The 144,179-nt window shown below is 34.6% G+C and overlaps 7 protein-coding genes and 2 long non-coding RNA genes across 25 annotated transcripts in view; 5 read left to right on the top strand and 4 right to left on the bottom strand.

Annotated features, from left to right (window-relative positions):
* Positions 1 to 15,181: 15,181 nt before the first annotated feature.
* LOC148779597 (uncharacterized) lies at positions 15,182 to 16,498 on the top strand. The gene is made up of 2 exons (XR_016045148.1): positions 15,182 to 15,469; positions 15,608 to 16,498. It is a non-coding gene; the product is annotated as an uncharacterized LOC148779597 (long non-coding RNA).
* Positions 16,499 to 24,378: 7,880 nt separating this feature from the next.
* LOC18447052 (Reticulon family protein) lies at positions 24,379 to 29,345 on the bottom strand. Of its 2 annotated transcripts, XM_006857154.4 has the most exons (9): positions 27,550 to 29,345; positions 27,416 to 27,469; positions 27,061 to 27,163; positions 26,896 to 26,970; positions 26,630 to 26,780; positions 26,401 to 26,470; positions 26,226 to 26,291; positions 25,702 to 25,824; positions 24,379 to 24,723 (listed from the first exon to the last, which is right to left on the bottom strand). In XM_006857154.4, exons 1-9 carry the CDS (start codon positions 28,496 to 28,498, stop codon positions 24,524 to 24,526), a joined length of 1,791 nt encoding a protein of 596 aa, XP_006857216.3. In that variant the 5' UTR covers positions 28,499 to 29,345; the 3' UTR covers positions 24,379 to 24,523. The 2 variants fall into 2 exon arrangements, with proteins under 2 accessions (XP_006857216.3, XP_088710770.1); XM_088854644.1 differs by lacking the exon at positions 26,896 to 26,970.
* Positions 29,346 to 32,381: 3,036 nt separating this feature from the next.
* Positions 32,382 to 49,104, bottom strand: LOC18447053 (actin-binding FH2 (formin 2) family protein). 7 transcript variants are annotated; one of them, XM_088854646.1, is made up of 18 exons: positions 48,435 to 49,104; positions 46,372 to 47,075; positions 45,561 to 45,782; positions 43,800 to 45,421; positions 43,497 to 43,629; positions 43,026 to 43,097; positions 41,673 to 41,771; positions 41,486 to 41,519; positions 39,625 to 39,705; positions 39,455 to 39,505; positions 39,269 to 39,350; positions 37,562 to 37,637; positions 35,528 to 35,599; positions 35,327 to 35,443; positions 34,295 to 34,363; positions 34,086 to 34,152; positions 32,711 to 33,195; positions 32,382 to 32,621 (listed from the first exon to the last, which is right to left on the bottom strand). In XM_088854646.1, exons 1-9 carry the CDS (start codon positions 48,505 to 48,507, stop codon positions 39,644 to 39,646), a joined length of 3,021 nt encoding a protein of 1,006 aa, XP_088710772.1. In that variant the 5' UTR covers positions 48,508 to 49,104; the 3' UTR covers positions 32,382 to 32,621; positions 32,711 to 33,195; positions 34,086 to 34,152; positions 34,295 to 34,363; positions 35,327 to 35,443; positions 35,528 to 35,599; positions 37,562 to 37,637; positions 39,269 to 39,350; positions 39,455 to 39,505; positions 39,625 to 39,643. The 7 variants fall into 7 exon arrangements, with proteins under 7 accessions (XP_088710772.1, XP_088710771.1, XP_020530859.1 ...); XM_088854645.1 differs by having other exon boundaries at positions 35,528 to 35,585; positions 37,562 to 37,656; XM_020675200.2 differs by having other exon boundaries at positions 37,562 to 37,656.
* Positions 49,105 to 52,098: 2,994 nt separating this feature from the next.
* On the bottom strand, positions 52,099 to 61,837 carry LOC18447054 (putative serine/threonine-protein kinase PBL22). Its single transcript, XM_088854647.1, has 9 exons — positions 61,370 to 61,837; positions 60,626 to 61,174; positions 59,835 to 59,870; positions 59,530 to 59,661; positions 59,305 to 59,439; positions 59,008 to 59,223; positions 55,219 to 55,334; positions 54,808 to 55,068; positions 52,099 to 52,515 (listed from the first exon to the last, which is right to left on the bottom strand). The coding sequence occupies exons 1-9, from the start codon at positions 61,437 to 61,439 to the stop codon at positions 52,321 to 52,323; spliced, it is 1,710 nt and encodes a 569-aa protein (XP_088710773.1). The 5' UTR covers positions 61,440 to 61,837; the 3' UTR covers positions 52,099 to 52,320.
* Positions 59,508 to 61,362, top strand: LOC148779598 (uncharacterized). Its single transcript, XR_016046549.1, has 2 exons — positions 59,508 to 59,638; positions 60,652 to 61,362. It is a non-coding gene; the product is annotated as an uncharacterized LOC148779598 (long non-coding RNA).
* Positions 61,838 to 72,625: 10,788 nt separating the features above from the next.
* Positions 72,626 to 79,972, top strand: FAD6 (fatty acid desaturase 6). 3 transcript variants are annotated; one of them, XM_088854648.1, is made up of 11 exons: positions 72,626 to 72,742; positions 72,984 to 73,038; positions 76,227 to 76,305; positions 76,553 to 76,782; positions 76,850 to 76,993; positions 77,205 to 77,356; positions 77,977 to 78,099; positions 78,277 to 78,454; positions 78,747 to 78,865; positions 79,224 to 79,338; positions 79,668 to 79,972. In XM_088854648.1, the coding sequence occupies exons 4-11, from the start codon at positions 76,573 to 76,575 to the stop codon at positions 79,827 to 79,829; spliced, it is 1,203 nt and encodes a 400-aa protein (XP_088710774.1). In that variant the 5' UTR covers positions 72,626 to 72,742; positions 72,984 to 73,038; positions 76,227 to 76,305; positions 76,553 to 76,572; the 3' UTR covers positions 79,830 to 79,972. The 3 variants fall into 3 exon arrangements, 2 of the variants coding, with proteins under 2 accessions (XP_088710774.1, XP_006857220.1); XM_006857158.4 differs by lacking the exon at positions 76,227 to 76,305; XR_016046550.1 differs by lacking the exons at positions 76,227 to 76,305; positions 78,277 to 78,454.
* Positions 79,973 to 80,670: 698 nt separating this feature from the next.
* Positions 80,671 to 86,056, bottom strand: LOC18447057 (BTB/POZ domain with WD40/YVTN repeat-like protein). Its single transcript, XM_020675162.2, has 2 exons — positions 85,881 to 86,056; positions 80,671 to 82,820 (listed from the first exon to the last, which is right to left on the bottom strand). The coding sequence occupies exon 2, from the start codon at positions 82,354 to 82,356 to the stop codon at positions 80,941 to 80,943; it is 1,416 nt and encodes a 471-aa protein (XP_020530821.1). The 5' UTR covers positions 82,357 to 82,820; positions 85,881 to 86,056; the 3' UTR covers positions 80,671 to 80,940.
* Positions 86,057 to 112,357: 26,301 nt separating this feature from the next.
* Positions 112,358 to 129,087, top strand: UBP23 (ubiquitin-specific protease 23). 4 transcript variants are annotated; one of them, XR_016046552.1, is made up of 11 exons: positions 112,358 to 112,773; positions 112,992 to 113,106; positions 115,330 to 115,440; positions 115,809 to 115,981; positions 116,208 to 116,534; positions 117,164 to 117,289; positions 117,781 to 119,034; positions 125,344 to 127,408; positions 127,505 to 128,009; positions 128,086 to 128,179; positions 128,503 to 129,087. XR_016046552.1 is itself a non-coding variant. In XM_020675186.2 (11 exons), exons 1-11 carry the CDS (start codon positions 112,465 to 112,467, stop codon positions 128,666 to 128,668), a joined length of 3,246 nt encoding a protein of 1,081 aa, XP_020530845.1. In that variant the 5' UTR covers positions 112,358 to 112,464; the 3' UTR covers positions 128,669 to 129,087. The 4 variants fall into 4 exon arrangements, 2 of the variants coding, with proteins under 2 accessions (XP_020530845.1, XP_006857223.1); XR_016046551.1 differs by having other exon boundaries at positions 125,344 to 127,395; XM_020675186.2 differs by having other exon boundaries at positions 125,344 to 125,409.
* Positions 129,088 to 136,765: 7,678 nt separating this feature from the next.
* Positions 136,766 to 144,179, top strand: part of LOC18447060 (uncharacterized) — a 7,762-nt gene continuing 348 nt past the window's right edge. Inside the window, exons 1-5 of one of the 5 annotated variants that reach the window (XM_020675174.2) lie at positions 136,766 to 137,220; positions 137,929 to 138,664; positions 141,529 to 141,959; positions 142,237 to 142,336; positions 144,061 to 144,179. The exon at positions 144,061 to 144,179 is cut by the window's right edge and continues 348 nt beyond it. In XM_020675174.2, coding sequence (XP_020530833.1) covers positions 137,950 to 138,664; positions 141,529 to 141,959; positions 142,237 to 142,317 — 1,227 coding nt within the window. In that variant the 5' untranslated portion in view covers positions 136,766 to 137,220; positions 137,929 to 137,949 and the 3' untranslated portion in view covers positions 142,318 to 142,336; positions 144,061 to 144,179. Of the gene's footprint in view, positions 137,221 to 137,928; positions 138,665 to 138,803; positions 139,151 to 141,528; positions 141,960 to 142,236; positions 142,670 to 144,060 lie in introns of those variants that run through there. The other 4 variants (XM_088854651.1, XM_088854652.1, XM_020675173.2 and 1 more) reach the window with 4 other exon arrangements.

Genomic DNA, 144,179 nt, shown 5'->3' on the forward strand with positions numbered 1-144,179 from the left:
TGACTCTTACACGATATTGGCCATTTCCATACTTGGGCCACTTGTGGTAATGTCGACTTTCATCTATCATTGCACATTAATGCATACATGGATTTTACCGAAACTATCACATCCTTATCTACTTCCCAGACCAGCTCATCATCCATATCACATGAGATATATACTTCTTCTAATTTATCCAGCAAAGATATCAATTGAGTCCCCACCTCCTCAAGGATTCTATCGAATGACAATTGTACATTCCACACAGTGCTCACAAAATCGAACCGAAAAGGTTAATCGGATATGGGCTAGAAGCGTCTAACCGGTCTAATTGGTAAACCGGCCGATTCAACCATTCTAATCGGCCAAGTTCCAGGTTGTCAAAAAATTATTGAGAAAAATGAAAACGATACAAAAAAAATCTATTAAAATATAAAAAGCATGTAAAGAATGATTAAAACAAAACAGATTCAAATTAAGTTGAAAATTAAAAAAAAAAACATATTTTAAAGAATTGATTTGAGCCTAGGGGTATTTTTAAAAAATTTAAAAAAAGATGGAAAAATATAAAATTGAGTATTAATAACCAAAACAATTTATAGTCTTTACCATAATGTAAAGAATATTAAGAAATGCATTACAAACCAAATTTCTTATTTTTTGAGATTTTATATAGATTTTTTGAATTTTTTTTTTTAAATACCAACCGATCACCAAAACCACCTGAAACCGAAACCGGCTAGTAGCTGGTTCTGATCTAACCAGACAATTACCAGTTAGATTGCCCTGTTTTTCTAACATGGGTTCCATAGCATCCGTTATCCCATAATCTCGTAACTATCTCTAACCAAAATCTATTGGTTGGAGACTATAGAAAATTAATCCGTGCAAGATAACTTCAACGGCCACTCTTCATTCCACTTATGGTACCAAAAGGATGTAGACGAGCCATTAACGACACACCATCTAATATCTCTATGTATATAACACTTGCATAAAGAAGATATCTTTCCAAAAAACAGACCTTACAGAACTATCTCTCCCACCACCAAGCCACATTCTGCATCTATCTATCCCATATTTTTCTTTCAAAACATTGCACCACAATTGATCCTTCATGATAAAACTGCACCAACACCACTTGCACATTAAAGCATCATTCATTATTCCAATCTTTTCTGATACCCAATCCCCCATCTACTTTTGCAGTGTAGACTCTATCTCATCTGAACAAGTGATATTTTCTCTCTTCTCCAAAATTTGTCTAGAGGAAATCTCTCATTATTTTTTCTAACCTCTTTACAACGACAGATGGCATTTTAATCAACGACATTTGATAAATTGGAAGATTTACCATGCAATACCTCAGCAATGTAACTCTCCCTCCTAATGACAAGTATTTAGGCTTCCATAAATCAAGCTTACATTGTGCACGTTGAATAACTTTATCCAACACTGATATGATTAATCGAGAGTCTGAAATTGGTAGACCCAGATACGTGATCGGGAAGGTGTCAACCTTACATCCTAGTGCATCAGCCAGATCAATAACCCTTAGCCAGACCCAAATACGTGAAATTGGTTGATTCCAATTAAGGAGGATTTTGCAAAATTCACTTTCAACCCAACAACTACTTCACAACATTTCAAAAACCGACCAATGTTCTTCATATGCTCCTCATTTGCCAGTATTCATACCGAAAATTTCATAACCCAACCCATTCCCATTTTGGGTGAAAAAGATCTATAAGTCTTTTCTTCCAATTAGTAAGAGGGTTCTTAAGCTAAGAAATAGATCCTAGAAGTTAAATGAAGGTATCTTGAGCAATTGCAATAACTGGATCATAATACAATAAATATTGTAGTAAAAATAAACAATATTTTAATTGTAATATAATACGATACTAATATATAAAGATAATAACACAAGATTACAATGAAAATATAATGATATTTTATGTTATTATTATAGCATAATAGTAATAAGATACTATTATAATAAGATAATAATATCTTGTTATAATAATTCTATAATTCGTATTAGTATAAATATTATATTATATATCAATTTGTGTTAGTACTAAAATTATATTATAATATTAATATATAATATAATATAAATATGTAATTTTTTAATGTTAATGTAATGTTATATTAATAGATTAACAAAATAATATAAAACAATAAAGATTTCAAACAATGATGATGATAATATAAAAATATAGTTCAATGAATATTTTCAATAATAATAATAATAATAATAATAATAATAATAATAATAATAATAATAATAATAAGCATAAATATTATACTTATAGAATAATATCATTATTATAATAATTATTTCATATTATGCTAATATTAATCATGTTGTTGATATTTCATAATTATTATTTTAAGTAATAATAATTATACTACACATAATAATTATTATTATATAATAATATGAAATTAAATAATAATATAATATCATTTTATTAGTATTAATGTAATATTATTATAATATAATAAAAATACATAACATTTTAATATTAATATAATACTATATCAATATATTAAGATAATACCATAATATTATAATAAAAATAATGTTGCTATTATAATATAATAGTATAATAATATAATAGTATCATATTATAGTATAACTAGTAAAATGCACGTACGTTGCACGTGGTATTTAATATTAATCACTGAAACATATTATCTTTGAAATATATTTTCAATAAAACATGGTCTTAGATATCTTTAAATTGATCCTCAAAATTGAATAACATTATGAAATTTTAAACCATGCAATAAATAAATAATTCAAATATACTATATGTGATAAAATACAATTATAGGGAGACCAAAAAAATTTAAATACTATTTTAACTACGGAATTAAGATTGAAATAGCGCAAATAAAAAATAGTGAGAGAAAGCTAGAGGAGATGGATCAAAATTCATAATTAAAAAATAAAAATTACTCAAGAATCTCCCAAAAAAAGATTTAAATCTTATATATACTTAAGCACTTTTTTTTTTTGCTAAAAATATAATATTGTAGTTACAAAAGTAAGTTAATGTTTAAATAGTCATAGAAATTTAAAATGTAAAAATTATAATTAAAATACATATAAATGGAAATTTTGAGATGATATAAATCGCTACATTATTTAGCATAAGAATCAAAAATAAAAAATAACCATTTTTCTTTAGCATTCATGATCAATGGACATTACCAAATAATCTAAAAGGAACTTATAAAATAAAAATAAAAACATTATTTCTCAATAGAGAGACCAAACGAGACATAATCGATGGAAAATAGTAAGAGAAAGCTAGAAGAAAGAGTAACATAAATAAATAAGTAATATACAATTAAAATAAATAATAATAATAATAATAATAACAACAACAACAACAATAATAATAACAACAACAACAACAGCAACAGCAACAGCAACAACAATAACAATAACAACAACAACTATATATAATAGTAGTAGTAGTTGTTGTGGTTGTTTTTGTTGTTCTTATAATTATTGTTATTATATTCAATTAAAGAGTTATATAAAGAGTGAGTGAGTTCAAACCACTTATTTTTTGTAATTAGAAAACTACATTATAACTTGAAATATATATAAATGGAGGTAGATAACGTACATCTACTTTCCTTTTAGAAAAATATTTATGATAAAGAAAACTTGCTAAAGAGAGTGATAGGATAGGCAAGAGAGAGGGCAAGAAATACATTCATTTTAAAAAAATATTCCTGACAAAGAAAACTTGCTAGAGAAATATTTCTGACAAAGAAAACCTGCTTGAGAGAGCGATAGAATAGCCAAAAGAGAGAAAGAAATAGCTTCCTTGTAGGATAAGTTTGGGTGTGAGGTTCCGACATGAGGATTTTAGCCTTTTAAATGAGAGATGAAGGGAGAGGTTGTTCTTAAAAAGAGATTTAGGAATGGAGAGATTGAGAGGGATTTTTAAGGTGGGAGAGATGAAAGATGAGTAAGAGAGAAGAGAGATTACCGGAGAGAAAAAGTTTTTCTTTTTATAAAGAAAAAGAGAAACAAATTTTTTTAAAGAGATATAGGAAGAGATTTAAGGAGAGAGATGATTGAGAAAAAAGAGAGGTTATAGGAAAGATCTAAGAAAAGAGATATAGAGACATTAATTACCTGTTACATAGTGGGAGAAAGAAAGGTGGGAGGAGGAGAGAAATATGGGATGTAGAAGATATTAATGGCTTGTTACATAGTATAAGAGAGAAAGGTGGGAGCGAAAGAAAAAAAAACATAGGCTGTAGAGAGTACATTAAAAATAAAGAGAAAAGAAAACTGAGAGATAAAGAGAATAAATTAAAGAGAGAGATATCACACTAAAAAAATGAGTTATACTAAAAAAGAGTTACTTATATTTATGTCTCTTTATACATGTAGGAGGAAGAGAGTTACATAAAAACATTATAGTAAAAAATAAGAGTTACATTTATTGGAAAATGCTGAGAATAGCCCACTAGTTCATATGAACATATAAGCCCAATGTCTTACTATGTAACAAGCCATTAATGTCTTGTTAACGGTCATAACCTCATAAGCTCATTTGAGAAGAATGTAACATTAATGGCTTGTTACATAGTATTAGCCTCATTTCGTATTTTAATTTTAATTTTTTTTTCTACGAATCCAAATAACTTGAAATTTTAGGAGTTCATTTTTCTCATTAAGGCGCACCTAATAAATATATTTTAAAAATAATTTGCAAGAATTAAATTGATCAAAATACCCCCAAAACATTTTAGGGGTATTTTGGTCAATTTATTTCTTGCAAATTATTTTTTTGATATTTTTATTAGATTCTTCTATTTATAAAAATACACACCTAAAATTTCAAATTATTTAGATTCACAGAAAAAAAAATTAAAAATTAAATACGAAATGAGGTCATGATTAGGAGATCGGTCCAAATTCAATCTGGACTGTTGGGCTCATATGAACACATATGTTCATATGAGATAGTGGGCTAATCTCAGCATTTTTCACATATATTTATATATTTTTATACATGTAGGAGGGAGAGAGAGAGTGTGATGTGAGAGGTATTGAGTTTATGTGGCCTTTAAAGGCCCTATGAGATCTTGTAAGAGCATTTTATATATTGGAACATAAACTCAGTCGGAGTATGGTCATTTTGTAGACCATACTAGGCAAATGTTATTTGCTTATACTCAGATTAGGCTCAACGAGCTAGGCCAACCGAGGTTTGGAAAAACCCAATATACCTGGGCATAGGGATCTATCGAGAGGGTTTAATGGATTATCCCTTGATGACGTCGGAGTATACCCAGATGAGAGTCAAGAGACGATGTGGCCTTGCATGTGATGAATAGCCTTTAGAGACGGGGCTAAAACATCATCGTTATATCATCACACGACATGTACATAGATAGTCGTTTTGAGATTCACTAATGAGGGTGAAGCATGTATATGTGCGAGAGATTACCCCTATGTACCATAGAATCATGGTTGCATCATGGTCTGGATGACCCTGATTTTTTGTCTCTAGGGAAGAACCTGAAATCCATAAACTATGATTGTATCCCCTAGTCTATTGCCTGACTTTGATGGTCCAATCATGAACCCCTGCAATAGACTGTGGGTCATGGGAACTGCTGGGTTAGTTTGAGAAAGCTAGGCGGATCGTGATTCGCAGTTAAAGGTGGGTGCTTCCATATATTGATAATTTCTTAGATCTAACGAATCTGATTCCCATCAAAATTAATTAATTTTAATTAATTTTATGTTATGTGATTTTTAGAATATTTATTTGAATTTTTGTAAATCTTCTGATATTTTATTTTTGTTATTTGAATTTATAAATTAAGATAAATTAATTTTTCAATGTTTTGAATAAAATATAACATTTAAAAAACAAATTAGATATAAAATAAAATATTTTCTAAAATATTTTGGACTTCCATAAAATATAAGGCCCAAAATTTAAAAGGATGTGGATTAGGTGGGGCCCACAGGTGGCCACCAAAATGATGACACGCCTCCACCCATTCACCTAACATTCTTAGGAAGAATGTTTATCCTCGTGGTTGGCTTATCTTTCTAGGTATAACCAACTTATACGATAAGGTTGAATATTTTAGATATTTGCTAATTTTTTGAATCAAGAATGATTGATTCAAATAAATAAGGATGATTGATCAAATAAATAAGGAATTGATATATTAAAATATAAGTTTTTTTTGATGGGAATAGATTTAGGAAATGGAGGATAAGGCTCTAGCTCATCTCTTTGAATTTTGATGGTAGATCAAAGAGATGGATGGCTCAAATATCTCATCCTACAAGTTTCCTTAGATCGACGATTGAGATTTGACCTACTAATTGAGGCAAAATCAATAGCATAAAAAATTTATAAAGATACGTATTATCTTCTCTCTCTTTAACAATTCTCTCTCCCTACCTAAAATTCCCCTCTCTTCCAAATCTCTCTCTAAGTTGTACTATGTTTCGATGGCACGCACCACCTCTATTATTTGTGGGTGGCAAAGTGATGGAACCCCTTACTAGTAGATCTCTCCCTCTCTCTTCATATTCATCTCTCATCTCTTTAAAATCAAGCTAAGAGGCTTGATGAAGATTAAGTCATATCCCTCTCTCTTCATATTCATCTCTCATCTGTCTAAAATCAAGCTAAGAGGTTTGATGAAGATTAAGTCATTGAGTGAATTTTTACTATAGCATGGAAATAAACATACCTAATATAAATCGCGAGCACCATCGAAAGGAGGAGACTCGCCGTGGAGTGTACTAAGCCCAGTTGAGGTAATCTCTGATAATTTTACCTTTTTAAATATTTACTTCTCTTCCCATAAAGCAATAAATTCTAATCTTGTTTCTTGAATAAATAATTGTATTTGAAGAGGTAGCAATCAAGAACCAGTTTTATTTTTATTTTATTTATTTCAAGAGTGGTTTGATTATAATTGGACATTGTAAGTGATCTTGCCAGTGTAAAGGTAAAGAATGTTTTAAATATATATACATTGTGCTTTATCATAAAGTCATTTCATTGGTACCGGAGTAAAGTTGATATTTGAAGCCATTAGATGTTTTTTTCCCATTATTGAGTTGAGATAAAGCTTGGGAACGATATGTAAGAAAGCTACTAATCTTTGTGGTCAAGTAATACACCCTGGTTGAGAATTATTGAAATATTCAAAACACCGAAAAATACATTTTGCAGAATGCGTATTTTGCACTAGTTTGGAGCAGTTACATGAAAACGATAATGATGTATTTTTATATTATATAATTAAGTGATTTTGTGTGTCGTTGAGAGTAGGATCTACCTACAAAATTTCAGTGGGAGATCCTAAGGGAATTGAGAGTTATAGATTCATGATTGAAAGGTGTCAGTTTTGATCCTGCAAAATTTAAGACCTATCCATTGAGTTCCGTGATTTTTTCCACTAATGATATGATTTTATTTCCTGTTGAAATTTTATTGTGGCTCATAAAATTGAGTCTACTTTCAAATAAAAAAAATTTTATGAAGAAATTATTTGTAGTATGAAAGATATGAACGATTTATTGAAGGGAATGCAGGTGCTATTTTCTGCAACAAAAATTATTTTCATGACTTAGAAGTCAAGATTTTATTTCTATTCTCAACAGAATATTTTATGGCTCACACAAAGTTTTTAAACTTCAATTTTGAGTCTAGTTTTTAATAAAATTTATTTAAGAAAGAAATATCTATGGAAAGATAAGAATAAAAATTTTGGATTGAAAAGAAGTCATCTTGAATTTTCTGCAATTATGGTGTGCTGTTCATTGAGACATAAAAATCTTATAATTATCAAGCCTATTTAACATAGTGATATGAGGCTTGTGGAAATATATGTGCTACCATTACGTGTCTACTTTTTAAACAAAATTAATTTGAAAGGAAAACTCCACAAGGATAGAGATAAAATACAATTTTACTAGACAATATTCATCTTGGAATTCTGCAGTATGAGTTATTTTGTAATGTGTATGTCACCTTATTTATTTCTCTGAAGGAATATATTATTGTGATTCACGCCATAATGTTATGATTGGGTTTTGAGTCGAGTTTTCAACACGAGATTTCATAAAAAAATTCATTGAGGTTTGAGAGAAAAAAAATTTTTATTGAGAGATACTCAGCCTAATTTTCTGCTGAGAAAATTACATTGTGATGTAAAAAGTCACTAAAAGGTAGACTCACTAAATGGTGTGATTTAAGGATGGAACTGAGTACTATTTTATATTTTTTAGTATATTTTAGTACTCAAAAGGATTTGGAGAGAAAGTCTTTATAAATTGAGAGATATCATATTTTTATCATGAGATGCTCATGTTCTATTCTGCAGTAAATTAAAAGATGTAGCATGTTAATACACATCTGTGAATTCCCAATAGTGGAAACCTTTTTAGGGCTCATTTAAAATGAGTTTTATAGTGTGTCATGCATATGGTTTATTATAATAAAACTTCAGAAAGAGGTAACACAGACCTTGCAAGGTACAACACACTATATGAAGAGTGTTCGATTTGATAACAACAAAAAGAAGAAGAAATACAATACCTATAACAGCATCTTGGTTTCTTCGAAATAAAGGGATACATAGAGAAGCTTGTAGGTGGCAAAGAAAAGTTAAAGATCAGTGGGATAATCAAATTTGTGATATTTGAAATGACGGGATGAAGAAAATTCTCTTCACGGTGTGAGAAATGGAGAATCCAAGTGTCAAAGAGATGAACGCATTGTGACATGTGAAATCGAAGACCAATATATTCGTCATCAATTATGTGCTCTTCTAACATCGTCAAACGAATGTAAAAGCAATTAATCAAGAAAGCCCAAGTACCACACTACATGGCTTTGAGGTATTAAATATAACCCACATTACATGATAAGGTATGTAGGGAAAGATGATTCAGTTACTTTTTATATGCTTTGGTTATATTTTGGCTAAATGTTTTATGAATATGTATGGAGTATAGAGATATTGAGTGATATGTGCTAACAAATTTGAAAGAACCTGTTTATGAATATCATGTGTTATGGTGCATCTTTGCACTAAGAGCACGAACTACTTAAGGTAGTGATACACATGGAGATGTGATTTGATCAAAGGCTTTAAGTCCTAAGTATGAAACACGAGAGATGGGTATAGCTCATTCAAATATGTAAGCACGAAGGGAGTGTTCTGATGGAACTCGGTGTTAGTAACCATCCTCCCGATAATGTCCAGTAATATGATGTGTTACATATGATGATGATCTCTTCAAAAAGTCTCCATATTTGCCAAAAACAAAAAAAAAATTGTCAAGATTTTGATAACCATTCTTTAGTCAAGTTTTATTTTAGATAAAATTGTAATATGGACTTTATGGTTTGTTTTTTTAGCTGTAAACATGACTTGGTAGGTGAATGCGGTAAAATAATTTCTGAAAACTAAACATATATTATAATATTAAATTAGATGTTTTGAGAAACCCTATAGTTATGTTAGATCCACTAATTCTTTATGAAAAATCATTTTATACTGTCATATTACTATTTAACCATTGTTTATGTATACCAAGTCAATTTTTTTTTATAAGGGAGAAAACCATTATGCCTTCAAGGCATTTATAAAATTGAGAGAAAGATTGTCATGCATGGGTTTTTTTTAATTACTCATATGTCTTGACTCATATTTGTAGTTATTTAGAATCATCGATTACCTAAGACCTTGAATCATATTGAATGTTGTAGGAATGCTATCATGCTAGGCTTCCTTGACATATATTATATTGATTAGATAACTTGGTTTATATGGATTTACTACCAAGACGACTAGTGTGGTTGAACCTTTATGGTTTATAAAGGTTTTACATGTTGTGAAACTAATGGCCATTGAATTACTTATTGCATGAGACTTGCTATGCTACCTCATGATATAGACATAATAATGTTGAGAATTTATATATTGTATGTGCAATAATTGAGTGGGAGCTGCTACAGTCCCACGTTTTGTTAGCTACTTGGATATTCAGATATACAGATGCAAGCTATTTTGAGGATTCAGATGATGTGAAGTTTATATCTGGATACGTGTCATGTTTGGATGGCGAACAGCTTCTTGGAAATCAAAGAAACATGAAGCGGTAGCATTGTCCATCCTAGAGGCAGAATACGTGACATGCTATTTGGCGGCCAAGGAAGCCATATGGATTAAGAAATTTTTTAATTGACTTTACTTTCAACCTATGCATTGTGAGCCAGTGAGGATTTTCTGCGACAACACGACATCAATATGTATGTAAAAAAGAGCCACAATTCCATAATAACTCCAAGCGTATAAAACTAAATATTTCAATGGAAGCAACTAGTGTTTGACAGGTCAGTTGGAACAACAGACTATGGTGTTGTTCACCTATAGAACCCAGATGTGTGGCGCTGGTTGTATGGCTACAGGAAAAAACAGCTTATTTGAAGAACTCCTTTAAGTCAATGAAGATACAATCTCATGCGATGAGGATACGCGATGATTTTCTGTGACAGTAGATCCATAATTCGCGACGCGATATGAAAGATGGACTACGACCACTTTCGGGATGAGATCCGAGTAGCAAAGAGAAAGAAGCATTGCCTCTATGAGTCCTTTTGTGAAAATATTGAGGGCAAAAGTCACGATTAATGTATTAAGAGAGAATGTTATTGGGAGAGATATATGGGGATGAGAGAAAGTGAAGAAGAGAGAATGTAAGGCCTTCAAATGCCAAGTGGGAGATGTTGGGTTTATGTGGCCTTTAAAGGCCTTATGAAAGCTTGTATGAGCATTTTATATAGTAGAACATAAACTCAGTGGGAGTGTGGTCCTTTTGTGGACCATACTAAGTAAATGTTATTTGTTGATACTCGGACTTAGTTCAACGAGCTAGGCTGGTCGAGGTTTGGAAAAACCCAAGATACATGAGCATAAAGATCTACCGAGAAGGATTTAATGGGTTATCTCTTGATGAGGTCGGAGTATGCCCAGATGAGAGCCAAGGGACTGTGTAGCCCTTGCGTGTGATGAATAGCCCTTAGAGACAGGACTAAAACCTCATCGTTATATCATCACAAGGCATATACATAGATAGTTGTTTTGAGATTCACCAATGAGGGTGAAGCGTGTACATGTGCAAGAGATTACCCCTATGCACCATAGAGTCATGGTTGCATCATGGTTTGGAGGACCATGATTTTTTGTCTCTATGGGAGAACCTGAAATCCATAAACTGGGATTGCATTTCCTAATCTATTGACTGACTTTGGTGGTCCAATCATGAACCCCTGCAGTGGACTGTGGGTCATGAGAATTGCTGGGTCAATTTGATAAAGTTAGGCGAATCGTGATTCGCAGTTGAAGGTAGAGTGCTCCCATGTATTAATAATTTCCTAAATCTAACGGATCTAATTCCCATCAAAATTAATTAATTTTATATTATGTGATTTTTAAAATGTTTATCTTAATTTTTGTGAATCTTCTGATATTTTATTTTTGTCATTTGAATTTATAAATTACAAGAAAATAATTTTTCAATGTTTTGAATAAAATATAATATTTTAAAAAAATTAATATAAAATAAAATATTTTCTAAAATATTTGGGACCTCCATAAAATATGGGGCCCAAAATTTAAAAGAATGTGGATTAGGTAGGGCCCATAGGTGGCCACCAAAAGGGTGGCACGCCTCCACCCATTCACCTAACATTCTTAGGAAGAATGTTTATCCTCGTGGTTGGCTTATCTTTCTAGGTATAACCAACTTATACGATAAGGTTGAATATTTTAAATATTTACTAATTCTTTGAATCAATATTGATTGATCAAATAAATAATGATTTGATATATTAAAATATAAGCTTTTCTTATTTGTTGGGAATAGATTTAGGAAATAAAGGATAAGGCCCTAGCTCATATCTTTGAATCTTGATGATGGATCAAAGGGATGGATAGCTCAAATCTCTCACCCCACAAGTTTCTTTAGATCGACGGTTGAGATTTGACCTTATGAATTGAGGTAAAATTTATGACATAGAAAATCGATAAAAGGAGATATTCTCTCGTAAAATGAGATACGTATTATCTTCTCTCTCTTAAAGAGGGGAGAGATTTATATGGGAGAGAAAAAATAGAAAGAAATTAAGATAGGGGAGGAGAGAGAAGAGAGAAACGTGAGGGGCTTGGAGTTATTGGAAAATTGAGAGAGAAGATGAATGATTAAAGGAAGGGAGAGATTAAGATGAGATGACATGCATGGGTATGAGAGGGAGATGGGGAAAGAGAAGAAAGAGTTATTAACACATGAGACACATGGCAAAAGATTAAGCAAAGAGAGAATAGAGAGAGATTAATATGGAGGAGGAGAGAGAAGAGAGAAACGTGGACTAAGGAGAGAGAGATTAATATGGAGGAGGAGAGAGAAGAGAGAAACGTGAGGGCTTAGAGTTATTGTGAAATTGAGAGAAAAAAACGATGATTAAAGGAAGGGAGATAATGGGATGAGATAGTAGAAGGATGGGCATGAGATGACATGCACGGGTATGAGAGGGATATGGGGGAGAGAAGAAAGAGTTATTAATACGGTGGTACACGTGACGACAGAATAAGCGGGGTGGGTAGTCCTCTCACTTAATATATAATAAATAAAATCATACTAATATTACGTTGATTAATGATAATGATAACAATAATAATAATAATAGATTAACTTTAAATATAACTATGAAGTAATATCATTATTATAAAGAATGAGATAAAAAAAAGTGAAATGGGCGCTCTTATGCAAAAGCAAGCTCTTTCAAAAGCAACTCTTTCAAAAGCTCGCATTTGCTCATACCTAGTTTTTTTTGGACTGTGCTAAATATGAAGGTTTCGAGGATAAAATAGACCCAAAGCTATCAAAACCTGGAAATAAGAGAAATTCACATTTCTCCCAAACGACCTAAAGTCCTTGCACGTGTGCATAAGAGAGTTTCTCTATGTATAACTTGACTCTTAATGTTGTCAATGTGCATTCAAAACAGACATTTTTTTTCTCTTTAGAGTGAGAAAATGCATTGTACAAAATTATAAATTTGTATTTCTGCTATTTTGATATAACCCAAATTATTTTTCCCATGAAAAATATTATATAACCCAACATATTTTTCCCATACAAAAATACTTACAGCATCTAATAATGGAGAAAGAGGTCATATCCACCATCAATAATGGAGAAAGAACAAGAGTAACCTAGATGCAGCATGCATATAGTATCCTACATGCAGTTGGGTACGCTTCCATTTGCTAGTGATTACAACTCTGGCCCACAGGTTGGACTAGTCAATCACCTGCCCCGAATCAAACTGCTGAATCAGCTCGCCCAACTAAGCCAAGATTTTTCTTAAAAATAAAAAGCAGAGATAATAAGAGAAATTTGGCAATAATATAATTTCCATTATGAGGGATGTAAATCAAAATTAAAATCAAATAAATAAATTTAAAAAATACTTTGGATAGATAATGGTGGAAAAAACCAAAATTCGATCCTCTAGATGTTTTCTTAAATTCTAAATAAATTGCGAGGCTTCTTCTTGATCGATGTTATAGGAACATCTTGAGACTAAATTATAGAGATTTTGTCAAATAATAGATAAGATATTGAAGATTTCCAATTTTAGGGTTCAAAAACTCCTGTTTTGACTCCTGATTACTTATGTTTTGTTGGACCTCATGCTTGCAAAATTGTTATGATATCAATATTCAATGAATTGGTGCTCAAGTGAACAATTGGGAGGCCGTATTACAGAAGACGATTGATTATTGATCGAAAATAGTTTAAAAATGTTGTTTTTCCTTCTTCTTTTTTACTTGATGGGGTAAAAGAGTTATTAGGTTAACATGCCCGAGTATCGGCGAGAACCGGCCCGTTAACCCACCAAGTTCAAGCAGAGTCGGGATTTCCGAGTCGCTTTGCAAATTTTTGAAGTGCCATTTGCATATAAAGGTTTTGAGAGTGCTTATAAAATGTTCAAGAGAATCACATGTTTCTAAGTTACTACATTTCATAGAAATTAGTGAAAATTATTTATGATGTTTTATTCAATGTTTAGAAAATCAACTAGGTCAAGGTATTCAGGTTTTGGTTGAGGTAAGTTATTAGGGCGAGTCCGAATAATTCACTTGAGTCCATCTTAATTTTTAATTTTTTTAATAAAATGAAGACAAAACTTTACATATGTAATAAAGCGTCCAAGTTGCTTAATCAAATATCAAATTGTATGCTGGTTAGGATGCCTGTATGTCAAGATGCCCTTTGTAAGAGTTAATTTCAATAGGGAAAGGGGTAGGGGTTGAGGTTGTGGTGGTAGTATGCCACACTTTAGTCACGACATTGTGGTTTTCATTCTCACCCCTAACACCACCTCACTAATACTTTTAAAAAGCTAACTCTTAATTTATTTGAAAACATAGTTAGGGGCCTGTCTTTTTTACTGAATTATCCAAAAAAAAAAAAAAGGAGATGAGTTCAATAGATCTCCTTTTTCTTAACTCTTTTAAAAAATGTAGCCCTCCCCCCTCAAATCGAATTCAAAATCTCTTACAAAGGGCATTTTAATATCGGGCAGCATTTGATTAAGGAAGCCGAATGCTATATTACATTTATAAAGTTTTTGTCTTTATTTTTTGAAAAAATAAATAAATAAATTGAGTTGGACTAACTCGCCTCGGCCAAGTACCTTGGCCAAGTCAATTTTGTGAACACCGTTAATAATTATGTAGAAAGATAAGAGCAACAAAATTAAATATATTTCACATAAATACAACATGTCGCACTTAATGTACAATTTTGTATTTCTTCGATCAATTTTACGCACAATAAGTGATTTATTACAAACTTGGAAGTTACTATATAAACTATTGAAGCAAAATAAAGAAGGAAAAATATCTCTATATCTTTTCTTAAAAAAAATTTATATTTCAATAGATTCAAAGTTTCAAAACATATATTAACCTCTAGAAATTATAAGTTTTACATCTTTTAATCCACTATGCTTAACTTTATTCTTTTAAACCTATTCTTTTATCCCAAACAAATGTAAAAAAAAACTATAATTTTTCCCACTTTTCCCCTAAATCTCTCTCTCTCCCCATGACACTCACTCTCTCTCTTCCCCGTAAGGATTGATGGCACGCTGGGATGTAGCATGGGCTCCCATTAGAGAGACAGAGAGTAACTGAAAAGCAGAAAAAGAGGTGGAGCATGAATTGTGGCTTGCTTGAATCAGAGGCCTCTCTTCTTCCCCTGCCATATTTTTGCAGAGGAGAGAGAAATCACTCTCCCTCTTTCTCTCTCTAACTAGCCTGGAAAGCTGAGGACACCAGGATCAGATAGTTGTTGGGTTCTGAGAAAACAGTGAAGATTATTTATGGTTTTTAGGTATCAAGAAACATCTCTGTAATTTATTACTTTATTCTCTCTCCCCGTGATCTAACGAAAACCCCCTCTCTCTTTCTCTGTATTTTCCCTACTCACTCTCTATTTTGCTTTTCTTTTTCTCTATGTCTATGCACGGAGCTCGGTTATGAGGGTGGAGCTCTGCTGCGAAAGTTTGAAGTACTTGCCGGACACTGAGTCCAAGAAGAAGTCATTGAGGGTAGGGATGGAGGAGGGCCAACCGCTAGGATTCTTCTTCGTGGATGAGGGGTCAGCAGAGCTGTTGGATATGGTCAGAGGCAGCTCCGCCATGGCCAAGGGTTCTTTTTGGTTCTATATGGAAGAGCCTCTCTCTTTATTTTGAGAAGAACCTCTTTCTCTTTCTATTGTTCTCTCCAAATTGTCTTCTTTTCATTTCCAAAATCCCTCTCGCTGCCATTTTTATAACAGCCTCTTTATCTTTCTATCTTTCTGCCAAATTGTCTGCTTTCCCCAATTTTGATAGAGAAGAGCCTCTTTCTCTTTCTATTGTTCTCTCCAAATTGTCTTCTTTTCATTTCCAAAATCCCTCTCTCTGCCATTTTTAGAACAGCCTCTTTATCTTTCTATCTTTCTCCCAAATGGTCTGCTTTTCCCCAAATTGTCTGCTTTCCCCAATTTTCAAAATGAGAAGACTATAAGAGTTGTGCTCCATATTTTCAGAAGAGCTTCTTTCTCTTTCTATCTTTCCCCCAAATTGTCTTCTTTCCCCAATTTTCAGAATCATAGGGCTGTAATAGTTGTGGGTTTGTATAGGATTTCTGAGGCAAATGCTATGAATTTACCGTATTGTTTTGAGAGGTTGAATATTCAAAATTATTTTTTATTGGGTGAGGGTCGGGGGGTTCTCGTATGATTTTGCAAAGAGGGGGCATCCAGTCGTTGATTTTGAATTCTTATAACAAGAGATTAGAGCTTTTGATCCAATGAAGATGGAGGGTGTTAACTCTGAGTTTACAAAAGATAATTCAATAAAGAAACCATTTGATAGAATCTGGTTTGGGAGCGTGGTTGATAATTGCAAACATAGTTCCAATAGATAAAAATGTGTTCAAACGTGACAGATCAGAGGGAGGATATGGTGTTGGTGAGAGATACGGAGCTTTGTTTGCTCCTCAGAAACTCGGAGACAATGGTGAAGGCTTGGTCCCATAGTGAGAGAAAGATGGTGGAGATGGCTCAGTCTTTCGTCGAACCTGGTAGCGAAGAGAGAGAAAGAGCCTGTGCATTGAACAGCAAAACGTATAGAGAGAAAAGAGAAGCATGCGACGGGAGTTTAAAAGAGGATGTCATTTATGAATTTCTTTGGGTTAAAAAATAGGATAAAATTGATATAGGCTCTAGAAGATATAATTAATTGAATTTTTATAAGAAAATACAGGTTTTGAATTTTGGAGTCCACATATAAATCAAACTTAACAGTAGGGTCCATAGAGATATTTTATCCATAAAGAAATGCTCCAAAATGTGTGAGCATGATACTCGACAACAAGATTCATGAGAACAGCAAAAATAAACATAAAAATAAATAAAGAATTATAAAAACAAGATGACAAGAATATATCAATATTTTTCTTAAATTGATAAAAATAGTTGAATTTTTTAGTAGTGTCCTTCTTGTGTTTTGTTTCATGCCAATCAAAAATATTTTCCTTCATGTTCTTTGTGAATATTTAGTTACAAGCTTTTTCACTTATTGCCCAAAGTTTATGCAGTAATTCACGCCCAAAAATGTTAGACTTACTGTAGCAAACTGCGGGTTACATCAAATAAATTGTACTCTAATAAAGCAACAAACTTTCCTAATGAAAATACCTCACATTAATCTTCCCTCAATGCGTAGTTACCACGTTGTAGTTTTCAATCCTATTGATACCATCCAAGCACACTTTGAAAAAAGCTAACTCCCTAATTTATCTGAAAAAACATGTAAGGGCATGTCTTCCTTACTAAATTATCCAAAAAACCAGGAGAGGCATCTATCCTTTCACAACCATCTACAATTTGGAACCATAAAGTTTTCAAACACCAAGCTACATGTTGCTCAAATTGCATTACTTTATAACATTCATTGAATCTCCTTCAACCACAATAACATTACCCATGATTTTTAAATCCCTCAATAGAGCCTGCATTTTTGTCTCATTAGCAGCTGCTACCCCATATAACCCAGAGAAAGTCACTGACATTCTCTGCAAATGATCTCTTACCAGTCCTTCCACTCCAACAAGTCTAAGATCACCATGTGAAATGAATGACATCAATTTTTAATTTAATCACTGTGAGAAGGAGGTTTCTATACCCATTGACCTTCCTTTTGCTCTAACCCCTTAGACTATTTCTTTTGAGGTTAAATAGACCCTTTCTTAATCAGCAACAAATAAATCATTGGTTATTATTTTCGATATTCATGATCACACCATCAAACAATCCTTCTATTCCTTTATTTGTGCATCTCCCACAGGATTGTTGTGTGCAATGCTTTCTAGATTGTCTTTCCTACCTTAGGAAGGTTTAAGAGATTTAGATGATCAACATTGTCAACTGTCTAGGAAGATTAAGTTGAATACCCATGAAATCAAAAGCCTTATGAGTGCTTGTAATAAACATTTTGATATAATGAAACATGAACTCAGTGGGAGTGTGGTTCTATGTGTACCATACTAAGCAAACGATGTTTGCTGATGCCTGATTAAGCTTGACGAGCTATGCCAGTCGGTTGAGAAAAACCTATGTTACTTGGGCATAGAAAATTTTCTGATAAGGGTTTTAATAGGTCATCCCTTGATGAGGTCGGAGTATGGACTGTATGACCCTTGTGTATAATGGTGGTCTTCAAAGACAGGGGCTGAAGCCTCATCCACGAGCCATTATACGACATGTATATATGATAGTCATTTCGGAAGAAGGAACCACCTTTCAGGGTGAAGCTTATGATACCCCTATTGTGCCATAGGAGTTGTGGTCGCATCAGGTATATGACACCCTGGCACATATGTAGGGGAGAACATGAAATCCACAAACTGGTATTACTTGGCCAGACTTTGGTGACCCACTAATGAGCCCCTGCATGGACTGTGGGTCATAGGAAACACTGGATCGATTTGATAAAACAAGTGTGGACCGTGAAGGTGGAGTGCTCCAGTGTTTATTTATTTAATTCTTAGACCATATGGATCATTTTCTCATCTAATGAATTTAATTATATAAATCTTAATGATATGTGATTTTTAGAATTGTTATTTGAATTTTTCTACATCTCTGGATATTTTATTTATCAAAACTTGAATTTATAAAACAGAGATATTGATTTTAGATTGATTTAAATATTCAAATTTAATTTTATGGATTTTTAAAATCATATTATTAATTTTAATATTGCATGGGAGGCCTAATATGTTAATAGGTACACCATTGTATGTGTGACCCTTATGTGTAATGGTGGCCTTCAGAGATGGGGGCCAAAGCCTCATCCGCGAGCCATCATACGGCATGCATATATGATAGTCATTTCGGGAAAAGTGACCATCTTTCAGGATGAAGCTTATGATACCCCTATTACTCCATAGGAGTTTTGGTGGCATCAGGTCTAGGACACCTTGGCACATCTCTAGAAGAGAACCTGAAATCTACAAACTGAGATTACATCATCTTTGGTCATCGGTCAGACTTTTGTGACCCACTAATGAGCCCCTGTATAGACTGTGAGTCCTATGAAACACTGGGTTGGTTTGATAAAGCAAGTGTGGAGCGTGAAGGTGGAGTGCCCCGGTGTTTATTTATTTAATTCTTAGACCATAAAATCTGCCCCGATGTTTATTTATTTAATTCTTAGACCATATGGATCATTTTCCTATCTAATGAATTTAATTATGTAAGTTTTAATGATATGTAATATTTAGAATTGTTATTTGAATTTTTTAAAATCTCTGGATATTTTATTTATCAAACTTAGATTTATAAAAACAGAGACAATTTAGATTGATTTAAATATTCAAATTTAATTTTATGGATTTCTAAAAATCATACTTATTAATTTTAATATTACATGGGAAGCCCAATATGTTAATGGGTCCACTATTGTATGTGGGTGGGGCCCATGAAGTACCACCTAGGGTGGCACGCCCCATCTTAATGAAACTTTTCGTGTGTTAGTTCAAGCTTTGGCTTGAAAAGAAAGCTTTGAAGTCTTTTAGAAAGATTTTGCCTTGAGGAAGCTTTCAAAAGTTTTTTTAGAAAGCATGAGAAAACTTGTACATAATTTGGTAAGAACTATATTATGAATGAAATTATTTTATTTAATTTTTATTGATGGGAAAATGGTTTTTGAATGGGGGATAAAGGTTTTAACACATTTCATGATATTGATGGCCTACTATGGAATTGAGGGATCAAACTTCTCACCCCACTAGTCGCTCAAGATCAATGGTTCATATTCAATCTCACAAGAAGATGCAAGCAAAGGAAAACCCTAATCTTGTTCAATCACTATCAAAAAAAGATTGATCTCTACCCAAATCTCTATACCTAAATCTCTCTTAACTCTCTAAATATATCTCTCTCTAGTTAGTCAGTTAAGGGGGGCACGCCCCAATTCTCTCTCTCTCTCTAAAGTCTAAAGGAGTATTCCCCAGCCTATAAGCTCTCTCCCTTCCAAAGTTTTGTAAGAGGGGACACGCCCCACCTAGATCTATCTCTTTCTCTCTTGGCTTATGTTGTAGTGGTGTTGATCCTAAGGATTGGGCAGATGTAAATAGATATTATCTCTCTTGAACTAGGTTTTGTGAGTTTGAACTTAAGTTTGAGATTTGTGATTTAATATGAGTTCATAGTTCTATTGGAGGGTTTTGGTCTAAACTTATTTTTTCAGTTTGAGATTGAAGGTTGATCATTGATCCATCACCATCGGATGGTAGTGACTCGGTGTGGGGTGTAAGAAGCCTAGTTGAGGTAATATCCGGCACTCTCTTTTTGTTTCGTATCATATTTAATTATATAGTCTTTATATTCTTAAGCGTGAGAATTGCGGTTATTTTCTTTGTTTAAATAAAATTTGTTTAGTGGCATCAAGGTTTTTACGATCTTGTGTATATTAATTATATTTTTTTTGAAACAAGAGTTATTGTAGTGCCAAAAGAAATAAAAAAAAAAAAGTAAAAAAGAAAAAAAAATTCCCAAAAAGATCACATTTGGTCTTCCTTTTTATAAATGATTATATGTTTTTCATCGCTCTTGCACAGTACACAAACAAATAAGGCTAATATTTCCTTTTTATCCCAACACTTGGCATCTTATCAAGAAATATTAATTTAACTACATGAATGCTTGAAATTTGTGAAGGGCAGGCTATTTCCAATTTTTAGCATCCTCTGGCTTTAACCATCTATACAACCATACATGAAGAGATTTAATTTAAAACTCCCCTACCCCTTAGATCAATCTTCCAAACTGTATCATATGTTCTCTGAGGACAATAGCACACTTACTAGAAGTCTTGCAGTTGTTGGGCTATTTGATAAATAATTTTATCCTAAACTTTATTATATATACATTTAATCTCCCAATTAACTTGTAGACCCCTACTCGAAGTTATTCAACAAAGTAATCCTACTTCCAAATATTAGCCTTCGACACATCCAATTTAAAATGTAAAATGGATGAGTAGATATATTGCAGCCAATCTATTAACTTCTTCCCTTTCATAAGCAATGCCAATCAAATTTTGTTTATCAAAATTCACTTAGCATTTTGAGATGTAATTCTTGGCATTGTGACTTGGTTGTAAGGGCCACAATGGAGTCCAAGGTCGGAATCCGATCTAACTTACCCAAGAAGAAAGAGACAAACAAAAGTACCACATAATTCACATGGGGAGAATGACTCATCATAGGTTCATGTGAAAGCAATATTCTGGCCTTCCTTTCTTCTTATCTAAATTTAATACACAATAGAAAATCGAGTATATTTCTTTCCCATGTTTTGGATAAAGTCATGGTAGAAAAGGTATTTCAAAGAAAAATCAGGCAATTTGTTTATCTGTGAAAATATAGGCAAAAAAGGAAAAATGGGAAATCATCAAAATTATCTTTTTTTTAGATTATTAGAAACAAATTTCAAAATTTTCAAAACCTCAGTGTACCCCTGCCACCATTGTTTGTGTTTTTTTAACGAAAATACCGTTTATTGTTGTCTTAGATGTGTAAAGGCATCACGGTCAACTCAGAACCATAATGATCATAACGGGTCTAAGTGACTTTGTATTAGGTTTAAGGCTAGAATCATGTCTAAAGCATCACAATACTTCAAGGACCGTGATGGGTTGTTTAACTATCACGGTTCTAATTGAACCGTGATAGATTGGAGTGGCTACTGCTAATCATGCCAAAATTATGGCCCTCTTACATGGTCTTAGGTTTTTTAGAAGCAAAAATCTTGGTGATGTTGCCTCGTGTAAGGGGACTCTTTGAATGAAATTAGATGGTGCGATAAGGAACAGTGTCGTGGGAGTTGAAAAATATCTAGCTTCAAATTCTAGATTTGGCAGAGTCCTTGAGAATTACTTTTCAACATGTTTATAGGAAGGCAAATGATATGGCAGATTCCCTTGCGATGAGTGGTGCTCCTTTACCTTCGCTTTTGGTGACTGGTATTGTAATTTTCTCCATGTAATTTCCTGTCATTAATAAATTAACTAATATTTGTCAAAAAAAAAAAAAGGTATCACGGTGGTGCAAGATCCGTGATAATCAAGGTGATTATCACAATTATTTAAGTACCTTGATGGTTCTAATGCTACCCCGTTATCACGGTCCTAAAAGAATCGTGATACATAAGCCCCACACCAAAATATTTGAACCCTCCATGACCATCACGGTTTTGGGTTAACAGTGATGCCTTCACAGATCTAACACTTCCTTAAATGCTATTTCAGTCAAAAAAAATACAAAAGGTGGTGAAAAGGGGTATAGATGAGGTTTTTAAAATTTTGGGGTTTATTTCTAGTAACCTAAAAAAAATGAGATACTTTTTTACAATTTCCCAAAAACAAATTAATAAGGAAAGGCTAAAGCGAGAGATAATAGGTTTATCTGTGAAATTATAGGCAAAAAGAAAAAATAAGCAGGGATCGGCTAAAGTGTCAGTGTCATATAGACATTGATAGTTTTGGGAAAGTATAGAATGAGACCATTTACCTTTAATACAAGGTGGTCACATTAATCTTGACCATTGGATGTGAAATTGGGTAGTTATAATTGTTCTATTGACCAAGCTCAAACTTCAAAAGAAATTTTGTCGAACTTTATGACACATCCAAGCTATCAAATTTCACATCAAATGGTTGTAAGGAATTGTGACCACCTTATATCAAAGGTAAATGATCTCATTATATTTAATCCCATATTTTTTTTTAAGGTAAAGACCATCCCCCACCTATGTGTGTAAGACCCCAAAGAATCAACACTAAAGTTGGCACAGATCTCTAAAAAAGTTATCATATAGGTGTGAGACTTGATTTTTCTAAAGATCCGTACTAACTTTAATAGTGATCTTTTAGAGGTCCTACACACATGAGTGGAAGAGGGTCCTATAAGATCTTTTCTCTTTATTTTTTAAGCAAAAGACTACTTAAGTTGTCTCAAAATTAGAAAAAGATACTTTAGTCACTTTCATCTATTCAATTATTATATGTGTTTAGAAGTGCCACTTGCCACTCGTAACTCATGGAAAAAGTGGTCTTTTTTAACCAAAGCCTAGTAACACTATTTACAACTCAAAGACCATGGTCCAGGTTAAGGTTTAGAAAAAGGTAGTAAAATAGACTAGAAAGCTTGCATTGAACGTGGAACTTCTTTGTGTTTTCCTCTAAAAAAAAATTACAAAAAAAGAGTCGAGCATTGGAACCTAGGTCAAAAGATTATGCTAGGGTGATCCACCTCCATAATTTGAGTCCATATTTTTATATTTCTTCAGGTTTTTTATAAGCGATGTGGCCATTTTTCTATGTTTGTTTACTATTTTATGGCAATTTTCCTTCCATTTTATAATCAAGAATCTAGGTTAAGAAAGCAATTTAGTTGGGAATCATGTCTAACATAGGCTCCATGGACACCAGATGCCTTATCATTTCATGAAGAATATTTTTTTAGTTGTTTCATTTCTTGTTACTTGTTGAGGGTCTACCAGCAAAAGACAAAAAGATTATTGTGCATTAAGACACTATGATCTATTCCTATGTTGTTTGGCAATATAAATTAAATGTACAAGCATCAATGCTCAAAGGATAAGGCTAAACAAAAATTAGTGCAATAAAAGAGGGACTATTTTTTGGTAGTGACATTTCTTATTACTTGTTAAGGAAGGATCAATGAAAGACTAAGATATTATTATGAATTGAAGAACCATGATCTATTTCTCCATACGTGCTAAAAAAAAGTTTGCATTGTATATATATGTAAGAAAATCCCCTTAATCGTTGGACAAAACGTGCATTAGTGCACACTCATAGAGAGAGAGGTATGGGACCAGTCTTATTAGGCCTATCAAACTTGGGAAATTCCCTAGTCGGACTGGTTTATCATTGTTATCTTGGTTTCATCTCAATTATTTGCAGTCGGCTGTATAAATCTGGTTTCACTGTTCTGTTCTTTTAAGAGCTATGCCCCTAATCAGACCAATATCTCTTTATAGATAATAAAGAAAATAAAAAGACAAACAAATATCAGGTGAAACCAGGGTATTTTAAGGATTCCCTACCGAGTCAGTAACTTTATGTAATTTTTAAGTCACTGCTAGACACAAGAAACTGGACAAGAAGGAAGCTTCCTCTTTAGCCATCTTTGCTGGTTGGTTAAACCTTAAAAGAGTAAAAAATATAAAGGTGAAATGAAGGAATTATTAAGCCATATGCGGTTGATTAAACCGTAGAGTAAAAAATACAAGGGTGAAATGAAAGAATTATTAAGCCATATGCTCATTTACAATATTTGAGGTTGCCCCATAATGGTAGGTCCCACCTTCTTAGGATCCCTTCCTCTTCTCTTTCACTGCATCCTTTACAATGGGCCCACCAAGTTGGCTCTTCTTCCGGATTGGGCTTATTTTCAGTGGGCCAGGCTTTTGGCTTGGGATTGGCCTGCACACTCTTACTTCTACCTCATCCCAGTTGACGGTGATCAGGGATTGTTGGTAATATCGAACGGCCACAATTAAGATAAAAGCTGCAAAATTCACCAGAGCAGTTAGTCATGGATGATCCAACTAGAAAAAGTCATCCATGGCTTAGGTAAAAGGATTAGATAGAGAGAGGTCCACCTACAACAATAATTAGTAGTGAGATGTGGAGCCTACTTTGTTGTTTTTCAGGGATAAGGAATCCGGTTCCGACTTCTTTTAATCAGTAATCACTTGTCTCAGTCTCAGTCTTTTTCTGTCTCTCTCTCTCTAATGGCGAAAAAATTACACTGTTACGATTAAAAAATTGGAATTGAACCCTGAGTCGTTGAGGTCCACTTCCAGTTCGCAGGACCGACTGAGGCAATACTTCAGCTGGATGGGACTATGTTTAATAAACAAAGCTTAAAAGAAAAGAGAACTGAGAAAATTAAGTGATTTTAGGGTTCCCTCAAACTAGAATTTGCCATCTCATGATCCTGATCTGACACTGGTGATTTCGACTGGATTTCTACAATTATATTAGGTCTGTTTCACTGTGTGCAAGACCAATTTGATTAATTACATTTATAAAACTTAATAATAAAGAAATTAACTAAGATTCTCTACTTGGACTGTATGAGTATGTAACAGCCTGGTCTGTTTATTATGTGTGATATCTAAGATTCTGGAGTCTATTGACATATCCAAAAGAAAACTAATATTCCTATTCCAATTCTCAAAAAAATGGGCACTATACCTCACAATTCTAAGCGCAAATTGAGTAAACAGCAACTATTAGTGAAAAATGCCTCAACTTCCTTAAAGATCTCACTATTACATATCATAAAATTTACTTCAATAACCTGAACTTTTTTATTTTATTTTTCTTGAAAACTGATTATATGTATGTAACTAGAGGTTTACATGAAAAATTTGTTCAACAGAAAATTTACAAATGCAACTTTCTAATTTTTTTGGATAGATAATATGTTTTGATAGCTCAAGGGAAAAAGAAAAAAAAAAAGACAAAAGTAATGACATACCGGCCCAAATGCGAGCAACAACTGAAGACAAATTCCATATAACCATGAAAGCAGCAATTGCCACTGCCTTCTTATGAGAACAAGAATTCCAGGCATCCCTGAAGCGCCGAAACCAAAATCTCCCTACATAATAACAAAGCAAGACAATTCATGAATTAAAATCTCACTCCCTGAATACTTTCTCAAAAATGGACCTACAGAGTTCCACCATTTCATTTTAGTTGCTTGTGTGTGTGTGTGTGTGTGAGAGAGAGAGAGAGAGAGAGAGAATCTTGTTTGAGTAAATGCAAGGCAATTGATCCAAGAAGAACTAGTACCCTTTTCCTTGAATCTAAGTACCATATATCTGATCACATTGTTAAATTTTAACTAATTTCACCTCAATTACTTTCACAAAGTAAACATCATTGATATATGGTAATTCTTTTATTAAAGCAGTAACAAGTTACTGTAAAATCACTAGAATCAAGTCTCAGAGGCAGCTTCCTTTTTCATTGTAATTAAACAGGGGATAAATGATTTACCATATTTACTAAGCTGCACTGAATAAGAGGAATACACTTTTGGTATGGTAAATAGCCCAAAAAAAGCTGCACAAAAAAAGAAAAGATGAACAAATAGCCACAAAGTGAAAACCTTCATTAAGTTAAAAGCAAATATTACACACTTTTTTCTTTATATGAAACAAAAACAAATTACCAATTCTAGCCAGTGTCCATATAGTAATGGAGCTTCCACACCTTGCTAGAACAAATAGAAGGACACCCAACTGAAATAAACATTTCCACATTTAGTCACTGATTTTTTAGGGAAAAAAAGCAGATTAAAATCTCTCTCTCTCTCTCTCTCTCTCTCTCTCTCTCTCTCTCTCTCTCTCTCTCTCTCTCTCTCTCTCACACACACACACACACACACACACACATTATACCTTCATGGTTGTTGCAGGGTCACCAGAAAAGAGTTCTCTAAGCTTCAATAAGATCTCATTCACATAAGGAAGGACCAATTTTAGCAACCAAATAGCATCTTCTTCTCCTAAATCATAAATCCTTTTGCTGCTTCCTGAATCCATGACTCCCCTGTTAAAAGAAAAAAAGAAGAAAAAGTAATTACAGTATCAGTGTCCCTGGCTCAGGTCTTTGATGGAGAAAAACAATGGAAACTTTTGGGTTTTCTTCTTTCTAATAATGGTACCTGCAAAGAATGGACCTGGCAAAGAACACTGCAGCCAAGTACAAAAGACCCACATAGGAAATTGCAGAGATCAAGCTGTGAAAACCAGAAAAAAAGAAAAAGCTTTATTGTTTGTTTATGAATGGAATTTAGCAGAGAGAGAGAGAGAGAGATGGGGTCCTTTACCTGAAGTTTAAATCTTTGGTGTAGGAAGATGAGATGAGCAGGAATGAGCCAGACCCAAATACAAAAGCAGATCTTGAAATATCCCTCCACATTACCATATCCACTGATATCAAAAGAAAATAACAGATTTTAAAAAACAGAACGTTTTAGAGAGAAATAGAGTGAGACCCACCAATGTGTGTGTTTTCTGGAGAGAGAGAGAGAGAGAGAGAGAGAGAGATTGCTCTGGAGGGGGGAGAGAGAAAGTCCACCAATGTATGTTGTGAGAGAGAGCGAGAGACCACCAATATGAGTGTATGTTTGAGAGAGAGACCCACCAATGTCTGTGCGTTAGAGAGAGAGAGAGAGAACTCACCAAGATTCTGCATCCGGCTTTGGGTTTCTGGGAATTTCTCATGTGTTTCTGGAACTGAAACAAATACAGAAACTCGTTAAGAAAAATCGGAAACTAGAAAGAGGAAATGGTGAATCAAGAGAGCTTTTACTTACATGGTGGAATTTCTGGGAGATCAGCAACAGTTACTGGTGGATCAGAGCAATCAATTAGAGTGGGAATTGGGTTTTCTTCCACGATGGAGGAAATTGCGATTTCACTAACTGATTTCTCTTTCTTCTTTACCAGTGTTTCTACTGGTTCATTCACTTCTTTTATATCAAAGCTCTCTTCCTCTTCCTCAAATTCTTCTTCTCTCTCTTCTTCGCCTTCTAGTTCCCAATCTGCTGCATCTAGTTCCAAATCTGCTTCATTTCTCTCAGACTGGTCACTGTGGACCTCCAAATTACTCAAAATTTTGGTAATCGTTCTCTCTCCCGAAAGACCAGCTTCTTCTTCCATGTCTTCTTCTTCTTCCATTGCCAATTTTCTCTGAGCTTTGTCACAATTAACCCCCACATTGCTCAAATTTTCAGTAACATTTCTCTCTCTAGATTCCCCAGCCTCCTCTTCTTCCTCTTCCATTACCAATCTTCTCTCTGAGTTGTAACCATCACAATTAGCCCCAGAATTGCTCGACCTTTTGGTCACAACTCTCTCTCTACAAGCCCCAAATTCCTGGTGATCTTCTTCCACTTGTATGATCGATCTTCTCTCTGATTTTGGACTATCACAATTAGCCCCCGCAAAACTCAAACTCTTAGTCACCTTTCTCTCTCGAGAAGTACCAAATTGAGATGAATTCTTTCTTAGATCAATTGGGCTTCTATCATCAAACCTGCTACTCTTTTTCTCACTGATCGGAATTGTCTGGCTCTTTCGAAGCCTTGTGTTGTAAACACGACGACCACCATTGCTCTCCTTACCATTCAAATTGTTAGGATCAGTGTTATCTCCATTAATTCCGTTAACGCCATTTCCTTTACCACTCTCAATTTCCATTTTATTGTTTCTAGGTGAGCCCGGGAGGACCTCGTTCCTGCATTTTCTCCTATTCCCCTGCATCTTCTGCTAGAGAGAGAGAAGAAGATGGCCTCTGATGAGTGAGAAAGCTTAGATAAAACGGTTTATCTAAACCAGAATCATGAGAGTGACAGTGGTCTTCAAGTGTAAGAAAGCTTGGGGACAACGGTTTCTAGAGAGAGAGATAGATAGCGAGAGAGAGAGAGAGAGAGAGAGAGAGGACTTTATCAGTAAGTAAGAAGTCTTAGTGATAACGGTTTTTTGAGAGGTGAGACATGGGATTCTAGTGTAATGAGTGAGCCCACGAGCCAGTAGAGAGAGAATGCTCCCTTTTTACCCCCCTCTCTCTCTCTCTCTCCCCTTCTGGTAAGATTTGGGGTTTGATTCCCTAACTTTGGATCACAGGATCTCTGCAACTCCTCTTTCCAAGGCACCTAAAAGTCGTAAAAACCGAGCACATGCAAATGGTTGCGCAACAGGGGGCCTTTCTCTCTCTAACCGACGACGAGTTAAAAAACGGAGACTTCTATCTCTATGTCCGTGCCAACAAATATTGAAATGGGTCCTTTTGTCTGCTACTGCTATTATCAAACGCATTCTGTACCCAAGGGGCCCTTTCTCTCCTTTTTCAACGAGATAAAATCCAATGCAAAAATCAAGAAATCAATGGGTTTTTGGATTTAGGATGGCCCCCTACCGTTGCTCTTGCAAGGAAAGGAAGTTAAAAGTTTTCCAGTTTCTTGAGTGGTTGTGGTGACGCCCCAAAACTTCATTTTGGGGGAATTCGATTTTCTGAGAGAGAGAGAGAGAGAGAGAGAGAGGATGATGATGATGACCGTTAGGATGTGAGAGGGGATTTGGTTAGATGTCATAACACCTATGGTTTGTTGTGATGTTTGGGGTTCCAGTTAATGAAATAACCCTTTTGACCGTTTCCTTTGGCAGGACATTCCTCTCTCTCTCTCTCTCTCTCTCTCTCTCTCTCTCTCTAAAACCATTTACCGGTTCCTCTATCTCTCTCTCTAAAACCCATGTACTGGTTCCTTTCGCAAGTTTGTCATCTCTCTTGTGACCTCCAGTTACATGTTGAGGGTTATTACTCTCTCTCCCCCTCATGGAGTTGTTAGAAAAATAAAATTTTGGTGAATCAGTTGTTACAAAGTTGCAATTGCTTTAAACTGAAATCATATTAATGCTTAGGAATGAATGAATGGTTGTGGAAGTAATTAACGGTTGAAACCAATAAGTGATGGGATATAAGTAATTGTCATGAAGATGTTAGGCCCTTTGCTTTCTCTGTCCTCAAAAAGATCAAATGCGGTTGGTGTGGTGGACCCGAGTGGTCACACTCTCTGCCCTTTAGTTACGTCTTCACTCCCATGTGCATCGCATCCAAGGCAGGAGGAAGAACGGAAATAATGAAACCAGCCCCGCCATGGATAATGGTCCGGTGCTGTCACTCATGTCGGAAAATTGGGGCTGGCAATGGGCGTGACACTTGGCCCTATCCGTCCCCAAAAAGTCACGCCGCTAGGACCATATCATTTAACCCAAGGCCAAGCCAACTTGGCTGAGGACCACGCCTAGGCCACAAACAGCCCAGCCTAGGCCGGGCCCGTTCAGGGCCGGCCCAGTCTCTAGTACTGGGGAGATGGTTCTTTGTTGTTGCTTTTCTTTCTTACTCCACCTCCACTAGTAACATGTTTCACTTTTTGGAGCACCACCTGCCCCTAACGGGAATAATCGTACGCCTATGCACTGGCTTTGTAGATCTTGTGGTGAATAATTCGATCAAATTAGCGGTAGGGAAGGAGTTGAACAACAAGAGAGTAATATTTGAAACCTAGAAGAGAAGGGAACGTGTATATAATTCACTACCATTTGATATTATGCGTTATGCATGGGGGCATCCTCCTACGGAAAAAAATTCATATTGGGTTACAACTTTATACTATAGAAGAAAGGTCCGCCTCAAAAATCCACTAAAAGTTATAAAACTAGTATACATATAACACGTTATTTCGACGTCTATTTTGTTAAGTACTTATAAATCTGCTCGATCTGCATTGTTCTTGGAGTTGCAAATTTCATAATTAGAATTAAACATAAATTTTCAAGCCAGGTTTTTGACACCAAAGCTGTCTTCCAACAAAATTTAGTATACCTTGCTTATATAATATAAGGTGGGCACCTTATACAAACCTCACCCTAATTTATATGAATAGTTAAAGTAGGTGAGGAGTTTTGTCTTTGTATGATGTAAAATCTACAATGAGTCTCTCTACGAGTCATGTTTATTTTTGGAGGATAAAATCTATGAGGAAGTTTTTCCTTCTGGACTACTCTTTTCCTTCTTTGTTCATGGGTTAGTGCCTTCCTGTGCCAAAAGATTTTGTTTCATGGCTTAGTGCCTTCCTGTGCCAAAAGAGGTGCTTAATGCAATATGACGCATTTTTTGTGGGAAAGTATCTTCCAATTCATTTAGATTTTGAAGCCATTTTCTCATGCGACGGAAAGCTCAAGCCAAGAACGAACTCTCCAAAAAGAGCTTTACGCTGAAACAAGCATGGCTTTTCGAATACTCTCTCTCTCTCTCTCTCTCTCTCTCTCTCTCTCTCTCTCTCTCTCTCTCTCTCCACCCATGTCACCAAATGCTTTTCAAAACTCTCCCTCTCTCTCTCTCCACCACCAATGTCACCAAACGCTTTTCGAAAGGCTCCAAGTGGAAGAGTGAAACTGAAGAACTCTGTCCATGAAACTGAAAGTCTCTCTCTCACACACACTCTCGAAGAAGAAGAAGAACTCTGTGCATGAAATTGAAAGTCTCTCTCTCTCTGGCAAAGTTTCGTCTAGCATCTTTCGATTGGGGTCCACCCCAGGGGTTAGACCGCTTGGGTTATCTTTTCTTTTCTAGTCTCGAAGGCAGTCAACTTGTCAGCAATTTTAAGTGCATCATACAGTGTTATACATAAACAGAAAATAGGCGTAAATCATGGATAAATTTTAATAATTAGGGCACTACAATAAACCAGACATATTAAAAGACACCAATAATGAGATGCCATCCGTTGTGGCTTTGGCAAGCTTCTCGTGGAAGAAATTCCCTCAAAACAAAAGATTTAACAACTTTAGACTCATGTCGTCCTAAAATTATAGTATTATATAAAGAGTACGAAACTAGTTATCACCGATACCATGCTTCCTTCCTCTGCTTGGGTTTTTAAATGGGTGCCTCATCATTTATTGTATTCAAAAACCGTGAATCAAGGGCCATGGCATCAATGGATAATTTTCTTAAATTTGAGACTTTAAAGAGAGAGAAAGAGAGTTGAAAGAAAAAGTAAATGAGTAGGCAGTCTAGGTAACCTAAAAGACATTTCAGCTTTATTTATTGTGCTGGCTTGCTGCTCAAGCATTGCACTTTCGTATTTAATTAATGTTTGGGTTTAACTAATTAACCACACAAATCACTTCAAAGGGGATTAAGTAGTAGTTTTTCCATGGTCAAAGTAACAGCTAATATGTCTTAAAAATACTCATTTCACCTCTATTTGACGCCCATCATAAGAATCAGAACCATAGATATTGCTTTGAGAAACAATAGATTATTGTCCAACACAAAGTAGACCAGAATATTAATGACAAATATCAAAAACCAAAAATACCAACAAATGCACCCAAACCAGTTGGATACTGAACCAGCAAACTGTCCACCAGTTTGGTCAAACCAACCAGTACATTAGCTCCCAAAAAGCAAATAAAAAAGAAAACAGATAAGTTTATAGTTTTCTTAATCATGCAAATAATTTTATTTAAAAACCTTTTTGGTCATTTGGTGTAAAGATGGTTCTAACAGGTGAAAGAGAAATCAGATAAAAATAAGTCAAAGAAATAAGAATAAAAAAAAGTATCACTCCCATGAATATAAAAAAAGGAAACTGAAATAAAAAGCATGGGCAGTAGACTGTTAGCATCCATCAAATAATACCTTGGTTACATCCCTCTATTCCTCAGGAAAAACTGAATTTGATTTACAGCAACCCAGAAGGAGAAAATCATGGGTAAAGAGAAAACTATTTATCTAAGAAAAACTTTACAATATGAAGAATTTGGGTTAAGAGAATATCTTACAAAATGGCTCCGATGGTGATCCACTGACCTTCCTCTGTTGCAAGGAAAAAGAGAGAAAAAATCAGCACTGCTACTTGTATCTTTGTCAAAAAAGAAATATATGAAAATTTATAAGATACTAACCTCATAAAATACAAAGGAGGCCGGCTAAACCACAACATAGAACTAGAAAAAGTTTGTCTATCCTCACATGTACACTTCTTTAATTTCCTTCACCTGAGTTTATCATGGCTATCAAGAAACCCCAATCTTAAGCACTATAATTCGTGAGCACTTTGGAATAGGCTTTCTTTATGGTGTGTTTCCTCTATCTCCACTGCTTGTCGGCTGGAGCACACTCAAAAATCAAAATGAGAAGCCAGAAGGGCAAATCTCATAACTTGGTGTGTGTATCTTTTCAGCAAACAAGAAAGATGATCGCTACTTAAAGTTGCCACTCCGAATAGGGGACCTCATTACATGTTCAGTGTCTCTCTTTGGAGTAGAGACTTTCATCTTCTCGCTTTCAGCTTCCTTGAGTGCTTTCTTTCTCTCGAGCTCTATTTGCTTGCAGTTCTCCTCATGAGCACGCACAAACATTTTCACGAAATTCAAGAGAGTGGAAACAACTGTACAAAGCATGCATCAACAAACAATACTCAAATCTCAAATTCACAAAAGCTTACTTAACTCCAAACTTGAAAGTTTTCTCACTACAAAGGATATCTCTCTAGAAAGTCTCTTAATTACACTAAATGGCATATTTTTTGCTCCAATTGTCAATTGACAACTAAAGTTGCAGGGCAGGGGCAGTTCGAGATGAAGTCCATGGTTCAACTGGAACATGGTTGATGCTGGCTTGTTGCAACCTTGAGGTAGTCAGATTAAATTACAGGTAATTAAAAGGAAGAAGAAGGAAAAAGTTTGCAAAGTTGCATGCTGGTAACCAATCAAACAACAAAAGACATGGTACGCAAAGGTGCTGGATTTATGCGGACTTCACAATGTCATGATGCAAGCAATAAGCACATGGTTCTTCAGAGTCATAATTATGTACAAAGGATTCGGCAAGATCTACTGAGAATTAATAAGGCATGAAAAGTTTTCGTGTTTGAGAGAAAATCAGGATGCCATTACCAAACAATATGGAATAGAGCATTTATAAAAATAAGGAGTAAAGTTGTAACAAGATGATGGATGTAAAAGCCTGACATAAATTCAATTTAACATAATGGAACCATTTTCAAATCTACAGAAACTCATCAGCTCGGTAGTGGTAAATTCTCTTTAATGAGAAGAATTGGTAATAGTATATAATAATCTTTTGAGAGAAATATTATATAATGATCTTAAGTAATAAGACTTCTGAAAAAAAAAATTGGAGTGACTGAAGCACCAAAAATTAAATTTTCAGGGAGATTAACCAATGAACTGCAACAAATTTTTCTGGTTCATACTTTTTGTCTTCATTTGCTGATGACCAACTAAGAAAGGACCAAACTAATAGATTGGATTATACCTTGTTCAAAAGGGCAGCGTGCAGGATCTTCACCAAAATAAAGAGCAAGTGCATCTGCACTTCTACCCTGTTTGGCATTCAATAACAACATGTAAGGAGCAAAGGAGACAGGTCTAAATCAATAAGCACTATGAGAATGGTATCCATAAGAAGGATGTTCCTAGTTCAGAATGATAAACTTGTCCCATTAATTAAAATAATAAACTTACTACTCCAGAATATAGTGAAGTCAAGCACCGAACTTCAGATTCAGCAACAACCAGGAAACCTTTCAAGGTCTGCACAATAAGTATGCTTTTAAGCAACAAAAACCTAGAAAATGAAAAAATAAAAAATATATATATATCTATATATATAATAAAAAAATAAAAAATAAAAAATAAAAAATAAAAAATAAAAAAAATTACCTAACATTGACTGGAATGCTGCAAGTAATGTAAATTTCCATAATTGAACATCAATATTAATACTAGAATCAATTTTGAATCATCCCATTTTGTCCAAATTATCTAAATGGGGAGATGAGAACAGCACATACAATTAGTGGCAAGATGGCAGTATACATGATTCCCCGAGCCCTAAGGAAAAATAAAAGACAGCAAAAAATAAAAAAAACAAACCAATTACAAAGGGTTGTCCAAAGGCTTTTCCAGAACAAAGAAAACATGCTTGAGTCATAAATCATTTCGGGCAGGTTCAGAGTAGCTAGCTGTGGATGCAATAAAAATTGCAAACATGTGTGATACGCTATCTGAAATTAGATTCTACTTAACCAAACGCAATGCGTTATAGTCACATTACATAAACAGTAATACAATGTGGACACAATGAACTTGAGTTGATTGGAAGCTTAACCAGCAGGAAATGCCTGGTTTTCGTTTGATCAGAAGTACAAACACAATGAAAATCCCAAAACCATATATCTTCAACTTGTAGACTCTGTCTGGTTTCATAAGAAGTACACAGATGTCTATATAGCATATACACATACAGTCAAAAATTTTGAGTTGTGACAAAAGTTCCACAGGAGTCATTGACTTTCATCATTTTTCAACCTTCTAAAAATGATGAATCCCAAAACCCTTTGTGAAATTCATTTCACTATTGGATACTCAAGCACATAATCTTCTAAACGTTTATGTTATTGCGCACAAGAAGATCCTAGAATCACAATAGCCATATTAACCAAATCCTTTATCAAACAAAATGACATCCAAAATAGCTAATGAAATATCCATTACCTTACGAAAGTTCTCTGATACAGGACCATCATTTTCAGATGCTGTAAGTTCTTGTTCAACCTTCTCCAATCCTTTGCTTATGGCTTGCATCTCTTCAGCCAAAGACTTCAATTGTATCTGTAGAAAAGTTAAGAACAGCTTAGACATCAAAATAAAAGAAACGCATGTGCATCAGTGAAGTCTTACTTCAACATTGTGTACCTTCGATGCAACTTCCAAGCTGAAAAGGTCCTTGTGAAAATCTAGAAGTTCTGGTAGCCTATCAGCAAGAACCTTCAGAATGTAAAATAATAAATCAGAGAATTAAGAATTTAAGATAGAAGGCAATGACATAAGAAATTATTGTACACAACAAGATCCAGAAGAGAAAAATAGAAAATCACATGACCTTGTAACGTTGACCATTGTCAACCAGATTCACATAAATCGCATATTTCAGGCAACATGCAGACATATTAACTAAATTCACAAGAAAATTGATAAAAAGATTTTATTATTTCTGGCGAAAATTATGTCCCAACAGAACTTGATTGAGATCATGGTGTTCCAGGGGACTAAGTAAGTCCACTCCAATTTCTTTCTTTCTCTGTAAGTATCAGAACTGCTATATACAATGCCCTAACAGTCAAACCCAACTCTAAAGAAACAACTCACATATATCACAATTCCTACCATTTGAACGTAGGTTATATCCATAAAATAGGTCAAGCACTCAAACCGACCAACACATCTTTCCACAGCAGCACAACATACTTTGTATTTTGGATTTGTGAAGTATTACTCAACAAACTTGATCATAGACCTGATCATGTCGCAACAACTTGTTAGATCAAAACTGTGCATCATATAGTTCCATAGTATTAAAACCTCCACAAGAGAGTATAAAAAAGGAACTGTCTAAGAAGTCAAATGTCCCCTCAAGATCTTATTGGATATTCAACTATTAAACAACTTTATTGTGGACTCTAATCACTGCTTCTGTAATGCCCTCACTACGACTCGCTAGGACCCCCACATGTAAACAATTGATTGAAAGGAACTAAAAGCAAATGCAACAATTCCCAACTTGTGAGATGTAAGCAATCCATGTCAAGTTGGTCAACAAGCACTCAGGAACAACCAGCTCATATTCTAATCGGTTTCTTTAACATATTAGACAATAATTTAGTCATGTCTCTGCATTTGAAAGAAAGCATCTTTTTTCCACACCTATATACTTCCACATGATAAACAATTCCATCATAGACACAGGCTGATGACAACTTCAAGAGCTCTACTGTAAGTAGAGCAGCTGCTCCCTCTTAACAGGAAGAATATGAATACCACAAAGAAATGCTAGCTACAGTTATCAAAGTAAAAATAAAGAAAAAAAAATATTCAATCAAATAGATATCCATGTGACTGTAGGGGCTCTTTGCAATAAAACTCACTTCTCACAAGTCACCACTTAGCCATCATGCAGCTGACAGCAGTTCAGACCTCTATGACAATACATAATTTTGACCAAATCAGAATCCATCCCATAAAGTTGAGAGTAATTTTTCCTTAATTAAATGGCACTTATTTAATTTAACAGTTTCCGTGACTACATTCAAAATCTGTATGCAAATATGCAGTTCTTTATATAATCCCTAGATAACATTCAATATTTTTAAAATTAAACCATATCCTTTCTATGGTTTTCTGGAAGAATTCAGAAGAGGCTTGAAAAAGGAATGACTAAATTCCATTGAAACAAATATTTGGTAAAATATCATGCAATTTTAACCTCTCCTTTTATCTATCATGTGTTGTTCCCCAGAATGCCTCCAAGTTCTCTTTTGGTTCTAATTTAATCTAATATCTAAATATTAGGAAAGATGAAGAGTACTTATCCCAAACAAAATTGAAAAGATGAATTCACCTTGCCACTAGTCCATAAGCTCCAAAAAATATCAGATTTAGATGATTACACATTACTAGAAAATGGTAACAACGAACAGCTTGTAAGCAACATTAAAATGACACAAAAGAACGACAGATGACATACCACCAGTAAAACCTACTCCTTTGTTGTGTTGGCACATTGGAAAAATATAACTACCATGTTGTTGTGATGGAGAACTTAAAAAGAAAAAACTACTGATAAACACAAAGAAAATATAATGCACTGATTAAAGCTCACAAACTTTTGGGAATTACAATACTTCGTTTTTTATGTAGAAAATAAAATGCATTAATTAAAGAGATTCTCACCTTGCAAAGATAATTCATGAGAGTCATTTTGTTGTTGCGTGCTCTGGTATCTGTTAGTTTTAGAAGGCTATCCAACCTGAATCCAATAGCAGAACCTACATATTGTGAAATTCTATTCAGACTTAGACACAGTAAAAGTAATAAATTACATTAATCAGAGAAAAAGCAAATAAAATAGGACCATACTGCAAAACAGAAGTGAAAAATGAAAATAAACAATAACAAAAACCATAATTTCTTGAGATATCATAGTTTTAAGGCAATGTTCTCAGATTCGCTTCGGAGTCCTCTTCCGTTTGGTAAGAAAAATGAAGCAATTCGGTGCTTCAGCCAATTCAGGGGAAGACTTCGGACTTTTTTTTAATTCAATATAAATAAATTAGATATTTATATATAAAATATATAAAAATAATAGAAAATTTTAAAATAAACAATTAAAAAATTTTAAAAAATATTTTTATATAGGTATTTCTTTTCTGGCTGAAGCAGCCCGAAGCTTCGGCCGAAGCACACCCGAAGAGACCCGAATCTGGCCTAAGCAGCCCGAATCTGACCGAAGCGGCAGCACCATGCTGCTCTTCACTTCGGTTTAGGCTTAAAAACCAAAGGCTTCAGCCTCTTCGGCCAAAGCGAAGCGAATTTGATAACATTGGTTTACGGCCTTCAAAAGCCATCTGTAATTCTCATGCTATAAATAAATGCATATGAAGAGGTCCACATTGTTCAGCCTAAAGCGTGATAAAGTAAACCACATTTGGCTCCACCCCTTTTGGATAGCAAAACAACTCCAACAGGGAAGCGAGTTTCTTCAAACAAGTGAAAAACAGTTTTTATTGGTTTTTTCTTTTTATAGTTTTTTTTAGAGCTGCTGCCATTTTGGAAGCGTTTTCATAATAAACAGGGTCAAGAAAATCTGACAACTAACAAAAGTAAGAGAGGACCATGCAGGAATTTTACAATAAAAATTGGGTAGAGAAGAAATCAGCCCTGTCCCCAGAACTTGTTCCGTCCAAATGGGCCTTATAAGGCATCCATGCATTTGTGCATGCAGTGTTTAGTCACATCTTGAGTCTAATTTTTGGTAAAACAGAGATGACGCATCAAATCAACACGTCTGTAGAGCCCTAAAGAAATGACAAAACCTGATGGCTATATAAGTTCCATGCTCTTCAAAAGATGCAGCATCTCTGAAGTAGCCCACTAGTACAGTAATGTGAAAGCAGAGAAGCCTTACAAGGAGTAAATGCAATCATTGACTATTGTGAAAGTGTCTTTTTCCACCAATCATCATCATCATCCAAGTCTTATTTTAATTATTCGGGGTTGGCTTCCAGGATTCATGACAAGATGTGGCAAAGTTTTATGCTCGCTGCCAAAATAATGCAACCACTTCCTTTACCCGGGCTTGGGACAGGTTAAGAGGTTGAAGGTCCTCACCCTTGTTAGACCAGTCTTACTTCCACCAATGAATCCATAAAACCAAAACCATGGCTTTATCGATCATTTCTATGTTCATTTTATTGAGATCGCGAACAGAGTTTAAAGAATTAATATTTTCGCTCATGAATATGGGTCTTTACCGAAAACACTTAGATACTAACTAATGGAAATAAGGAAGAAGGGTTGAAGCATGCAAATCCATTTTGAATATAAATTCAAGAACTTCCACTATCACTTCAAGCATCAGATCCATGATCTTCAACTCACCCCTTGCAGTTCCCTGATTCAAAGCATTTCCAAGTTGAAGGATTGTTTGCATTATTCGCTTCAGTTTGACAGAATTCCTGATCTGATAACCCAAAAATTCAATGAATAGTGAAACATACAAGATGCACACCATAGATAAACATTATATCACTCCAAAACAGAGAAATCAGCAAGAAAAGTTGGCACCTCTTCAGCTGCAGAATTCACAATATTCAAATTATTCCTGAGGTCTGAAACCTGCCAACATAAGCGGAGAAAAGTAGCCATAAAATTTCTTTAGCCTGGAAACCATAGGTTTCTGGAAAACAAAAGTTAATGGAAATAATATAGAATGAAGAGAGAATCAAACTTCCAACCTGGGAACTGAACTGGATCTTAAAGGAAAAGACTCGAAGCTTTGATTCTACTCGGGGTATCTTCATCAACTCCAAGAAAAACTGCAAAAATGGAGAGTGCACAGCATGTCATATGAATATATCTTTCTTGTCAAATGCCAAATAAAAGGTACTAGCTAATGGGAGTGCAGTGCATGATGCTCCTGCTGAGATATTAGATGAAAAATAAATTTTAAAGTACTCAATAAAAAAAATATTTTCTATGTATATTTCATTACTAATTCAGTAAATATTAGTTTATGGCTGTGTAACTTTCTATCTTACCTTTTCTATTTTTAAAATTTTTCTTGTTTTGAATAGGATAAAAACTATTATAGAAATTCCTAATTTTATCTTCTTCTTTTCTTCTGAAGTTGTGAAATTCCTAATTTTATCATTCCTATTTTGGTAGGCATAATTAGCATACAAAAGCCCTTCCTAAATTTTATAGTAAGTTTTATTTTTTATTCAGTTCTACTTCTTCTCCATTGCAAATTATTTTTCAAAAAATTTTAAATAAAACATATTAGATATTTTGGAAGATGGAAACCCTTATTTTGGGTGAGAGTTCAGAGGATAATCTCTCTCTCTCTCTCCCTCCCTCCCTCTATATATATATATATATATATATATGATCGATAACTGAATCCAGATTTACAGTATAGGAAGATATTGAGAAAAATGGCATTTTATATTCAAGGGTTATAAAAAGAAATAACAGTGTGCAATAACAGTTTGCAACAGAGGTAAATGGAGGATGAAGGAAAGCCTTTGGAAAGACTCAATACTAATGTTCAAATATCTACAAAACAATCATGGCTAAAATGGTCACTTTGTTCCATAGTTGTTGACATCAATAGCAGGATAGGAGCAGTTTAGGGATCGAAAGAAGGGGAACGCGAATGGCCAGAAAATCCTCATGCTAGGAAGCACTATCTGTACAATGCATTAGTTTGGATCTCGATCCAACCTTTATGGTGCTCAATCACAAGCTTTTGGGAGTCTCCATCCCAACCTTTTGGGATCACACAAGAAATTAAGATTACACTTAGTTTTATAATTTTCACTAATAACTAGATATAAACAGTATTATCCAGTGTTGTCCGACTCGGCCGAGTTGCTCATCTTCACTTGTCGAGCTAATTTACTCTAGGTACCCCTATATAACTCAGGGTATATAAGAAAAATAGAAAAACTTTGTAAATATATATATATATAAAGGTATTGAATTGATGTATAGAAGTTTTATATGTAATTTGTATTTTTTGGCAAAGATAGGTGAGTTTTTCTTGCCATATGCCCTATTTTAATATTTTTCACTTTATTTGGATTTTTTAAATGTCGCCAACTATAAACTAATTCTTTTAAATCCATGTTTTATATACTTTTTAAGCTTATTTGGACTTTTTATGTTGTTTTTGTTTTGTTTGATCTTTACTATTTTATTTTATTTTTAAATATTTTTTATTTTCTTTTCATTTTTCAAGGGCTTTTGGGCCCTGTACAATACTCAGGCGATTCCCCTCGGGCTTGCCCTAGTAACTTGCCTCGGGTTAGGGCCGAGTACCGGGGCCAAGGCAAGTCTGAAAACACTGGTATAATCTAAAAATATATAACCATTTCAATACCACACCTTTTAATTTCAATAAAAATTGAACAGTGTGATCTTCAAAAGGTTGGGGTCGCTCCCAACCTTTTCGGATCCCGATTCCTAAAAATGCAGGTAGAGATGAGATTCCAGGACAGAATCTACTGCCTCTCTCCCACTCCATATTACATGTTCAATGTCCCAACTTAAAACAAGATGAAAACAGGAAAAGAGAACTAAGTCGAACCTGCTCACATTTTCCTAAGCTTTCTTTATCACCATTGTAGCCCTAAAACATGGACAGTAGGATCAAACCATTAGCATTGTTTCACCAGTGATAATGAAAAACATGCCAGTAATTCCCAAGAAAACAGTAAAAAAATTCCTCTAACATATCATCCGGGATTGTTACAATAAACAAAACTGAGAAAAGAATGTCCACCTTGAGTAATTCCATTTCCTCTTTAGTAGGGCAAAATTTTATTAGGTTATCAAGCTGATCAACATCTAAAACCGAATCATCCAAGGCAAGCAGAGCGCTCTGTAGAAGAAAATCAGAGTAAGCATTAGAAGCAACATGTCGTGAAATTATCGGCATTCTGCAAATATCATAGAGGAAAACTAAATGTTTTGCAGAATTTTAGAAGGAATTGAAAATAAAGAGAAGACTTGCGAAATAAATTAGAATACATCTCAGGCAGAGCATCAGAGATTCAGAAATTACAACACTAATTCTGATTTTTTCAAGGGCAGCACTCATCAGAAGAATAAAAGACCAGTGTAACTAAAAAAATAAACTGGTAAACCAGTCAATGACCAATTTTCTTGAGGTATACAACCTCAATATTGAATCACTCAATAACCTCATGAATTGGACTCTCTCTCTCACTAAGTCCAAGATGGAAGGAAGATGGCTGACCCATGTACAAAAATATTAACCATGAATAGGAAACCAAATGATAGACTCATCTAGCTCTTTTTGCAATCAAGCAAACAAGAAGGAACTTATATGATGCTAAAACTTTTGCATGCCAAAGCTAAATAAACTATCATGATATGACAACATACTAAACTGACACCCCACAACAAGAGTTTATTTTTTGTATAATCCAGAATTTTCTTGAACCAAGAGTATGGCTTTAGGGATAGTCCAGAACTCGTCTTCAAGGCTTGAGAGTCTATAATTGGAATTGGTTTCATTGTTGTACCATACTCCCTCTACAGACATTCAGTGATGATAAACAATACAGATATCCTTAATTAGTCCTCAATACAAAGTAAAAATTGGAATCGTGAGCAACAGGATAGAATTATGTATACACCGAGAGGATCCAGATTGAGTTTCAACAAGCCTTCCCCTCTCTCCCTACTTAGATGCATGTCTGGAAAATAAATGCAAACAGGATAATATGCCCTTGGGTATACATTAGAACAGACAAAAAGAAAACCATTAGCTCCAGTTAAGTATTTATAAGAGAGAATTTACCAATATCTCTAGCCATGCAATATTTAAGATTCCCATCAAGTCTTGATGTTGTATGAGTATGTGTACATGTGTAATTTCACTATTCGAAACAACTAAGTTTACACAAACTTGGCATAAATCACTACCAGTGATGAGGATAATTCAAATAAAACAGATTTGTCTACTCTGATTATCAAGTTGTTGCTAACATTTTCTCTAGCTACTCAGAACACCAAATCAAACAAATGCATTGCAAGGTTATATTTAAATAACAAAATGGATTTCCTAGATGATGCAAGACACAAGAAACCAATAGGTCTAAAAGTATACCATCAGGTCGGGCAAAGGCATTTTGACTTTTGTCAGCATAATTTCACAATTATTCGCCCGGCGTAGATCGATCTGCAAAGACAAATAAAAGATCATAAAAGCTTTGGAGTATGTACGTGGTGCTTTATTTCTCCAGGGACCAAAAAAAATTGCACTGCTAATCGCACGAAGAAAAATGACATAAAGCAAAACATCTATTACAAGAATACAGTACGAGAAATCTTATATACATACATATATATCAATCTGTAATTTTCACTGCGATACGTATGTGCATATGCATATAATTTAGTTATCCACCTTCATAAAATTTATTAAGATAGCAAAAAAAATCTGTATAAAGAGTTAACTTCATGAAAATTACAAGTGTCATACTATACTTTGAGTTGAAAATAGAATGTGGTTCAATATATAGAATAACAATAGAAATGTTTTGATACTGCACAATCTTCAGAGTTTCTAGAAATATACCAGATGAACTCTATCAGATTTGGGTCCAAGAGAGGCACGTCGACTTGACTTTTCACCGGAACCACCACGATCAGAATTCGGCACAGCGGCTGAGAAAAGGCTCTCAAGTTCCGACATATCGAACTCAGGAGCTCTAGCATGTAAATTTAAAAAAATAATTATTATAATAAGAAAAGAAAAACAAAAAATGAGACAAGCAGAGCATATTTATGAAAGATTTATGCAAATAATAATATATTTGATCGCACATAACTTAAACACGACAGTATGAGATAATTATTTTGAGCTAGGTACTTCTCATACTTGGTACCGTCATCAAATTTTTGTGCCTCTGCCCACAAGCTTCCTTGCATTGCTCTCGTTACTTTCACCCAATGTAGAGGCTTTAGTGAGGTCCTCTTTGTCGATTGAGCATTCCCTAAACCACGAGCAAATCCCTTTCTAACACCAAGTGCAGGGGCTGATGAACTGGTTCCATCACCATGTGACGAATAAGCACCCACTGTGCCTTTAGCACCGACAGAAAGAGATTGAGAAGAACCAACACCAATTTCTCTCAGGGACATTTGAGATATAGGAGTCCGCCCCCCAGGAGGAGGAGGAGGAGGAGGAGGAGGTGTCAATGGAGGGTTGTGAGAAGCGGGCCTTGATGCATTGGGTGTTGAGTGAGGAGGAGGTGCTGCTGGTGGAGATGCACCATGCCGACAAGGAGGTGGAGGAGGAGGAGGAGGAGCAACTACCATAGATGACTTCATAGGAGGTGGAGGGGGATGAGATGGGGCTGATGAGGCTGTACCCACTCTCATAGGTGGTGGAGGAGGTGGTGGCGGTGTAGAAACTGATGCTTTGGTGGATGAAGATCCAAAGTTAGAAAGTGGAGGAGGTGGGGCGGATGGAACGTTTGACGAAAAATGGCTCTCAGGTGATGCAATTCCTTGACGGAAAGGAGGAGGAGGAGGGGGCGGTGGTGCCGGTTTTGAAGATGCAAATTGTTGGGGTGAAGCCGACGAGGGAGGTAGTGGTGGTGGAGGTGGTGGTGGTGGTGGTGGAGGAGGACGACGACGACCTAGAAAAGTTTTTGATTCAGTTCCCGTTGATGGTGGCGGTGGAGATGCAAGGGGAGGAGAGGAGGATGGAAGACTTGCAGGCTTGGCGGTTTCAGTTAAAGATGAAGCAATGGAAGTTGAAATTGAAGGGGAAGAAGCACATGATGTTAACGGGGCAGTGGTTCTTGAATCTAGTGGTGAGGCATTTACACCCTTTACATTCAAATTACCACCTAATACAGAGGGAACAGCAGATATCCCAGGATCTTCTGAGGTTCTATTTGCAGCATGATCATGGAGAAGAGCTGTAATGCCAAGAACTGCAGGGGCGCTGTGATATCTTGAAGTGGGTTGAGGTGAACTGGGAAGAGAATTACTATGAGACCCCGGGCTCGAGAGAGAAGATTGGGGCATACGTCTGGATATGGTCTTTGGTTGAGGGGAGCATGCAAGTGCCGACTTCAATTCCTGTGGTTGAACCTTATGTTGTTTGGTTAAACCAGATGCCAAGAATGAATTATTTGGGGAAACAGACTGTTTCTGCAAAACTGAGGATGGTGGTCTCTCAGTTTTGACTTCCATCGCATCAGATTTTGGTTTCTCTTGAAGAACCTTGGAACCTATGTGTTGCTTTGAAGCAGCACTCTCCAGGTTCGGTTGTAGAGCACCAGTTTTCAACTTCTGTTGGAGAGCATCTGAGGATGTCATTTGCTGAAGAATGTTAATGGCAACATTACCCTTTCCATCAAGCCATTCTGCATTGCTAAAGATTTCTTGCACCTTAGCAAATGCTTCCATTGGAAGGCCTTCCTTTTCCTCCACAACCTCTGCCTCTGTGGTAATATCAGAAGCAGCAGCATCTGTATCAGAGAGAAGAACCTGTGCAATAACACCACATCAGATTAAAGAACTTAACGGTTTTATGTCCATTGTCTTGATACGAAAAAGGTTACACAAACTAGGTAATTTCTAGGCCACAACAAATTTAGAAGCCAACAAGCATGAGGCAGGTACCTACCTCTGCCCTAAAGTCCTTAGGAAAACGATCCCTGGCATTCCATAATATGTCAATCTCCTCACGGTTGAGCATCAAAATGTTCGACCTAATAAATGCAGTGTTGAACATGACTCGGAACATCATCTCTTCACGCTCGAGATCTTCTTCCAAATGTATACACTCTAGTACAACATCACCTTGAATGTGGCAATGAATGTCTATTTTCACTAATTCACAGTCTGCCTGCAACCAAAGCCTAAGAATCAGAAGGAAGTTGTGAAGTTTTCTAATATAGACTATAAATCTACGTGTGTGCGTGCAGCAGCAAGACAAAGCATTTGCATAAACTTTATATTCTCGCAATTACCACAAGAAAACAAATATAGAGGATGAAAGGAAATTCAATGACCCAAAAAATGGGAAGACACTATGACAAACAAATTTCCAAGCCCCACTTTTTCTTGGAAAAACAGAAACCATTGCCATTTAAATCAAGACCATAAACCCCAAGAATATACCAAACAATGTGATCAAACGTGTTTAATTTCATTGAGATAGGCTTAAACAACTTCCACTGCCAGCCAAAACATAGAAAAAATTCATCAGCATATATCAGTTCCCAATGAGCCAAATTAGCTGAAAGAATGATACAAGGACAGAGTTTTTCATGTCTTTCAACTTTTTTAATTATTTAAAGAACCCAAAGCAATTTCATCGAATTGGATAAACCACCAAAGCATATTGTGTTTCCTAGGAAACCTAAAGGTCCTAAACATTCACCAAAGCAAATATGGGAGCTTTGATATAAAAATGAAAAGTAAATCTACATCACCTGTCTGTAAAGCCGAACATTCTTGCTCTTCTTTGGCGTGGAGAACAGCACCTTCGAAGTTCGATCAGAATTGTTAAATGGGTCTTGTCCATAAATCCGAAATATTGGCCTGCACCCCCCTTCTCCAGCAAAATTTGGAAGAATCCTCAAGATGACACAATCCAAAGTTAAGGCCCTATCCAAAGGAGGCCATTCTGAACCCACATTCCTTCTTGAAACATATTGGAGATATCTCAACTGAGAAGGCATTGGACTTAATGGAGACAATAGTTGTAAGAGTTCCTTGGGTGCTTGCTTGTATATCATGTCCAATGTCTTTTGCTCCCCAGTGTATTGTTTCCGGTAAATAAGGAGACCTGCAAGCATAAATGCCAGAACTGGCCATCCCCCTCTCTCGCAATGCATAAGAAGCACATTGTGTTGGCCTTCTAGAGAGAGCCAACTCTCACTCGACCTCAAGAAATGATGGATCATCTCCAGTGGGAGCATGGGGCACCCCTCATAGTGTTTAGGGTAGTCCATTACCGTCATGTCATACTCAGAGAGAATGTCGGAGAGCTGGCTTCTCCTCTCTCCCTCTCTAAAGTTAAAGACCATGAAAGAGGCGTCGGGGCAATAGTCCTGCAACTGTCTGACGATTCCCCCCATGTAGACTTTGTACTCATTTTCTTCCAAAACATCAGTGGAAAAGCAGCAATCAAACACTGCATGCCCAAAAAACAAAATAAGAATTCCTTTTTCTTTTCCAATTGACCAAAAAAAGAATAGTGAGCATTATAAAAAGGAGAAGAAGAAATAAGAGCAATGGGAAAAAGGAGGCACATCTGTGAAGCATAAAGGCACCAAATATTTTACTAGGAGTTCCTATTTTAGTAGGAGTTCCAGCAAATCAAAGGAAATCACCATATTTACAGGAAGAAGTGGCAAGTGGAGAGAGAAATCTAGCTTCTAAGCCACCAAACAAGTGCAAAAAAATGCTCAACCTCTTTACCATTTATTAAAGAATACTTTGCCGAACAATTTCTTTCGATGGAAAGTAGAGCAAGATCAAACCAAATATATATACATAACATTCTCAGAATTATCCACAATATAGTCATCTACAATAATAAAAAATAAAAAAAGGTAAGTTTGTCTCAAAAAAAAAAAAAAAACACTTGAGTTGCTTTAATTTAAAATGAAAAAGATGAAAGAAATAAAAATGACACACAGACACATTCGCACAAGAAACCAAATAAAGCTCAAGGTTTCACAATATTAACAGAAATGAACCATGATTATAGACTATTTCATGCAAAAAACACAAACTAGAGATACATAATCCATTGCAATTGCTAACATACTTAGGAGAATCATGAAGCACAATTTTTTAATGAACTAAGATAAAAATTTTGTTAATTAATAATCATAACCACATTTGAAAAAGTTGAAAAAAAAAAAAAAACGAAGGGTAAGAAATCCATAGATGTGTGCTTCATTACATATGCTTTTTTTTATCAACAGAAGTCCCCACTGTACATATACTGAGGATAACAATGACAATGAAGGGTTGAACCCCTTTATATAGACTGAGGACAACAATGGCAATAGCTCATTGCTTATCAAAAAAAATGGAGCATTAAATGAAAATACAAGTAACAAGTACGTTATCGGTGCCTGCAAATTTCACCAAGAAAGGAATAATTAAGTGCTTGAATTTTGTGAAACTCACAGCATTAGGCATGAGTTTTGCTAAATTACATGACATGTGAAACTCACAGCATTAGGCATGAGTTTTGCTAAATTACATGACATGTAAACCACAAATTTGGAGTAAAACAAAAGCTTAATATCTCAGAGGACCCTAGACCAAATCAAAGAAAACGTATGGCAAAATTCAAGCACAGATCCTTGAATTTCAAAAACGGAAATTTTTAAATGCAACATATTACACCAAAGCACAGAGAAACACAAATACTTTAAAAACCAAAAAAAAACTCTTGAAATTATATCAAACACAAAGCCATTTACACATAAACCCAACAATGATCAAATTCTACTGATATTTCAGATCCAATACATACCATAGACTCTCTCAGAGATCTCAAGGAGCCCATCAGGTGGCTTTCTGTAAAAAAACTTTCGAAACAGGGCCATATTCAAATTGAGAGATCCAAACCCTAGTTTTCAACCATAAACCATCATTGAAAGAGCTCAAAGCTCAGAAGCCGAGGCGCATTTGAAGCAGGAAACAAATTGAAACCAAAACTCCATTTCCTTCCACCCAGAAAAGCAGAAGATGTGATCAAAATAAGAAAGAGAAAGGAGAGAGGATAGTGCGAGAAAAATCAATTGCATGTGTGGAGAATGTGGAGTCGTCAGAAGATGCAGGGATCTCCTTGCGGTCATTTCAAGGCATGATCAAAGGTCGGCGTTTGCTTTTTATCGGAGGAAGCCATTTAGAGAGAGGAAGAAAGAGAAACAACAGGTGAAGAGAGAGAAAGAGATTGCAGAGCTTTTGCTTTAGGTCCAGGCTTTTACGCAGTGGCTGACTCGTAAATTTCGCCGTAGATCTGTGGGGTTTCCAGTATTAATCAAAAGGGATCGAGCAGCTTCCTTATTTCCCATTAACATCTCTCTTACTTTCTCTCTCTGACTGTGATCATATTTCCCTCGCTTCTCTCTCTAGCATTCTCTCTCTTTCATCAATGAGATCACGTTTTCTTACTACTTTCTCTCTCTAAATTTCTATTTGTGTTTGGGATTGTGTTGGAGTTGATCCATTTAACCAGTTCTGCGGGTATTAATGTCACTCCATGTTTTCATCGTTACAAATGTTACACACACATACTCCGAGAGGAGAGAGAAACCCACAATCAATTCTAGAGAGAGAAAACATACATCTAAATTCAAAGTTTGATTACAGAGAGAAATATTAATCATGCGAAAGAAACGGCAACGAAATGCAAGACTTTTAGTATAGAGATAAATGTTTTAGAGAGAGCGTGTCATGCACAATTCAAATATTAGAGTAAGAGGAGAAATTTAAGATGGCTATTTTTGAGACTCGTAATCATTTTTTTTCATATTCATGAATTTTTGCAGTGCATCAGTAATCCTACATTTAAGGTTGCAACTTTATACAAACTTTTTTTTATATTTTTTAGTAAAGAGAAATGTTTTGATGCGAAATTTTTAAGGAAAGACGATGAGAGAGAGATTAGAGAGAGAAAGAGGAGAAATTTAAGATGAAAGAAAGTTCTAGGTTTTGTACTTCATTTGCATGGCATCGTCAACTACCGGCTATTAAAATAGAGAATGAGAGAAGAAAAAGTTATATCTCTTTTTGTTTTTACTTCTCATTTTCAATTTAATACTAATGCACTGTCCTTTGCAATTTTGTTGAGTGCTTAAACTACCACATGTCAGGACATGAATTGGGACCTAACCAGATCAAAGAATTATGTGATGTACTTTTCGAAGATTTTGGCTGAAATAAAGTGGGATTTCATTTAATAGAAATGAGAAATAAACAATGGATTTGGCCCTAATTAATAATTTTTGGACTAGAAAGTATGTCTATGAAAGAGAGAGAAAAAAAAAAAGTGAGATAAGTATGGGCTTCCCCAACAAATATGAAATTGTCTTCAAGCTTGGACATTCTTTAACTTTTCATGGGGATGGCTGGTTTTAAGAAAAAACGGTGGGTTTAATAGGAATTAAATTTGGAGTTTACTAATTAGAAAATTTATGGTTTCACCCAACCATATGAATATGTATTAAATGGCAAACTTCAAAATTTTGCTTCTTCTAGTTGGGAAGCTTGAATTGAATATGAAGAAGAATGAACTACTAAAAACAATGTTATCGATACATTTGAATGAAACGGTTCTAGTCCAGTCAAAATCAGTTTGATTATTGATCGAATTGATAAGACTAGATTTTAAAAAAATAAAAAAAATAGTATAAATATAAAGGGAAATGTTTATATAGAGCCTAGACTCTAAACAATCAAATTAAAGTCTACCTCAACAATTTCACTAGAAGAACTTGTTTTGATGCTCAAACATTATCAAATTGATCATCTCGACATCGAGATGCATGGACATGAGAAACAAATTGGATTTCAAATTTGGGAATAGTGCGTCTTGTAACACATATTTTGACTGTCAATTTTCAAGATTTTCAATTTTTCATAGATATGCTTGATCTGCACTATTTTTTAAGCTTTAAATTTTATAATTAAAAATGAAAGTATATTTTAAGGCTATTACAAAAAATTTCAGTATTGAAACCATATTTCTCTACACTATTTGAAGGTGGGGCTCTAATTTGATTGTTTAAAATCTCGGATCTAGACAAACTGCACCCAAATATAAAACATATTAAAAAGTAGTTAGTGGTCAAAACCGACTAATTTTATCTGTCAAAAGTGATGAGACATTAGTTTTACTCCATTTTTGACCAAACCCAATTCCCAATATTTACTTCGGTCCAACGACAGTCCGATATCGCACTGATAAAAACGTGGAAAGAGTAATATATCTCTCTCGATTTTACTGTTTTTCTTTTCTTTTTTCTCGTTTTTACATTGTAACACGACTGCTTGGATCAATTATGGGATTGATTAGACATTAGACTTTTTGTAGTCCTTGTACTTCACCACAGACCTTTTTCTTCTTAAAAAAAAAAAAAAGAAAACCCATGGTGCAAAGCCTAAGGCTTACAAAACACTAGACTAGGTCTCAAAAACCCATGGTGCAAGGCCTAAGGCTTACAAAACACTATACTAGGTTCAAACTGTCTCAGTTTTCCTATCCTTCTTTATTTGAATATTAAGGTCAAAATGCTTGCTTTCTCTAAAGTCACTTTGACCATTCTCCCTTATTTTTGTATCCCTTTACACCCTCACCTATTGTCTTTACCCACCTTTCTCTCCACATCTCTGGTTTTCCTTGACGATGAATGATTTAGGTAGGGAGTCGGCCCTACTTCAATAATTACTATTCTAAACCTACCACCATTTTATCATTTTTCTCAATTGAAATCCATGGGATTCTCCATGCATATGTAGCACTATTAGGGTTGAACTTCATGAGAAAGTACAATCCAAAAGGGTTAAGACTTTGCGATTATGGATTATCACTCCTCATTGTTTCATGAGGATAATTTTCAGTGTTAATTTTAATGGAAATATATATATTAAGATCGTTTATTTTTTATATAAGGAGGTCACAACCATTTATGGTTGTTAGATTTGAAATCGGAAGGCTGAAAGTGTGTGATTGATCAAACTCAAAGATCATACTTTGATAGATGGTCTTATAGTATACAATCACAATCTTAATTTGTCTAAAATTCTTCTTCGTACAACATTTACTTCTTATAAATTGAAGTATATGATCTCCAAAAGTTTTTTAAAAATTAAAAAATTTTAATATATATATATGTTAAAGAGGAAGAAAATTGGGTTAGAGTAAAAGTAAAGGAGGTAGGATTTTCGATCCACAAGTTAGCTAAATTAAAATATACGTAAAAAGGAATATTGCCAAAAACTAGGGAAAGCATGGGAAGCAAGAGGCCCATGAGGAGGCGGCACAATTTTTGGATTTAGTCATTGTCCCATGCCCAACCAACATAAAGCTAAGAGGATAAAGTAAAAAAGGGGCGTTTGGTCATTTGTCTATGAGAATTAGTACTAATTACTACAAAAATTAGTACTAACAACTACAATCAAGATTCTGGAAATTGACGATGAACAATGCTTATCTTCTGAAACTTATGAGATAATACGAATTGAGTACCCTTTACATCTTCCATTCGAGAGAGAGAGAGAGAGAGAGATTAATCCTTAATTATCCTACTAAGTATTAACAAACACACACTTAAGAGAGAGAGAGAGAGAGAGAGAGAGATTAACCCTTTTGACAAGGGAAAACTGTTGTTGGAGAGAGAGAGAGAGTAATCCTTTCAACAAGGAAAGAGTGAAGCATCTTCAAGTTCATGTAAAACCTCTTGCATGCATGGCCTCTCACGTTCAGAGGACGCTGTGCAAAGGATGGCCACTGAAAGAACCCTCTCAAATGCTTGTTTATCATACTCTCCTTTCAATCTTGGATCCACTAAAGTTGAAATATCACCACCTTTAATCACCACATTCCTGGCCTGAACATAAAATAAACAATAAACTAATGCAATAAGCGGACATAACTTCTTGGATTAATCCTGTCTCATAAATTATTGCAAAAAACAAATGAACCAATACTTGATTTGCCTTATTTTGTTATTTCCTCTTTGTAACCATATAAATAGGCTCCATGTTTCGAGACCCTAAATCCACATCTAAACAATGATATCTACACACAAACATACAATGGTCCCTCTTGTCCTCTATCTAAACAGTTTATTCCACTTTCTTTTTTCTTTTTTCTTTTTTTTCTTGTTATTCTAAAAAACAAAGTGGGGGTTTATCCCCTTCAACCTAGCGACTAACCTCAGCAAGAAAAAGAAAGCACCATGTATGAACATGAAAAAACGAAATCAAAACATTGAATAGAAACTGTCCAATTTTTTGATAAAGAGATCCAAGTGGTTAGGTTCTTAAAATACGAATTTTATTTTTTAAAATACCCATACAGTCATACTAAAGGGAAAGGTTTCTATACTTCCCCTACATCATAGAAGACATATACTTTCCCCCATCCTGCCATCTAATTTAGATCAAGTGAGCCACTAATCATTTGATCTAGATCTGACACGTCAGAGCAGTTTATTTTTAGTTTTGTTTCTACAAAATTTTATTGAGAAATTTGGTATGTGCTATCTTCTCAATGGGATGCATCGAAAAAATATTAAAAATATTTTTTCAATAAAATATAATGACGAAATTACCTCTTAAACCTTTTAGGGGTATTTTGGTTATTTTATTTTATTGAGAATATTTTTTTTATATTTTTTACGAGTGCAAGTTTAAGAGAGGAGTGGATGTCCAAAATTTGGTGTCAAAATAGTTTGTAGAAAAAACCTAAAAATAAAATAGTGTACGGACATGATATTGTGATTGGGGTCATCGTAGAAGTCCATTCAGAATAGATGGTTGGATAGGGGAAGTATATAAGTTTTATATAGTAGGGGAAGCATAGAAAGCTTGCCTCATACTAAAATGGTTACGAAAGTTTCAAATCTTGAAAATTCTCCTAAGTAGCTCTTTTTCCCGAGGGAAGAAATTCACAATCATATGGGAGTACTACTGCTCAAGAAATAATGAAGACACCCCTAATTTTAAAAGATGGTATATATCTTTTAGAATTGTATACTACTAGACCATTTATCTTTGTTACAAGAAAGTCACAAATATCCCCAACCATCTGATTTCAAATTGGACATATTGGAGTGTGTTGTAGAGTTCGATCATTTTTTAAAAAAACTTTGAACCGATTTAGTGACACACACAACCACCCAATTGAAATTCTATGGACAAGAGTAATTATAACCTCCTTATGCCAAAACTAAATGGTGTCTTATATACTTTTCCATATCTTTCTTCTAAAATGCTTCCATCACTTTATTTCCATATTTTCAATACACTGGCTCCCTACACTGTCATAGACTTTCGACATTGCTAATATTTTCCTACACTGTCATAGACTTTCGACATTGCTAATATTTTTAAAGAAGATTAAAATGTCTTCTAAATTTTGAAGCAATGGACATGACCACGTGGAATAAATAAAAAAAGGGGGTGGTTTATATAAAGTTGCAACTTTAAATAAATAAATAAAGGGTTGCAACTTTAAACGTCCAACTTTAAATGATCAAAGTAAGGCTTACCCCCAAATTTTATCTTAAGATGTAATTTTGGGGCAAAAAATTCTTAGGATGCTTGAGAATCATTTTTTCGTCTCTAATTATAAACTTTTAAGCTCTAAAAATAATTCAAATCAATTAGATATATAAACACATAAAAATCTAAAAAATGGACGGTCCAGATAATATGTTGCAAGATGCACTATTTTTAAGATTCTAAATCTTTTTCTTTTTTTTTTTCATATTCATCCATCTTAATGTCAGATGATCAATTAGAAAGTTTTTCAACATCAAAGCAGCCCTTTCCAGATTGATTTTTAAGGTGCACCTTAATTACCTTAATTCTATAGTTCAAGTTGCAACCTTATATAAAATTTTCCCATAAATAAATTGTAGTGTTTTAACTTATTTTTCATTTCTTTGTGAGAAGAAAATAAACAATTAAATTCTGTAATGACTAATAGTACCTTTCGTTCGTCTTTTTCTTTGTTATCATGAAAAGCTAAGCAGTATTGGAATGTTAATTCTCATTATTCTCACCACAACATAGAGTTTATAGTAGCATATATGTGAACATAGTTATCGATATTGATATGTAGGTTTATTTTTCACAATCAATAAATCAAAATCATTGTTCTTCATAATACGAACCTCAGATACCAATGATCTTGGCTTGGGGGTGCTAAAGTCTATCACCTTCTTCCCAGACAGCAGTTGCAGAAGAACAATGCCAAGGCTATAAACATCACTTGCAAGACTAACTCGCCCCAATGTCACATATTCAGGATCCAAGTACCCGGTTGTTCCTTTCACCTCTGTGAACATATAGCTCTCATCCACATCCAAGAACTTCGATAGACCAAAGTCCGAAAGCTTCGGGTTTAATTTATCGTCCAACAAAATATTCGTGGGCTGTTTGCAATTGATGAAAATACAGATATTATTTCTTGCTCCAGAACTGATAACTACTAGTTCACTAGATGATATGCATCGATTGCATCTTAAAAAAGTAGTGTGTGTGTGAGAGAGAGACGTTTGAAGGAACCATAAGGGTCACTGAACCTTGATGTCTCTGTGGACTAGCCTCCCTGAAGGGTAATTGTGAAGGAACCATAAAGCTCGAGCACTTCCTGTGGCAATTCGAATCCTTTGCTCCCATTTCAATACATGAGAATCTCCTAATAGCATGGAAAACAACATTGATAAATAGATGGATAAGTACACAATGCATGTGAATGTTAAAAACCAAGGTATTAAAAAACGGTTACCTGGATTAGAATCGTCTAATGCATAGCAAGTTCAATGGCTGGGAGATCAGGCTCTATCACTTATTTCTATCCTTTTTTCTTCTTTTTTTTTAAATTGCGTTCCTTGATTTGGCTGATCTAGATTGATTAACTGACGGGCCAATCCAAAACCCTACTATGGGATTTAAGACATTGTTTGAAACTCATTAAGGATTGTTAAATGTTTGGGTGTACATGTGTGCGTAGAAAGGGAGAGCATGAAAATTACGAGAGTGATTATGAGATAATAAAATGAAGCTAAGCTTCTAGGAATAGTGTTAGTTTTCTTCTTTTCTGTTGATATAAACATGTGAGCACCGCTTTGAGCATTTAGATTTTATCTAAACTAGGCATAGATAGAGGTAATTTGTTCAATTGACAGTTACTATCAATGTCACTAGATTTATGAATGTATACTATACCTACATATTCCAACACTATACCCAGACTTACTATAAATACAAGATATTGTATCGACCCTTCCCAAATATACAGATTACAATACACACTTTCCGTATTAACCAGGTAAATAATATATACTTTCCTTTCACAATGAATACGATGTGTCATGCTAAAATGATTATCAAATATTATGTTACAATACATGCATCATAGTTTACAATCGTAACACACTTATCATTACTCATGAGAGGTGTAGCAACACATGTGACATTCTAACATTAACATAGATATATTGATAAAAAACATTTAGATAGATTTAGCCTCATCTCCATAAATAGATACCAAATTGCTGGTGAACCTCAAGAACTGATTTTGGTTAAGTGATTCAAAACTAGATATTTTAAACCAACTTAAAACAGAGTTTAGGGAGTTCATATTTGTAAAATACTAAGGATTTTGCATCTGATCAATGCCAAAAGATTGTTTCAATTATTCTTTCTATGTATCAGTTAGTTAAAGTAGTATTGTAATTATTTGAATGAAAAATTCCTACAGTTTTTCATAATGTCAGTATAGAGGAAACTAGGTTTTAGCCACCATTATGGTACTAACCCAACTACTCTATACTTTGATCTTGCCAGGCTTTCACTCATGTCATCATTTCCTACCACTTCCCCTAGCTCTATTATAGTTACAGTCGATGAATAGTGAGTTTAACCTCTGGAAAAAACCCAACCAAATATTTTTCAGAGAATTTTAAATCAAAGAGGCGAAACTATGCTTCTTTAAGTTTTCACTACAGCTATCTAATCAGCAATGATTTTCACAGTGACTTCTTAACATTTTTTTCCATAAATTTGTTTCTCTATGATTCTTAACCCTACCTATTTCCCTTAAAGGTTCACTAGTCTTGGGCTCTGTAGTTCGCAGATGTCTATCAAGAGTGTGCAACACTGAGATATCTTTAAGTAAGTGAAACACTCGGCCCAGTTTTATCTCGAGAGTATATTTGTCGGAGATTTGATTCCATTGTAGAGATATTTTGTTATTAGAGCATCTAAATACCTCAAAGATAGTGTGAGCATCCCGTGATTGAAACACAGACAACTCGTTTTAAGCCGAGATTTCTCCTGCCTATGCTTGTTACTTTGTAGAGCAGAGATCATGGTGTAGCTCTAAGTATCACTTTTTCAGTGATTTGTTTATGAATGTTAGGTTTTTTTGAGAAATTTTCACCAATTGATACTTCATCTCTCTCTAGGTGTTTGCTTGCCAACTCACGGAAAGCTTTTTCTGACTGTTATTAAAACTCAGGAATTTACTATGAAAGGGCTTCTCAAGTGGCCAAAAGATCATCGAGCATCATTCCGAAGTATTTACATCGCTTTTGAGAAATTTTTTAGGCTCAAAGTCTGCCTGTGATTTTTGGTGGAGTTTAACTGAGATCTCTTAGTTCTGAATTTCTGATCACCATTTCATAGTGTTATTAAGCTTGGTTGGGCCACAATTTGATTGGAATCTCATTCCTATCAATGGCTCAGTAAGTTCTCAAAGCTTTGCCTCAAAATCTAAGCCTCCATGCACTCGTCTTGGTTAGTTATCACAAATTTCAGCATATAACATATTAGCCTGGGTAGCCGAATATTTTTTCCAGTAGATTACAATTATGCTTGAAAGAGATTCCAATGGCTCAGTAAGTTCTCGAAACTTTGCCTCAAAATCTAAGCCTCCATTCACTCCTCTTGGTTAGTTATCACAAATTTCAGCATATTACATATTAGCCTGGGTAAATATTGAATGCCGAATATTATTTCCAGTAGATTACAATTATGCTTGAAAGGAACCTCAAGCCAAACACATGAGCAATCTAAAAATAGGACTGGCGAGCAATGGATCGGGCCAGACCTGGACCTAGCCGGGCTGGACTGGGCCTTCATTACCCAACCCTGTCCAAACCTGAGAAAATAGATCCAAAGTAAAAGAAAACAAAAAGAAAAGGAAAAATAAGGGTTGGGCTGCGCTTGGCCCTATCGAGGGGCAACCATGTGGATGAGGCCATAGTTTTCAGGGGCAGGCGAGGCCGGTCCTTCTGGCTACTACCAGCCCTATACTAATAATGACATTTATCTGGAAATGTCCCAATCTTTTGTACACCAATTACCTCGGGCGGGCAATGGGTCGGACCTGGTCCAGGTCATCCTTGACCCTAGCCCGGCCCTTCCCTGTCCTAGCCAAAGAGGCCAGGCAGCCCTAACCCTGTCTAGGCCAAAGAGGCCTTGGCTCTGGCCTGCCTTAGCCCTAGCCTTATCCAGGCTGGGCCAAGCAAGGCGGAGCGAAAAAAAAAAAAAAAGTAAAAAGAAAAATAAAGAAAAAATATTTGTGCTGGGCCAAACCATGCAGGCCTTGTACCCAGCCCGTCACTGTACTCAGGTCCATGTTACCCGGCCCTCAAGCCACATTATGTGGTCTAGGCCCTAGTTTTTTACGGTTGAACCGTACAAGGTCATCCGGCCCATTGCCACCCCTATTATATTTTATCAAAAAAAAATTACTATTTTGTTGAGGTGTGCCCCATTGAGATGATGACACCTATCAAATTTTATATCCATATAATTTTTAGAAAAAAATTTAAAATTAAATACTCTAAGGTGTCATATTTATATCAAACGATTAGTGGCTCACTTAATCTAGATTGAACGAGAGGTTGGATTGAGGGGAAAGTATGTCTGTTCTAGAAAAAAGTAAGTGCCGGATTGAACTTTGAATTGTCGGACCCCTTTATTCTAAAAAAATAAGTGCTGAACCTCACTTTTCAACCTTCGGACCCCTTGTTGCAAATGCCGCAACGCATCTCTAATCACCGGACCCCTTTTTGTTCTATTAACTTGTACTGCCGGACCGACATTACATTGCCAGACTGCCCTAACTATACGTCGGACCGACTTTTGTGGGAAAGAGGAGAGAGAGACGTGGGTAAAAACAAGGGAGGGTAGTTTAGAGTAGACTCTTTCTTTTTCTTTTTTTTTTTCTTTTATAAAAGAAAAAAAGGAAAAAGAAAAAAAAAATAAAAAAGGGCAAATTAGGAGGGTATACGGTAGGAAGTATATAGAAACCTTTCCCTTAAAAAGCGACAAGGCATGTGAAGAGTTGAGAAGGAGCGTACCCCACAACCATTGCGAAAGGTTGCCATTGACGCAATACTCGTAAACCAAGCAATACTCCTCCCTGTCGCAATACCCCACTATGCACACTAAGTTTGGGTGCCTCACTTTTGCCACGTTCACTATCTCATCACCAAATGTTTCGGCCTTCTTCTCTGCGTTTATTTGCTTTACCGCCACTCTCTGTCCACTAGGCATCATACCTTTATACACTTTCCCTATCAATGCAAAACAGTTAGTCAATTCTACAGATTTGTTCTTTGCATCTAAAATCAATGATATTCTTCTAATTCTCTCACCTGCACTTCCTTCTCCTATCAAGTTTGACGCATTGAAGTTATCTGTTGCCTTTGCAATTTCTCTTCGAGAAAATATGTAGAGCCCAGAAACACTATAGGGGCTCTCAGACTCTGTTGCCAATGATTTTACTTGCACTGTAGAGAGAGAGATGTTCAAATGGCTTTTGAGAGAGAGAGTACATTGAATGAACTTCCTTTCCTATTCATTTTACGTTTGGAAGTTACCTGATAAATCTTCAATGTCTTTTTCACACTCCTTTTTGAGCCTCTTCTTCGTTATTTTGTAGATAACTGCTGCTAAGATTCCAGCTCCCAACACGATAATAGCCGAAAGGTAAATCATTGTCTTACTCTTTCCTGCATTTTTGGTTCCTTGATTTCATTGTCTCATAATCGCAAATCTCAAACAAATAAAAAACCTATTTGACATCATCATCATCATCATAGTTTTTTTTCAATTAATGGGAGTCAGCTACTTGAAGAATCCCGGTCCTTATTTGACATCTAAGCAAATAATTAAATGTAATTACCTCTCTTTGGCTCTTCTTTCATGTCCCATGGGTCCTCTGCAAGAAAACACTGAAATCATGATTGCAAAATCGAGTTCAGGTAGAATATGGTTGCAATTTTATTTTATTTTGGTCAGCATTTTAAAATTCGGCAAAGTAACTCTTTTGGGCATGTTGCCGAGGAGCTAACTCACCCTTATGAAAAAAATAAAAAATGTCCTTAGACAATAACTAATAGATGACTTATAAATGTGTGTTAAAATGATTTTTATCTTTTTAATGATGATTTGTGCACTTTTTTATTATATGCTCTAATTTTTATTTTCTCCTTTTTTTGATTGTTTTGAAATATCTCAAAGCTACCAATTAAAATTTTAATGATCCATCCATTATATAACAATTTCACCTCTTTTGAGGCTTTTGACCATTTTTATTCCTTTTTTCTGTTTTTCTTTTTTCTGATTTTTGGCTATTTCCAACAATTTCTTACATTTGTTTGGATTTTGGAACCTGTACCGGACTCAGCCGAGTCCGCTCGGTTTGTTAACTCTTTCAAAACAAAATAAAACACGGTAATTATGTGCAAACTTTCGGAAAATTTCGTCAGAAGTTCAGTATTTTTGGTAAGGTACAAACTCCACTACAAAACAAAATAAAGGCCACATTGCCGCACCAAAACCCGATTGCAAATTCATCTCTCAATAAATAATGTCTAAATCAGTATATTTCGGGCTTTCTTTTATGTAATTAATAGTCATACCCAAGTTTCGTCATTTTTCGGCCAAAATTTCATGAAACGAAACGAAACTTACGAATTTCGTCCCACAAGCAACTGAAGAGCCCTTCCACCCATTCCTTGGAGCCCACTTCCAAGCTCGCAAGCGCAACAAGCAACCCCTCCTCACACGCGTGCGAATCGTCTCCTTTCAACACGTCCAAAGCCTTGTTAAACGAATTTACACATCCAATACACCCGGACTCGCTGGAATTACCGATTTTCACTCCGTCGCACCCCTCCCGTATCGACTGGAATCCCCCGAGTCTATCAGCAATCTTTTGCACGTGTTTCGGGCACGTGTCATCATCCGGAGAGACTACACGTTGGATATCGCACGTGCTGAAATCGGTGTGTGCATAGAGAGTTTGGAATTGGTTTGTGCATGATCGGGCTTCATCGTGGTCAAGGAAGAGGACACGTGTACGGTTGGTGTTGAGTGCCATGGCCTGGAAAACCGCTTTTAGTGCCAGGTTGCAGCAATAGGAAACCGCTAATGGTTTCTGGTTTTGTGGGTTAGCGGTGCCGTTGAAGCAACTCCATTCGGGCTCGTAGGGGAACTCGCTGAAGTCCAGTGGACATTTGTCTAGAGAGAGAAAATAGGATTAGAGAGAGAAAGTGGACATGTGTTTAGAAAGAGAAAATAGGATTAGAGAGAAAGTACACAGAGAAGCCAACTGTTAGGTTTGTCTTGGTTTTCAATATTAGAGAGAAGAAAGAACATTTGAGAGAGAGAGCATTTTAGAGAGAGAGAGAATGTCTTAAGAGGTTGTGTACTTACCTGAATTGCCTGATTGGATGTGGAAAAGGCTAAGGAGAAAGAAGAGGAAGAGGGAATGGTGGCTCTCCATCGATGGTTTTGGAGGTGGGTGACTTCCTCCTCCTCAATTCTGCAGTGTTTCAGAGGTTCATGTTTAAGAGAGAGATATTCTTTTTTGAAACAAGAGAGAGAAATTCATTCGGGGAATTTTTTTTTTTTTTGGTAGTTTAGTGGGGAATACGGGTCCCAACCCGTTTTAAAAAATAATTAACGGTTTTCGAATGCGTTAGTGAGCTGAGGTTTAAGTGGTAACTAGAGAGAGAAATTCATTAGTGGAGAGAAAGAGATTAGGGGAATTAAGTTACAAAGATTATTAAACCATTAGTTCTGGTGCCAGGGGAAAAGAGACTATTTCTCATATAAGATAAAGAGAAGAGGACATTTATTTGTCAAATAAATTTGCAGGAGAGAGTAGAGTTTGGAAGGTCAGGTCCGACGAATACATGGCTTTGGGTTTTATTTTATTTTTGTTATTATTTTTGTGGCTGGGATTTGAGGAGAACATAACACCGTGGTACTCAATCATAAAATTGGAAAAAGTTTATATAAGGTCTCATGGGTGACGCACACCCAAAAGAACCCACAATTTATGGTGGTTTTTAGGTTAAAAAACCGCCAAATTGATTAGTCTTAGAAGTAATTCATCCTTAAATACATTATTTGAACCATCCATTTTTAAGATTTTCAAATGTTTATAGATCTGTTTCATCGTCACTAAAACTTAAAATTTCATAATTGAGGCAACAATAGATTTTCATATCATCGCGACACTTTACCGCTCCAAAACTGCATTTTCGGGATGGGTTTGAGGTGCACCTTCACACCTTATACAAACTTCACCCTTATAAATTATCGAAGGAAAATGTTACAAGTTTCAACATTAAAGCACGCTCAAGAATCCAAGAAGAAAAGAAAATTTTTCAGTACAAAAAATGGACATCTTGAAATACCTTGCATAGACCGTCTATTTTCAAGGTTTTGTGTTTGTAGATCTTTTCTATATGTACAATTTTTTTAGTTTTAAATTTTATGTACTATTTTTTTAGTTTTAGATTTTATTACATAGTCTAAAAAAGGTGAGGATTTTAAACTTGCACGATCAATTTCTGATTTTGCATCGTGTAGTTCGCTTAAACTATATATTAGGTTTGGAAAAAGTTTATATAGATTCGAGGCTCTAAACAATCAAATTAAAGCAGACCTACAAAATTTTGCTAGAAGAGATTGTTTTGATGCTTGAATATCTCAAATTGATCATCTCGACATGAGAAAAAAATAATTCCAAGTTTTGGAAATAACTGTTAAAAAAAAGAAAGTTTTAAAAATAGTGCATTGGACCGGCAATTTTTAAGATTTTTAAGTTTTTATAAATTTTTCCGATCTATACTATTTTTTAAGATTTAAATTTTATAGTTTTTAAAATTTAAGTTTTATAATTAGAGTTGAAAATATATTTTAAAGCTATCATAAATTTCTATTGAAACCAAAATTTCTGGGAACTATTTGAAAGTGCACCCTATTTTTCTTAAAAGTAAAATTTTGGAAAAGTGATTATTTTGGAGAGGGGTTAAAATTGATTTTTAAAACAAAATATTTTTTATTTTATTGGGTGATAAGTCGAAAATGAGTTGGAAAATCATATTTTAAGCGCTGCCAAAAATTACAATATTTTATATGCGCTCTTAGGAGCCGTTGTTATTGGCACCTTCTATGGCATGTTCCCTCCGGTCACAATGGCCGACTAAGCGCGTTGTTGAGTGGCATTTTTTTTATTTTAAATTTAGAAATTTGATGTGATTTTTGTTGTCTTGCGAATTTTTTGAATTTCTCTATTTTAAAATTTGAAGTTGATGTGATCACGTGCAGCTCGCGATGGGCTAGCCCTGGCCCTACCCAGCCCTATTCCCCCAAGGGCTAGCCCAAGCCTAGCTCTAGCCCTTGTCCTACCAAGGTAGGGCCAGGTTAAATAAGATTAAAGAAACATACAAAAGAAAAAAAAAAAAAAAAGAGAAAAATAAGGGCCGGGCAAACTCTGCCGGGTCACCTGGCACATTGCCACCCCAGTGTGTGTGCGCTATAGCGACCCAAAAGATTTCATCCTCCCGAAGGAGCTTACCGTCCATTTACTCCCTCGAGAAAAACCCATTCTAAAAGTGTTTTTGGGACTAAGAGTTTCTGGAAGTCGCAGTTGAATGTCACACTTCCATGTTTGATATTACAGTATGGAAGCTGCAAAGTGGAAAGACAGCCTTCGTCGCAGCATGTTTTTTACATCAAAATGGGGCCCTATTTTGGAATACCTCCCTTCCATCAAAAATAAAAGAAGGGCAGGCGTTCATAATTTGTGGGAGACTCCCTTCCACTCCTCAAAACTCCACGTGTCAAACGTGTTTTAAATTTTTGAGATATAATATCTTCAACGCATTGCATTAAACTTAATAAAATAAATTCCAAATTGTATTTTCCATGGGCAATAACATAAATTCCAAATTGTATTTTCTATGGGCTTGAAACGGTCCAATTCTGGAAGGGTGAAATCTAAGCGTTAGAAAATTCCAAATTATTAATCTTCTACCAATATGCACCAATGGGAGCATGGTATACAAGCTGGATATTTAAACGCAATGCTCAAATTGAACGCAACATAAAATGGTTCTTCTAATGTATATACCGTTGGAGGGTAGAGGTTAATTCCAGAGTAATATTTATTTACCAAAGGGTGGGATTTATGTAAGGCGGTCAACTTATTTGTAGAAGTAAAATTGTGATGTTCAATACCGTTTATTTAATTGAAAAAGTTTATATAAGGATGCTACCTTATAATGTAGAACTACGGAAGCTCCTCAAAAATCTATCAGAAAATATAGTTTTAATGTTGAAAAACCCTTTGATTGATCATCTTGACATCAAGATGTATGACTATGAAAAATAAAACGATTTTGAATCTCATAATAGTGTATTTTACAACATACTATCTGTAACAACCATTTTCAAGATTTTCATATGTTTATAGATCTATTTGATTTTAACCATTTTTTAAATTTAAAATTTTATAATTAGATATAAAAATAGATTTTGAGATAATCCTAAAAACGTTTTACATCAAAATTATATACCATGATCAAATTTGAAAGTGTACCTTACCTCTACACCTACAGATGTATGCAAACTGCACCCTTATTTAATTGGATAGTATATATTTGACACATATTTTTATGGAAAGACTTTACATGTAACTTCACCTACATATAATCAGTCGTCAAATCTAAGTAGATGACTGGAATGGCTTGCGTCACAATGTCACAAATTGGTGCTTAAGCATCAAATCTTTATCTAATAGCTCAGAATGTTTATTTATAATCTTTATTCTACAACCATTGTAGCCAAATTTGGGACATACATATATCTTACAAGGTTGTACATGATTAAAATAAATAAAAATAAATAATATATATATATATATATATATATATATTGAAATGGCCTTAAAATTTTTAGGGATATTTTGGTCATTTATTTTTATGAGAATTTTTTTTATTTTATTTTTTGCTAGGTGCACTCCAATAAGATGATGAGACACCCCAAATTTCACTGAAAAAATATTTGTACAAAAATTAACAATAATACAGTATTTGGCATGACACTGAGACATATACAATCCTAAATGTCCATTTAGATCGAACAACTAAGAAGTGGGTCACATATAATTTAAATGTGGGTGGGATCTCATTGAAAGCTTTTTTATTTTTTTTATACACCTTTAAAAATTGAACAATGCATTAAATGACATGTCAAATATACATGGTCTAATAAAAGGGAAAACTTTTTATACTTCCCCACCATATACATCTTATATATTTCTCCATCTCCGAATTGGTTGATCTGAATGGATGGTTGAAATCACCCCAATCGCAATGTCACGCCGATAAGGTGTTTTATTTTTTATTTTTTCTACAAAGTATTTTAACACCAAATTTGCGGTGTCCACTGCTCTATTAAACTTGCACTTGCAAACAAGAGTAATTATTAATCTGACAAACAAGAGTAATCATTTTGGTCATTTTATTTTTCTAAAATAATTTTTAATATTTTATTTAGGTATGCGATGATACCTACTAACGTTTATATTCATATGATTTGTAAAAAATATTAAAAATAAACTCTTAGTTGTCAAATCTAGATCATATGGTGAGTGGCTCATTTCTCCTAATAAAATAGATAATGTAGAATACAATAGCCTTACTCCTACAAGTAAGATTTGTCATATTCTATACAAACTTTTCCGTAATATACAAAGAGAATGTATACTTTTAATACAATGAGGTCATAATTACTCTTGTCGGTCATATTTTAATTTGCGTGATTGTAATATAAAAATATTAATTTAAAAGACAACGTTAAGGTTAACTAAAAATAACAAAAGAGATTGTCTAAAAAGAGATCTTTTACCTTTTGTACAACGAGGTCACAATCATTATTGCCCTTTATATTTCAAAATAGGTGATTGTAAAAATGTTATTGATTATAAGTTCAAAAAAGATAAAAAAAAATAAAAAAGAATGCTATTGATTAGACACAAACTTCCAAAAAAAAAAAAAAAATTCTTGGATTTCGTGACTCATCCCAAACCATCTAATTTAACATCTAATAAATGAGAGTAATTGTGACCTCCTTATATAAAAAAAAAAAAAAAAAAAGTCTCTTTGTAGTCAGTACTTTTAAAAAAGTCACCCGAGTTGACTTGGAACTAGTGAGTTACGTATCTGTTCTGGCCTAGACCGGAGAGAGTGAGCTTGGTAACCCTTTTCATGTGAAACAAGCAGTCGATTATTGATCCTCTCTTATAAGTTCTTAGATTATTGAACCATTTTACATTAAAAAAGAAGGTTAGATTGATATATTCTTTATTTTGGTGTGAGTTTTCCACCACAATTTCATGCTCTTTCAACCCTACAAAGCCAACACGCCATTCTTTGATTTTTCCCTCAATTCTCAACAAAACAATATGAAATTTGTTTCATATTATTCTTTCTTGATTCCTCTATAGAAATTGTTTGATCAAATCAAAATTTCGAAGAAAAGTGTGCTCAAAAGCTTCAGGTTCTCTCATCATCTAAGTTCAAAGTTCATAACTGACAAAATTTGGAGTTCAAGCCCCAATTTCTTTGGTGACTTTGATCTAGAAGAGGTCAGGCTCAATCCAAACAATGTATTTTATTTTTCAAATAGTATTTGTATTTATTTCAGTTTTATTGGATCGGCACGGCACTCTATTTTTCCTAAAAAGTTGGCTAAATGAAAAATTGTAAAGTTTCTAAATTTTGTATTGAATGACTTATTTGTTAGTGTTCTATACTGTGTTAGGAAGGGTTTAGGTAGATTTTCTATTGATCTTTTCCCTAATTTCCATGAAATCAATTTCTTTTCTTTGTTGGTTCTCTTTTTTTTTGTTTGGGGGGAGGGGGGTTTCAAATTATTGTGTTGTTTTTTTTTTTTAGATTATGTTAAGAATAATTTGGGTCATTTTTTTTGTGGATATTTTTTTATTTGCATTTTTTTTTTTGGCACAATTCTCTATTGTTTTTGTAGAGGGCCTAAATTTTTTATATAAATAATAAATTTTATGTTCGGTTGTTTTAGGGTTTCTACTCTAGATTGTGTTCGGGTTAATTCAGATAAATTTTGTGTTGATTTTTCGCCTGATTTTTAATGAAATTAATTTTGTCTTGCTTGGTTATCTATTTTTCTGGAAATGCGCCTTGGATTTTTGAAGAATTCTTTTTGCTTTATCTTTACGTAGATCGTATGTTTGGAACAATAAGGATGAAATTCCTTGAATTCTAATTGATTAGGTGTCACTATTGGAGAAATCGGGCGATCTAACCGCTAACCGCCCAATTAGATTGGAATCGGTCACTGACCTGTTCTGATTTTGGCAGTTTTGGTGATCGACTGGTATTTAAAAAAATATTCAAAAAATTGTATATAAATTTCCAAAAATAAAAAATTTAGTTTGTAATGTATTTTTTAATATTCTTTACATTATGGTCAAGGTTAAAATTGTTTGTCATTAATACTCACATTTATATTTTCCCATCTTTTCCATAAAACCTAAAAGTACTCCTAGGCACAAATCGATTGGTTAAAATCCATTTTTTTTTATTAGTTTCAACTTCATTTGAATGTATTGTGTTTTAATCATTCTTTATATGCTTTTCATATTTTAGTAGATTTTTTTTGTATCTTTTTATTTTTTTAACATTTTTTTGACCGCTCGAGACTTGCCCGGTTAGAACGATTGCATCAGCCGATTTATCAATTAGTCTAGGTAAACCACTTCCGAGCCATGTCCGGTTAACCCTTCCTTCTTAGTATTAGTACCATTTCTTAGTATACCACTTCCTTCTTAGTATTAGTACCACTTCTTAGTATTAGTATCGAGAAATGCATGTTGATTCCTTCTTAGTATTAGTACCACTTGGAATAGAATTGGTACATTCTAAAATAATGGTTACTCTATCATCTTTACATTTGGCCATGATTCTCCTTTGGATTTTAGAATTTATTTTTAATTTTCCTAATTCAAAATCGAATGTGAAACTTTGGTTTCATTTGGCTCCTTTATGAAGATGGATAGATTCCAGGTGCTAAAGCAAGCCAACTAGATAAAAATAAAAAACAAAATAAAAGCATCTTTTGATGGCCAGAAAAGAATGGAGTTATAGCAAATGCAATTTTTTTTTTCTTTTTCATTCAATCCATAACATCGATTATACTCACGTAGCTTATTTCTATTCTCGAGATTTATGAGGAAAAGATTTTATTTCCACCAAGCAAAAACCACATGTCGATGACCACATTATGTTTACTTTTGTTGTGGTTTTTGTAAAGGATAATTATACCATTTAATTTTGGTATAAGAATGACACATTCGCTTTTGTTTGTTGGATTTCAAATTTGATACTTGTGATTGTCTCATTGACTAGGTCAAATTTCTAGAAACAAATCTCGAACTTTGTGACACGCTCTAAGCTATCCAAATTGAAATCATATGGATAAAGATAAATATTGTCTCATAGTGTACAATCTCTTTTGTAAACACTATATAAATATTATGTTCAATGATTAATAATTTTTGGGTTTTTTTGTTATTTCTAATAAATTTGATTTTTTTTGTTTGGTTTTGATTTTTTTAAAAAATGCTCAGTCTTTTAATAACATTGTTTATAATTACTGTCTCAATTATAGAATTATATTGTATATTTTAAATTGGTTTCTAATTATAAATGTAGGGCATTTGTCAAGAACACATAATATTTATAGAGCACATATACTATGATCCTGCCGGAGCATAGTATATACCTTCTCCCTCAGGTAGATGACCTACTTGGGAGTGCTTTTTTACTTAAAATTTTGGGAATCACATAACAATAATTAGATAATTATTTTCAAAATAGAAAATTTTAATTTTAAGCTTTTTAACATTGAGACCTCATCCTCTAAAAATTGCACAATATCTGTTTAATCTTTGAGACATTATATTTTTCAAGTGCACAGATAACGTAATATGAAATTTTGACATTTTTTTAAGAAGCTTAATTAGATAATCTACATGCTAACACTGGGCCCAGGAGCCTATGTCTGGAAAATAGGTCACGAAGGGTGGACCAACCTTAGGATACTTCATGCTTGGGAGGGAATCCATGGCAGAGTATGATAAAATATTTTTATGTTAATTTCTCTCCTACGAATCATTAGGTTTTCAGTACTTTTTTATTGGTAAGTTCGGTGGGAAGGTCCCCTACCCATGATAAAAATAGAACTTAAAAGGTATGTTTGATTCGTGTGAAAATATATTTTCACGTGAAAAATTTCTTTCATGTATTTAGATGAAGGAATTTTTTCGTATGGGAAATAATTTTATACGAAACAAATATGCCTTTAATACATGTGCTCTACTGCTCAGACAACCAAGTCTTAAGCCCATTCTTTGGTTTTTAGTATTGAATGAAGTTTCTATAAGGCCTTAGCTTTATGAAAACAAAATAAAGCCTCATTTCAAATCCTCATATGTAAAGCACTTTCGGCAATGAAAATCTCCATTATGGCTTTAAAATCAGTTTCCAACACAGACAATAAAATTTAAAATTTGAAAAAGAAAGTCCAAATCTTGCGGGTATTTGAACAATTATTTTCGGACAGTATGGACTGTCTAAGATAATTTGTTGCATATAAATTATTTTTAGAGTTTGAACTCTCGTTTTTCACAACTTCTACCCGAGTTGCTTGTTGTAAAAATTTTCCAATGCTTGAATTGCAATTTTTGATGAGTTACAAGGTGAAACTTTATTTATTGGAAAATTGTTTCATACGGGCTGGACTGCATTTCTATATTTGTGGTCCAAAAAGTGTAAAGCATCAATCTTAATGATGGATGCAAGTGGATGTTCCATCTAAAAAACAATAAAAATTAACGGTCTAAATGTTTTCTTACTAAAATTATTATTTATAATTTTTAAATTTTATTTATTTATTCATATTCATGATCTCCATGTTAGATATTACATATCCTTAAAATTTAAGTCTTAAAATCAGTCTCAAAAATATATTTATTAAAAAGCCCACATTTCTACATATGCCATATGCGGGCTTGGCCGCATAGAAACGGGTCGTTATTTTTTTTGATAGAGCTGCAGTCTTAGCAAACCGTTTTGCTTTTAGTATTTTGGATCCCCATCCGTCGCATGATTTGGATCGTAGGTACCATCCTGGCTATTGCCGTACTCATTGGCCGGTGATGAGCCTCATTACCACAACAACATGTTGTCACGTGGCTGTCACATATATCGCATGCCGTCATTTTGACTACCTTTGTAGCAACATTTTTCTCGTGTCTGCATAATCTATACCGTCCATTTCCATCAACTCTCCATCAAAACCGTCCATGGACTTCTCTAAAATACACCACAGGAACTTCATGTTTTGCGTGGCCCAATAAGAAGCCTGTGATATTACTTTCCGGACTGCTGATAAGTAAACGACACGGTTTCCACTAGTCCATGTAGAAACGAGCCACCTCTTAAAAATCTATTTTTTAGGTGGATATTTGACTTAATTTTTTGAAAAAAATTTATGTAAGTATACAACCTTATTATGTAAAACTACGAATGCACCTCAAAAATCCATCGAAAAAGGTAGTTTTAATGTTTGAAAAACCCTTTGATTGTTCATCTCGACATCAAGATGTATGACTATGAAAAATAACAAGATTTTAAGTCTCAGAAATAATGCATTTTACAACATATTATCTACACCATCCATTTTCAAGATTTTCTTATGTTTATAGATCTACTTGATTTTAACTATTTTTAAAATTTAAAAATTTATAATTAGATATAAAAATAGATTTTAAGATAATCCTAAGAACATTTTACATCAAAATTATATACCATGCTAAAATTTGAAGGTGCACCTTACCTCTACAGCTACGGATGCATCTGTATACCAACTGCACCCTAATTTTTAAGGACATGTAATATTTAACATGGAGATCATGAATATGAAAAAATAAATAAAATTTAAAAATTAGAAATAAGAATTCTACTAAGAAAACATTTGGACCGTTAGATGGACTACCTATTTTCATCCATCTTTAAAATGGATGCTTTATACCTTGAGACTGCATATTGTAGAAATGCAGTCCAGTGGCATAAAACAATTTTCCATAAATAAAAGCCAAAAACTATTCTACTCTGGGGAGTAGAATGTCCATTTACTCCCTTATATAAAACATCACCTAGAAATAATTGTAGGATCTCAAATTTCAACTCATAGATTATCATCAATAGAAAAAGTTTCCTAATTGTACCTTCTATGTACTCGAACAAACAATGTTTTGAGATTGAATAAAGACCATCTAATTTAACAAATAATGTCTTGAGACTGAATAAAGACCAGCCAATTTTTAGATGATGGGATTGAAGTTTGATTTCTCTTTTTAAAGGATGATGTTTTTATAGGGCCTAAGCTTTATGAAAACAAGGCCTCACCTCAAATCCTCGTTTGGAAATCACATTCGGCAACATAAATCTCCATGATGTATTTAAATTAATTCCAACACCGATAATAAATTTTAAAACTAAAAAAATAGTATAGATCTTGCGGATCTATGAACACTTAATTTTAGAGTGAACTGAATGGTCTAGATAATTTGTTATAATATACACAATTTTTAGAGCTTAAAATCTTAATTTTTTTACGACTAATATTTCAAACCGAGATGATCGAGGTAAAGGTTTTCCAATACTTAAATTGTAACTTTTGATGAACTATGAGTTGAGGTTTTGCTTATTTTTATAGAGTTGCAGCCCTATCAAACCATTTTTCATAAGTAAAAGCGAAAATACATTTTACTCCCTACTGTAAAACTTTATCTAGAATTAATTTTAGGACCTCGAATTTTAGGATGTAATCTCTTCAAGTATCAATAAAAAAAGTTTCTTAATTGTAACGTCCATGTTTTTTTTAAATAATGTCTTGAGATTGCATCAAGACTATTCAATTTTTAGATAATGGGATTCAAATTTGATTTTTTTAAAAAATTTATCTACTAATTTTTGAGAAGTTCCCCAAATTGAAAAAAGTATCTAGGCCTTTTGACGAGGGAGTTGAAGCAAACTATGCTCCCGAGGGAGCACAGTGTACGTGCTGTGTTTCTTTCCTTCCTGGCTAAAAACGTGAGAGTGGAACCCAAACGAAAACTGATATAAATGAGCACTTATAGCATGGGTGCCGCAGGATCATATTGTATAATAATTACTCCGCTTTGTAAATATAAGGGTGTGGTTGCCATAAGGTGGCACTCTAAACAATCCAAGGCGCACCTCTAAATTTGATCGCAAATATAAATTTGATATTAAAAAGTTTTGGGATGATTTGAGAATCTATTTTATTATCTCATTATAAAATTTTAAACTCTAAAAACATGAAGATGTTAAAAATAAATAATTTAAATAATACGTTACAAGATATACTATTTAACGAATACAAAATATATTTTTTATTTCATATTCATACATAGTCAATTAGATAGGGTTTTTCAACATCCAAACATTGTGATGGATTTTTGAGACACCTATAATTCTACATTTTTAAACCTTAAATAAATGTTTTCCCACATATAAGGCACATTGCGACTTACACCCCTTCCTCTTTCTCGTGGCCACATTTAACTCAGCGTCGGGGCTCCGTTGCTTGGGGTCGCATTGCTCTCTCTCTCTCTAGAGCCTGGCTTCCATGGCTGCTAGACTGGTAGACTGGCGATTCCATTTGATGGTAAGCTTTGGCCCTCTCTCTCTAGAATGTCCTGTTCCTTTACTTGATGTTTAGCTCAGCTTCATGCTTTACTCTTTACATCTCTTTCCGTGTCGATAGCTACATGGAATTCCTCTCTCTTCAATTAATGTTACATTTTACCTACAATTCTCTCTCTCAGTCTCTCTCTAAACTATTGTAGTTAGAAATACTTAGGACTGTGAATTCTTAATTACGGATTTACATGTTTGCTTGATTTCAGCCCCCCCAACCACAGGCTCTGTGCAGCAGCAGACTTTTGCAGCCCAATTCTCCTGGTACATTTATTACATTGCTCTTTATGGCTTAATTTTGAGCTGTCTTATGATTCTCTGTATGATATGAGATAACATATTCCTCTTTTCCTCTTCCATGGTTGTCTATGAACTTCAAATTTCTATCTTTTTGGAACAATGATTCAAAACTCGACCGAGTCCTCCTCTCCTTGACCAGCTGAGTGCTCGGGTCTGACTTGGGCAACCTAAATTAATTTGAAAAATTGTAAAAGAATATATAAGAATATGGATCCACTCTATAAAAATGAATGTCATTTGGAATATTTTTACGGTGATTTGTGAGTTTTTGAAGTCACTTCATTTCTTTTTGTCCAAGTCACTTCTCTTTTTATGTAAGTCACTTCCTTTTTATTTGTGAATATAGGGAATTTCCCCATTCATAGGCCCGAGATCCACATCTATGAATTGAAAGGTCCGAATGATCAACTCTGCATTCAGTTCTTAGAATCACAAATTGAAACCTTTCTTATTAGATGATCATGATACTTCCCAAAGATCGAAATTATTGATCAATGGAGGAACAGAATAACACGATTTTGGTTCAATAAGATACCAAAATGGATGATTGACTCATTCCATACTAGGAATAATCGCAGGAAATCATTTGATATATATATATATATATATATAGGGTGCAGTTGGCATATAGATGCATCCGTAGGTGTAGAGACAAGGTGCACGTTCAAATTTTATCATGGTATATAATTTTGATGTAAAAGGTTCTTAGGATTATCTCAAAATCTATTTTTATATCTAATTATAAAATTTTAAATTTCAAAAATAGTTAAAATCAGGTAGATCTATAAACATATGAAAATCTTGAAAATGGACGGTGTAGATAATATGTTGTAAAATGCATTATTTCTGAGACTTAAAATCTTGTTATTTTTCATAGTCATACATCTTGATGTCGAGATGATCAATCAAAGGGTTTTTCAACATTAAAACTACCTTATCCGATCGATTTTTGAGGGACATCGATAGTTCTACATTATAATGTAGCATCCTTATATAAAATTTTTCTATATATATATATATATATATATATATATATATATATATATATATATATAAGAAAAAACTGGGATTAGCCCACTAGCTCATATGAACATATGAGCCCAACGGCCCAAATTGAATCTGGGCCGATCTGATGGTCACGACCTCATTTCGTGTTTGAAGGACAATCATAGTAAGCAAAAACACATTGACTTCTATGCAGTGATAGGGAAAAATGGAGTCCACCTTGCCAATGAATCTTTTTTATGCAGCAGTTAACATTAGTGGGTAGTAAGTTTCTTTTGAGGGGACATCGTTGAAGCCATTAGAAAGAAAGAAACTTTAGGATTGTGAACATGTGAATGTTTCACTTCATAGACTTACTCCTTGTTTAAATTTGTGTTGTTGTACTTTCAAATTGTTCAAGCCAGGAATGCTCTGAGTGGAATCTTTAAATGTGAGTAGTTTGTTTGCTGAAAGAGTTGCTTGGTGGCTTTCCTTAAGTCCCTTTGTTTTGAACTTTTTATCCTGTAAACTCACTTGACAAAAACAAGTGTTTTCCTTCAGTCATCTTATCGAGTTCCTAAGTTTCATTTACCCTATTTCTTTATCTCCTTATCCATAGTTTTCTTCTAATTTGGATGGCAATGGCTCAGGAAGAATTGGATTCTTCTTTGCTAGTAGACATTGTTTGGAAAGAGTGGTTGGTGGGATGGTGAGAGAGCATAACATATACAAACAATGGTTAATTTGGTTAGTTTTATGGAGAACATTTCTCTGTATGCATGATTATAGGCACACTAGGATTAGGATAAGATATGCAGGAGAAGGGATCCTCATGCATGACACTCGAAGAGAGTCAAGGTTTGCAGGATAAATGCGGTGCCACTTTTCTTTTTATTTGTTTCTCTTCCATATACATGTATCTCTTGCACTTTTGGCGACTCATGCTGTAGGTGGAGTTAGAAATTTGTGATATTATTTGATACACTAGGGATTTAACCCTTTGCCTTTTTTTAGTTCCTAAGTGATTGGCTCCCCTATAGGTCTATAAATGTCAAATGGGGAAAACAGTTTCAAAATGGTTGAGAATCTATCACAGAAGGAAACTTATTTAGAGACATAGTTTAATTCTCATTAGATTACAGTATGAGTATTTTGGGTTTCTTTTGCGTGAATAAGTGTTTTGAGTTGGAGAAACCAAGGAAGATATACTTTATGAGCATATAATCGAGCCTGTACTAGTGTTTTATGAATTGTGCTTGCTTTTAGCTACCCAAAAAAAAAAATACTTGTCCTTGTGAACATCTAGCTTATGGAATAAGAAATATTTTTAAAGACACTTAAGTCTGATGAAAGAGATTCAGACTTAACATGTGTGAAGGGGATAGACCATTAAGACTACTAGGTGGCCTGGGTTTAATTAGGTAGCAAGGCAAGCTATTTGAATAGTGTTAAGACTGATAAAACATAGGTAATGTCAGTCCAATAGGAGCTGATTTGGCAGCTTCTAGAAGGCATTTTCCCTTTCATCAATTCCAGTCATTTATATCATAAGCCTATTAAGTTTGATGAATACTCCCACTATTCTGGGTCATTGTTGTAAACTTCCATCACATTCCCTGTCACATCATATGACGTTAATGTCTTGGCCCATTTGTTGAGTGGAGCATCAATCATCTGATCAAATGTTTTCAGTATAGACTATATTTTATCCCCAGAAAGCATAGGATGAGCCAAGAAATAAATGAAACTAAATATGTATGCCTAGACAATGTTGCGGTTGTTTTTCCCCAGAAGTTTTGAATATATGAGAAAAATAAAATGATCAAAAGCCTTTTCTATTTATAGTGCCATGACGGAATTGTTTAGACTAAAGCTAGTATTTCATTGAAGATTATATTTTAGTTGAAATTCAAAGAATTTGGATATCAGGATGACAGTGCAAATATGTGGCTAAAGGATTCTCTTAGTCTTGAATGCCGCAGATGCCACATATCTTTGTTCTCCTCATTTGTTTGAAAACAATAAGATAAATAGAACATGGGAGACCAAGGATTTACTGCAAAAAATTTTGTGGAAAGAATGAGGATGAGGAAGTACTTTCTATTGCTTCTGTTATCTGCTTAAGTGCATTTGTCATTTCAATGGTAACTTGGAGTAGTTTGTTCCAGTTTCAAGGTAGGCACATATTAACTTTGGCAGACATTAACTTCAAAGAACATTGCAGCAATGACGCATGGTTTGTGACTGGTAAAGAGATTTCTTTGTTTCCTCTCTTCTGCTCTTAATTCTCAGAATCAGTGTACCCATAAGGGTATATAGAAACTTATACCTCATATGCTTGTACAGAAGGGACCAAAAATCATTATCGTTTGTTTAGTGGATACAATTCTTCTTGTATTACAAGTTTATAACCCTTCTTGAATAAAGCAATTACCTGATCCTAGTTAAGATTGATGCATTTTTCAAGCTCTAATGAATTTTTTATAATGGACAGATCTGAGATGGAAGGGACATATGTACAAGGGAATCAAATCTAAACAACAATTCTTTCGCACAAAAAGAATTAAAACTGTACTTGCAGTTGCAGTCCCAGTTCCCTCACCCCATAGGGACATTGCAGAGGAAAGAAAGCAGATTGCCAAAGACTATGGTTTCACACAGATAGGGGAGCGACTTCCTGAAAATATTACCTTGAAAGATGTCACTGAATCTCTTCCTAAAAAGGTAAGAAGGAATATTTATTTGAATGTCTCATGCAAAATCTAATTGCTTCTATAATATATGTTTCAAGGTTTTTGAGATGGACGCTGTGAAGGCTTGGAAATCAGTATTCATATCAGTGTCTTCTTATGCTTTGGGGCTTTGGATGATTGCAAAAGCTCCTTGGTACCTACTTCCTCTGGCTTGGGCATGGACCGGGACTGCAGTGACAGGGGTTAGTCTCTTCTTTTCTTGTTTTTCTGTTTGTTTTTGTGGTTTATCTTTCTCCCTTGTTTTTTCCTTCCATTATTTTTCCCTTTGCATTTTACACACACACCCCTATACATTCTGGTTGGTAGACACAGATGTTAATTAACTTGGTTATCCATATTTGACATACTGTACTTGTTTTGGTATTTCTAGCTTATTCTTTTTTGTCTTTCAAGTTTTTTGTGATAGGTCATGACTGTGCTCACAAATCATTTGCTAAGAATAAATTGGTGGAGGACATTGTTGGGACACTAACCTTCTTGCCCCTGATTTATCCTTATGAACCTTGGCGCTTTAAACATGATAGGCATCATGCAAAGACCAACATGTAATTTTTCCTCTCTGTTATTTGCTGCCATCTAAACAATATTATCTTTTGTTTTATTTACTTCCAACCATTCATTCTCTTGCTCCTTGCATTAGTGATGATGACAATGAACTGTAGACCGTCCTTTCGTACTTCTGATGATTAGGGGTGATATTATCTGTAGTATAGATCAATGGAAAATTGTTTCATGCGGGCTGGACCGCATTTCTACATATGCGGTCCAGAAAGTATAAAGCATCCATCTTAAAGATGGATGCAAGTAGGTGTTCCATCTAAAAACAATGAAAACTAACGGTCCAAATGTTTTCTTACTAGAACTATTATTTCTAGTTTTAAAATTTTATTTATTTTTTCATATTCATGATCTCCATGTTGGAGATTACATGTTCTTAAAAATTAAGTTTTAAAATCCATCTCAAAAGTAGATTTATTAAGAGGCTTGCATTTCTACATATGCGGGCTTGGCCACATAGAATCCGGGTCATAGATCAATTATAAGGAAAGTCACATCAGTTCTTCAAAAAAGATGGACAGAATACCCATCAATATTTAGAAAAAAAAGTCCCTTCAATCGTATTTATTATATTACTAAGTTAAATAGATGGGCTTTCATATTGCAGGTTATCTGAAGATACTGCTTGGCATCCTGTTTGGAGAGAAGAGATTGAATCCTCTGAGGTATTGCGTAAAGCAATCATTCTAGGATATGGTCCATTTCGCACTTGGATGTCTATAGGTCACTGGTAAGCAACTCTATTACTATTTAATTATCTGTTTATATTGCATACAGTAATTTAAGCTCACCATCTCAGTTCTTGTGTTGAAAATTGTTGTCTCGTCTCTCTTAAGCCCTCATTTTTGTTTTTCGAAAATATTTAGATCTGATTATTTTATCTCTTGCATTCTTGAGGCGTAAATAGGTTGCTTTTGCACTTTGATCCGAAGAAGTTTAAACCCGCTGAAATCAAAAGGGTTAAGATAAGTTTGGCATGTGTCTTTGTATTTGTCGTGATCGGATGGCCCTTGATCATATACAAGACTGGAATATTTGGATGGTTTAAGTTCTGGCTGATGCCATGGCTTGTTTATCACTTTTGGGTGAGAGTGTTATCTTTTTTCTTGGGGTATTAATTAAGGGGAAATTATTATAACCAGTGGACTATGGAAATCTAGTCCATTGAGTCATCATTATCCATTGAACCATGGATGGTGATGGAGAGAAAGTGGGACCCACAGTTGGGGACATATCCTGCTTTAATGGGTCCCTGTCATATGGTTACACTTTTCCGTAGTCAATGGGATTATAAATTTATAATGTATTTCCTTTATTTAGGAGCATCTCTTGTAGTCTAGATCATTGGCTAATCTCATTCTACTTGCAATTCCCTAGATGAGTACTTTCACAATGGTTCACCATACAGCTCCTCACATATCATTCAAACACTCAGATGATTGGAATGCAGCTCATGCACAACTTGGTGGAACAGTTCATTGCGATTATCCACGATGGTGATGATCCTATCCTTTCTGAAAGCATAGGTTATGGTGACTAGTATTTGAATTTCCTTTTTTTTTTTATAACTTTTTACAATAATTTTGGATATCTTTATCTGTACAGCTAAATTTCCAGCTAAAACATTGTTAACAGAAATCCTTGCGACTCTAAATTATGATGTATTTGTCTATACTGACTTATTGAAAATGGAAACTTTCCTCTAGCTGATTTTTGTCATTTTTCTTGCCTTAAAAATGATAAATTTAGGCCCTTAATATTCTAGAGGGTGAGTAGAATTGAAATCATGGAAAATTACTGAAACCAACATGTGCATTTTTTTCTTAAAGAGCTTTCTATATTATCTTGGAACAGGATAGAGATCCTTTGTCATGATATTAATGTGCACATACCCCACCATGTGTCTCCAAGGATACCGAGTTATAATCTACGATTAGCTCATCGGTCACTTCAAGAGAATTGGGGCAAGGTAAAGTTCTCAGGCTTATTGTGTTCTCTTTAAATTTTCAGACATGGAAAGCCATAGCTCCTTGAGGACATCACCATCCAATGAAATGATGGATAGAGATGCAGGAGAATAGGACTGACCACTGGGATCATCCCCTGTTTTGTTCGATTCATTTCCCATCCATCATCATCCATTTAATTGGATGGTGGTGACTGCAATGGATTATGTATGTCAATGATGGATTTTGGCACGGTCTTTGGTTTCTTATTTTTAAATTCCAATTTGCATTATTTACCATGCTCAGTTATAAAGCACTATGCCTGAGTTCAATATGCCTTCCATATGAACAGTATCTTAATGAGGCCACATGGAATTGGCGCTTGATGAAGACAATCATGACAACATGCCATGTGTACAGTAAGGAGCACAATTATGTATCATTTGAGGAGATTGCCCCAAAGGAGTCTAAGCCAATTGCTTTTCTTAGAAGAGTGATGCCTGATTATGCTTGATCATTAACTGCATAAGCTGCAGTTTTAGTGTATTAATTGATTTATTTCCTTCGGTTTTCTTGACCAAATTTGGCAGATTATATGTATGGTATATTATTTAGTTTGGTGAATGAAATTTCTCGTAATAACTTGCTCATTAGAAATCTTAGCTTTTCGTTATTTTCCTCCCTGAAATTAGTAGTGAGGTTCTTGCGAACCTAGATATTTACTGGAGACTTTCGAATATTGAGGATGCAATCATTTGAGATTCACTTGTTAGTGCAAAAATTGCATCTCACGGAAGGGTTATCAGCTCATGTCGGTTGTATATGGACAGATTATCATTTCTGGTGGGTTTTGGCTTATTTGGCCCATCAACTAGTGGTTGACTACTAAAACCCTTCTAAATCACACCCTCCACTGAAAATGCTTATACTTGAAGAAACCTTTTCTGGGTAGTGACATAGGATCCATGATTAAAGGAAATCAATCAATCTCTCTCTCTCTCTCTCCAGAAACGCTTATACTTTGAAACCATTTTTGGGTATACTTGAAACCATTTTCGGGTAGTGACAGCATCCATGATCAGAGTAAAGCAGTCTCTCGCTCTCTCTCTCTCTCTCTCTCCTTCTCACATCATCTGCACCTGATTTATTGTCATGGCTTTTGCCCATGCTTTCATAAAACATATCAGGCTGTGGCAGTTTCCAGTAGTTTTGTTAAGCTGGAATTGAATTTAGTTGTAAACATAGTAACTAATCAATCAAAATCCACCGCCAAAGACTACAAAAGTCTAGACATACATGTCTTTAGACACTAAGGTTCTCCCTCGTTTTTATTTTTGTTGTATGAACTAGTTAGCTTTACTCAAGACTTACACCAATGGATTGATTGATGAAATGAATATCCATTACATTAACTGAGAAAGACTCAGAAACTCCATATGCATAAAGGTTCAAAACCCACATATCTATACAAACATATCTCACTTTCTTTCTGTTTCCTGTATATATATATTTAGAGTTTCACACAAACACGCATCCCTCATTTTTACAGCAGAGTAAAACTTTGAAGGTTGGCCTCCTGGGTTCTTTTTCTTGAAGAGAAACCATTAGAAAATCCAAATAAAATTTTACAGTGGAGACCGAGAAGGTGGTGTCTCCCACACATCAAACACATTTTCCTCGTTGTGGAGTGCAAAGAGCCTATCACCCCCTATTGAGAAATCACAGATCGATCCTCCGTGGCTTCTTCTAAGCCTTGAAGTCAAGACCCACTCAGGACCACAAAACACTGAGATGCTATCGTTCATGGAGGAGAAGAGCTGACCACCATAGGCTGCTAGCTTAGGGTAACATCTCTCATCTGCATTGTTCACTTTCAATAGCCGGCTTCTTGTGCTCCATCTTACTACACCCACATTACTCCTCAAATCCATGAAACCAAGATCATCATATTGGTTCACTACACAAACCGAATTACTCTCTTCCATTACTACAGCATCCAAGACTAGCTTCTCATCCACTGTTGCTGGTGCCCCAACATCTGACCATGACCAAACCCTTTTTCTCTCCCGAAAATCTATTAAGGAGATGTAACAATTCTCGTTTCGTGGGTACAAGGTGGCCACTAGCAAGACATTGTTACCAGGTAGCCATTGAAGCTTACCTGAATCTCCAAGTGACCAACCAGGTGTTTCATAGAAGAAATCAATTTGTTTACCAGTAACCTGATCCCAAACTCCAATCCCATACTCATTACTTCTCCCTCTACAACTCGCGAAAATCCTATCATTCTCACTAAAACTTAGAGCCCCAGCTGTGAAGCTCTTCAGTCTATTTTCATGGGTCACCTGAAACTTGAACAAAAGCTCCCCTGTTCGAAAATCGAACAATCCCATCCCTCCATCCCCTCGATCTAACCTCTCACAAGCACACACCACAACCTTCTGAGGATTCATAAACCCAACATCATTTACTCTCTGATAGTTTAAAGAGAGAGTAGGGAGCTCATCAAGAGTCCAATCATAAGTGTGAACCATGCTACCATGAGCTACACAACACCCACCATGTGGGCCCGCTCTGATAGCAGTGCCATCGCCTGGGGCCCGCCCGCTAACTGAAGCAGCAGGGCCTAATCGATTTCCATCAAATGGGCCCCATTTCAAGGCCCTAACATGGTCTATAATGCCATAGAATTCAGCTTCTCTGTAGAGAAGCTTCTCAGGAATATGAGGGGGAATATGGAGCTCACCAGTTCTCAAAAGGTCTAAGAGGACAGAGAAGCAAGCAGGGTTTCGGTCGATGAAGTATGGCTCTGAAATCTTCCGACTGGGTTCCGGAAGGGTCCAGAAGATGGTGTTGGGTTGTTCTAGAAGATTTTGATCTCGAGTATTGGGGTCTTTCGGAAGGTACTGGTTGGGTTCTAGAACGTTCCAATTCTCATCAAGCATGGCACCAAGCATGGAATCCCGGCCGGCATTTGCGAGGGTGGTGGTGGTGGTCTCAAAAATGGTGCCACCCACATTGATTCGCACTCTGTCCGCCATTGATTTTTTATCAGATTAAACGTGCTTGGGGTTTGAGGAGACAAGTTCTGGTTTTTGCTCTGGAAGAACCATTCTCTTTTATAGATTCTCTCTCTATTGAACCTGCAAAAGATGAAATTCTCTTCCTTGCAGATGGGTCACTTCTCTCTCTTTTAACCTCAAAAATACCGTGCCAGATTCAAGAGTGGGTGTTTCCTTAGAGTTGACATATTTTCTCTCATCAAACCAGCGAAAAGTGGGAAAATTTCAAGAATTGATGTCTCCCTCCTGAATTGTTTGTTGTTTTGTCTTTCATCAACCTGCAAAATCTTGTATGAGGTTTAAGATGGTGTTTTCCTCCTGATTTTCTGTTTCTCCCTCAACAAACCTGAGGGAATCTAGACAAGGTTCAGCAAACTCTCTGTCATAAATGCTTCAAGAAGCCAGCTCCGATTCCTGAATTATCATTATCTCCAACACAAAACCTGCAAAACCACAACTGTGAGCATCTGGGAATGAAAGCCCAAAATTTGATACCGAATCAGATCTATCACAGGATCATCTGTAATTGATTGGTGGTTGATTGCAAATATTTGAAAATTTGCAGCGACCCAAATGAAAATCAATGATAATCGGATGTTTGAAACTCGTTATCAGGTTGAGGGAACCACAACTTTCTCAGAAGAGATTCACCAATAAGGGATATATGAATATATTTACTGGTTGAATTTTGCAGAGACCCAGTTGACTTTATAGCTTTAAGATCACCCAGAAGCTTTGGTGAATCAAAATCCAGGAAACCAAATAGGAATTCCAATGATCTGAAGCTAGGAGAATTTGCAGAGACAAAGATAAAATTGAGATAGAGCCGCCTCAGATAAAGGAAAGACAGAGTATCATAGAGAGAAGGGGAGAAGGGGGGAGGGAACCAAGAGGGATATCAAAGGGAGATGGAGATAGAACAAGAGGATCAAAGGGGCAGATGGGGAGAGAGAAAGAAGATGAAATCAAAGAAATTAGAGGATAAACAGGAGAGAGAGAGAGAGAGAGAGAGAGAGAGGGAGGGGGAAACCAGGGTGGTGACAGAGAGGCTCTTTTGCGTATTTGAAGCAAAGGGGGAAGTTGGGAGTTGGCATTCTCTCTCCTCCCTCTCTCTCTCTCTTTCATTCAAAATTGACTCGGTCTGACCTGTCCCTTTGTTTCTATCGCTTCCAAGTATCCAACCGTTTTGCATTCTTTTTCTATCCCAATCTCAAACGCCGTTTTGAAAGCTGTTTCTCTTTGACAAATTTATCACAATGCCCATCCTTGAAATTTCCAAGATACCCACCCTCTTCAGCCCCCCTAAAATCCCCTCTCTCCTAAAGATTTACAACTTTACTCTTATCTTTTGTGTTAGATAACAATTTGGATTGGGGAATTGTTTATCTGGACTAGGAATTGGCTAGAACCAATCTGGTTTTGGGAATTTATTGGCTCCCTACTAAAATCCCCTATTCATAAATTTTTTTTGAAAGTTTATTGAATATTTTATGAAAAAATTTATATAGAGCCGAGACTATAAACAATCAAATTAGAACCATATCAAAAATTTCACTAGAAGACATATCATCAAATTGATTATCTCCACATCAGGATGCATGGGCATGAAAAAAAAATAGATTTTTACGTTTTGGAAATAGTGCATCTTGTAACACATTTTTTGACCGTCAATTTTCAAGATTTTCAAGTTTTCATAGATTTTCTCGATCAATACTATTTTTTAAGCTTTAAATTTTATAATTAAAAATAAAAATATTTTTTAATGTTATGACAAAGATTACAGGTATTGAAACCACATTTCTCGATACTATTTGAAGATGTACTTTACTTTGATTGTTTAGAGCCTCAGCTCTATACAAATCGCACCCATAGTTTATTAGGTCCCCCATAAATTCCCCACTACTCTATAAACTCCCACTTTGATTTTTTTTATTCTTTAGAGAAATTTGCCAAAACAACCGTAAGAGATGCGGTAATCAATATTATGCCAAATTGTATTTATTCCAACTCAAGTCCATGTATTTATTATGGATATTTTAAAATTAAGTGAAAAGATATCATGTATTTATTATGGATATTTTTAAATTTAATGAAAAGATATCGTGTATTTATTATGGATATTTAAAAATTAAATGAAAATATATGAATTAAAATATTAAATTATTTATCTTGTGGATAATTTGATAATTTTTTTTTCTATTTTTCCATGTTTTCTAAATTGCGAATTTAGAACCCCCTAAACGCTGATCCGAGTTCTGGGACACTAGTAATGATTGGACAAGCAAGTGTGGAATGTCCATTAATTTTTGGCCTTATGAAACATGGGTGGGGGCAGTTTCGTCATTCATCATAGCCCTTACCCTAGTTCGCAAGAAGCAATGGGCATTTAGCCATTGAACACGCGCCTAACGTCTAAGTACTAGAAAAGGGTATTTTTGTCATTTTTATTAAAAAAAAGTTGTGGGTCCCGCACGGAGACGGTCATCTTCTATGGCGAACGGCCGAGACACGACGCAGAATTTGAGATGATAAAGCAAAAGCATGTAAACAACCAATGATTCCCCTTGTTCAGTGGTTAGATTCCAATTCCCCTTGTTCAGTGGTTAGATTCCCACCAAATTTAGTTGTATTTTGTGTAAATATTGGGTAAGATTCTTGTATGTTTTGTGCCGTTTATGTAGGTCTATTATATGGATTTGGTTTGACTATTTGGTTTGTTTATTTTATATGTATACATTTGTTTGTTCACAAGTGGATTTGATATTGGTTTTGGGATTTTAAATTGGAGCCCTTTATATTTTATTTATTGTACATGTTTTTGAGTGTTTTGAGCGTGTATTCCACGAAAGAACAAATAAATGGGATTCATGAACACTATGGTTTCATGGTGTTTTTGTATGCATGTGTTTGTGCATATTAAATGGTCATAGCATTTGAATTCTATTATATCGAATAAAAATGACCTAGAAAGACGTGCGTGTTTATATATCTAATCAAAATCATCTAGAAAGACGTGTGAACGGCTAATCTTAAAGTCAATCCTAACTTTTAAACCTTTTGATTCTTTGTGAGCCCTAGCTTTCAAATTTGGAGTAGTTGTCAAGCTTTCTAGAAGTCACGAAATTAAATCGACATAAAACATATTTGATGGGTTGAGAAGAGAGATCATTGTTGATCCCTATATATACATGGAGAGAAAGAGTGATGGGTCTTGAAGGTATAAGTGTATGTCTATGTAAATTTTATCAAGGGCGCCGGGTTTACTTTGACAGCAAACTAACTCAAGTTCAGGTTTTATGTAGACCCTATCACAACCCAAGCCCGGCATGTTTGCAATCTTTGTCTTGAATGCTATTTAAAAGACATAGGTACTGTATACATAAAAAAAAAAAGAAGAAGAAGCAAGTAATAGGTTCAAAACGACATTGTTGAAAATAGTGAAAAAATATATGAGAACTTATAACTTCATCGACAAAGCCTTGAACGCTATTTTAAACTCTTACCTGGAGGGAGAAAAAGACCTTCAATAGTGAAGAGGTGTGTAATCCCCTGCTTGGAGGGATGGGGCTTCAACATTAGAGAGAGAGAGTTGAAAACCTCTTGAGTGTGTGTAATCCCCCATATGGGTAGGAGGGCAAAGCAGGTAAGGGAGAAAGACGCCTCATTCAAATAGGTACATACGCACAAGGTAGTACTTATATACCTAACAAACGTGAGTCATGAGGGGTTGGGCACAAATCACTAGAGAAAAAGTAGTACTCCAAACCCATATCATGGGCTGAGTGGTTGTTTACTTTAGCTCAAGGGTTTGAGTGGTTGTTGTAACCCTTCTTGGAGGGAAAGCGACACCTTAAGTACTAGAAACCTCTTGCATGGAGGGAGGAGACTTCAAATACAAGGAAAAATTATTATTATTCCGAACCTTAATTAGCTTAAGGTCTTGGAGTTCTACTTTTGCTTGGGTTTGCTCCGGCACAAGTAAACTTTTTTTTGGCCTTATGAGAAGTTTTATTAATATTACTTTTTATGAGTTTTTGATATTTTATTGGTGTACACAACTAAATAATTTGGATGGACAAATAATTTGTGTGTTTGGGTTTTTGTGTTGGGCAAGCTTTTTATGCTTTTTTTAGTGTGTAAAGCTTATATACTTCCCCCTCTCCAATAGTCCATTTTTAACGGACTGTTGAGATGGCCTCAATCACAATGTTAAATCTCTACGCTATTTATTTTTAATTTTTCCTATAAAATATTTTTACATCAAACTTTGGGTGTCCACTCCTCTCTTAAACTCCCACTTGTAAAAAATATTTTGTTGAAAAATTCTTTTTAATAATTGTTTTAGGTGTGTCCCATTGAGAAGATGACACGTACCAACTGTCATATTCATACCATTTGTAGAACAAAAACTAAAAATGAAATAGTCTGAGACGTTGGATCTAGATCAAATGGTTAGTGGCTCACTTGATCGAAATTGAACGGCTGGATGGGGGGAGTAATATATCTTCTATGTTGTAGAGGAAATATAGAAAATTTTCCCTTTTGTGTTTTTGTTAACTGCAATCCTATATTGATGGTTTTTTTTTTTTATATCTATCAATAATACTAGAAAAAATTGCAAAAGCCCCCCAAAATGGACTTTTTAGCAACTTCCCGTAAAAAATTCATGTTTCTTAGCAAATACTCCTATACAAAAAGTTAATTTTTTTTACGAAAATACCCTTCACTCATGTAACAAATTATTTATGGATCCCAATAAAAGGAAATGCCGAACCGCACTTGTACAATGCCGAACTGCCCCTTCAAAATGACAGACCGCAACATCAAAACATCGGACCGTCTATTCCACCAAAAAATAATCGTCGGACCGACACCATGAAACGCCGAACCGGCCATTCCAGCAAAAATAATCGCCGAACCACTTGTTCAAAATGCCAGACCGCCCTCTCTAATGAAAATAATTTGTTATATAAGGGCGCCACCATGAAACGCCAGACTAGACATTCCAACAAAACTAGTCGCCGGACCGTTTGTTCAAAATGCCAAACCGCCCTCTCTAACGAAAATAATTTGTTATATGAGGGAATGGTATTTTCATCCAAAAAAATGAACTTTTGTATTGGGCATTTGCTAGGAAAAGTTGGATGGATAAAGTGTGTAAAAAGTCATTTTGAGGGGATTTTTACAATTTTCCCATAATACTATACCTTGGGTTATAATACTTGTTATGGGTTAATTGTTGTACTTTATTATACACTCCCAATAAAATCATCGTAGATTTTGTTTTAGGGCAATGAAATAAGCATCCTTCTTGTATTTAATGAAAATATCCATAAGAATTGTCAAGTATTACCTAAATGATACCAAATACGGACATAAAATTTTTGTCCATTACCTTAATGTACTGCACATTCGCTGCAAATTATAATTTTTTACTTCATTTTTTTGACCCAAATCCAAAATATATATGATTCTACCTAATTTTTGGCAATCCATTTTTTTTACTCGATTTACTGCCGCCCATTATTTGTTTTGTTACCCATGTTTTAGTTTGTCGATATATTGTTGTTTTCCAACTTGCTAACTATGATATATATTATGATCGTTTTGCGCATGATCATAGTATGACTATTGGTGTTATCACTGTCTCATCCATCCGTTGGACGATGATGGATGTGGAGTGGATCCCATAAAAAATGTCACCTATTCAATTTTACACCCTATTTCCCATCGTCACTGTCCAACCTGATGATTGGATGGTGATGATCCTTATCACCGTACCATGATTATATGGGTCATAATGTACTTCCGATTGCTGTAAAGACCGCTGTAGGAAAATCTTTTAGATAAGCTTTGTTTAACATAAACAGTTTTAGATAAAACAAGGGTTAGCCTTCGGCTCACATAAGCTCTGTGTATCGCTTTGTAGTGTAATGGTCATTGTTCTATTGTAAAGTTTAGTTACTCTTATTGACAATAGCACAAACCATATATCCGCTTAGTGTTTGCAATATAGGGATTATAAAATTTAAAAGGGTTATGTTAGATGCAAACATTTTATAATTGTACTTAACAAATTTTAGATATTTATATATATATTTTTATATATTAAATATTTTTTTGATAAAAGTGTTTTTATCATTAAGAGGGGTGTGAAATCATCTAAATGGGGTACAATATCACCCACATGGAGCACACTAATGGCACTTAGTGCTCTATGTGGGTGATGTCACAACCCTCCTAATGACAAAAAATACCCTTACTAAAAAATATTGTATTTCAAAACAAAAGTATATAATTGTCCAAAATTTGTTGAGTGCAATTATAAAATACTCTATAGTGTGAGCACTTAACATAACCCAATCTTAAAAGCTGTGGTTTGTATAATTTGCTAACTTTAAATATTCAAAGTAGTGCACAACTTCAAATTGTGCCGAAAGATATGATTTTGGTGCCAAAAATAACTATGACAGCTTGAAAATTTATTTTATTGTAATCATGGAATTTAATACTCCAAAAGTAGTGCAAATCAACAAGATATATAAATGTTTGAAAAACTTGAAAAGGGACGGTTCAAATAATTATTAAAAGCCCTAATAATTTTAGAATTTGATGTTTTTTTTTCTTCGTATCCATCAATGTTAAGGTTGAGATGATCAATTGAAGGATTTTGCAACTCCGAAACAACTTTTTCTGGTGGCTTTTTTTAAGGTGCACATTACTTCTACAATGCAAGGTCCATACCTTATATAATTTTTGTTCATTTAAAATATGTTAGGCACCCAACAATAAGGGCGAATAAATGGAGACTGGAAGTTGAATAACTTTTTTTTTTATTTGTCGGGATATACTATAGTTTTGACTGGAGTGTTTATCTTGACTTGTATGATTTTTATATTTCCATTTTCTTTTGATGGCATTGAATTATTCCCATTCTTAGTTTTGTTGTAATGTGGATTCAAGTGTGCTACAAGGTAGAATGTCTTTTGCTTTCTATGAATTCATAGTGGGATCTCATACATGCACGCAAGGTGGTTTCCAAATATATAGAAAAGGAAAGAAAATATCCTAATACAACCCGCGTGATCAAGGAAAGAACATCCTATCTAGTAAATAAAGGAAATAAAATATACACAAAATGCAGACCATTTTACATTCTTGTCTATTTTCTTTTTTCCCAACACTGTTTTATTATAAAAGTAAAGATTGTGACTCAAAGCACCACCAAAATTTTGAAATTTTGGCATCATAAACCCCTATGATGGCTTAAAAATCTGTTTATGCACTTCATTATGAAATATGAAAGTCTAAAAATAATGTAAATTTGGTGGATCTATGACCGCTTGAAAATATACGATTCAGATAAATTGTTGCGAGATGCATAATGTGAATCATTGAAGTCCATTTATATTTTGGAAATGTATACGATGAAACCATTTTTTTTTTATACAAGAAAATTACAATCGTTATTTACCATTGGATGTGAAATCGGGTGATTCTGGAAAGAATGTTACAATCATTATTGACCATTGAATGTGAAATCGGATGATTGTGGATGCGTCACTAATTAGGCCTAAAATCCAAAAGAAAAGTTTTCAAAAGTAGTGGTGCATTGCAATATGTTTGATTTCATACCCAATGGCCATGAGTAAATGTGACCTTCTTGTAAAAAAAGGTGAGTGGTCTCATAGCACACAATCCCTTATGTTTTTCAGTTCCATAATTGTTGAGGTCGAGTTCCTCATTTTTAAGGTTTCTCAATGTTTTAACAACCTTTTTATGATGAGATTTGAGCTGCAACCCAATGACAACCTTTTCTATTGTTTTATTCTTCAATTTTCATCTATTTAAAAATCTGTATCTAATTTTTTCATTGATATTTGGATTAACTTTTCATTCAAAAATATTTCATGTGAAATACATTTCTTGTGAAAAACATTTCCTAAAAAATAGATTTTTGCTATATAAATAGTATGTTGATGCAAGACACATTTCTACTATGAAAAGGAGTTAAATGCAATGAACCTCTAGAAAGGAAAAATTCAGTAGAAATAAAGAGAGCAAGAAATGGGTAGAGCAAGATAAAGAGATTTCTATGAATGGAGAGAGATAGAGAGAGAAAGGAGAAACATATGTACAACGCTTTTGGAGAATAAAAAGAAAGAAAAAGAGATGAATAGGGGAGAGAGAAAGATGAAATAGGAGGTAGATATAGAGAGATAGGGAGAGGGGGAGGAAGAAAAATGAAATAGGGGATATATGATTTCAATATCGAAAAGTTTTGTGAAAGCCTTAAATTATATTTTCCTATTTAGTTATAAAATTTTTAAAAAATAGTTAGATAGAGCAGATCTATGAAATCTTGAAAATCTTGAAAATTGATGGTCAAAAAATGTGTACAAGATGTACTATTTTCAGGACTTGAAATCTATTTTTTTCTCATATCCATGCATCTTGATGTCGAGATGATCAATTTGATGATATTTAGACATCAAAATAGTCTCTTCTAGTGAAAGTTTTGATGAAGGCTCTAATTTGATTGTTTAGTGAGGTGCACCTAATAAAAATATGAAAAAAATATCTCGTAAAATATAAATTGATCAAAATACCCATGTAAATTTTCAGAGGTAATTTGGTCGATTTATATTTGTTGAATTATTTTTTTATTTTTTTATTAGATTCTCCTATTTTTGATGAATACATGCTCCAAATTTCAGATCATTCCGATTTGTAAAAAAAATGAACACTGAAACACTACTAGACAACTGTGACTGTGCGATGAAGTTTGGATGGTGATGAGGGTAGGTAAAATCACTGTTTATTTTCGCATATAGGTATCTTCTATATATATATATATGTGTGTGTGTGTGTGTGTGTGTGTGTGTGTGTGTGTGTGTGTGTGGAAAAAGTTCATGTACGCCCATGTGCGTACCGCTACAGTAAACGTACAGTAAACGCCCAACGACCCATATTGAATCTGGGCTGATCTGATGGTCATGATTGTCCGAGAGTATTTGAATTTTAAATTTATTTTTTACAAATCAGAATGATCTGAAATTTGAAGCGTGTTTACATCTTAGTGAGCCGCACCTAATAAAAATATAAAAATAATAATTAGTGAAAAACATGTTGACTAAATACCCCTGAAACTTTTCGAAGGTATTTTGGTCAATTTATTTCATGTAAAATATTTTCTTGATATTTTTTGCAGATTCGCCTATTTTTTATGAACACACGATCCAAATTTCAGATCATTTTGATTGGTAAAAACAGAAAAGAAAAATGAAACACTACCGAACGTCTGTGATCGTCAGATCGGCCCAGATTCAATATGGGCCGTTGGGCTCATATGTTCATATGAGCTAGTGGGCTAATTTCAACTTTTCCCATATATATATATATATATATATATATATATATATATATATATATATATGGGATAATCTAAACTTCACAACCCACTTTGTGGGAAATAATGGTGTTAGTACACATACTTATGTTTGTTTTTTTTTCTTATTTAAGTTAATTTTGCGCTTTTGGGGCATATATAACTTATGTTTGTTTGTTTTTTTTTTGTTAGTACATTTATTATTATCTTTTTTGCTTTTGTTGGAGCATCCACTTGTTGTTATTTTTTGCCAATTCATATGTGATGTGCACATGTAAAACTTTGATAATATAAATAGATTTAGCGATGCAAGACCCAGAACAGTCAAGAGGAATAAGGGACCCATCCACTTTGTCCAAACAAAGGGAAAATATACAATAGTCTATTTACTTTAATTCATGATTTACATTAATTAAATAATTCTTGCATTGTTTATAACTAATGTATGTCATTTTTTATTGAACTTCATTTCAGAAGAAATTTTTTTTTCGTATTAATGAATCAGCTAAGACCTTAGAAAAATGGGAGCTAGATCCACGACATGTAGCTTTTGGTTGAAAAGACCAAATTGAGCTCATTGATAGACATTGGGGTCTCCAATATTGATTGCAGTCTATTGAGGGCCTTTATAAGAAAATGGTGCAAGGTGACAAATATCGCATGTTTGATTGTTGGTGAGATGACTCCAATCTTGTACGATGTGTGCCATATATTAAGGATATATGTGACATAAGAGCCTGTAACCAGCATCAGACCTACAAACTTACAAGGCTTTCATCATGGAGTATTTGAGAGATTGCCCTAAAGGCGATAAGTTAAGCCGTCTTAAACATACTTGGTTGAAGACGAAATTCGGGCAACTACCAAAAAAGCCTGCCAAATTAAAATTGCTTCAATACACTCGAGCTTATCTCATTTATTTAGTCTGCACAACTATATTTGTTGATGCATCTCAAGGGTCCATGCTTACAAGTTACCTGCAACTGTTTCAAAATCTCTATGAGGCAGGGAAGTATGCATGGGGTGCAGCAGCGCTTGCCTTCTTGTATTGTTCATTATATAAGGTCGTGGATGGGGATATGCATTTTAGTTGGTCAGCAACACTACTACATGTAATTTTCACATTTCTTTAGTTAATATTTAGATATTTACAGTTTTTTTGGCTTCAAACTAATACTTCTAGTTTTTATTTGTGCAGTGCTGGATCTATGAGTATTTCCCAACTCTATTCACCAAACCTAAAACTATCACCATAGAAATGCCTAGAGCTTCCAAGTGGAAGAAACAACCACGCTGCAAATACCCATTAACAACGTTTGATGACATCTCAATTGCATGGTTAGTGTTATATTTTTTATGACATCTCAATTGACAGATGCAAAGACCCATTAACGGTATTGTGTTAAGTTATTGTTGTAGGTCAATTAGCAACCATATGAGGAGTACAGCCCATTAGATACACTTAATAAAGAAAATGCATTGTACCAATCATATCTGATAAGTTTTCACATTAGTACTCCGGATCGTGTGTTGCAGTAATTTGGGAAGATGTAAGTTATTCCTGTTGGGCCACCCAAGTAGGAGAGGAGGGAGAAAGTCGGATTACACCCTACTAGTTGGATTGACGAGTTGGCTAGCGAGATAAGCGTTTAGCGGTAATGAGAACGCAATGTTGTAAAGGTAATCGTAGATAAATATGGTGGCATGCCTACAAAAGATTATATGGCCTGGTACATCATATTCACTCATAGATATGGAAATACTCCTAGAGATGGTGGAGATGACAAAAGCGAGAGTGAGAAGGGAGATAACGAAGTTGAGGAAAGCAAGACTGATTAGGGAGATGGTAGAGATGAGGAAAGAGAGGCCGATGACGAAGATGGTGGAGATGAGGAAAGAGAGAGCGAGACTGATGATGAAAATGAGAGGAGAACAAAGAGCATAAATAACAAGGGCAAGGGTATTGCAAGTTGGCCAAAAAATTGGTTAAGGCCAAGAAAGTGAAAATTATGTATTTTTCATTTTGACATGTACTATTTAGATGATAGTTGAAAATGTAAATTGAAAAGGTTATGAATTGATGTTAAGTTCTTTTCGTACAATTGAAGCTGCTCTATCATAGTAGCCAGTTAAAGAAATGTTCATTCTTTTTGTTATCATTATGTTAATGTATTATTTATCAATGTTGCTCCTGCGTTGAAACTTGGTCAAGCATAGGCCATGAGTTTATAAAAGATTGATATGATACGGTTAACGAGTAGTAGAGTGATATGGTTGACAAAATTATTGATGGATTCATTTTTCTTGGATCATTGCATAAGTAGTTACATGTTCATAGGCCAATGCATATGCCAATCCATTGGAAAAAATCATTGCACAAGTAGTTACATGTTCATACATGTTCTTCAAAGCAGTCTGACACTTATAGAACTCCCTCCGGCATAGGAAGAAGGAGTTTCGGCACTTCATGAACAGCACTTCGGCACTCGGCTTCCTAGATAAAAGGCCAATCCGGCACATCACTTCCTCGGTCAGACGAAAGTATCACTAGATTCATGAGCGCTCCGGCAATTATAGAACAACAGACCGTCAGTTTTCTTCCTAGAAAAATTTGCGGTCCGGTAATTCACTACAACGGTCCGACGATTTGCCTCCTAGAATCATGGGCACTCCGGCTAGTCACCGCGTCAGTCCGGCAAACTTCTCTCTGGCAAGGTTAGTCAGGCATTATATTGGAGCAGTCCGGCAATGTCGTCAAACAATCCGGCATTTCGCTGTCTCAGTCCGGCGATTCCTTAGTGGAGATCATCAGTCCAGCTTTTGTGAACATCGCTCCAGTGTTTGCATAGGCAGTCCGACATTTTGTGGGAGCGATCTGTCGTTCTTGTTACTGTAATAAAATCACTCCAGCATTTTGAAGCAGTTGTCCGGCAACTAACTTACTGGAGTAGGTAAGTCTGACATTTATATTGTGCGGTCTGGCAATGTTTCCTGTTATAGTGCTCTATCTGACATTTCAAGGGTTCGCTCCGGTAGAGGTATTTCTAGATGGGTTTGTCCAGCAGTTTATGTGCCTGGGCCGGCAAGTTGTTTACTTTAATGTGGGCAGTCCGGCTATTGGAAGTAGCACTCCGGTAAGTTACTAACTGAAGTGGGGTTAGTCCAGTGTTTATAATGTGCGGTCCGGTGTGTGCTTATGGAATGATGTTAAGTTCGGCGTTTCACAGCTGCGCTCCGGCGTTAGGGTCGATCTATTCGACAATAGGAGGATGCAGTCTGGCAATATCTTACTCGCGGTCCAATGTTACAGAGCTTCGTTCCGATGATTTTGTTACTGGAGACATAAGTCTGGCATTTCATGGTCTCGGTTCGGTGTTTTAGATACGTGAGTAGGGTGGTCCGTCGTTAGTAATCTACGGTCCAACGTATCATTGTTTAAATAAGAAGTTCGGTATTGTAGAAATGCAGTCCGGCATATGTCATAAGTCCGGCAAATAATAACCGCGGTTCTACAAAGGTATTATTGGCATCCATCCAAATGATTTGTTCGTACGGTGAAGGTACGAGAAGGGATAATTTCATCAAAAAAGATGTAACTTTTTGAATTGGGGGGGTATTAATTAGAAAAGATGGTTTTTGAGAAAAATAAGTGAGGAAAGTTTAGGATGGGGGTGGAGTGTCTAGAAAGTATATTTTTTACGGTTTTTAGCAATTTTTCCTAAAAAAAACTCTCTCATGTGATTAGATGTAGGAGTTTTTTCACACCAAGTGAACCCAATACATTTTCTCAGACCATTAGATAATCAATTAATGTGAAAAAAATTCCACACCTAATCTCATAATGGAGGTTTTTTATGTGAAAATACTAAAATACTTTCAGGTGCACCAAATGTGCCTTTAGTCACATCTTTTCCACACCTTTGACTTTTGACTTTTCCACATCCCTTTAACGTGACAAGATTTTGAAATTAGATGCTTCTATTGTGATATGCCGCATTTTTTGGAATTACATCACTTTTTTCCCTTTTTTTATTTATTTATTATTATGAATACATTTCAAGCATGTCTCTCTACATAACTTCTAGTAATTGTAAGACCAAATTCAAAAAAAAAAAAAAAGTTTGGTAGAAATAAGCTAGAAAAAAAAAAAAAAAAAGGAAATTGGAAGAAGATTGGTTGGTAAACTATACGGTTTAGTGATTACGAGAGGTATATTAGTAGAGAAAATAGGTTTGGCCACTGGAGGAGACTAAATAGGTATTTTAATTTAAGTATTTTTATTAATTACTTACGCTTTTTCAGTTTTTTTTATTGTCCTTGAGAATTTAGAGTTCGATAGGTCTATTTTAAAGAAAAATCAATATTTTTTAGATTTTTCCTTACATTGTTTTGCGATAGTTGGATTGATTGCCCTTTTGCTTTTGCATTTGCACAAGTATTCATTCATATTTTCTAGTATTGAAAATTCATTATCATCAGCGAGGCATTATCCTAACTAATTGAGGTTGGCTATCCCTCAGTGAGGCTATAATTCCACATATCTTTTCTTATTAATTCCAACCATATGCCCTTACCTATTGCCCTTTTTGAACTTCCAAGTAAACTAACTCGCACCTCCTAACAAGTGTTGTACTGAGTCCCCACCACACATAGTCAGCTCAGCTAAGTCTATGAATTTTTTAGCCTTGAAAATTCATATCTAGTAATTTATTTTGGTGCTCTATCTACATATAATTGCAAGACTTTTTGTACTCTATATTTAAACTAAATTTATATTTTTCTTTGATGGTTAATGCACTTGCAAATCACATGCATTCGACTAGTTGTATATGGGGGTAGTATTAGACCCGAATCCGATTCAAGACCCAAGGGGTAGAGTCTTGGATCCGAATACTATTTGGGTCTGGGTCCAGATTTGATTGGGTCTGGTAATATTTTTCGAGTCCCAATATATGAAATATATTCAAATATAGTTAGGTTGGGTCCAGGTCCGATCGAGTCCGTGTCCAAAACATTGGCAGATTATCTCTATTCAGAAATGCATCCAATCTTTATACAAAAGAGAGATGATGTAAGTTAATTGATTACAAAGCAGAAACAAGAGTCGTATGTTCCATGTTCTTGATTCAAAATAAGAATTGCATGCTTTTTATTTTTTAATTATCTAGAAAACCTGTTATGCTCATTGGTGAGTATATTGTATTGTGATCTATTATTAATTATTATTCTCTAGTGAATTTTTGCGCCTATTTTTGACAAAGAAAAAAAAGTATCAACGAACCAGAGAAGAATACATCACGATGAGTTTGTGTTTTGTGCACTATTAATATGTGCTGCTAAGTGACCATAGTAAATATTTCTATATTTTTTTGGACATTTATAATAAATGCTTCTATTTCTTTTCCTTATCCATTATATTACTTCAATAACATGATACCAAAGTTTGCATATAATATTCTCTCTCTTTGCAACTACTGTTAAGAGAGAACGAGTGAGCAACAGACTAGGAAAGCAACATAAGCAGTCTTGAGCACCTTAAGAGTTGGTCCAGTCACTCTCTTTGCGCCAAACTTATATTTTTGGCTAAATATTCATTCATACATATGTTAGTAATAAATTTACTTTGGTCTTGCAATTATAACACTCAGTTCTCTTACTTGGCCCAATGGAAAAGTCTTAATCCTTTCAATTGTTATTAAAAAAATAAAAAACCATATCATGGTCCTGAGATCATCTACAGTATATCATATATATGTTTGATCGAATTTGTTGTTTTGTTACTTGTTCTTGTATGTTCTGGTCTGCGAGCTACTGAATTGGTCTCGAATTTGCACTCAATTTTATTGGTTCTTCCAAGTGTCATTCTGTTTTTTGGCTGTCTTGACTATTTTCTCTTTCAAACAAAGATCTGAAGTTTATTGTCAGTTGCTCGAGCCTACTTTGTTCTGGTCGTCTATTCCTGAACCATGTTGATCTGTTGTTACTTGAGCATGCTATGTTCTTGCCATTTATTTCTAGGGCTTGTTGATTTGCCGCTTCTTGAGTTCCTCTGTTCCTTTTCTTATTTATAAGACTCGTTGATCTGTCTTCCCTCGAATTTGCTCCGTTATGCCATTCTATTTCTATGGCCTGCGGATGTTGTTCTAAGATCCGATTATAAGATCCTATTGTGCTTGTTGATCAAACAATATGAAGTTGTGCACCTAAAGATCTGACTGCTTGTTTTTGCAACTTATTTTTCAAACTCTAGCTGCTCTTTCTCAAAGCATCTTGAGTTTGAGAAAGAGAGAGAGAGAGTTAAAGAAATTACATATTTTATATATCTTTAATTATAGAAGGTGTATATTAAAATCAATGTGTATGGAAATAGTAGGTGCAATATCTTATATTTTATGATAAGTCTGGTATATTTTAGATATGAATGATTTATTTCTATTCTTGTTATCTGTCATATTGATAAATGGATACTGAGTCTCTTCAAAGAAACCTGATTTTCATAAGAAAGTGAGAGAGTCTTTTTCTGCTTAGGAGAGAGGGCATCTCTGTGTGAGCATGTGTGTATGTGCATGAGAGACATAGCATGTGCGTGTTTGTATATGTGTGTGTAAGAGAGAGAGAGTCTCTTTGCACTTGTTGGAGAGTTTATGTATGTTTTTGTGTATGGTGTCTGAGAGGGAATGTTTATATGTGCATATGTGAGAGAATATATGTGTATGAGAGAGAGAGATGTCATTTCGATGTCTCGAAGAACCAAGTCCTCTATAATGGATTGCCCTATGTCTTATTGACTCTGTATCATCATCATCATCTGAGCCTTATCTCAACCACTTGAGGCCGGTTATACGAATCTTGTTCCTCAATTCTGCTCTGTCAATGGCCATACCCTCAATCACATCATAAGTCACCAAATCTTCTTTCACTTCTTCAGTCAAACCATAAGTCATCATATCTTTTCACGACCATTAGTTTTATTAAGTTTGTATGATTTTTTTTTTATTTCTCAATTTCTATTTATGTAGGTTGATCAAATGTTTTTTTCTTTCCATACTTTTGTGCTTATTTGAAGATACATGTTTTCCTATGGAAATATGTTGCGTATATTTTATTTTCTAGTAGGTACCAGCGAGTTGCTCTTTAATTAAATAATTTGTTTCACTCATAATCTTTATTGCTACTTATATCTCCTTAGGGCTCTATGTACTCTATACCCTCTTTGATAGTTTGTGTTTTCTCTGTTTTTGCTTTCTCTATTTTTATGTATTTTATTTGTTATTGTCTCTATATATTGTCCTTTCCTTTTGCATACTATTATCATATTGATATATAGTATGAAATATCTATCTCTTGATAAGCTTACGTGTCTTTGTATGGATATGTATCTCTTGATAAGATTAGATCTCCTTGCTATGTATGATAGCTAGTTGTAACTGGTTGTATATTTATACTGCCTTGTATATTCTTTGATACACTAATATATATAGAGTTCTCTGCAGGTATCAGTTATATTCTAACCTATTATGAGATGTTATGAGAGCCGGGTTTTGATATTGAGACCGGTGGATATGGTGGTCATGGTGTGATTACCAGGTTTCGATCATGGGACCTGTGGGTTATGGGCCCACACACTTGTTCATTGTATACCAACGTTTCTATTCTAGGACTTATGGGTCATGATCCTACCACGCCACGCTGCTTCTTTCATTTCTGAAAAGCGACCACGAAAATTTATTCACCTGTAATTATGATACTTACAGTTGCAAATTAAGCAAATATGTAAACCCTTAACATTTTTTAAAATAGATGGTCCAAATAATAGATTGCAAGATGCACATTTGATTTTTTTTTCTTTTCTAATATTCATGAATCTTGAGGTTGAAATGATGAATTTTTTTTTTCTAATATTCATTAATCTCGAAGTTGAAATGATGATTTTTTTTTTCTTTTCTAATATTCATTAATCTAGAGGTTGAAATGATGAATTTGAAGTGCACGGTTTTGATTCTGGAATGGGTTATGGCCATAACGCTTCCGCTGCACATACCATAGATTTTCCGGTTGGCCATTATGACCATCATCGCACTTTAATTGAAAATTTTCATCAATTTGTTAATCTCCATTTTACTTATGTTTAAGCATCATCAAATTGTATATTTACTTATGAATATTTTGCAGCTTCATATTTAACCTTGGTATTTTATTTGCTCTTTCTTTTATGAAAAAGTCTTCCCAAGACCTATAGGCGAAAATGAACAGTGATTTCGCCTATGCTCATCACCGTCCAAAGTTCATCACATGATCACGATTGTTTGGTAGTGTTTCAATTTTCATTTTTTTTTCTACAAATCATAATGATTTGAAATTTAGATCGTGTGTACATCCTAATGGGGCGCACCTAATAAAAATATAAAAAAAATAATTTACAAAATATAAATTGACCAAAATAGCCCCATAAATTTTTGGTGGTATTTTGGTAAATTTATCTTTCGTAAATTATTATTTTCATATTTTTTATGAATAGACGCTCCAAATTTCTGATCATTCCAATTTATAAAAAAAAAAAATGAAAAATGAAACACTACCAGATAACTGTGACCGTGCGATGAAGTTTGGATGGTGATGAGGGTAGGCGAAATCACTGTTCATTTTCACCTATAGGCATTTTATAGTATCTTCCTTCGTTTATTATATCTAACTAACTTATATTCCATAGATACCAATCATTGATTAATGTCCACTGCTTTCTTGATCTATGCGTGGGATTTGTTAAGTTGTATTTTATGGTATGTGTTTTGCTTCTTTGCTTCTCTGCATTTCAACCTTTTCAATCCTGTCTCCGGAGCTCTTCACTTCGTAATCTGCATTTCAACACTTTCAATCCTGACTCCTCAGCAAAATGTGAACAAGACATTAAAAGCTATTGATTGTGGTAGTAGATGGTGAGGATTTTGTCGATCGTGGTAGTGGATGGTGAGGAATTTATTTTTCTTTTTTTGAGAGAAAGTTAAAAAATATTATTAATCTAGAACGATATTACATAAAATAAAATAACGGCTTCAAAGAGGGCAGAACCTCCTTTGGCCAGGGAATTTGGAGGGTTTGTGTGTAGTGTCACTGGGTCATGCATCTTGAATGAGACTTACTTATAAATTGTCCAGAAAAACTTAAATTAGAGGATGCCAAACATGTCTAGCATCTACCATGTAGATTTCTTATGATATATTTTCAATTAAATTAAAAATAAATTAATGTCTACCTAAACAAAGATAAATACTCAAGAGTTTTCTTTTCAATTAGCAATCTAAGATACTAGTTTTTTTTTAACTAACAAGAGACATACATGATGTACATTCTAATATATAAAAACAAAAACAAAACAAAAAATCAATTTGTTGGTAATACAAGATAAAACAGAAGAAAAAAAAAAAAATTGGGCTCAGATAGTTCCCCTTCACGGAGGATTAAAATGGTTCTAAAGAATTTAAAATCCTTTCTCTATTTTTTTTTTTTTTTTGAAAATTTTCATTTATTGATGAAAGATGATTTGCAAACTTTAATATCCAAAAATCATTTGCGAACTTTAGTATCAAAAAACCCACATGACTTTGGGTTGTGGAATCGAGTGGAATGAGTGGTCCTGCATACCTATTATAAGCGTATATATACTCGTGTTTCAAAACGGGCGATTTGGATAGGAATCATTGATTTGCATTACGGATAAGTCAGGACCGAACTGGTTCTAGGAATGGACCATTATCTGCCCTGCCCCTAAAACCCCCTTTTCATAATTTTTCTTTTTTTTAAGTATATATAATGTTTTTTAGGTCCCCCTAAATCCCACCACTCCATTAACCCTCATTTTACTTTTTTTGTTTTCCTAATATTTTCTGGTTCACCAATTCCGACCCATTCGTACCACTTATCCAAGTTTTAAAATAATTGGTAAAATTAAATCCCACTTATCTGATCTTGATGTACAGAAAAGATGCATGCTACAAACAAATCCTTAGAGTGGAGATTGCACAAAAAATACGATCCCAAAAAGAACATCCCACTTCATTCATGATACAAAGGATTTGTTGGGATATACTTAGCAGTGGACCTTGTTTTTTTGTGTTCCAAGATCGTCAAGCTTTAGCATATTATATTCTTTTAATATAAAGGATTGTATATTATGAGACCATTTATCTTTCTTACAAAGAGGTAACAATTACTCTTAACTATTAGATATCGAATTGGATGGCTTAGGATGTGTCACGAGATTTAAAAAACTTTTTTTGAAACTTTAAATCTAGTCAATGACACTCCTATAACGACCTTATTTGAAATTTGATGGACAAGAATGTTTGTGGCCACCTTGTAGCAAAAGAAAATGGTCTATTTATATGCTTCCCCTTAATATAAAGCCTTTTGTTAGGGTACTCTCATACATGAAGTATTTTTTTAATGTACTTAATATGTTTGGACATTTGATAGCTATACCTTACAATGTAATAAATTTTTTTTGTCTAAAGGTAATTAATCAATGATAAAGTATATTTTTGGGATAAAAAAAAAAAACATTCATTACTATAATGGAGAATTATATCATCTACTTGAGGTATGATATCACCCACATAGAGAAATAATTGTTTTTTAACCACTAACAGAGTGTCATTAGTTTTTTTATAAAAATATCTAATATACCCCTACTAATGACAAAAATACATTTGCTAAGAAACTTTTATATTACAAAGCAAGAATAATAAATGTCCAATGAACGTTGAGTATATTAAGGCAAGTTTCGGTTTGTATAGGGCCTAGACTCTAGATCAAATTAGAGCCTACCTTCAAATAGTGTCGAGAAATGTGGTTTCAATACTGGAAATCTTTGTGATCGCCTTAAAATGTCTTTTCATCTTAATTTATAAAGTTTAAAGCTTCAAAAGTTGTGTAGATCGACCAATCTATGAAAATCTTAAAAATCGACAGTCTAAAATTGCGTCACAAAATACACTATTTTCATAACTTGAAATCCATTTTTTTTCTGATGTCCATGCATCTGGATGTCAAGATGATCAATTTGAGGATATTTGGGCATCAAAACAAATCTCTCCTAGTTAAATTGTTTAGGTAGCCTCAAATTTGATTGTTTAAAGCCTTGGCTCTATATAAACTTTTCCCATTAAGAAAATGCCCCATATGTAAAAGTACCATTATGCGACTTTCTATGTAACCCCACCCACATAGAAAAAATATGTGACTGTTGCTTTGTAGCCGTTGGATCTAAATGAACGGTTGGGAGAACACATGTCCCCACGTCACAAAATTAGGTGTAAACTAAGGAATCGGCTCTGAACCGGAGGACATTGCTAATTATCATTAGTTTTGAGAGAGATGGGGTGTACCACTGCCACTTCAATAATGGAGGGTTACGTTTGCAAATGGAGGGCATCTCTGGTTTTGAGAGAGAGGGGTGAATTATTGTTGTTTCAACAATGGAGAGTTAGGTTTGCAAATGGAGGGCATCGCTAGTTTTGATAGAGATGGGGTGGACTACCGCTCGGTGTTGCAGGTGGAAATAGTGCCAACGAAGCTTTAGAGATTTTCTTCAATTTGGATTCTGGTTCCTCTTTGTTCTGTGAATATTTATTTTGTCAATAATTGCATTCTGTCAATGTTTGCTTGAATTTGGGCTATGGTTTGGGCTGTGGTTTGTTCATCAAAAGACAGAATTTCAATTTGCATTGTGGTTCCTTCATATTCTGTCAATATTTGCTTCAATTTGTAATGTTTTGTGATGTGGTTTGCTCATCAAAAACAAAATAATATAATTAATTTGGTTAATTCAGAAAGTTTTTTTTTTTTGGGATAATTGGTGCTTGTGGTTTGGGTTGTGGTTTGTTCAGAAAAAACACAATAATATCAATAGATTTGGTTAATTAAGAAAGTTTTTTTTTTGGGTAATTGGTGCTTGTGGTTTGGGCTATGGTTTGTTCATAAAAACAAAATAAAATCGATTGATTTGGTTAATTAAGAAAGTTTTTTTTTTTTTCAGGTAATTTGAATATTTTGATTTTAGTTAATTTTTGTGTTCATAATGTTTTATGCTTTTTTGCTTTTTTTGAAGAATAAAAAATCAAATGAACAAAAGTTCTATTGGTCTAGCTTTCATATATATTTTTTTTGATATATTGAGTGGTTGAGGAGGTGATTTTTGGTAGTTTTTTAAGGTAGTAAAGGTATGAACGTCTACTATTAGATTCTGTAATTTTTTCTGGTTTGATTCTCTCTCACTGCCTTTACCTTTATTGTAAAGTTCGTCTCTCTCTCTCAAAAGGTAATATCTGTCTTTCTCTCTTTTTGCCTTTGATTGTAAAATTAGTAATTTTGAGCTAAGCTTTGAGTTCACAACTTTGGGCAAGGCAACTGATTTTTGGGTAAAGTATTACAATTTTAAGATTGCTTGGGGTTAAGGTGCAGTTGGCATACGGATGCATCCGTAGCTGTGGAGGTAAGGTGCACCTTCAAATTTTATCATGGTATATAGTTTTGATGTAAAATATTTTTAAGATTATCTCAAAATCTATTTTTATATCTAATTATAAAATTTCAAAAATGGTTAAAATCAAGTATATCTATAAACATATGAAAATCTTGAAAATGGACAGTGTAGATAATATGTTGTAAAATACGCTATTTTTTAGACTTAAAATCTTTTTATTTTTCATGGTCATACATCTCGACGTCGAGATGATCAATGAAAGGGTTTTTCAACATTAAAACTACCTTTTCCAATGGATTTTTGAGGTGCATCCGTAGTTCTACATTATAAGGTTGCATCCTTATGTAACCTTTTTCCTTTTTGAAATGTGTAAAAGCGACATTTCATAGAAATTGAAATGAATCTCACATCGTTAAAGTTGTGAAATGAGTCTCACATCGTTAAAGTAATAATCAATAGTAAGAGATTTCTAAGGATTGCTAGAACATTGTTTATTTGTCCGTACTAAATGAGAAGTTTTACCAATTAGTGTGAACCATGCGCATCATGGTATTCTTTTCCATATGTAAGTGGAGTTGTTGTATATGAAAGATCCAAATGGATTAAAAAGGAGAATAAAAATTGCACCTTCAACATAAATGAGTCCATCGTTAATTGATCTTGATATACATTGTTAAAGCAAAGGCTGCATAAGAAAAAGTTTGGTAACTCGGATCTCTAAAATTTCACAAAATTGTGGCTGAGTTTGATTCCAATTTAAAAGTACTTGCAACGATTAAAATGGAAACAAAACCCAAGAAAAACAAAAAACACAAAAAAATAGAGTTGGGAGAGAGATGATTCTTGAGACTAGTGTAATAGCTCTTCTCAAGCTCCATGGAATTAATTTGCACAAAAGTAATTAATCTGCAAAAAAAAAAAAAACATCTCTTTAGAATTTCATATACTAATATTAAAACTTTACAAGGAGAAGAATTATAAAGATAAAAACCCATATGATACTGTATACTATACACATACACCAAGTGGACTTAGGAATGTTGAGAGAGTGTATATTATGCACAAACAAGTAGATAACAGGGATGATTGACAGTCTCTAATTGTGGACCATTCTATAGGACTGATGCAACTATTGGATGCACTATATGAGAACCCAAAAACAAGCTTTGAAGTTCTAAAAAATCAGTACCCTACTTAAGCTTCAAAAAGCTTTAAAAAAGAAACAAGAGAGAGCAACACAAAAGCTCTACAAAGAAGAGCAAGAAAGAAACTTAAAAAACTCTACAAAGGGAGAATCCTGTAAAACTTATTTTACTTTATTGTTTGAATGTTACTTATATTAAAATTAATATTTTTACATTAAAAAAAAAAATACAAAGGCTAAATGGTAAGAAAATAGATCTAAGTTCATCCCTAAGCTCCTCTCAAAACCCACAAAAATGATGAATTTGCTCTAAAAAATCAGCACTATACGTAAACTTCAAAAAGCTTTAAAAAGAGAGCAAGGGAGAGAAGCACAAAAGCTTTACAAAGAGGGTACAAGAAAGAAACTCAAAAAACTCTATAAAGGGAGAGTTTTTCTAGCTCGGATTGTAAGAATCAGATGTTTGTTTGCTTGGTTTTACTTTTCTTTAATGACTTTGATTGGTCACTATAAGATTTCAAAAGTTTAATTCATAAACACAGTAGGCAGTAGGCACAAACTCAATTACGGTCTAACTACACCAGAAAACAAAGCATATGCTGAAAAGAAGGCATTTACTAGGGAAATAGATCTATGTTCATCCTTCTACTCCTTTCAAAACCTATAAAAATGACGGATTTCCTCTCTCTACACTTCCCAATCCACTCAATTATTTTCATAGAATACGAAAGGCAAGAATAATTTTTTTTTTATTCATTAGATTTTTAATTCTCCAAAACCAAGAAAGAAAACACAATGAACAAAAGATCAAGGAAAACAAACATTTGTACGTACACGTAAGAACCATAGTAAGAACTCCAATTAACACCAAAACAAAAAAAGCGAGATAGTTGTTGCGGCTACTGCTCTCATCTCTTCCTTTTCCTCTCGTTTTTGCTAGAGAGAAAAAGTAAGATAGTTGTTGTTGCTACTGCTCTCCTCTTTTCCACTTCTTCTCATTTTTGCTCTCTTCCCTTTCCTCTCATTTGATAGAGAGAGCAAGATAGTTGTTGTTGTTGTTGCTCTCATCTCTTCGTCTTCCTCTTGTTTTTGTTAGAGAGAGAAAACAATCGAGAGGGTTAGGGTTTCCTAGAGGTGACGAATGCAGGGATTAGAGAGAGATAATGAGATTAGAGAGGGATTGAGTGCGAGAGAGAGGGATAGAGAAGGGGGTGCATGATAGGTGGGATGGGTAAGGGAAAGGCAACATGTGAGAGCCGGTTGCTAAATTTGTTTCCAAATAGTGATATCTTGATTAGTGTTATCCCAGCCGTTCCTTTAAATCTGACGGTTGGAAAGTAACAATCATATATTTTTTCTATGGGGATGGGTCTCATAGAAACATTCCCCAAGAACAAAACACATAAAAATAATAAATTTTTCATTCCATATCATGCTATTGTAATTTTTTTTAACATTCATATCGTTATGATTTAATTATCGCGTACATTTTCACCAAAGTTATTTTTTGCCGATATCTCAAGGTACCTTCTTCACATGGCCATCGAAATCATGGCAAAAGTTGCAAAATACGTTGAACTCTTCATGTGATAATTATTATTGAACTCGTCAAATGTAATGTCATCTTTCATCACATTACCATTGTAATATGTACATACCCCTTAGTGAGTATTTATGCACATTTTATCTAAAACGAATACTTTTTTTTGGATAATCCAGTGGGGAGGGGATCTTCTCCTCGTGGTAGGAGTGGAACTCAAAAGTCATGTTGAGCTGACCCACTATTGTGACCACCGCGTTGAGTCTATTCCTAATGGAAAAAAAATTTACTTGTATCAAAAACCAAATTAGCCACCAAAAAGTAAATTAAACCAAAAATCAGAATCTATAAAAATTGAAAATTTTAACAATAAAATAAAATTTAAAATAACTAAAATAGAACTATGTAGAAAATATATTAGAAAAAACACAAACATGCATATTTAATCTTTATTAATGAAAATGAGTTAAAATAGAGAGTAGGGAATTACATATTTTAGTCGATAATTAAATATTGATTATTAGTTATTATTTTTGCTAAATAATTGCGAAATGCTAGTAATACAAATGTAACAAAAACTTTAAAAAATAATTTTATATAAAATATATGGCAAATAATTTTGTAAAAGTAGAAATTGTAAACTACTTAAATCTTAATTTACAATAACAAAGTGGAATACATAAATTTCATCAAACACCCATTATCAATTCACAAAATATACGAAATTAATCCACTGTCAAAGAGAATGTAATCAAAATATGTTAGAAGAGTAAAATTTTTAATAGTTCATTGTAAAAATATGTCAAAAACAACTTTTTTTTTACATACTAAGTTGGCTCTCTCTCTCTCTCTCACTCTATATGTTGTAATTGAAAAAAATAAATACAAAACAAATAGGTAGACAATTTAATTTAGATTAAAAATCAAGGTAATTTTATATCATAGAGAAAAATAAGAAATACATTTTAAAATAATTGTATAGCTTTATGGTTGGGAAAAAGTACAAAAGCTCACGGGAGGAGAAACCAATTGTTCTTTAAAAATTGTCATTCTGGATTTGAATCGCCAATCTAAATCCATTTTCAGGAGGGGCCTGTTCGGTTCCCTCAATATATTATGAATGGGGCAATTTCCATAAGGAAACCGACCAATCCGGCCCCCCCTTTTTATTATTATTATTTCTCATTTTTTCACAATTCTTTATTGTTTTGGCCGACTCTTTAGGCCGACCCGAACCGCTTTCCCAAATGGCCAATTCACCTTAGCAGTCTAGGTTTTTAACCATTGTACGATAGGATCACATCCAGTAAATTCAGTTGCAGCCTTATTTTTAGGGCTAAGTTTATTTATGCTACATGCTGATCCCAAATTGGAAAGATCTTTAGCCTAGTTTCCCATTGTCAACAATAGGTCGGGCTAGCCTTGGTCCCTAAAGGGCTGGCCCAACCCCAACCTGGCCCTAACTAGGCCAAAGAAACCCTAGCATAGGTCCAGCCCTAGCTTGGGCTAGGATGAGCTGGGCTTAATACACTTGAAATGGAAAAAAGAGAAAAAAGAAGAAGGAAACAAAGGGTTTGACAAGGATGGGCAGAACCGGCCCTGTGATGGATTTGGCCCTAGCCTTCCTGCCCTACCATCAGGGACCTAGAGGCATGAAAGAACTTGTTTTTCTTTCAAAATGTTAAACGCTTTTCGACTAGGCAAAATTTCAAGTTGTAATCGGTCTCAACGAGTACACCTCTAGGATACATCCAGATTAGAAAAAATATTCTTGAATTTCTCACTTGTATGCTCAAATGACTCGTGCTGAATAATGACATGTCTTCCAATCGATAAATAATAATGATAAACATCAATTAGAAACAATATTTCTGAAATATATGTATCTCTTCCACAACAAATGCGATACAATCTTGTATTTCTTAAAATTTAACAAACTGAAAACTGTTATTGTGAAAGTCTGAAAAATCAATAGGAAGCTTGAGTTCCAGCGGTAAAGACATCCATCTTTATTCATAAGATTGAATATCCTACCTCAAAAAGAACATTTATGCATGAAAAAAAATCAAATAATCATCTCATACATAAAAAGCTCAATAGACTTCAATTAATTGGTAAACAGGTCAATAGACCTTAATAATTGGGAATATATTTTCTCTAAATGAGGGAGATTTGTGAAAAGAGGTCACATTATCTATGTGGTTCATCTCAAAAAACAACTTGTCATGCATGAGAGTAACGCATATATCATTAACCATTATACGTGTTTAGCTCATTTAAAGCCACGAAAAACGAATCCAACGTCGATACTGAAAAGGAAAGACAGGAGAGAGTAGTCCTGAAGGACCAAGATAGTAGAGATGGACTCCCTCACAAAGGTCTTGTGAGTTTTGACCACAAAGAAATACGGTACTATGACCATAAAAGGCAGGCCAAAAAAGTAGTCCAAAACAGTTGTTTTGAAACATAATAGGTAAATCAAGCCAACATTCCTTTTATTCGCTCTCTCTAAAAAAAAAAGAAAGAAAAAATTAAGAAAAAAAGGAAAACCATGGCTTAATTAATGTTTTGATTAATTAGTTGGCAAAGGGTGAAAATCTTAAGCCCTTACACATTAAAAAAAAAAAAATTAGCCCCCTACGATAAACATAAAGTAGATTGAGGAGGGTGACAGCACCCCATACTTAAGTTACAAGTTATGGCTTCTATTCTTATTGACACCATTTCAAGGAGTAAGGGCATATATTCCCCACTGAATTATCTAAAAAAAAGATTAATCTTATTCCCTACTGAATTACCAAAAATAGTAGATTCATATATAATATAGCATTCATGTCTTCAAAGTTTAAAAGAGCAGCGATTATTAATTACTCTCTAAAAGACTAGCTCTCCCTAAAGGAAAAAAATTATATAGAACCAAGGCTCTAAACAATCAAGTTAGAGCCTATCTCAAAAATTTACTTAGAAGAGGTTATTTTGAAACCCAAATATCTTCAAATTGATCATCTTGACATCAAGATGCATGGATATGATAGAAAAATAAATTTCAAGTTTTGAAAATAGTGCATCTTGTAACGTATTTTTTGACTGTCAATTTTTAAGATTTTCAAGTTTTCATAGATCAGCTCGATCTACACTATTTTTTAAGTTTTAAAATTAAAGATGAAAATACATTTTAAGACTATCACAAAGATTTTCAATATTAAAAACTATATTTCTCGGCACTATTTGAAGGGGGGATTTACTTTGATTGTTTAGAGCCTTCACTCTATATACCACTCTATAAAAGTGCCGTTTGTATAAAGCCTAGGCTCTAACCAATCAAATTATAGTCTACCTTCAAATACTATTGAGAAATGTAGTTTTAATATTGGAAATCTTTGTGATAGCCTTAAGATATATTTTTATATTTATTTATAAGTTTAAAGCTTCAAAAATAGTGTAGATTGACAGTTCTATGTAAACTTGAAAATCTTAAAAATTGACGGTCCAAAATTATGTTACAAAATACACTATTTCTAAAACTTTAAATCTATTTTTTCTCATGTCAATTCATCTTAATGTCGAGATGGTCAATTTAAAGATATTTGGGCATCCAAACAAACTCTTGTGAAATTTTTGGGATAGGCTCTAATTTGATTGTTTAGAGCCTCGGCCCTATATAAACCTTTCCTCCCTCTAAAAGACAAGCGATTATGAATCATTGTCCATATAAAATAAATCTTGGGCCTAAACCAGTGTTTAAAAAAACGCCGAGTCGAACCGGACTCGCCCGGTTCGACTCGGGAATCGTCATGGACGGCTCGAATCGGCGAAAAAAACGGGAATCGTCTGGTTCTAGAAAGAACCGGACGATTCTGTACAGTGAATCGCCGATTCACTGTACGGAAATCGGCGAGTCCGTACAGTGAATCGGCGAGTCCCATTCGGATTTTTTTTTTTTTTTTTTTTTGTAATCCATGATATATTTTTTTGTAATACTTGATCGATTTTTTTGAAATCCATGATCGAATTGTTTTTTTTTTTTTGTAATCCATGATCGAATTTTTTGTTTTTTTTTTTTTTTTGTAACCCATGATAGAATTTCTGTAATCAATGATCGAATGTTTTGTAATACATGATCGAAATGTTTGTTTTTTTTTTGTAATCCATGATCGAAATGTTTGTTTTTTTTTTTGTAATCCATGATCGAATTTTTTGTTTTTTGCTTTTTTTGTAACCCATGATAGAGTTTTTTGTAATCCATGATTGAATTTTTTGTAATCCATGATCGAATTGTTTTTTTCTTTTTTTGTAATCCACGATTGAATTTTTTGTTTTTTTTTGTTTGTCTTTTTTTTGTAATCCATGATCGAATTTTATGTAATCCATGATCGAATTGTATGTAATCCATGATCGAATTTTTTGTAATCCATGATTGAATTTTTTGAAAATTTGAGATTTTTTTTTTTTAATCCATGATCAATTTTTTTTTTGTAATCCATGATAGAATTTTTTGAAAATTTGTGATTTTTTTTTTTAATCCATGATCGAATTTTTTTTTGTAATCCATGATAGAATTTTTTGAAAATTTGTGATTTTTTTTTTTAATCCATGATCGATTTTTTTGAAAATTTGTTATTTTTTTTTTAATCTATATTATTCAAAGAGAAAATGAGAGAGATGATGATTCTGAGGCCACCCTATCCCAGCCATATTATTCACATATCGAGTCCTAACAACAACAGTGTAGGGATGAGCACGACAGTGCAGGTGAGCATGAAGGATGGACAATCTTCGGGGATTTTAGATTGGGAACACAACAAAACACTAACACTCAGGGATTTAGGAATAGTCAGACGCCTGCTAATATCGATGATTCATTTTTAGATCAAATCAATGAATTGTTTAACGAATTCAATCAATGGCACCAGCGTGACCAAGAAGAACAATAACGTCGTGTATCATTTTATTTTTAGATCATATGAGACTAATTTTATGCTTTATTGTAGTCCATGTATGTTAATATACTTATTTCATGATAATTATATGTTTATCCTTTTGTGTGATGTAAATTAAATGCTGAATGGCGGTTCATGCAGGGAAAGAACATATCAATATTCGCATATTCATTCAAAAATATGAAAATTCTTAATGGAGTACCCTCATTTCTTATTGAATTCCTAAAAAATAATATTTATAATGAATTTTAATAAATTTTTCGAATTTTTTTTAAGTTTTATTATGAACGATTCACCCGATTTTCGATCCGAATCGCCAATTCGCCGATCTGAATCTGTTTTTTAGAAGCCCGATCCGGATCACCGACCCGTTTTTTAAACCATTGGCCTAAACCCAAACATGTGGGTATAGGGTTTTATGTAAGTTCACACTTCACACCAATAAAAAGCACACGTTTACCTCTTTTCCTCTCTCTTTCTACGCACTGTCGCGCTCTTCTGTTCCGATTATGGCTGTGCGACTCAAGGCGGCGCATTCTTGAACACGGATAGTAAGAGAAAACCCTCTCTGATAATTGTGAATTTCACGTTTTAATGGCTGGGTTTATCAGCAATGGAGATGGATCGACCCACCAGAGCAGCCATGGCGATGGGTTCTCAATGCCTTCTAGTATAAACCCTCTTTTTCAGAGAAGAATCGCGTTTCACCCCGCGAGAAAAGCTTATTCTGTTTCCTCCAATGGCGATTTTCATTTGGAGATTCTCAATCCTAGTGTAGAGCAGCAGAAGCCTGTTTCCAACATGGCTATGGTGCCTCCTGTGGCGAAGAAGCTTGAAAACAGTGACCACCATGAGCTCAGTTTGGACCCGGACCTCAATCTTGGAATTGGGTTTCATCGGATTGTGAGTATTATTAATGGGTTCTTGTTATCTTGGTTGAATTTGTTAGATTTCTCGAGAAATCTTTTGATGGGTGCTAGTGTTATTAATGTCTTCTTGTTAGATTTCTCTCTCTATATCCATTTGTTAAGTTGACTTTGTTTGGGTTTGTGCTTCTTTTTATGCTATATTGTCGTTGTGTCCGGTTTGGAGTGTTGAATGTTATGGTTATTGATAAACAGGGTGCGGGTTTGGCTAATCTGGGGAACACTTGCTTTCTTAATTCGGTTCTTCAATGCCTGACCTATACGGAGCCATTAGCTGCTTATTTGCAGAGTGGGAAGCACAAATCTTCTTGTGAGTCTTAACTTTTGATGTCACTTGCTTTTTGCCTTTTTGCTTCTGCTCTGTTGGTTGTGTTCTATCTTTTTGGAAAGCTTCGATGTCTGATTATTTGATATTCTGATTTATGACAACTGGAAGTGAAGAATGCTTGTTTGGAAATGGTGAATTGTTGAATCCATATCACATAAACCAGAGCTTTTGATTAAAGTCTCACATTTAACTATGGATCTGTTTCTTTAGTTAAAAGGAAGTGCCTTTATCTGGAATCTATTGATTAGGTTTAATTAATTGTAGAAAACTTAGGGTTTATAGTTTTGTGAGGCCTCTTGTTTAGAGAATGGTCCCAAGCCTCCTTGAGTGTTTTGCAAGGCATTATTTAGCTTAATTTTTCTTATCTGTAGGATTTTGGAATTACGCTCTGATTCTCTGAGCAGTGCTCTAAACAAAGGAATCCATTTGTCAAATGGCCATGTTTGCATGGTTAAATGGTATCTTGGGAGGTTAATGAATTAATGGATTTATTGGGAATTTTAGGATGTGAATTTATTGTAAGTTATTTAGATTTATGGTCTAGAGAGTTAAAGTGTAGACCGTTGATGTAGTCCTGAAGAATTTCTTATTTTTATGATGCTGCGTACATTCTCTTTTACCAAGTTGAAAAAGACCAGCATTCCAATATCCGTATTTCATGTTTGGCACTGTTCCCTGGTGGCAGAAAGTGTGGCTTTGAGTTTGACACTTTTTGGAGTGGGAAATGGAGATTTAAGGATTCATTTATCTGAGGAGGAAGACCATTGTTCTTTGCATTAACAGAAATATGAAAACCGTGAAGACCATTGTACTCGATTAACAGCAATATGAAAATTGAGAAGATCATTTTTCTTTGCATTGACGAGGGAGGTGATAGGAAGAAGTTTTCACTGAGTTTGTAATCTTTGGTTTGGATTGTTGGTAGAAGCATAGTTTGCTGTGTGGAGACTGAATTGCTAATTTCTTTAATGAGTTGATTTGGGTCAAGGAATTGGGGTGATTCGTAACACTCATGATGCTCAATGTCCTAAATACACAAGATATAGAGAAGCGCTAATTCCTGCGTAATAAGCCGGAGGACCACTAAGTCCAAGTTTTTTATATAATCGTGGAAGTCTTACTTCATCTGTGCAAGCCTTTACTTACATTCTGGCACTCTTGGCAAAGTCATAAATAGCCATGTATGCTAATGTAATTCGTTTGGAATTTATAGTTCCTTTTACTAATCCCTTCTCAAGACCACTTTTTCATTTGTATACACACACATACACACATATATACATGTACATGTATAGTAGTTTGATTTTAAATACTTATACCAATTAACTCAAAAGTAGTTGACAGACCTAAAATTACAAAGTTGACAAAGTTGATTAACTGACTGTAACATTCCTGCCAAATTTCCTAATGGTTCCATTAGCAGAAGCATTGGTACAAGAATGTGAGGGTAGAGTATTGTATGAAGAATGATTATAAGATCAGAAATGTGAAAATTTTAAAACAAAGAAGCTGCAAATGAGGATAGCTCATGTCCTTCCTAATTGCTACTTGTCTTGAGCACCAATCTCTCTACTAAATGATTTTATATTATCCAATTATTCTGTTTTTCATTTGTTCTGGATCTTGTCATGTTGTCCCACCCGACTTTTATGGACCTTACTTTTCAAAAATATTCATCCTTCTCCATGGAAATCTGAATTTTCTCTGCTTCTCATATCATGAAGAGAAAACTCCTCAATCATTTAGGGAGAAAAAAATGATCTGTATATGTCCCTAAAGTCTCTTGATTCCTTTTATTTATTCTCTCTGCAAAAGTATTTGCAAGTTATGCCTGTGTTTTGTCTTTGTTTATATGAGGGGACCAGCACGGACAAGGCCTGCAAGCTTTGATTAACAGTTTACCAATCTCAAAATATTACAGTTGTGTATTATGGTTGGTGACCTACATGAATGATATGTAGTGTCTATTGATCAGGTATTCATGAACAATTATCTCTTTAAATGGTATTGGTATTTATTTTCTCTTACTTAATCCAGCTTTTCTCTTAAGAAAATATATTTTCACACACAGTTTATTCCAAAATTGTTTTTTATTGCTAGAGTTATCCATTATTGAATTATTAAACTAGTTGGAATGTCTTCAATGGAGGCTTTTCAAGACCCCAGATCTTGTGTCTAACTTCAGTTCTTGTTCCTGTTTTGAAGGTCATATGGCTGGGTTCTGTGCAATGTGTGCCATTCAAAATCATGTTATGAGTGCTCTACGGTCGTCTGGGAAAATATTATCACCTAATCATCTTGTGAGAAATTTGCGGTGTATCCTTTTACTGTGTTTATTACTACAGCTGATTTTGGATGTTATTTTGTATTATTGTGTATTGACAGATTTTACATTTCCATGCTTTTTGTTGTGTGGGTGTTTGTGATTTTTTATGAAGAAGTGTAATAAATATTCTACAGTCCACGTAGTCCATTGGGGTCACGACCATAAATTATGGATGATGTAGGAGAGAGTAGGACCTATTGGACACCCCAATTTTAGGTCCCACTGTCTCACCATCATCATCCATCATTTCATTGTTCATTGGTTCTTGTATATCATCCCAATTGTTATATGCATTATCTGCCTGTTAGTATCCAGATCTCTAGATGCGATGAGTTGAGATTCTTGACTATGAGAATAGGCATATCTCGCAATTTTCGCAATTCAAGGCAGGAGGATGCACATGAATACATGGTTAACTTAATGGAATGCATGCATAAGTGCTGCTTACCATCTGGTGTTTTGAGCGAGTCTCCTGGTGCTTATGAGAAAAGCTTGGTTCACAAGATATTTGGTGGGCGTCTACAGAGTCAGGTAACCCTTTCTTTCCTTTTTCTTATCAATTCATAGGAAAGCATGCATTAATCCAAGTACATTGCGGTCATCACCATCCAACAAAGTGTGTATGCGTGCGAGAGAGAGAGAGAGAGAGAGAGATGACCCAAATACCGGGTGACTATGGTTTTCCATAGTCATTTAAGTTGATGCACAGTGCTATGGAACTATCATTGTCTTTACGATGTTATTCTTCTTGCTTCAGGTCAAATGCACACAGTGTTCCCATGAGTCAAACACATTTGATCCATTCTTGGATTTGAGCCTTGAAATAGTGAAAGCAGATTCAGTGCGGAAAGCCCTTGCACATTTTACAGCTCGTGAGCAGTTGGATGGTGGAGAGAAACAATACCAATGTGACCGCTGCAATAAGAAGGTTCGAGCTTTTAAGCAGCTTACCATTCACAAGGCACCTTATGTCCTCACAATTCATCTGAAGCGGTTCAGTCCAGATGGGATGGGAGGGAAAATTGACAAGATGGTTCAGTTTGGATCTAATTTGGAACTAAAGCCCTTTGTCAGTGGTCAATATGTAAGTGGAGGATTTTACGGGGGTCCCTTTTGTTTTCTTATGTATGCTTTTTCCCTCTCCAATCATCAGATCAGAAATTTGATGGTTATTGGGATGGTGTTTACCCCCAATAAAATAAATACCACAATAACCCAACCCAGTAACCACGTCCTCCCTGTTCAAATTTCTAATCTGACTGTTGGAGAGGGAACTCCAACAATACCAAATGGAAGGACCTCCTCTATGATTATTTCCCTTCACATATATTTATTCCCTGTTATTTAAATTTCCTGTGTTCATAAGTATTCTCTGTTAAGGATAGTATACAATAGTTTAACTCCAATAGACTGTGGAAAACCAGAGTCTATTGGGGTACTTACCTCTCGATGAATGATGAACATTGATAAATAGAAAGTGGGACCGACCATTGGGGTTTTCTCTTGCTCTGGAGGGTTTCACTAATTCCATCACTGTCCGTCATTTCATCAGGTGGTGATAAGATTTTTCATAATGCGTTTGATAATAGTTTACTGTGTTTTTTTTATAAGTATTCTGTTATCAGTAATATCTGTGAGTTTGTCCATCTATCCATCCATGTCCTTTAATTTTTTTGTAAATTTTTATTTAGTTCGATTTTATCTGCATGGCAGGATGTAGATTTGAGATACACACTTTATGGTGTTCTTGTTCATGCCGGTTGGAGCACACATTCAGGTCACTATTATTGCTTTATTCGCACATCAAGTGGCATATGGCATGCTCTCGATGATAATCGGGTACCAAACCTCTCTTTGATGTACTTACCCTATGAGTGTTGAACATAAAGAGGTAGGGGCGGGGAGGAGAAGGGAGATTGGGGGGAGGGAACTTTGCTTTGAAATGGTATCCCCCAAGTCTATTGGCATAGTTCTTGGGTGCTGTTGGTTGCCACTGAAATTGCCAAAAAAGAGACTATGAAGCTGTTTTTGATATTGAGAGAAGTAAAGGTCTTTTTTCTAAACTGTAGAAGAGAAGCTTTAATTTTGGGAGTCCGTAAACGTATAAAAGGATAGTGAGCATAGGAGAATCAATTTTTTGTTAGGACTACCAGGAGAAGGAGACAAAGTATAGGACAACCAATCCTAGGAACTCCAAAATTTGCTCTTATTATCAGACTGCAAATATTAATTTATTGTTATAGGTGAAATTCTTTTTCTATATTTAGGGTTTCATGGCTGTTCTTGACGTACTTTTTTTTGAGAGAAAGCTGTTCTTGATGTACTTGTAGGTCTATCAAGTCAGCGAGAAGTTTGTGTTGCAACAGAAGGCATACATGCTGTTCTATGTGCTTGATAGAAAAAGATCTCTCCAGAGAAAACTAGTGGATGCTACTCATAGAGAAAACGGTTTAGCAAGTGCAATGGAGAAAAAGGGACTTCATGCTTCTTCATTAAATGCCAATGCAAAAGAAAGCATGAAGATTGCTAGCAAGGAAAATGGGTTGGCAAGTGCGATGGAGAAAAGCCTACTTCATATTTCTTTGCCAAAAGTGAATTCAGATGCAAAAGAAAGGTTAAAGTCTGGTAGCAATGAAAATGGGTTAGAAAGCGCAATGGAGAGGAACCCGCTTCATATTTCTCCATCAAATGCAAATTCCAATGCAAGAGAAAGCACAAGGATTGACAACACGGAGAGTACCCAATTCACTGCAGGACATTTGTCAATTATGGCTGAACTGAATGGACCTGACTGCCATGCTGGCTCCTCTTCTACGGTGGGTGCTATTGAAGGAAATAGATTTAGGGCCTCTGCAGAAAATGGCAATGACAACGATAGCAATCACCGAGATGGTTCTCATATGAGTGAACCAGCCAAAAGTGTCAAGGAAGCGAATGGTCGTACTTCAAAAGGGTTTTCCTTGGAAATAGCAAATGGTGACGCTAAAGCTCAGGCCTTGACTTCAAATGAATCCCATATGTCTTCCAAGAACAACACTCCCACTCCCACAATGAATGGGTCACTTCGAACTCAGGCAAAAACTGAGCTTGTAAGTGAAAAGGAACAACATGTTCATGCTTTGAGAAGCCCTCGCTTGGCATTAGAAAATGGTATTGCTAAAACTGAGACACTGGCTTCTGATGGATCCCATTACTCATCATCTAAGAACAACACTCCCGCAAAGAATGTTTCACTTCGAGCGCAGGCCAGATCTGAGCATGCAAGTATCAAGGAGCAGGACATGTGTACTTTGAGAAGCCCTCGCCTGGATTTAGACAATGGTATGGCTAAAACTGAGACATTGACCTCAGATGGATCCAATCATTCCTTGTCTAAGAACAACACCTCCACAAAGAATGGGTCCCTTCAGCCTAAGACCAACGATGAGCATGTAAGTGTCAAGGAACCAGACATGGGTACTTTGAAAAGGCCTCATTTGGATGTCGCAAATGGTATTGCTGAAACTCAGCTATCAGAATCAGATGGATCTCATCACATGCCTTCTAAGAACAGCCCTGCAGCAAATGGATCCATTCAGGCTCAGGTGCTTCTTTATTTCCTTTAGGAAAGATTTCTGTTTTTTCTCTCATTTTGTTTGAAGTTTTACTATTTCACCTATTTTGAGAAATTTCTAATTTTTTTCTCTTGGTTTGCCTTGAATGCCTCCTAATTTCTAGAATGTCCTAAGTTTCATCTCATGCATTGGGTGAAAAGGCTTTCATCAATCTTGCAATGATCTTGAGTTGTCTTATCAGTAAGCAGTAAGCAGTCTCACATTTTAGTCATTTCCACCATCATGCTTCTTTATGACTTTCTTTTCCACCATCATGCTTCTTTATGACTTTCTTTTTGTTTGTTTCAAATACGCATTCTCATGGTAGGTATCCCTGAAAAAAGCATTCCTTGAATATGTATCTATCAAGCAATCTTTTATATTGGTTGTTTTCACTGACGTACTTGTTAACGATTTAAGTTTACTCATTCAAACTTTGTTATAATATGTAACATATTAACAGAGAGAGAACATTCCTTCATTCGAGTGAAACTAATATAATAAATCAATGTGCACACATAATAATAGTTTTGGGTCATATGAAGCTTGTACAGTGGCAGTTTGGAAGTTAGTATCTTGAACTTTATTTGTAGAGTGCCTTTGTCATTTAGTTAAAATTTCAATTTTACCCCTTATGGAGATGACAAAATTATCCTTTGTCTTGTAGTAATATTTACAAATTTGCCCGCAAAAGTAATTTTTTTTAAAAAAATAGACAACAAGATTAATAAATCCACCCTTCACAACTCCCTCTATCTTGAACCTTTGTAATTTGAAGGGTTGTGAAGTTTAGAATATCCCATATCTATATATATATATATATAGGGGAATGATTTCATGTAACGGTTGTATAATAATATAATGCCAACCACACCTCTAGATAACCATGTGTTTGGCATTACCCCAAATTTTGCACACATTCTCGTCATCCTCATAATTAATCCTACGAAAACATAAATTCGATTTGCACTCTAGATATTGGTAAAAATTAGTACCCTCCAACAATGAATCTTGATAACCTATTTGGTGAATTTCAAGATCTTAGCCTTAACAAATTCAAAATCATTTTTTTCTTTTTTAACGTTGTTAATCTAATGATGATAACACTATATAAAAATTTTGGGAATAAAAAAATCTTTCTGACGCCTGTATCTAACAATCTCACTAAAATGGACGGGTTATATTAATTGGGCTAGGAAAACACTTTCTAGGGCCTTTTTTCAAAATTTTCTTTTTTGTGATTGTTCTTTAGAATGAAAAGAGTATACATTTAAAAATTCGTGTCAAACAAATGTCTTTAACATGGTTTTTGAAGATGGTTGCATTATATTACTATACAACCGTTGCATGAAATCATTCCCCATATATATATATATATATATATATATATATATATATATATATATATATGAGCAATGATCCAATGCAACGGTTGTATCATAGTAAAATCAATGACACTTCTAGAAAACCGTGTTTGTGGTATTTGTATGACCTCAAATTTTGCACACACACTCTCTTCATCTCAATAATCAATCCGCCCCAAAAAGAAAGTTCAATTTGAATCTTAGATATGGTCAAAATGAGTCCTCTTAAAAAATGAATCTAGACCATTTTGTGAGTTTCAAGATCTTAGCCTTTATAAACTCAAAATCATTTTTTTTCTTTTTTTAACATTGTTCATCTATTGATAATAAAGCCATCCAAAAAAAATGGAAATGAAAAAATCCTTCTAAGGCCTAGATCTAAGCATCTCACCAAAATGAACGACCTACGTTAATTGGATTAAAAAAATACTTTCTAGGTTGCGTTTTCAATTTTTTCTTTTTTTGTAATTGTTCATTAGAATGAAAAGAGTGTATATTTCAAATTTTGGATCAAACAAATGGCCATAAGATGTTTTTTAAGATTATTGTATCATATTACTATACAACGGTTGCATGAAGTCATTGCCCTATATATATATATATATATATATATATATATATATATATATATATATATATATATAATGATCCAATGCATCGGTTGTATGATAGTATAATGCAATGACACTTCTAGAAAACCATGTTTGTGGTATTTGTATGACCCCAAATTTTGCACACACTCTCTTCATCTCAATAATCAATCCCCCCAAAAAAAGATCAATTTGAATCCTAGATATGGTCAAAATGAGTCCCCTTCAAAAACGAATCTAGACCATTCATTGTGAATTTCAAGATCTTGGCCTTTATAAACTCAAAATCATTTTTTTCTTTTTTAGCATTGTTCATCTAATGATAATAAAGCCATCCAAAAAAATTGGAAATGAAAAAACCTTCTAAGCCCTAGATCTAAGCATCTCACCAAAATGAATGGCTTATGTTAATTGGGCTAAAAAAAATACTTTCTAGGTTGTGTTTTCAAATTTTTTTTTTTTTTTTTGTGATTATTCATTAGAATGAAAAGAGTGTATATTTCAAAACTTGGATCAAACAAATGGCCATAAGATGGTATTTTATGGTTGTTGCATCATATTACTATACAACGGTTGCATGAAATCATTTTCCTACACATATTACTATAGGAAGATACTACACAACGCTTATAGGCGAAAATGAATAATGATTTCGCCTACCGTCATCACTGTCCAAAGTTCATCATACGGTCACGATTGTTTGGTAGTATTTTATTTTTTATTTTTATTCTACAAATAGGAGTGATCTGAAAATTTGGAACGTGTTTTCATAAAAAATATGCGAATCTAAGAAAAATATCAAAAACATATTTTACATGAAAAATATTGAACAAAATACCCACGAAAAGTTTTAGGGGTATTTTGGTCAATTTTTTTTTCACGAATTATTATTTTTATATTTTATTAAGTGGGCCTCATTAAGATGTACACACGCTCCAAATTTCAGATCATTCCGATTTGTAAAAAAAAAAAAAAATGAAACACTACCGGACAATCGTGACCGTGCGATGAAATTTGGACGATGATGAGGGTAGGCGAAATCACTGTTTATTTTCGCCTATAAGTGTTGGGAAGACTTTTCCATATATATATATATATATATATATATAGGATAATCGAAACTTCACAACCTTTCAAATTACAAAGGTTCAAGATAGAGAGAGTTGTGAAGGGTGGATTTATTAATTTTGTAGTCTATTTTCTAAAAAAAGTTATTTTATTGGGGCAATTTTGTAAATATTACTACAAAGGGTACTTTTGTCATCTCCATAACGGGTAAAGTTGAAATTTTAATTAAAGGACAAGGGTACTCTATAAATAAAATTCTAGGACATTAACCAAATGCCATTGTACTTTTTTTGAAAATTTCAAATTTGCCCTTGCTTGATGGTAAAGTTACCTATTTAAATAATTTTTAATAAAAAAGTAATGATTGTTTTGATAAATACACCCATCACAGCCCTTTCTAACTTTGTATTTTGAGGGGTTGTTAACTCTAGACAAACCTTATATATATATATATATATATATATATATATATATATATATATATATATATATATATATATATATATATATATATATATATATATATATATATATATATATAGGGATAATCTAAAGTTCACAACCTTTCAAATTACAAAGGTTAAGAATATAATGAGTTGTGAAGGGTGGATTTATTAATTTTGTAGTGCATTTTTTTTAAAAAGTTACTTTTTGGTGATATCTTCATTATTAAGGGTAAGTTTGTAAATATCACTACAAGACAAGGGTACTTTTATTATCTCCATAAGGGGTAAAGTTGAAAATTTTGCTAAAGGACATGGGCCCTTTATAAATAAAGTTCCAGGACACTAACTTCCAAAATGCCATTGTACTTTGGTAAAAATTTCAAATTTGCCTTTGCTTAATAGTTAATTTTACTTATTAAAATAATTTTTAAACAAAAGTAATGATTTTTTTGATAAATACACACATCACAACCCCTTCTAACATTAACCTTTGTATTTTGAGGGGTTGTTAACTCTAGACAAACCCATATATATATATATAGAGCAACGATCCAATGCAACGGTTGTATTATAGTATAATGCAACGACACTTCTAGAAAACCATGTTTGTGGTATTTATATGACCCTAAATTCTGCACACACAATCTCTTCATCTCAAGAGTCAATGCCCCCCAAAAAATTTTCAATTTGAACCCTAGATATGGTCAAAATGAGTCCACTCCATAAACGAATCTAGACCATTCATTTTGTTAATTTCCAGATCTTAGACTTTATAAACTCAAAATCATTTTTTTCTTTTTTAACATTGTTCATCTAATGATAATAAAGCCATCCAAAGAAATTTGAAATGAAAAAATCCTTCTAAGGCTTAGATCTAAGCATCTCACCAAAATAAACGGCCTATGTTAATTGGGCTAAAAAAATACTTTCTTGGTTGTGTTTTCAATTGTTTCTTTTTTTTGTGATTGTTCGCTAGAATGAAAAGAGTGTATATTTGAAAATTCGGATCAAACAAATGGCCATAAGATGGTTTTTAAGGTTATTGCATCATATTACTATACAATGGTTACATGAAATCATTGCCCATATATATATATATATATATATATATATATATATGGGAAATAATCTAATGCAACGGTTGTATAATAGTATAATGCAATCACACTTCTAGAAAACCATATTTTGGGCATTTGTATGACCCCAAATTTTGCACACATTCTCTTCATCCTCATAATCAATCCTACGAAGAAAAAAATTCAATTTGCATCCTAGATATGATAAAAATTAGTACCCATCAACAATGAATCTCGACCATTCATTTGGTGAATTTCAAGATCTAGGCCTTAACAAATTCAAAATTATTTTTTCTTTTTTAGCATTATTAATCTAATGATGATAACGCTATATAAAAATTTTGGGAATAACTTCTAAGGCCTTTATCTAACCATTTCAATAAAATGGACGGCTTATATGAATTGGGCTTGTGATTGTTCTTCAAAATGAAAAGAGTGTACATTTAAAAATTCGTGTCAAACAAATGTCTCTAACATGGTTTTTGAAGATGGTTGCATTATACTACCATACAACCGTTGCATGAAATCATTATATATATATATATATATATAGATGGAAAAAGCTGGGATTAGCTCATAGGAACATATGAGCCCAACGGCCCAGATTGAATCTGGGTCGATCTGAGGATCACGGATGTCCGGTACTTCTTGAATTTTATTTATTTTTCTACAAATCCAAATCACTTAAATTTTAGGTGTGTGTTCTCCTCATCAAGGCACACCTAATAAAAATATAAAAAAATTATTTTCAAAAAATAAAATGACCAAAATACCCCCCCCCCCCGGAAACATTTCAGGGGTATTTGGTCAATTTATTTCATGTAAAATATTTTTTGATATTTTTTGAAGATTCACCTATTTTTGATAAACACACGCCTAAAATTTTAAGTGATTTGGATTTGTAGAAAAAAAAAAAAAATTCAAACACTACCGGACATTCGTGATCTTCAGATTAGCCCAGATTCAATCTGGGTCGTTGGGCTCATATGTTCATATGAGCTAGTGGGCTAATCTCAGTTTTTTTTCTATATATATATATATATATATATATAGGGATTATCTACAAAGAGACCATTAACCTTTTGTACAAGAAGATCACAACCATTCCCATTCATTAGATGTCAAATTGGATGGTTTGGGATGAGTCACGAAATCTGAGAATGTTTTTTTTTTTGGAACTTTGTGTCTAATCAATGACACTCTTACAACCACCGATTTTGAAATCTAAAGGACAAAAATGATTGTGACTTCCTTGTACAAAAGGTAAATAGTATATATATATATATATATATATATATATATATATATATATATATATATATATATATATATATATATATATCATGTTTCATGCATAATTTACAATATATGAAATGAACTAGGAATCAGGCTTGGGTCATGATGGTAGCAGCTGGGTTTTTATAGCACTTCGTCTCAAATTCCATTCCTATGTAACCTTGTCAAAAAAAGAAAAGAAATGAACTTAATAACAATGAAAATTAATAAACCTATATTTAAAATTCTGATGAGAATATATTGTTTGAATTTCTTTTAAATTGTAGTTTCAGCTGGAAAAGTGTTTCTTTCTTAGACCCGTAAAAAGACACCTTTTTAGACATTCCGAGTTCAGCCTGGCTTGCCCTTTTAAGCCAAGGGGTCTTGAACCAAGAAAGTTTTGCGTGTTCAAGATCCTTTTCTATTATGAACTGTTTGTATCTGTTCCAACTTGCACATACATATTCCTCCTTGATTGCAGGGAAAAAAGTGGGGAAAAACGGAGAATAAGAAATTCCGAGTAAAACTTACCAAGACGCAATCCAAGGTGGAGTTTTTGTTAGCGAGAAAGCAAGAAGGAATCGGGTGGGGTCGGTCCAACCTCATTTGGTTTCTAGCTAGTTTTTCTGTTGGCTTCTTTCACCGGTGAATGTTTTCTGGTTTCTTTCCATTCCCTATTTTCGCGGTATCACTCCAATTGGTGGATGCCACCCCTCAGTGTGTATGAAACACATTGATCGTGCTATGGTTTCCTTAAGGTAGTGTCCAATTATTCGATGCCAGGCCTCAATGTATGCTACACATTGACCATCTGATGGTTATGCTGTCGTTACCTGAGCCATTTTTCAAAAGGCAATGAATGGGGAAGGGTTTACATGACTGCAGGGTGGATGTGCATGGGGCATGGGCGGCCACATGATGAACATTGGCGGACTACAGGAGTGGTTGCTAGTGCTCTGTAGTGGGAGTTAATGCTTGACCAAGCTGGTGAATGATTGTGAGGTTCAGGGGTTCAAGCCCATTGTTCAATTCGAAAGCGCTTGTTGTGACCATGAGGTGTTGGGTTTGTGCCCAGCTAACCGACTCAAAAAATAGCCTTTTTGAGGGTTTGCAGTTGTTAATACCAATGAAGGCTTCGCAGTGACTAATCCCTTCATTGGTTTCAACAATTGTAAACGGCCTCATTCTTTTAGTAGCTTGGGTCCTTTGTTACCTTCTTGTATAAGATTAGACCTGTGGGCCAAGTTCCTACGTTAGGGAAACAGGCTTTTAGAAGCCATGTATGAGATGAACTTCCTGTAACCGATGGCCTTAAACTTAATCACCATCTTGGCTTGTTGGAGAGAGGCCTTGTGGCATCAAAACTTCGAGGGGTTTCAAGGAACTGTACAGGCACTTGCTGGTTGGGCGGGCTCAAATAGGTGTTTCTCTCACTTCCCTCCTCTATGCATGAGGAACTTAATGACGAAGGTGATCCAAATCCTCAAAACTTTAGGCCTTGGCCAATCAACCTTTAAGTTGATACCTACAACAGTAGTTGTAACTTTGTAACCATATGCTTGTGTGGCTGTGCTGCCAAGCATGGGTGGTTGGAACCTGTGGCCAGAGATCTTGCAGGAGAGTGAAACTGAAAGGCCATGTGGCCAGGCTGCAGTCGCGTACAGTTAAGAACTTCAACCTGGTTCCAGTGAAAGGAATTTATTATGGATTACTTGGGTGTTCGTGATCACGAATAAACCTAAAAACGAAGTGGGCATGGCCCTTCCCATATGAACTTTGTGCCTTGTTGTGTTGGTTGATTGCTTTTATATAACCTTGCTTTGTAGCCAGGCCGAATCTAGCCCCCATGGCTGGGTACTATAAGAGGAAAAGTTTTTTATGGTGGTTCTAGAGGAACCCTGTGATAGTGGCTGTTGTTGCGTTGGTTGGTTGCTTTTATATAACCTTGCTTTCTAGCAAGGTTTAATCAAGCCCCCATGTGTGGGTACTATAAGATGATAGATTTTTATGGTGGTTGTATAAGGGCCCTGTGATAATGGCTAGCATGGCCACTCAGTGTAACTTTTATATACCCGGGGTAAGTGAAAGCCATACTCACAAATGAATAGTGCTATTTGGTTGCTTGTGGCTTGTGGTGCATCACTGACAAAAGCCAGGACCATGGGGGACTTCTGGTGCATTACTCATGAAAAGGCACTGTCTAATGGCGTGTGGAGTAATTAGACGTGGCTTGCTGTACATTATGCCCACCTTTGCTTGCAAATTTGGACCTAGTCAACACTTGGGACTTGGTGATTAAGGCTGTGTCATTTCACAGGAGAAAATTGACCCTTGGTGATATCTGTGCATGCATGCATAATGGTATTTGGTTGCTTTTGAATCTTAGTTCCCGCTGTATATAAAGTTTGGTAAGATGGGATTCATTATACCGCTTTTTGCACTCATAAAGAAAATTGAGGATTTTGAAAGCAAAAGTCAATTTTGCTGGCAAGAAGACATGGGCAGGCTTATGAGTTTCAGTTGGGAGGCATGAGTAATATATAGTAGTAATTGACCTTTCCTTTTATGGGCAATATTTTAGTGCTTGATATTTTGTTTTTAATTGATCTGTTGTTTTATTTTTATTTTTTTTTGTGTTTCAGGGGTCATCCAGCACTTGCTTTGAAACCAAGAGTAACAGTCCCGGCAAGGAAGGGCTCAAGCGAAAGAAATGCAGTAGCTATCCTATCATAAAGGGCACGTCTAAGAGCTTATTCCTTGCATCTTTAAGACCTCATAAGAAAAAGTCACGTAAAAAAACTAAGAGGCTCAAGAAAGATATCAAGAGCTCCACTCAGGATGACTTTGTGGGTGATGATGAAAGGAGGGAGACTTGCATGAACGCTGCTGAGAGAGATGAGAGAGGGCCACCAAACAGTGCAAATGGATCATGCCATAATGGAATGAAACAAAAGAGAGGTCTTGGCGTAGTGAATGATGCAAAATCTTCAAATGATAAGCATGTGAAGGTGAAAGACGGGGGAGTAGAGAGATTGCATCAGAAGAATGGTATGCTGGCCATGGAGCAAACAGACAATTCAAAGAAGAGAGGCTTGGTTCAGACTTCTTCTACCACCTTGCTAGCAACGGCACTCTCAGAAACCACTGGTGGGCTCTCTCTCTCTCTCTCTCTCTCTCTCTCTCTCTCTCTGTATATTTACTTACTTCCTCAATCTATGTGTAGTTGGCCGGTGGGATGGTGTAGAAACAGAGTCCCCTGAGATCGATAGAGTGATTGAAACACGGAAGACTGGCATTGGTTATATACTGGATGAATGGTAAGAACATAAAACATCATTTTACCTTTGCCTAAGATCTTTGTCAATTTAGATCTATGCTAAATTGAATTCATATTGATTTTTCTGAAGTTCTTAACATTTACTACGACTGCACTTTCACCTTAATTGGTAGGAAACCAATTTGTGCTAAATTGTGCTCTTATGAGTTGTTTTGAACTTGGGTAGCACACTAAGTTACTATACGTTTATCTCCATTGAGCTTCTATGAACTGTTAAATGAACGTCTTTAGAGAATAAGAGCGAAGAAAAACCGATTAAAACTTATTTCCGTGAGAGCCTTTCTAATGTTTGGGCTTATTTAGGGACGAGGAATATGATCGTGGTAAGAGGAAAAAGCTTAGGAATCGGGAACTCGGACTGGGAGAGAATGGTGCCAATCCATTCCAAGATTTGTATACAAAGAAAACACAGCCAAAGCCAACCAAATTGAGAAGGAACCGATCCGGGAACCAGCCTATGAGGATATGAAACTACGAAAGGCATGAATTGACACGATTTGTCCCTCTTAAGCAACAAAAAGCTTGGTGAATAGCTCAGTCGCCGGTAAGGGAGGGTCCGAATTTGTTATCGGTCGACTATCCTGTGATCTGTGTGGTGGGTTTCACTTAAGGTGGTCGGAAGAGTGTAACAGTAAGGTGGTCTTAGAATAATGGGTTGTGTATCAATTTTGCAGGTCCATGGAGACATTTGATATATTATTTATTGCATTTGCTGCATTTTATGGCAATGTTTATCAGCATGTAGGCCCTATTAAAAGTTAAAAACGCTGATTCAGTGTGTACTGGGGCAGTGCTAAGTTTTTTATTGGTATTATGGTGTATGGTTTACGAAACACTGAGCTTGCTTTGCTGGTTTGGACCAGAAATTTTACTTCTAGTTATGGTTCACTACTTGCTTCAGTCTTTGTTGAACGGCATGCTTTTCAGCAGGGTTTTGAAGTTCGCTGATCCGGATCGGAATGGCAGGATGATCGGCTTGATTGCTTCCCAAAATCGGGAATTGGCCCTGATCTCTCCAATTTACCAAAGACTGTTGATATGATTTAAACATTGAATACTCAAATAAACATGGAAATATTATACAACTTTTTTAAGATTATACAACTTTTTTATTAACAAAGAGCTTTTTTATTTTTCTTTTATCTTTTCATAATTTTTATGAATCGGAGAAAAGAGCACTCCAAACTCAAATACGATGGCGAAATGGTAAACTGAAGGAAACAGTACCACAAGGCAAAACCTACATGAAAAATGAATTTTGAGAAGTAGATCACTTGCTATGCATCAAAGTTGTGCTTTCATTCAATATGGTACAACAACATGGACCATCATTAAGCAAACATGTGGCGAGCACTTAACCAGTTGCAGCCCTATTCCCAGGAGACTCACCAACCCACCTAGTCTTCAATTCTGCCCAGCTCTTTGGTAATCACATATTGGAGTGCTTAAGAAACAGAGGATTTGAGACTCAAAAACAAAGAACAGAGGATTTGGGTCACTGCATCAAACATCCCACTTCATGCATGGCAACGGGAGACCTTCAAGCTTATTAGAGACAGGTTCATGCATGGCACCAATCTTATTAGAGACAGGTGCAGAAACTTATTGTCAACCCTGTGACGATCCATGAGCAAATGGGTAACAATTCATGCTCATTGTGACTGCATTAAAATTGTTCGACAAAATGCCTCTCCGAATAGGTCTCAGCAGAAGGCAAATCAAGGCCTAGCCAAACGGGCTTTCATTTAGAGCTGGACCATAGTAACGCACAGATGTAGGAAGAGAGCCCCTTGTAATGGCAAATCAACATTTCTACACCCCCATCTTTCACAACCCGACTGTCGATCTCCACTGATACTAGCTCGATTGCAATCAAGGATCTTAGCCCTTCGAACCATGGAATGTCCGAGTCCTTGATCAGTATGCTTTCGACAAGTGGTACAACCAATCCCGCAAGTAGGTAACTGAATGTCTGCAACTAGAGCATCATGTTACAATTCCCACTGTTTCCCATGACATTCGTGCCTGAGGTTGTTCAAAGAAAAAAAAGGAAAAAAATGTTGCAGGAGTTGCCATGGAGTCCACCTAGATTTTTCGTTGATTTAGAATGTAACACAAAACTTAAGTAAATGGAAATTTAGTTATGCTTTCGATCCATCTTTTAACAGCTTCAAAAATGGTGCAAATTGGAGCAAAAAAGTACCACTTCAAAATTTTAAATTTTATTTATCATTTCATATCTATGATGTCCATGCATCTTCCCCTAAAATTTTGGATCCAAAATCCATCCCTATCTTGGATTTTGGAGGACAGACGGACGAAAATGGGTGGTCAGCTGATGCACCTAACCTCACCAAAAGCACAGGCCTCGTCTTGGCCCAGCCGAGCAAGAAAATCTCATGCCGCATGACCTTTGATAGTGGCCCTAAATAGGGCTTGTAATGGGCCTGGCTTGACCTGGTCGGTGCGACCTAAAAAACTTGGGCTCGAGCTAAAAATATAATAACAAGGCCAAGCCTAGGCCTAGGCCTGTGCCAGAAACCACAACCAAAGTGTCCGGCCGGGCTGGCTCTGGGCTAGGGTCTTTGCCATGGTTATTTTTATCCTTCTTTTTTACCCTAAATTTCTACTAGGCTGAACTGTCCCAAGAGCCAAAGCTAGGACCCTATGCCTGCTGCAGGCCATGCCAAGCCTAGACTAGACTAGCTCTTTAAAGGTTTGAGCCGTTCTCAAGCCGGGGCTGACCCGTCATTGTCAGCCCTTAAATGCGGGACCAACCTAGCAAACAAGAGCAATAAATATACGTAAATTACAGCCCACCTTAATCCGTTTGTAAGTTTTTTAATGATTGCTAATTCTAATGTTGAGAAACCGGGATGCGTCATCTAAATGCAAACATGTATAAAGGAGAGCTTCTTTCTATAGCTTAAGTACTTGGACAACTCCCAAACAGTATATGTGTCGTTTTCCCTTCGTTTATAAAATGGAAAAAGTTTATATAAGGATGCTACTTTATAATGTAGAACTACGGATGTCCCTAAAAAATCCATAGGAAAGGTAGTTTTAATGTTGAAAAACTCTTTGATTGATCATCTCAACATCGAGATGTATGACTATGAAAAATAAAAAGATTTTAAGTCTTAGAAATAGTGCATTTTACAACATATTATCTACACCGTCAATTTTCAAGATTTTCGTATGTTTATAGATCTACTTGATTTTAACTATTTTTAAAATTTAAAATTTTATAATTAGATATAAAAATAGATTTTAAGAAAATCCTAAGAACATTTTACATCAAAATTATATATCACGATAGAATTTGAAGGTGCACCTTAACTCTATACCTACGGATGCATCCGTGCAAACTGCACCCTTATAAAATTGGGTGGGGTTTATATAAAATTAATATTGTACTTCTTTGCAACGTTCATTTTAATTGGACGGTGTAAATTTGATACATCTGTTAAAACAATATAAAGAGATAATGTTGAATCTACATTCTCTAAAAAGTCGAACGATGTAGATTGTTGCAACATTACTGCTGCAAATAAAGTTGCAACTTTATATAAACTTTGTTTTCTTAAATTGAACTTCTATCCAATTCTACAAAAAAAATTATTTCAAAGTCATCGATCCGGATCAGAAATCAAGATCGAGAGTTGTCCAATGACCAATTTCAGGACAGAATCAACGATTTATTATGATAATATATAATATATACTCTTCATGACAAAAAAGGTCTGATGGTGGCGTTAGGCCTTAGGCGGTTCTTGAGCTCAAGGTCGCGGTAAATTTTCTTAAGATATTCAAAAATATGTTTCTTATCACATTAAAAATATTAAATGCTTTATTCTCCTCTATTTTATCGTTTAAAGTTTATGCATACACAGAAGGATTGAACCCTGTCATGTAGAAAGCCAGAATGTCGTCCCAACAAAGCCATTCACGCCAAATAATATAAATTTTACGTTTTATATGATATACTAAATAATTAATTCTATTTTGCATGTTTTGGGACTGTCAATCGATCCAATCGATCTAGATAGAGATCAATATGAGAGGAATGAACAATAAAACACTACTAAAAAGCTTCAAAATTCAAAATTTGTAATAGTTAATAGGACTTCGTGAACCCCCTGACTGGTGCATATGCTTCAAAGTATGTCAAACTTAAGAGGACTTCAATACACCTCAGCTAGTGCGTCTCCATGCACAGTTATCTCCATCCAATATGCACAAAAAGAATATCCAAATAGGTAAGTTCTATTTCTGTATCACAGGCAAGTCTCTTTGCTAGAATCTCATTGTTCCAAGAGGCTTTTAAAAAATGTTGATTTTTGACAGAACCAGTCATAGATATGACTGGTTCAGTCAGAGAACTAGCCTATTGGGCCACACAATTTTTTTTTGTTCTTTTTTTATATGTTTACCTGCCAATTCACCCGCGCTAGATTGCCGATCCAAACTGTAGATCCGCAAATCCAAACCGACTTTAATCACCGATCTGTGTGTTTTAAAACATTGGTTCCATGATTCTCCTCTAATAATAAGCTAGCAGGGTCCTCAGGTACCCAAGCTTCTTCCACGTCATTTCAGCCACGAATAACAAGAGGGCCTGAATTACACCTAACAGAAAGAGTCCTGCTCTTCCCTAATAACGAGTGCAGTGAGCCCTCTCATAGCACCCTTTTAGAGTCATTGCTATAACATAAAATCCCCTTCTTTTTTTATTTGTTCATGTTTAATTGCTTGTTTTGGTATATTACAATGTTTAAAGTCCCATACAGCTTTTTCTTATATTTTCATTTTTCCTTTCAATATTTTCCTTCCTCTCCGATCCCAATTGATTAGCGATGTAACATGAGATTGGTGAGTGGATGATCTACTTCACAAATCCATTTTTAATCCACCCTACAACGCCATTTTTCTATGAGTTGTATATTATAGGACTATTGATTTTTGGTATATGGAGATCATGTTCACTTTTAGCCATTGGATTTGAAATCCAATAGATGAAAGTGTCACAGAATATTCAAAAAATTTTATTTTGGACTTTGTGCCCAAATAGTGACACATCCTTAACTATCCGATTTAAATCTAATGGTCAATAAAGATTGTGACCATCTTATATCAAATGGCAAGCAAGCCATTTGGGCTCGTATACGTTTGTCGACCTTCTTACATCCTCAACCACCCGATTCAAATCTAACTGTCAGTCCCTCGTATAGGTTTGTCGATGCCAATAAACTTGCAAGCAAGCCGGGCAGCTCAATAGGCCTCGCGGCCATGTGGGCTCAGGCTCCTAGCGCGAGGCAGATTTATGGACCTGGTGCTGGCATTGGTATTAAAGCCAGATGACCCCTTTTTAATATGTAAATTACTTATAAATGTACGTATTATAAGGTAAAGTACATAATCATTTAGGGAAAGGTTTCTATATTTCCCTTACAGTATATAAATTCTTTCCTTCCCCTACTATCCAACCGTCCAATTTTGATCAAGAGAGAGCTACTCACCGTTTGATCTTAGATCCGACGTCTCTAAGTATTTTATTTTTAGTTTTTTTTTTATACATATTATATGAATATGAAATTTGGTACATGCCATCTTCTCATTGGGGCGCACCTATAAAAAATATTAAAAATAATTTTTCGATAAAATATAATGACCAAAATACCCCATAAAACTTTCAAGGGTACTTTGATCATTTTATTTTATTGAAAATATTTTTTTATATTTTCGTTAGTGCCAGTTTAATAGAGGAATGAACGTCCAAAATTTGGTGTCAATTATAGAAATAAAATAGTGTAGAGATGTCACATTGTGATTGGGGCAATCTTAGTCCTCCATTCAGAATGAACGGTTGGATAAGGGGGAGGATGGAACTTATATGTTGTAGGGAAAGCATAGAAAGCTTGCCCTTTTTTTTTTTTTGAAAAAACTATCTATATTTCCCAGCCATAAATATTTTATATAATTTTCCTCCTATCTGGCCATTCAATTTAAATGGACAGTTTAGGTTACTTATCTCATAATGTCATAAGTGAGTCATTGATTATGTGATCTAGATCTGACGTTTTATAGTATTTTATTTTTATTTACTTTTACAAATCATATGAAGATGAAATTTGGTACATGTCATCTCCATGAGCAATACCTAAAAGTATTTAAAAATGTATTTATAAAAATAAATGATCAAATTACCCCTAATACTTTCAGGGGTATTTAGTCATTTTATTTTATAATAAATAATTTTTTATATTTTTGTAGGTGCGAGTTTAATAAAGGAGTGGACATCCCAATTCGGTGTAATAATGTTTTGTAAAAAAAATTAAAAATGAAACAGTGTAGAAGTGTGGCTCTGTGATTGACGCTATCTTAGCTCTTCATTCAGATAAGATGGCTAGGAGATGGGGAAGTATTTAAGATGTCTAACGCGGAGAAGTATAGAAAGTTTCTCAAAAAAAAAAATTTGCTTTTTTTTTTTTTTTTTAATGTTAAGAATGTGAGACTTTGTTGGCTTACGTGCGGACAATGTGATATTTTTCCACCGTTTGTTTAATCCCACTTGTGTTGATTCACGCACGTCTCTTACTTATTTGAAAGAAGTATTTATTAGTGTCAATTTTAAACAATAGAAATTCGGTGCACCTAAAAAATTAGAAAAAATTATTCGAATGTTGCAAAATCTTCTAATTTAATCAACTCGACCTGTATAGATAAGAAGTTTATAGATAAGAAGAAAAAATAATTTTAAATATTAAAATTTGTGCATAATGCAACAAATTATTTGGACGGCTATTTGCAAAAAATTTAAGTCTTTATTAATCTACGTCACTTTTGTCATTTTTGGTATTTTGAAGAAAAATAGATTTTCAAGCATTTTTGGTATTTTAAATATCACAAGTCATCATAAGGTTTTCAATACCAAAACTACATCATCAAGAGAATGAATTTAAAGGTGCCCTATTTATTTTCTTCAACTTTATTTCTTGTAGTCCATAGCAATGGATTTTATTATTTCTTTTAAATCCTAGTTGGGTTGCTCCATACACGTCTCTTATTTCTCTTCTTCACTTTTTATAGTTCTTTTATTTTGAGATTGCATACAATGAGACCATTTACTTTTAGTATAAAGAGGTCATAATTATTTATAACCATCCGATGTAAAATCTGACAGCTTTGGTGTGTCACAAAATTCGAAAAAATTACTTTTGAATTTTGAACTTGATCAATAAAATAAATGTCGCCACCCAATTTCACATCTAATGGTGAAGGATAATTGTGATCATTTTATAAAAAAAAGTAAATGATCTCATCATATACTTTCCCTTTTATTTTTCTTTTTATTGTTAACCCTTTAATCAATCAAATGCACTTTAAACTTTTCATTGTAACACTAGGGACATGGCTTCTATGCGGCCAACCCGCCTATTATAGAAATTTTAGAGAATATATAATCTTTAACATAGAAATCATGAATATGAAGATAAAATAAAATTAAAAACTATAAATAACAACTGTATTAAAAAAACATTTGGACCACCTATTTGCATCTATATTTTATACGTATGGGCCCCATGTAGAAATGTGGTCCTACCTTAAACAATTTTCCTAACCTTAGACGGGTCTGTACTTTCTCCAATCACGTCCAACCTTTTTTTTCCTTTTCTTCACATTTATTCTTGTAATCATGACGAGGAAGCCGTTTGCAATCATCATTAAAAAAAAAAAAAAACACACCAATAGTCTTCTGTTTGAGTAATTAAGTGGAGAAGACCGATCTTATCCATTTTTTCAAATAGTTTAAGAATTAGGTTTTTAAGATATTAAGTGGAGTAGCGACTGTAAGAATAGAAATCACAATGGGATAACTAGAGTGGTATTTTAAAAATTGAAGAATTTTGAAAATGAAAAGTTTGGAAACGACCAACCTCAAAAAAAAAAAAAAACAAAAGTTCATATATAAGGTTGCAACTTTAAAATGTAGAATTAAAGATGCACTTCAAAAATCTATCCGAAAATATTGATTTAATGTTGAAAAACGCTCGATCATCTCCACATCAAGTTATATGAATATGAAAAAAAGAAAATTTTGAGTTCCAAAATAGTACATCTTGCAATACATTATCTAAAGCATCTATTTTCAAGATTTTCATATGTTTATAAATCTAATTGATTTTAACTATTTTTGAAGTTTTAAATTTTAACATTCTGATAAAAAAACATATTTTTAGATAATTCTAAGAATGTTTTACACCAAAATTACGGGTTATGATAAAATTTGGAGATGCTATTGTTTAAGGAAACGCCACCAAAAAAATATATAATAAACGGAACTCATTGCGTGCATAAAAAAAGATGTATTTCTTTAGATGATCAAGGACATAAAATCCAATTTTTTCCTTTTAAATAATCATCTAACGGTTGATGGATCTGCTATTTTGCTAGAGGGAGTTTTGTATGCTATGATCCCGCGGGAGCATATGCTGGAGTGGATACGCTCCTAATAACGCCCACAATAATGATTATTTTAAAAAAAAAATTTCAAAAAATAACGCCTGCAAAATCAATGGCGCCATAAATTCCATAATGTCAGGGTGTCGTCGCTCCCTAAAACCAGTAAAACTAATCCCCAAACATGAAGAAAACCCTAGCTCCTCTCTCACTGTAATTCCAAGCGGAAATTTGCTAGGGTTTTTTCTTCCACTTTGGAAACCGTAGAAGGCAGCTTCTCATACCTTTGAACATTCACTGTAAATATTGACTTACAAAAGTGAAAAACAATGGAAAGAGGTTGAAGAACAAAAGGGGAACCAGCTTTTTGAGGCCTCCGCATATTTCGCCATGAGAATCGAATGCTTCTTTCTCTGCATTTAATTTCGCCATGAGAATCGAATGCTTCTTTCTCTGCATTTAATGTCGCCAGTGAATGCCGCCACTTTTGGAAACTATGATATGTTCTTGGATTTTGTATAATTCTTAAGCCTTGCATGAAGCCCTAATTTCCATTAACAGGTAAGTAATGTTCATTTGCAAAACCACTGAAACATTGCCCTCTATTTCTATTCTCTTTATTTTCCTTTATTGTTAGGCAGGTTCGACGTAAAAGCATGGTGAAAGGGATATTGAGATTGAAATTACTAGTGTGAAATCAAAATTGGGTTAATGATTGTTTGAGTGAATTTGGTCTAATTTATCGGATTTATTTTCAAAATATCCAACTTCACTGGAAATTTCTTCACCTTTTTCTTTTGTATATTCCGTAATGGGTAAATCACGCCTATTTCTGTTAAATTTCAGGGAAAAATCCCATGAAATCTTGCAAACTTGGAAATAATTCATTTAATCCTAAAATCAGCTCAGATTCACCTTATTTTCCTACTTTTAAAAATTAAAAAGTGGTTTGGAATTTTGCATAATGACTGCAAAACAAATATAGTGGGTGCTCTTAAAAGAAAAAGATCTTGGAAGATGTGATTTCATTTGAAATTCTTATATGCATATTCATTATTATAATTAATGTCTGCTGCTAATTACTAGATCAAGCTCGTATACATTTATTATGAAATCTTTGAGGGTTTCATGTATTTGTTCATCTTCTCCATAAAAACTGTTAATCTTTCATCCCCATCTGTCCCCATTCAATGTCTTTCCTGGTCTCATAATTATCCTCTTGTGTTGATAACTGAATCTATTGTAATTGAATATTGTGTCTTTTTACAGTTGTTTTACAAGCTTAAAAGCATGCCTTTGTCTTTGAGAGCAAAGGTACAAGGGCTCTGCTTCTTTGGAGAAACTAAGGTGCAATCTGAGAGTATTGCTCTTTACAAGAAGCAGATGAGAATGGCTGACTTTCTTGAGGAAAGCAATGGTTATAAGAGAGAGAGGGGCTTTTTCTCTGCTCCAACTTCGCCAAGACTTCTTCTTTCAAAATGGTTTGCTTCTTTTAAATCCGCAAAGCCAAAGAACAGTAAATTGTCTACTGGTTGGGTTGTTCATGGTTCAAACAGTAATGCAACTGAGATTCCCAAAAGGACTGCTACAGCTGAACATTTATCAAAAACTCCATGTCTAGATGTGGGTTTTGGAGGGAAATCACAGAATTTGAATTTGGGTAATGTGGCTTCACATGCTAGAATTGCAGAGGATCATGTTGTGGAGAATATGGGATTCTCAGGGTGTAGAGAGAGGGGAAGGAGCAACAAGAAGCGCAAATGTGTGAAGCTCTTGAAGACGAAGAAACAGAGGCGAGAAGAGGTAGGGATGAATGCTCTGTCTATTTCGGATGAGAGAGAAATTGTTTCTACTGAAACCATTTCAGGAATTTGTAAGGAGAGTAGGGGAGATGGTACTTTTGATGAGTATGGTACTTGCAGTGGCTCTGGGTTGGAGAGTTCTGACCAGTTACCAGTTTCTACAGCGAGTTTTTCAAAGTCTGAAGAGTTGGCCTCAGCCTCAGGTGAATCTCACTCTCTATCTCTCTCTCTCTCTCGCTCTCTCTCTCTCTCTCTCTCTGAAGAGAATCAGTAAGCATTGTTGTGTTTGTGGCCTTCATCTTGTTCTTTTCTACTTTTCTTTAAACTTTAATTTGTCTGCAGAAGTTTTTTGATTATATACCTTGTTGGGGGAGATTTCCAAGAGGCAAGGCAATTTTTTTCATAAACCTATCATAAGCAGATTTCAACAACCAGTTTTGGATCCTGTCGTGAAGCATTTTTGTGGGAGTTTAAGGTGCCTCTGCCCTTTTTTTATTGGAAATGGGTGATTATTTAATTACAGCTAAGTTATTTGGGAAGGACAATGGGTTCTACCACGTAGCCTAGTTGATATGGCGGTCCTCATCTCAAATCCGAGGTTTCAAATTGCAACCATAATGTACTTAACCACATAAAGATATATTTTCTTTATGGAACTCCAATGGTCAAGCCTTGCTGTATTTCTTTGGGTAAAGCTCCATCCTATGGAATATTTCCCTTGTCAATATCCCATGCATGCTTCCAAGATTTTGTGTTTTTCAATACGGAGAGTTCCTGCTATGGCCTTAAGTAAGCATGATGATTTGGAGCTTATTTGTTTCCATGATTGATTTATTGCGGTATAGAGGATAAAATATGCCTCAGCATTATACAATTTGGATGAATTGACTTGTACTTGGTAACTTTATGTTTTTTCATAAACTTCCACTCTTGATTTGTGTGCAAATAGACTAATACGTTATTTAGCAACTAGACTTTCTTCATTCTAATTGAGACTTATGTAGGAACCATGATTTTTTCTCGTTCTCATCATGACTATTTTGCATAGAATGAACATGTGAAACTGATTATCCGATCATTGGTTGTTATTTGCCTGTGTGAGTTTCAATTTTTACAATCAATCATTGCCACATAAATGAAATGAAAAGATACCATTATCTCTTATATATTTTTATAAGTTTTGAACCTTGTTTAGGTGCTTGGCTTGGATAACTTTGGATTATAACCACTTCAGAATGAATGAGTTCGAATTTTGGTGTCTGGCTTGGATAAATTTTGGGTTTAATCATTATCTCATACTCATCATGACTGTTTGCATAGAGTGGACATGTGAAACTGATTATCCAATCATTGGTTGTAATTTGCCGGTGTGAGTTTCAATTTTTACAATTTATCATTACAACACCAATGAAATGAAAAATACCATTATCTCTTATATATTTTTATGAGTTCATAGTTGTTGGAAACGCTTCGGAACCCGAATTGTTTTAGGAATCGGAATCGCGGAATCGCCGCCAGCTAGAAGATTCCTGTCTTAAGAATCGTTGTCCGTACAATAGGAATCGTGGGGAATGAGATTCTCAGTTTTTGATAATCATGTTTTGACTGAAATAGATCCAAGTTTCATCCACATATGGATTCAAGATTCTGTCCTCTTTGGAATCAAGATTACCATCCCCTTGGAATCAACACTCTAGGAGTCAAGATTCATTAATATGCAGAATCAAGTTTCCGACATCTATGGAATCGAGTTTTTGACATATGGTATGTTGAAGTTTCGAATCGTGATTCTAACATATTTGGAATCAAGTTTTTGAAGCTTATGGATCAGAGATTCATGCCAGTTTGAGATCGAGATTTACAATAATATAGACTATAGAATGCATTTGACGAACCCATACCAGAAATCAAGATTTCATTTTTATGGAGAAGGAAGCCCCAAGAACATCTTGAGCCTTATCAACTTTAGAACCTATATTGGATGTCTCTTATTAGAAGGTTTTCGAAATTTTAAAGTGATTGTGTTGACTATTGAACTTACTGTCATTATATAGAAAAGATAAGTATTTCGAAATTGTGATTTTGACTTCATTATTATAAAGACAAAATAGAATTATGTCTATGTCATGGTTTTACTTTCAATTGTATATGTTGTATTTATCAGTTATATTTTAAATTTAAAGTAAAATCCATCTAGGGTGGCACAGGTAAAATAATAAAAACCTGCAACCACTAGAAGCATTCGAAGGAAGATTTCTACTCCAATTTCCTTTAGGAAGTGCACAACCATCATAGACATTGGACATTACGTACTTTCAATTGGTTTTTTTTTTTTTTTTGATACTTTGAATATATTTAGTTTTGAATCAAGATTTAATCCTTGCTAGAATCCAGATTTGATATATTTTGGGAACGTCTACCTACAATTAATGGGTTCAAGTTTCTAAAGATGTGTTGGATCGAGATTCCGAAATTAAGGAATCGAGTTTCCTTGGTTTTGATAAATGGTTTCCAAAGATTTATTGAATCAAGATTCCGAAATTAAGGAATCGAGTTTCCTTGGTTCTAAAAAATGGTTTCTAAAGATGTTTTGAATTGAGATTCCGAAATTGAGGAATCGAGTTTCATTGGTTCCAAAAAACGGTTTCTGTGGAGATTCCTTAATGGAAACACGGAATCGGGTTTCGGAACCAGAATCGCGAGGTCGGTGGAGAGATTCCGGTGACTATGGTTTTGAACCTTGTTTAGGTGGCTGACTTGGATAAATTTGGATTATAACCACTTCAGAATGAATGAGTTCAAATCCCTTGCTTGCCAAATTATTTTGAACATCAAGGAATTAAACTTTCTTTTTGTGTGTAAATCCTTGAATTTACAGTAGTATCCAACACCATATCTGTTTGCTTATATTCTCAGAAATACTTGTCTTCATATCATATTTTTACTGATCAATCTTTCTCATTTATTGCTTACTATTCATTTTGGCTTCTCCAATCAAATAGAGAAACATCCCTCATTTTGTTTCTCTCTATATATTTACATGTGGAAGATATTTTTTTCTCTCCAGGAAAATCCCAGGGGGAGGTTTCTTTCAGCTTTGGGGTTGGAATTGGTCTGGCTTTCCTAATGTATATGTTTGACTTGCAAAGGCGAATGGAGAACATTCTTGAAGATATCAAAGAAGAGAGGAGGAGGGATGTGTTGTCTGAGCATCACAGAAAGCAAAGTGATATTGTATATTTTACTCCAGCTTACCAAGGAATCAATGATTCTGGTGACAAGTTATACCATAAATATCATATGTCAATGGGACAACTAGCTAATGCTAGTTGTGCTACACAGCTTGATAAGCTCCCTAACTATGTCAGAGGAAATGAGATGGCTCAACAGATGCAGAGGGATCAACTTGAAGCAGAGCTTGAAGCTGAATTGGAAGTTTTGCAACTTAACTTGGATACTGAATATTTTTCTCAGAAGAAAAACCACCAAAGAGAGGAGGTATAAAGCTGATTTCATCTATTCCTTGATCTTCAATTTACTCATTCCAAGTGATTCCATGTACTGTATGTGTCTTTCTTCGCTTGCTGTCCACCCTTTTATAGATTGATTTTGGCATTGCTTCCCATCACAGTTATTGCATATTTGTTCTTATGAAATATCCAATATCTGTTTTGAATAATAACACAAAAAACGAGTTGTTACTTGCACATTCCTTACGTACTTCATGCATATATTTTAGTTGATTCAGACCAACATGTTGTGATGTTTAATTCAGCAAAAAAACCATTATGTGACATTCATATTGAAGCTGTTACCTGCATGTCAAGTTGGAGTTCTGCTGGTGCTTGTGAAGTAGCTTGGGCCTTGCCTCAAAGGTGAAAGCAAATTTTTCTTAACATAAAATCCCCTTAAAAAATGACTGAACTTACACCCTCTTATGAGGCTTCTTAATTTATGTAATTGTGAGTTCAAAGTCCCTCCTTGTTGAACAATTTCTCTGCACGCTTGTTACTCTTTTTCTTCTCTTAATTTTTATGTTTATGTCGGGCAATTCTTGGATTTGATATGAACCTTACTCTTGTTTCCTTCTTCTTGTTTCAGTATTTTTGAAAGAGAAGTAGCTTGTAGACTGACTTCCCATTTCTCAAGCTTCTCTCCCATTTTTGGGTTGTAAGTGATCCATCTTTTATTGTTTTCAAAGATGAGCATATTATGTTGGGTAGATTTGTTTGTATTTGGTTGGTAGCTATTAGGGCCATGGGTGGGGTTTTCATCAGGGTAAGTATTTGGCTATAAAATACTTATGATAGAGACCATTATTTTGCTTAACTTTTTTAAATTTAGATTTAAGCTTCGACAACAATATTATTAAAATATTAGACATTTCTAAATTGTAATTGTCATGGCTATTAAGGAGAATTTAAAAAGAAAAAAGAAAAAAGAAAACCCTTATCGTGTCACTAAAAAAAAATTAAAATTAAAATTCCTTGCAGAGAAGATATTTTTAATGAATATTGCATTTAAGAAGGGTGATTTAGGAAGAAATTTGGATGCAGAAACACCCAAGCAAGCCCACATCTACTGATGTAGTATATCTTTCAGTAAAATCTGATACAGAATATGAGTGTTTGTCTATGTGGACAATGGAGGTCACCCAAGTGGTCTCATTCTTATGTGTGTGCACGAGCCCATATCTGTGTTCCTTTAAGATTTACCCCAGTTTGGACAGATCACTTGGCTTAAAGTTTTGCGTTTCTCTGCAATGCTTACTTGAAAGTTGAAACAGTCAAAAGGGACGTTCCGTGAGTATGTCCTTGTTCTCTGCCCAGACTACTTGAAAAGGATTGTTATCTCTACCCAGCCCAAATAGGGAAAGAAAGGGGACAAAAGAAGACTCATTTTCCCTATATCAAGCAAGCAGGGCATAGAGAGTGAAATATATTTCTTTATTTTATTTTTGCTAAGTAGAGAGACTGAAACTGACATATAGCAAATAACTTTCGTCCAAACTGGCCTTAGCTCTATTCACTGATGGGGTTTATTCATGAGATGGGTTACATGTTTTTTATTTTTGGAGTAGACTGGGCAGAGAAAATTCTCTGTTTTCTAATGGGGAGAAAAATGAAACTTACTCTTGAGTTATGGGACTTTCCACACAATGCCCTCTTATTTTCAAGAATGAAAGGTAAGGAACTTAACTCCTGAATAACTGGTATGCCCATGCCACGACTTAATTGAGGAGGTCATTTTTAGTTGCTTAGGCTATTGTAGATGAATCGTCTCCTTGTCAAAGCTCTCTCTTGAAATACGCTCCGTGCTTTAGCTTTGATGATTCTTGACAAATTGAATGTTAAGAACTGATTTGGTTTTCTTCCTTTAATTCTTACGGGAAATCCAGAGAATCTATGTTAATGAGAAAGTAACACTTAACCCTCCTAACCCATGTGTTAATGAGAAAGTAACACTAAACCTTCAGTCCTCTGTTTTCATCCATGTGCATGCTAACAATTAATTACCTTGGTTCATTAAACCTATATGTACAAACAAATTCAGAATTAATCAAGAATCCATTCCATGTCTAAAGAGTTATACTTCACAGACGGTTGTGGATGACTATTGTCGCCTGGATGGAAGTAATGAGTTGAGTGTAGAAGAGATTCCTCGTGAAGAGGTTATGAGCGAGTATTGTGGGGTATCGGCTAGTGAGCTTGAGCGCAG

The sequence above is a fragment of the Amborella trichopoda genome, chromosome 12 (assembly GCF_054954075.1).
Source record: "Amborella trichopoda isolate Santa Cruz 75 chromosome 12, AtrichopodaSantaCruz75HAP2 v2.0, whole genome shotgun sequence".
Classification (NCBI taxonomy): domain Eukaryota; kingdom Viridiplantae; phylum Streptophyta; class Magnoliopsida; order Amborellales; family Amborellaceae; genus Amborella; species Amborella trichopoda.

Bases quoted from the DNA above. Each gene is read 5' to 3' on its own strand.
- LOC18447052 (XM_006857154.4), bottom strand. From the start codon at position 28,498: ATGCAGGGGAATAGGAGAAAATGCAGGAACGAGGTCCTCCCGGGCTCA. The intron at 26,471-26,629 runs GTATAATGTGTG...TGTTTATTTCAG, and splicing joins ACCCTGCAACAACCATGAAG to TTGGGTGTCCTTCTATTTGT. The intron at 25,825-26,225 runs GTAAATCATTTA...GTTATTATGTAG, and splicing joins AGTGCAGCTTAGTAAATATG to GGAGATTTTGGTTTCGGCGC.
- LOC18447053 (XM_006857155.4), bottom strand. From the start codon at position 48,507: ATGGCCCTGTTTCGAAAGTTTTTTTACAGAAAGCCACCTGATGGGCTC. The intron at 47,076-48,434 runs GTATGTATTGGA...TTGGGCATGCAG, and splicing joins GATCTCTGAGAGAGTCTATG to TGTTTGATTGCTGCTTTTCC. The intron at 43,630-43,799 runs GTATGAGAAGTA...TTTACATGCTAG, and splicing joins AAATTTGATGACGGTACCAA to AGCTCCTGAGTTCGATATGT.
- LOC18447054 (XM_088854647.1), bottom strand. From the start codon at position 61,439: ATGGAGAGCCACCATTCCCTCTTCCTCTTCTTTCTCCTTAGCCTTTTC. The intron at 59,871-60,625 runs GTAAGTTTCGTT...GTTTTCTTGCAG, and splicing joins TTGCTTGTGGGACGAAATTC to AGGACCCATGGGACATGAAA. The intron at 55,069-55,218 runs GTTCAGTGACCC...AATTGCAAACAG, and splicing joins TAGTCCACAGAGACATCAAG to CCCACGAATATTTTGTTGGA.
- FAD6 (XM_006857158.4), top strand. From the start codon at position 72,704: ATGGCTGCTAGACTGGTAGACTGGCGATTCCATTTGATG. The intron at 78,866-79,223 runs GTGATGATCCTA...ATCTTGGAACAG, and splicing joins CATTGCGATTATCCACGATG to GATAGAGATCCTTTGTCATG. The intron at 79,339-79,667 runs GTAAAGTTCTCA...CCATATGAACAG, and splicing joins TTCAAGAGAATTGGGGCAAG to TATCTTAATGAGGCCACATG.
- LOC18447057 (XM_020675162.2), bottom strand. From the start codon at position 82,356: ATGGCGGACAGAGTGCGAATCAATGTGGGTGGCACCATTTTTGAGACC.
- UBP23 (XM_020675186.2), top strand. From the start codon at position 112,465: ATGGCTGGGTTTATCAGCAATGGAGATGGATCGACCCACCAGAGCAGC. The intron at 119,035-125,343 runs GTGCTTCTTTAT...CCTTGATTGCAG, and splicing joins ATGGATCCATTCAGGCTCAG to GGAAAAAAGTGGGGAAAAAC. The intron at 128,010-128,085 runs GTGGGCTCTCTC...ATCTATGTGTAG, and splicing joins GGCACTCTCAGAAACCACTG to TTGGCCGGTGGGATGGTGTA.